General features: G+C 37.5%; 2 protein-coding genes and 2 long non-coding RNA genes across 4 annotated transcripts in view; all 4 read left to right on the top strand.

The window, feature by feature from the left end:
• Positions 1–8,754, top strand: part of LOC129924071 (uncharacterized) — a 16,703-nt gene extending 7,949 nt beyond the window's left edge. Inside the window, exons 2-3 of the long non-coding RNA XR_008775986.1 lie at positions 6,201–6,286; positions 7,832–8,754. This is a non-coding gene — a long non-coding RNA (uncharacterized LOC129924071). The remainder of the gene's footprint in view (positions 1–6,200; positions 6,287–7,831) is intronic.
• A 35,120-nt stretch (positions 8,755–43,874) lies between these two features.
• LOC106069629 (beta-1,3-galactosyltransferase 1-like) lies at positions 43,875–64,195 on the top strand. Its single transcript, XM_056017523.1, has 3 exons — positions 43,875–44,152; positions 58,949–59,040; positions 59,547–64,195. Exon 3 carries the CDS (start codon positions 59,591–59,593, stop codon positions 60,692–60,694), a length of 1,104 nt encoding a protein of 367 aa, XP_055873498.1. The 5' UTR covers positions 43,875–44,152; positions 58,949–59,040; positions 59,547–59,590; the 3' UTR covers positions 60,695–64,195.
• A 739-nt stretch (positions 64,196–64,934) lies between these two features.
• LOC106064545 (uncharacterized) lies at positions 64,935–97,002 on the top strand. The gene is made up of 16 exons (XM_056017707.1): positions 64,935–65,054; positions 66,976–66,999; positions 68,855–68,961; positions 70,163–70,266; positions 71,847–72,020; positions 73,910–74,056; positions 77,468–77,526; positions 79,280–79,390; positions 83,827–83,987; positions 84,967–85,130; positions 86,137–86,235; positions 88,678–88,888; positions 90,878–90,989; positions 92,577–92,634; positions 94,154–94,226; positions 96,902–97,002. Exons 1-15 carry the CDS (start codon positions 65,012–65,014, stop codon positions 94,170–94,172), a joined length of 1,593 nt encoding a protein of 530 aa, XP_055873682.1. The 5' UTR covers positions 64,935–65,011; the 3' UTR covers positions 94,173–94,226; positions 96,902–97,002.
• Positions 97,003–102,979: 5,977 nt separating this feature from the next.
• Positions 102,980–105,232, top strand: LOC129924053 (uncharacterized). The gene is made up of 2 exons (XR_008775971.1): positions 102,980–103,184; positions 103,955–105,232. It is a non-coding gene; the product is annotated as an uncharacterized LOC129924053 (long non-coding RNA).
• The last annotated feature ends 38,947 nt before the right edge of the window (positions 105,233–144,179 follow it).

Genomic DNA, 144,179 nt, shown 5'->3' with positions numbered 1-144,179 from the left:
AAGGACATAGTCCATGTTGTTAGTGATTAGTGGACATCATTGACCATAACTAGTTTGGTGTTTTGCAACGTATGACTTAATTATAATAACACACACTCTTTCTAGGAAAAAAAAGCTGACATTCATTGATCACGTCTGTCCTAATCAAGACTTGACGAAATAATTTTCAGGATAAACTCTGTCGCCACTTCCGATACACTTAGCCCAGCAAAACCGGTAGTTTAACCTAGAGGGAAAAGGCTTTTAAAATGATTGTTTTCATTCAATTGAAAATCCATTCCAAGGTTGAGGCCTTTCCTCCGTATTTTCCCAGGGATGGTTGAAGCCTTTAATCACTGCATCATTTTCTATAGTTTTGTCCCTATTTGATAATATGAACTAGAAATATTTTCTAACGAAGTTCAGAATGTGTTTGACATTTCTTGTAAGAATAAATGAATGTTAAATGTAAATTAGAAATGCCTTATTTCTTTGACTTGTAGAAGTTTCCTATAAGTGGAGCCTCCTATAGTTTTTTGTAACAGCACATAACCTTGTGTCTGTGCAGTCATTTAGTTTGGAAATATGGCCCTAATGTATGCAGCCTGTGACCTCGTAGAGAGGTCATCCCCATAATGTTTACCATAACAAGTTTTTACCTGAATTACCCATAGACTGTTACTACATGCCTTGAATGGGAGGCCAGGGATGTCCATTTATATTTAGTCTATAGTAATGAATAGTTTCAAAGGACATAGTCTTACATAAAGGTAGAAAACAGGATGCTGTTGCAGAAGAGAAGTATTGATCTTAGAGGAGACAAAAGTGGATGTGTAGCCGTACTGCAATCCTGGCTTCTCTTAGGTTGTTACATCTACAGACTTGAGAGAGATGGAGGAATATGATTGAACCAAAGAACACTGGACCTACTCCATTTTGTGTTGACACTCCAGCACATTATGGTCTAGTTATGGTCTATTTCAAGTCGTTATAGTCTATTTCAAGTTATGGTCTATTTCAAGTCGTTATAGTCTATTTCAACTTATGGTCTATTTCAAGTCGTTATGGTCTATTTCAAGTCGTTATGGTCTATTTCAAGTCGTTATGGTTTATTTCAAGTCGTTATGGTTTATTTCAAGTTATGGTCTATTTCAAGTTATGGTCTATTTCAAGTTATGGTCTATTTCAAGTCGTTATGGTCTAATTCAAGTCGTTATGGTCTATTTCAAGTTATGGTCTATTTCAAGTCGTTATGGTCTATTTCAAGTCGAGTTCACAAGGCTGACACAAATCTAGGAGCTAGTTGCCTGTCAGTGAACTTTGACATTACTTTATGCCATGTGCTCCTCCCCATCTCCCCTTCTCTTTCTCTCTCTCACTCTCTCTCTCTCTCTCTCTCCCTCTTTCTCTCTCTCTCTCTCTTTCTCTCTCTCTCTTTCTCTCTTTAGATGAAATTAAATATTGACATTTATGACTCAAAAAAAAAAGGCTTAAACAATTATTCTTTCCCATTGAAGAAAGTAGCTTTTCATATGGTCGTTTTTTTTTTAAATTGATAGTTTGGGTTAGTATGGACATTTATAGTCTGTCAAACCATCAACAAAATTCTCTCATTTTTGGTGACTTTACATTTTCTGTACCATTCAATTCTGTTCCACATGTTAATTGGGTCTTGATTAAACAGTCAGCTCTGTTCAAATGGATAAAAAACTAAGATGGGTTTGAATCAGTTTCTCTCTGGTTTTGTAAACTCTGACCAGCATGTTAAATCTCAACTGTTTTAAGGTGGTGAGCTATTTTTATAAACACTAGTTTGCAGTGGAGCTAGTTTGAGATGCTGTAAACAGTTGAATGGCTAAACTCCTGAAGAAGTTTGACTCAGTTACATAACTTACAAACTTAACAATAAAAAGAGGCTTAAAAAAAGAGGTAAAAAACGTTTTAAGCTTGGCATCTGCTGTCAGGGGCAAACTGTGGAAAATTGGAAGCATAACATCTAGTACAACTAAAACTATTTTTTGTTAGTGGTCTATTCCTTTAAAGTGGTGAAAGTTGGACACTGAACGCTGAGTCTGAAAGAATAAAAAAGAATGCTGGCTATCAGATACCAGGAAAAGAATACAAATATGTTTGTACTTTAACAAGTCAACACTCTGGCTGGCAAAAAAGGGGGAACTCCTCAACACTGTGAAGAGTTGAAAGCTGAGCTGATTTGGTCCTATTGTTAGACAGTCTCACTGTATTCATTCAATGTAGTCATACAGTGGAGGGAGCATGAGGAATGAATCACTCAAAGAAAAGCTGGCTGGATAACATAAAAGGACTGGACTCTCTTTTGAACAGATGCTGCCCTAGAAAAGTGGGGGTAATTGGTTACATGAACTGGCACAGCACCCATCTGTCAAAACTCAAGGGACAGATGATTTGAGAACCTTAGAATGTGTACCCCTTTCAGACATTGCAATTTATCTATATAGGGCAGATGATGTAAAGGTCATCTGTTTCTATGGCAGACAGTTTTGAGTTTGTCGTGGCCAGCGCAATGACCAACTGATTTACTTTCCCCTACTAATGTCAGGGTGGACTCAGAGGCGCCCTAAAGATTCCAAAATTAAAAATCGCAGTCTTCACCAAGATTCAAGATGGGGGAACCCCCCCCCCCTTCCCAGTTTGGGAGCCAAGCACTTTACCACTTGGCCACCACACACCCTAGAATAAAGCTATGCTGTATCTCTAGATTTATCTATGCACACTAGAATTAAGACATATTCCTTGATGTCAACCTATTCAGTGTTTATTAAAAATAACCTATAGCCTCCTGAAATAGACCAGAGTATCTGCTGGAGTCCTTTATATGACTGCTGTGTGTATGTCATACAGACAGGTAAACTGAGGCAAGTGTTTGCACTGCTAGAATGTGTACCTTCCCACCCCCTCTGTTATAGAGTTCTTTTGTTTAATCTTACCTTGAATAGCAAGTAGCTGAATAAGAAAGGTATAGGTTTATTTCTGTGCACAATCTGGGACAACTCCACATCTTAACACTTTACTGTTTTCATCCAATTGTTTTGTGGTGATCAGTCTCTGCATACTAAATATTTACATACTTTAACACTTTACTATTATCTTCCAATTGTCTTGTGGTCTTCAATACTGTGTACTAAACATTTACATACTTAACATTTACACATTTAAGATAGTAATATTTCACACATTGATTGTGTCTTTACAATTAATATTTTACAGATTTGATGACATCAATAACAAGTAATATTGTGCACATTAATTATGTCAATAAAATCTTACAAGTTGATGTTCAGAGCTATTATTTTGAACTATTTAAAGACAAACTCCATGTCTGCTCAAACGGAGATAAAGAGATTGAAACATTTTGATAGACTTATTCCTTAGCTGTTAACTAGATCTCTTTTGGTGTTTCACCTTAGTATTTAGTTAGTTCCTCATCCAAAAGATGTGCTTTATTTGCTTAAGTACAGAAATTTAAAATAAATACAAATTACTAATTGAATAGTAGGCATTTAGGAAAGTGATGATTGTCTGTTGTGCTTTACAGATAAGGAGGATGTTCTTACATAAATTTAAAGATTCACCTTTTAGTTTCTAAGTTTAATTCTGTGACTTGTTGATGCTGTTTGAAAGTATATTCTCTTACAAAGTGAACTTTGACCTGACAATACAGAGATCCAAATATTGTTATATTTGCTGTGTGTGTGTGTGTGCTTCACTAAGATATCTAACAGAATAATGACAATTATCAAATGATTAAATTCCTTTATTCCTTAATAAAGAAAAGATCATTACTTCTACACATATCTATGAGTTTATTTAGTCCTGCATGTTAATTAGAAACTTGACTAAGTTGTTTGATTCTAGGACACTAGGCTAACAAATGTGTGTCTTTCTGAGTATTTATTAGGTTGTACTTTTTTTTTTTTTTTACATTTTTATTATTGTTAAGATCTTTATGAGTTTTTCAAAGTAAACTTAATACAAATTTGTGTCTTTCTGAGTATTTATTAGGTTGTATTTTTATGTTTTTACATTTATTATGGTTCAGCTTTTAACATGTTTTTCAAAGTAAACTAAATATAAATTTTGGTATTGGTCATGAAATAAATTTATAAATTGTTTGAGTTAGGTTTATTTAAGAAACTTGAAGTTGTTCATTCAAATGACTAGGCTGTGTGTAGCTCAGCTTTGTCTGCTAATTGTACATGGGTGTGACTGTCTGTCTTGTGTCATATTTCATTGCTTACCTGAACACTGCTTTACCTTTTGTCATTGTAACATTTTAAAATGTCTATTTCCTGGTTTCTATGTGTATTCTGTTAGTCCAGTCAGCAAGAATTTAACCTAGCCTGTATATCTAAACATGTCAAAGTAATTAAGTACCTGGAACTTACATTATTGGGAATTACATACATATGAACATTTAAATGGAACCTCAATGACCCAAAGGTGTGATAAGACCTTAATGAGATACAGGCCTTGTTAGTACTTATTGACACACAGGCAGTTTAGACCCCATTGAGACACACGCTGTTTTAGGACCTCATTGAGACACAGGCTGTGTTAGGACCTCATTGAGACACAGGTTGTGTTAGGATCTTATTGAGACACAGGCTGTTTATACCTCATTGAGACACAGGCTGTGTTAGGATCTTATTGAGACACAGGCTATTTAGACCTCATTGAGACACAGGTTGTGTTAGGACCTCATTGAGACACAGGCTGTGTTAGGATCTTATTGAGACACAGGCTATTTAGACCTCATTGAGACACAGGTTGTGTTAGGACCTCATTGAGACACAGGCTGTGTTAGGACCTCATTGAGACACAGGCTGTGTTAGGACCTCATTTTTTTCATCTGCAGGGTGTTACAACAAGGTTTCCTACATGTTTTTTTTTTTTGAAAATATTCTTATTCATTAGCTTTTTTGTCTCTGATGTTCTTAGCACTGTGTCAGGAAATCCAAACCTTTTCTGATGTTTTTAGCATTGTGTCAGGAAACCCAAATCTTTTCTGATGATTTTAGCATTGTGTCAGGAAATCCACACCTGTTTTGATGTTTTTAGCATTGTGTTAGGAAACCTAAACATTTTCTGATGTTTTTAGCATTGTGTCAGGAAACCCAAACCTGATGTTTTTAGCATTGTGTTAGGAAACCCAAACCTGATGTTTTAGCATTGTGTCAGGAAACCTAAACATTTTCTGATGTTTTTAGCATTGTGTCAGGAAACCCAAACCTGATGTTTTTAGCATTGTGTTAGGAAACCCAAACCTGATGTTTTAGCATTGTGTCAGGAAACCCAAACCTTTTCTGATGTTTTTAGCATTGTGTCAGGAAACCCAAACCTTTTCTGATGTTTTTAGCATTGTGTCATGAAACCCAAACCTTTTCTGATGTTTTTAGCATTGTGTCAGGAAACCCAAACCTTTTCTGATGTTTTTAGTATTGTGTCAGAAAACCCAAACCTTATCTGATGTTTTTAGCATTGTGTCAGGAAACCCAAACCAAGACTGAGTGGTAGATTAAAAGGTATGTCTTAGTTGAGAACTTGTCTCTTCTGAAACACACCTTGTCCCATGCTGCAGCACCTGGTGACATGTCCAGGCAGGAAATACCTGAGGTTTTGTTATTGTAAATAATAAGTTTTGGCCTCTAGAAGCAAGGAGTGTGTGGGAAATGTACACACTAACCCTTCATTCTGTCTCAGTGGGTCTCGCCTTGCTTCTAATTACATTTCATTTTCCTGCTCAAGTTGTAATGGTTCTATCTGGTGTTTGCTAGTCTTTAGTATCATTGGCTCTCACTGTCTGTCTCCCTTTCCTCACATCCTAGCATTTAACTATTATATTATAATATTATTTTATCCATGAAATTAATTATTTTTAGTATTCAATTTTTAAAAATCTCTTTAAATATTATAATTTTATTTATTTTTTTTTTTTTCAACAAATCTGGAACTATCTAATCTTGGAATGTGTTTTACATTTACTGGTTTAGCTCTAAGTCAAATGACTTTTTTCCTTCTTGCACAAATGTGTTGAAACAATTTCTGTGATAATAAGACACTTTTTATTCACAGATTGTTATATGCCTTTAAAGAATATAACCTAGAAATGATTCTTAAATAGCTGAAATCTGTAGAAAAAGTAGTAAATATTTATAAATTTCTTTCTTTGGTTTTGCTTGCAGAGTGTCAAGTTGAGATACAAGTGTCTCCAGGAAATCTTGACATGAAACAAACATGGAACAAGAAGAAGAAGAATGGAAGAACTGAGGTATTAGTCAAATAAAGTAGCTAAATGGCTGATTTGTCTCCCTTTCCTGGCACTCCCCATAAGGGTCAAGACAAAAAAATAAAAAAGCATGTGTTTAAAATATAGGATTGTTTCAATGTATCTGAATTGTTATATATATATATATATATATATATATATATATATATATATATATATATATATATATATATATATATATATATGGCTCCTTTTGTCTCAAAAGGCAATGGATGCGCCCAAATGAGTCACTGGTTTGGCTTAATCTTGAGACGGGGCAGAATTGCTTGGTGCAAGTTTCCAGCCTACTTGTCGTTTTGAACTAAGCTCTAAGCACCCATTAGAGCAGGCAGGCTGTGGCGGATCAGCACCTAACTGACTGGGGGGTGCCCAGGTTGAGGCGGGCGGTAGCTGATCAGTGGGGCGCGAAGACCTCTCCCACCGTCAGAGACAACCCGTGGAGTCCATACATTACGCCAATCAAGTTGGACTTATAACTCGTAACTGTTGTCTCCTGTGTTGTTTTAGCCGCTTTAAGAAGCACCAGAGTTTCCTCTCCGGGGCGCATTCCTGGGCCTTGGATAAAGGGGTCATGGGTAGCCCATGCGTCATGATCCCTCTCTTGACCTTGCTGATGTGATCCAAAGGAACGCATCGCATTACATTTGGCACCAATTGTTAGCAAAACTAAGAACTCTATATAAATCTCAAAGATGTTTTTGTGACTTTATTCTTTATCACTATCTGTGTTTAAAGTTTTATTTTTGTTTACACTAATGGAGGCTATTAATTATCTCATTCATTGTCATTTCTGTATGAGGTGAGACTGAACAAGATTAGAACAAGGCCTCTTTACTTAGAGGATCTCTAGGAACTGTTTGAATATGTGTGTTCATGCCTGCTTCCTCCGATCTTGAATAATAAAAATGCATATACTTAATCCTGTAACCTTAAGACACAGATTGTAGGTGCATAGTCTAATAATATTCTGTGTGCAATGTGTCTGTTTGGCTCAGGGGACCAAGAGAGTCAGTCCACCAGTATTCTAGAGGTCAATGGATCTCATAGACCTTTGTCCATTAGGTCTATCAGTTATCACCTTTCAAACAATAATGCCTTCTGCAAAGAGTTTCAGATTAGACTTAAGTACAAAAATATTTGTTTCTTTGATGATGGTTGCTTGGGGGTATTGGAGAGATTCTGCACAAAACTGTGTAGGCCTACTGCATCATTTATATCTAGAAGGTTAGCATACAATAAGACGTGGTTAAATGGCGCAATTCAGTAGGCTAACTAAGGGGGATTAAAGTTCAAAACCCTTGTTTAGATTAAGCATTTGAAATTGACTGTCTGAAATGTGTTTACTGCGCATGGAAACATTACTGCCAATAACCTCAGCTCCCAAAAATAAATTAATCAAGAGCCCACTAATCATGTTATAGTATTAAAGATGTGCTTCACTAGATCAAGTAAATGAATAATAATAGATTGGTCTAAAGATTTATTGATAAAATACTAAATTTATGTTTTACATTGTTTGATTTTCAGGTTCTGGTACCTTCTACTTCCTGGTAATGTCTTGACATAATAGTCTTGAAAGATGGGACAGAAACCCTTGTGTGCACTTGATTGAAGATAAATGTTCCAGTTCTTCTCTCTGACTTCATTTCTCTGAGAATGTCCATGTCATGTAGGTTGTGATGTTTGCAATCATTGGGTAAACATGTTTTGACCAATTGCACTCGTCCCGGCCTGCTTGCTATGATGACTGAAGCTACAAACTAGTCAGAAATGAGAAAGAAACACGTGGGAAATTTAATGATTTAATACAGAGCTGGAATTGTCTGTTGGAGCCTCATTGTTCAGGTGCTAGGGGACTTAAACCCAACCCAAAAAAAATGAAAAGAGCCAATGAATTTTAAGGTTAATAAATAGAGTTATTCATAGATAAAAACGAAAACATATTTGTACAGATAACTTTACTGTCCTAAAGAAGTTATGCATCTGTATTTTAATGAAATGTAAGTCATATAGATGTAAAATGAAGAAATAATGGGGAAAAAAACAAACAAACTACATTTAATATAAACACAATTTCTTTTAATTGTGCCCCTTATGTATCTATTAAAAGAATGGATTGACATGTTTGGATGTTCCATCATAATTGAAGGCTATCTGCATCTTAGACCACATTCCCCACAGGAAGATGAAAGATGGCAGCGGGCAGGGTATGAACCAGGGGACCTTTGAGGCAACAGAACGATTAAGAAAGCCATACTATAATGTAATAAGGGAAAGTTTAAAGAAACTATTGTTTAAAACATGTTACATAGTTTTCAGTTTGTTTGTTTTTGAAATGATCAGACAATTTCTTGTATCTACTCCTGTAGCAAGGAGTTGCTTTGTTAGAAACAGGAGAAAGTAACCCATGTGACATTAGACTAAGAGATGGTAGTCAGTCTTTTTGTTTTGAAAGAAAAATCATGGGGGGGGGGGGATTTTTAGTCAATAGTAAAATTAATTTTAAAAAAGTCTTTAATTTCTTAATTTTTGCCAAAGATATTGATAGTGTACTAACACATTATATCGTTATATAAACTAAATACAATTTCTGTTCTTTTTAGAAAAATGTCTGTTTTCCCTAAACATTTCAAAAAGATTTGTATATACAAGTTGTAAGGTATAAAATATTTTTGAACATCCTAGTTTGTAAACCTTCTCATGAAGGATCCTAGGCATCACATTCAAAGACCGCATCACAAACCAAGAAATCAGAGACAGGGTTACTGTAGCGATCGGAGCCCATGACGACTTGCTTACTATTGTGAAAAAACGAAAGCTTAAAACCTTTGGCCACATTACAAGATCTACGGGGCTCGCAAAGACCTTTCTTCAGGGAACAGTGCCAGGGAAAGAAGAAGAGGCAGACAGAAAAAGCGATGGGAAGACAACATTAAAGAATGGACAGCCTGCCATTGAGAGAGGTTCTGAACAAGGCAAAAAAAGGGAGGAATGGAGAAAGACAGTCGACAAATCTTGCCTGGTGCCCCAACGATCCAACAGACTAAGGGATAGGTAAAAAGGTAAAAGTTTGTAAACAAGCCTGATGATTACTTTTGTTACCATGATGTCATAAGGACCAGTAAATAATTTCTTACGTAAACATTGTCACTGCCATGAGGTTGTGATTAGAGCAATCTGTTGTCATACCTACCAAATTGCACTAATCCCGGCCTACATCCACGTGACATTAGCTGCCTTGTATTACTGTGATCCTCAGTTCTCCAATGATCAAATATTCATTCTCCCAACGCTTTAAACGTTTCCTTAATAATTTTTTTTTTTGTATAATGGGATTGACTGTTCTGTTGATTGTATTTGAGATTGTGAGCAACTTTGCTCTGTTAGTTCTATACAAAACATTTGCGTATGCTGGTAAATATTTTAAATTAATCAACTTTATGTACAATGTTAAAATTGTTAACTAGTGGCTGATATTTACAGTTTTGGTATTTTCAAAATATTTTTTTGATATTTTTGGGTTTTTGGCACAGCAGCACAATTTAGGTCATGTTGTTACCATAATATGCCAGGCACAAGTATTTTAATATTAATATTATTTCAACCATTGCTTTAACTCTCTGAAAGCTGCATTACTCTCAAGAATGGGAGTGTGGTGTTACTCTCAGCATGTAACTTGACATCTTATATATTACAGACGTTACTTCAAATAAGAAAAATAATAACATTCTACGTTTTTCATGTGTCAATGTAGTCATGCATGTTAATCAATGGCTTAAACTCTGCTAAGTCATTGGATTTCTTGGCTAAATAAAGCAACCCATTCCATTCTCTAATGGCACTAGGGAAGAAGGAGCACTTGTACAAATTTGTTCTAGCGTATAGAATAAGAAATGTTTCTCTTTGAGTAATTCATTAGGTTTTGTTTTTCTGTTTGTAAATTATGGTTTAGTGTTTTATGTATTACAGCTACTTTACTTTTTAGTGAAAGGGGAAAAGACGCTTATAGTCTTGTGTGGCCTGTCTGTCCGTCCGTCCCGTTTAGATCTCAGAAACTAGAAGAGAAAATGAAAATCGGACATCATGATATTTTAGATCATTTAAAGTTCTGATGCAACGGCTACTTTTTTTCTTTTTCGAAAGTGAACCATCTAGTTTTAAAAAGTATCTATGCAAGCAAAAAATTACACCACTTTCAATGAAAAACTTCAGGGGAGGTAACCTTTTTTTAAAGGTCATGGACTTTTTCATTAATAACTCGATTCATTCATAGATTCGCACATTGGTACATTATTTGCGAGGGGAAAGTGTTTGTATACAATTGTAGTTTAGGTCAAGAATTTTTTTTTTGTGTTGCCAATTTATCTGATAATTTTTTTTTAAGAATAAATCTTTTTAAATTACTCTATTACATGTAACATGTTATTAATTTTGAATGTATGGGTAAGGTTAATAATTATTATTTTTTAAAAAATATATGTGTTTGCTATATAAATATATGGAGATGCTGTGGCTGAGGGGTAAAGCACTTGGAACCGGAAGTCCCGTGTTCGAATCCTGGTGAAGACTCCAGGTGAACCACTTCGGGGGCCGATTTTGAGTTTGTGTTTCCACACTTAACTGTCGTTGTTACCTTTTTATTCTTCTGTCCTGAAGTGTCTCTAAGTTTAGTGATTCAAATGTTGTTTTTAAAAAATGCTAATACTAATGGTGTTACCCTAATCAAATAGGAATATTCGTTTGTTATAAATCTCAATGCTCTATTTTATATTTGTTCTAGTTTCTTTGTTTTCTTGAGTTACGGGATACCAAACAGCGGAAGCATATTCTAATATTGGCCTAAGGTTATAACTGCATTTCAATTTTATGTTCTTCTTTGATATGTAAAAATTTATTTTAAAAAACCCTAATATTTTGCTTGATATTTTAAATAATTTCATCAATATTGGGATTCCATGAAACTTTTCATTTATTATTAGACCTAAATATTTAGTGTTTTTAGTCTGTGTGTTGTAGTCAGCGGAAGCATATCCCCTCGTTAAGTGATGAAGAAGACATCTCTATCAGATGGGAGAAATTAAGAGACGTAATCTACAGTTCGGCAATCACCGCCTTTGGGCCTCAAAAACACAAAAATGTAGACTGGTTTGAGGCGAATCTAGCACATATGGAACCTTGCATCGAGAAAAAACGATCTGCACACCTCGCTCACAAGACAAAGCCTAATCCAAAATCTTTGGAGGCCTTCAAAAGTGCTAATAAAGAGGCGAAACAAATGGCTAGAAAATGTGCTAACAACTTTTGGAGGGATACCTGCAACAGAATCCAAGACAGTCTCCACTCAGGAAATAGCAAAGCTCTATTTGATGTCATTAAAGCGGCCCTGGGTCCAACAGTGTCTAAGCCTGCCCCCCCTTCTATCCAAATCAGGAGAAAAAATTACAGATCAAACCAAGCAGCTAGAACGATGGACAGAACACTACCTCGAAGTCTATGCCACACAGAATACAGTAGACGATGTCGCCCTGGCTTCTCTACCAGATCTTCCAGTACTGGAATGCCTAGATGAGCTTCCGAGCCTTAGTGACCTCAAAAAAGCAATTAACTGCTTAAAAAAATAGAAAATCTCCTGGGAGTGATGGTATCCCAGTGGAAGTAGTGAAAGTCAACGAATCACTCCTGCTCCCTGAACTCCATATTCTCCTCTGCCTCTGTTTTTGTTGATTTGACTAAAGCTTTTGACATGGTCAGCAGAAGTGGCCTTTTCAAACTCCTGAGGAAAATAGGTTGCCCTCCCAAACTACTGAAGTTAATTGAGTGTTTTCACTAGGAAACTAAATGTACTGTCAAATTCAATGGAGCCCAATCAGCACCTTTTGAGGTTTGCAGTGGTGTCAAGCAGGGATGTGTGCTCGCACCTACTCTGTTTGGCATATTCTTCTCCTGTCTACTGCATTATGCGTACAGCGACATAAACGAAGGTGTGTTTCTCCATACAAGATCCTCTGGAAAACTATTTAATGTATCAAGGCTGCGGGCAAAAACCAAGGTTAGGAAGCTACTCGTCAGGGAACTCCTGTATGCTGATGATGCAGCTATTGTGGCTGATTCTGATATTCAGCTACAGTCCATGGTTGACAAACTATCTGCTGCTTGCCAGAAGTTCGGCTTAAACATCAGTCAAAGCAAGACTAAGATACTTGTCCAAAACACAAACACTGCACCTCAAGTAAGCATTAATGGCCAACCACTAGAAATTGTTGATCACTTTTGTTACCTTGGCTCCATCATATCCAACAACACTCTACTGGATAAAGACATAAACAACAGGATAGCCAAGGCATTGGCCACCATGTCAAGGTTGCAGAAAAGAGTCTGGGACAACATATTGCTGACTAGCAGTACTAAAGCCCTAGTCTACCGGACCTGTGTGTTGAGCACCTTGCTGTACGGAAGTGAAACATGGTCAACCTACTCATGGCAGGAAAAAAAGCTGAATGTCTTCCACCTCCGATGCGGATCTTTAAAATAAGGAGGCAAGATAAGATAACCTATGAGGAAGTGCTACATAGAGCAGGATGCCAGGACATCCGCTCTGTTATCAGCAGCAGACGCCTTGGCTGGCTTGGCCACGTTCGTAGAATGCCAGTAGGTCGACTTCCACAGGACATCCTGTATGGCGATCTAATAGAGAGCTGCTGGTCGCTAACTTTTACGTTATACGGATGTATGCAAACGCGACATGAAGCTCTTCAAAATCGACACTGGCAACTGGGAAGAGGTGGCACTGGACAGATCCACATAAAGAGAGAGCATAAAGAAAGGGTCACAGATTGCAGATGTCATACACAACAGAAGCAGAAAGAAGGGTGAAAATGCAACGGCGCCTGGTGATTATATATGCCCAACTTGCGATCGCAGCTGTGTATCAAGGATTGGCCTCTTTAGTCACACAAGAAGTTGCAAAGGGAAAAGATCGTCTCTCGAGACGTAAAATGCCACTATAATTCGTTTGTTATAAATCTCAATGCTCTATTTTATATTTGTTCTAGTTTCTTTGTTTTCTTGAGTTAAGGGATACCAAACAGCGGAAGCATATTCTAATATTGGCCTAACTAGGTTATAACTGCATTTCAATTTTATGTTCTTCTTTGATATGTAAAAATTTATTTTAATAAACCCTAATATTTTGCTTGATATTTTAAATACTTTCATCAATATGGGGATTCCATGAAACTTTTCATTTATTATTAGACCTAAATATTTAGTGTTTTTAGTCGGTGTGACTGGTTTACCATGAATAAAGTAAGTAGTTTTTATTTGCTTTAGTGTTTTGTTACCCTTAGAGTTATATCTATGCTTACAGTTTGATAAATAATATTGAATTGTCTTTCTTTGTAATGTTCAACTTTTTTTTTTTTTTTTTCATTTTCTGTTTGTGAAAATTTTTGGTTTTGATTGTATAATGGAGCGGGCTCAACACGTTTTTGTGTAAAAAATCAAACAACCAACATAGCATTAGTGGTTCCTAGTTCCCTTTCAGACCATGTGGTCTATAGGGCAAATGATGATAATGTCATCTGTTTCTTTGGCCAATGGTTAACGAGCAAGGTGTCATGTGGCCAGTACAACGACCAACCGCCTTTACTTTCAGGTACCCATTAGAGTTGGGTGGACTCAGGGGGCGCCCCGAAAAATCCCGAAATTTAAAATCCCAGTCTTCATCGAGATTCGAACCCAGGTTTGGAAGCCAGCGCTTAATCCCTCAGCCACCGAGCCCCTCCAGTAGTAGTTCCTCTTTTTTTATTTTTAGCTAATTTCGTTGGACCCAAAATAATATAAATAATACAATTTCTTAGTGCATTTGTTCATCCTTGTGAAAACTCGAAGGGACGAAATGTTGGTTTTGTAATCTTTCAATATTTATGCATTAAATGTCTACTCCAAAGGTTGAATCTCTCAATATATTGATTTTTAAATTAACTTTATATATTTCTTTTTTTTCTGTAGGACTACTCAGTTTAAACTTAATTAAATATTTTTATTGAATATTATCGCCAATTCATTTTTGTAAAATAAAATCAAATGTGTTAGATTATATAATCTAATGAAAAAGTTACGTTAGTTTAAGCAACTTTATCCCCTTTTGTTTATGTAGGAAAAACTCTTTATCTGTTTCGGTCGCATCGATATGCCAATAAACAAAATTAATCTAATATATATAACAGAAATACATATATATCTTTGGGAAAATGTAATGTAACAATAATTAAAAGTTTAAATTGCGTTTGAACAGTGTTTAGGGTTAGGGGTGAGGTTAAAAATGTTTGAAATATTTCAATCTTGATTGATTTTTTAATCGAATTGGTCAATGAAACTGACCTATATCACCTTAACTTTTTAAATCTATAATATCATGTATGTCCACAGTTTATACATTAAATACAGCATGTGGTTGCTGAGTTAAGAGTTAAAATGTGTAAGTGCAGAATAAAAATATTATTCCATCGTACTCCCTTCGTTATACATTCTACAGGTTATTAAAGCAAATGGTCGGAAATTTGGTTCATACGTGTACAAGCATGGCCATGGAAGGGAAATAATAAGGTAATTATTAAGGAAGCTTATAACTTCGATTATAAGGGAAGTAATAAAGTAACATTACTATTCATAACATTTACCTCAATTACCTCCCATAAATATTTTATTTATTTTTACGCTGCATGTGCTGATGAAGGCCTTGTGGTCCAAACGTCCTTTGTTTTACTTGGTCCGACAGTGTCACATATATGCATGTTTTTCGTCATTTCTATTCAGTGTGCTAATCCAGAAGTTTGTTTTAAGTAGATCTACATCCTCATTCTAGTTCCATTTTAATGAAAATGCCAATGGCCCCACTGGCGGATCCAGGGGGGGGGGGGGCGGTAGGGGCGATCGCCCCCCCCCCCCACTCGCCGACCCCCGAAGGGGGGGGGGCGGACGAACTTTAGTATAGGATTCACACAATCTGTATACGAATTTATTACTTATGTTAAAAATATATACTAATTATTTATATTTCAACCTATTTTTAGATTATTTCGCCCCCCCCCCCCCGTCTAGTATGTTGGCCGATTTGGTGGGGTCGGGAGGGGGCGATGGTATCAATCCCGCCCCCCCCCCCCACTTAACTTTCGAGTGGGGGGGGGCGGTCCAATTTATTATTAGAAATCACAGTCTGCTAACAAAATCAATTAAATATTTATATCCTTGTAACTTGTTATTGATATTTTAACCGATCTTTATATTATGTCGTTCCCTGTTTGCCGATTGGTGGGGGGAGGGGACGAATACCTCTTCTGCCCTTCCCACCTAAACCCTTTGAGTGGGGGGGGGGCGGTCCGTTTTTATTGAGAAATCATAGTTTGTGAACAAAATTAGTTGAATTAATATAAAAATTTTATATTATGTCGCTCCCTTTCTGGTATTTTGGCCGATTCGGTGGGGTGAGGGGGGGGCGATTGCATGTACTGCCCTCCCCACTCTAGCCCTCTGAGTGCTGGGGGGGGCGGTCCTATTTTTGTGGTGAATCATAGTTTGTGAATAAAATTAGTTGAATATCTATATAATATAAACTACGTATTGATATGTGACCCATTGTAAATATGTCGTACCACACTCTAATCTCAAATTGTATCATTAGTTAATTTAAATGAAAAAGGGTTGTACCAGGTGGGAGGGGCGATACATGCAATCGCATTTCCCCCATCGGACAAATCAATACTTTTTCTTTTTGTATTATAGTTAAGAAATTACAAAATTAAAAAAATCAGTCACTAATATAATTTATATATACTATAAATTAAATTCTTATATCGAGTCGCCTCATGCCTATTCTTAAATGCCAAATGCAATCTTTAGCAGAAATTAGTAAAGGAGCGAGGATTAATCGTTTTCACTCTACCGCCATTCCCATTTCCAGACAGAGTTTTTGTAATTTCACATGAAGTTATCATAAGTATTTTAAGAAAGACTTTGCATTGGAAAAGTTAGAATTCAAACGAAATTTTTCAGTATAAGAGTCAGGATTGAGATGAGTTGTAAACTCAGATAACGTTTTCATAGACGCCTTTTCCCAACCTTTACTCAATCTGATATTTTTGTAGCTAAATAAATTTGGGACTAAAACTCACAATTTATGCTAGAGTTTTCTTGAATACTATTTATCGAATAAGTTCTTTTTCGGCGGCGATCCTCAAAGCAAAAATCTAAATACGTGGGGTATCCTATCTTTTCAAGGAACAAATCGGTTTTATTTGCAATGTATTATGGGTCTATAAATTCAAATTAGAATATTTTTCAAGTACAACATTATTCGAAAGGTCGTATTTTAATAGTATGAATAATGAGCTTCAGGTCAGGAGAATGCGTTTCTGCAGTGAAGAATGCAAGAAAACGCTTTTGGCGTCGGGGCTTCGCCCCGAACTTCATTTATGGGTGATGAGTTGAAGATGTCAGGAGAATGCGTTTCTGCAGAGAAGAATGCAAGAAAACGCTTTTGGCGTCGGGCCTTCGCCCCAAACTTCATTTATGGGTAATGAGTTGTAGATGTCAGGAGAATGCGTTTCTGCAATGAAGAATGCAAGAAAACGCTTTTGGCGTCGGGGCTTCGCCCCGAACTCCATTGATGAATAATGAGCTGTACTTGTCAGGAGAATGCGTTTCTGCAGTGAAAAAAGCAAGAAAACGCTTTTGGCGTCGGGGCTTCGCCCCGAACTACATTGTGAAGAATAAGCTGTACTTGTCAGGAGAATGCGTATCTGCAGTCAAAAAAGCAAGAAAACGCTTATGGCGTCGGGGCTTCGCCCCGAACTCCATTGATAAATAATGAGCCGTACTTGTCAGGAGAATGCGTTTCTGCAGTGAAAAAAGCAAGAAAACGCTTATAGCGTCGCCCCGAACTTCACCAGAGAACTTTATAGCGCTGCCCCAGTTGTTTTTGTTTTTCGCCGAAGGTTGAGAAATGCTGCTTTTTTATTCTCATATATATATATATATATATAATATATATATGTGTGTGTGTGTGTGCGCGCGCGCGCGCTGTATGCACGTTTATGCGTAGGGTTAGGGTTTACTGGGCGTTAGGGTTAGGGTTTTGAAAAAAATCGCCCCCCCCCCACTCCAAAGTTCTGGATCCGCTAGTGAATGGCCCTGTTGGTAACTGTGCTGGGACATCGAGCAGACTTTGCCGAAGTACAAGCTCGATACCTGTTCTTTTCTTTTTTTTAATTATTATTACAAAACAATACCAAAAGGTTATCTAAAATCGCTCGTCTGACATATTGTACATATACGGAATTGTCATGCCAAAATGTCTTTAAAAAATCTATTTATCAATAATAGACTATTAGTTTGTTATTAAGTTAACAGCAATGCCTGGTCGTGCGATTAGCATGCCGGACTGATTGTCTCGACGGTCCCAGCTTGATACCCTGCTCACTGCCATCCCCCGTCGTCCAGCGGGAGGTTCTAATAGGAAGTAGATTATCTTCAACTTTGAAGGAACATCCAAAACATACAACGCCAGATGAATCTCTGAAACATTATTACTTTGGACAATAAAAAAAAATCACGTTATGACTATTCCTTGCAAGTAGGCGGATCCGATAGGGACCCGTCGGGGGCCACCTCTGATTTTGTGTGATAACACAAACTCTCTTTCTAATCTTGTTTTTTATTTATTTATTTATATTTTTTGAGCTACTTCTATTTATACTTAATATATATATATAATGCCACCGTATGTCCATGATGGAGCGTAAACATCTTTGGTGAAAGAAAGCGTTCAAGTAGTCTTAGTTGGTTTCTGTATAATACCCATGCTTCAGATCCATATAGAAGGGTTTAGGGAACCACTGCTTAGTAGACACTGATTTTTATAGGCAGGCGGAGAAAACAGCACACTTTTTTCCCTTGGCACAGTCTGCTAAAGAGCTTCACAGCTCAGCAGCAAAAATCTGGCTAGAAGAAGAAGAAGAAGAATAGGCAGGCGAAGCGATTTATTCGTCCTAAAGCACTACTGGCCCTGACCAGACGGTTATCAACTTACATTGAAAGCGATGCGTCACTTGATACTACTCTTCCTAGATGTGAAGTGGTCTACTACGTTAAGGGGGGCTGTCCATTTACATGTATATATCTTTGGGGTCGAGTAGGTTTTATTGGGTGACTTCTGGAACCTGACTTCTGTTTTCCCGAGGTTTGTAGATAAACCAAAAGAGGCGACAGCGTATGCAAATCCGAAGACCGCGATATGGATATCATGCACAAACAGCGATGACCTTGCGAACGCCGGTTTGGACAGTATAAATAGATGGACGTCTTTTGGTCCGACAGTTACGCTGGGCAGGGCTCGAATCCCGTATGGGAGACGAACGTTTGCCAAAAGCAGTCTTTTTTTATTTGGTGAGCTAAAAGGTGGTCGACGTAACAGATGCCAAACGGAAAAGCTTTAAAGACCAGCTTAGGCGCCAACTTGCCTTAGCTGACAAAGAAGGGAGCACCTGGTTGCAGGCGGTTTTGAAACGAGACAGCTGGAGGTCATTCACAAAGACCGTGGGATACACATTTGAGACCAAAAGAAAATCTGCTGCCTAGGACAGGCGTGGAAAGGCGAAACGAAAATCTAAATCGACCACCGGCGGACAATGGTTATGCCTGCGCTTCTTGGGGCAAAATATGTAGGTCGCAATTGGGGCTGCGTTGCCACGAGAAATACTGCATTCCTCATTAATCTTGGGACTCGCAAGACAAGCCTTATTATTATTAAGAATGTGGCCTTTTGGGGCAATATCGAATATAAAATACAAAGGTTAAATAGAAAGCCAGCGGTTCTTATCTTATATAATACAGACGTTACTTCAAAAAAGAAGATGATTACGTCCTACGCGTCATGCATTTAGTCATGCATATTAACCAAGTACCTAAATTCTACCAATTCACTGGTTTTCCTGGCTAGCTCAGGCAACCCATTCCATGCTCTAATAGCGCTAGGGAAGAAGGAGCATTTGTACAAATTTTGGAATGAGGAATGTGTCTTTATCTTTGTTTCTTTCTGAGTATTTAATTAAATTTTGTATTTGAAGATTATTGTTCAGTGTTTTATGTATAATTGCTACTTTACTTTTAAGTCTTCTCGACTTGTGGTGTTCAGGCTGCAAATCTGTCAAAACCACGTCTTAGCAAGCGCCTAAATGGTAAAAGAAACCTGTACTCAAAATTTAATGCGAATCCCTTTGCTTGTTTAAGAGATCTATTGATACATAAGTCAGTCAGTGGTATTTTACAAATATAATATAAATTTATCGTGAAAATTCTAAACTGAGGGAATAGCTGAAACCTTCACGAGTTGTATAGTTAACAAAAGGGAAATAATCAAGCAATTCATCTTTCAACTCTTACTTTCCTTAGTATACTAAAATGCTATATAACTTTAAATGAATCTGATGGTTAGTGAAATGTTTTGTTTATTTTCGGATTTTTCCTTTATTTAACCCAGGGTCACGGGTCACGGTTTCGTCTACGGCTGCCCAGGATGCTAGATTGACAATTCTATTGGTTTGACTTATGAGATACATTTTTACACTTTGATGCAAAGTCTTTTATTAGTCGTGTTCTCCAAAATATTTAGGACTGGAACAAAAAAATTAAATGCTCCATTATGAATCTATAATATACCATAAATACACTACATACGTAAAGTACGGTGGTTTGTTAGCTAGCTTGGCTGGGAGACTATAGGCTTAGAAATGTATTGCCTAGATATGTTCTAAATACAAGCCTCGAGGCTTTAAAGATTTACTCTATGATAACTGGCTAATAATCGGTGTACTAAATACTAAGCTGGAGGCTTCGGAGATTGACTTTGTGATGACTGGCTTGCAAGATGTACTAAGTACTTGCGCTAGAGGCTTGGTCACAGAGTGATTCAAATGTATCGCCTACTTGGCCTCTTCATGCAAACTCTAAAACAAAAACACTCTAAAACAACAAGAGTTTCTCAATAAAAACACAAACAAAAACACTCTAAAACAAGAGTTTCTCAATAAAAACACAAACAAAAACACTCTAAAACAAGAGTTTCTCAATAAAAGCACAAACAAAAACACTCTAAAACAAGAGTTTCTCAATAAAAACACACACAAAAACACTCTAAAACAAGAGTTTCTCAATAAAAACACAAACAAAAACACTCTAAAACAAGAGTTTCTCAATAAAAACACACACAAAAACACTCTAAAACAAGAGTTTCTCAATAAAAACACAAACAAAAACACTCTAAAACAAGAGTTTCTCACTAAAAACACACACAAAAACACTCTAAAACAAGAGTTTCTCAATAAAAACACACACAAAAACACTCTAAAACAAGAGTTTCTCACTAAAAACACACACAAAAACACTCTAAAACAAGAGTTTCTCAATAAAAACACACACAAAAACACTCTAAAACAAGAGTTTCTCAATAAAAACACAAACAAAAACACTCTAAAACAAGAGTTTCTCAATAAAAACACACACAAAAACACTCTAAAACAAGAGTTTCTCAATAAAAACACAAACAAAAACACTCTAAAACAAGAGTTTCTCAATAAAAACACAAACAAAAACACTCTAAAACAAGAGTTTCTCAATAAAAACACACACAAAAACACTCTAAAACAAGAGTTTCTCAATAAAAACACAAACACACACTTACGCACACACAAGGCGCCAGCACTGATGAAAATGTTTGTTTTCAAAAGAGTTAAAAGTGTATTGCCAGTTTCTATGTGAGTAGATCTAGTTCGAATCCCACTGAAAATTCGGATCTTGAGGTTCAGGGTTGTTAAAACGTCTTTGAACGTTAAGACACCGCCAGTTACTTGAACGAACAATGTTATACATTCGGCCAGCGGGCAACGCATACATGTACACTTATTTATTTATACTTTATTTTATCTTATACAATACAGACGTTACTTCAAAAAAGAAGATGATTACGTCCTACGCGTCATGCATTTAGTCATGCTTATTAACCAATGACTTAAATTCTGCCAAGTCACTGGTTTTCCTGGCTAAGTCAGACAACCCATTCCATGCTCTAATAGCACTAGGGAAGAAGGAGTATTTGTACAAATTTGTCCTAGCATATGGGATGAGTAGCGTGCCTTTATCTTTGTGTCTTTCTGAGTATTTTATTAATTTTTTTTTGTATTTGAAGATTATGGTTCAGTGTTTTATGTAGCCTATAATTGCTACTTTACTTTTGCGTCTTCTGTCCTAAAGGACATCTACAACTAGATCTAATCTTTTGATTTACAACTCTTAAGATCTAGTCTGTATCTAGATTTAGTTCTAGAATCTACATGTGATCTATATTAGATCAGAAATTCCCGAATGCGATAGTCCTTTTAATAACAAGGTAGGCCTTTAAAAGCCGATGTTGGCTCTAGATCAAATTTTAGTAGCCTACTCAAGCCAAATTAACATTTTTTGCTTTGAAAAATTATAACGGTCAAACTAGAGATTTCCCCACGTGGCCAACGAGCTAGTATAAATCTCGGCCTACTGTTAGCAGGGGCTGACTCTGTGTCGAAATCGGCCTGGCAGTCCGCCCCTGGTCTCTAGAACCGTTTTTGAGATCAGCGTACAGGTTCCCACTACCCGACCGCCATCAAGTTATGACTTGAATAGAGGTATTGTAAAAAAAAAAAAAAAAAAGGTGAAAATTCCGCAATTGTAAATGAGCTCTGAATTTAAAAAAAAAACAATGAAAGTACTGTGCGATAAGATCTTTTATCGAACAGTGTTCCCGGATATTAGATAACGTGTACACACTGACAGCATCTCGCTAATTGGCTGGAAAAACTAAAACGAAAAACAGTAATAGTATAATTTTTTTTTTGGTTCTAAGTTCGTCCAACCGGATTTATATTTATATTTAATTCATCTGGCATTTTCTATTGAGCCAAAACAAGGTGAACATAAAAATCAATTTGTTGCTTTCAGGTCTAAACTTTATGTGCACTTCTAAGGCGTGCCTTTGAACTTGTGGGTTATTACGAGTCAGACCAAAGGGGCGGTTGTTATTTTGTGTTCCCTCGTATGCTTCCTGTCTCATGCTTCGCCCTTTAGGTTACAGACGAGAGCAGGACATTTTTCCTGAACACAGGCTCATGACTCCAAGTAATACACATTCACATATGTGTATCTATTAAAGAGTCGTACAGCTGTACTGTAAAGTACGTCATTAGCAATGCTAACTGGTGAAAGTGGTGTTAGAGATTATTACTCAGAATAAAGTAAATAATTAAAATCAAATCATCATTAATGCACGTTGCCATTGTCTAGGGCTTATTAATTATAAATATCCTTTTAAACACGACACATTTCTAATTGATATTTTACACATTTCGCGCGACATGAAGCTCTTTAAGAATGACGCCAGCAGTTGGGAGAAAAGATGACCAATTAGATAGTACTAAAACAGTTGGGAGAAAAGCTGACCAATTAGATAGTACTAAAACAATTGGGAGAAAAGCTGACCAATTAGATAGTACTAAAACAGTTGGGAGAAAAGCTGACCAATTAGATAGTACTAAAACAATTGCGAGAAAAGCTGACCAATTAGATAGTACTAAAACAGTTGGGAGAAAAGCTGACCAATTAGATAGTACTAAAACAATTGCGAGAAAAGCTGACCAATTAGATAGTACTAAAACAGTTTGGGAGATCTCTACCTCTCGTCTTATGGTTCTATATTTTTGTCGAACTCGAATGGTAAACAAAATCATTGTGTGCTCTCACTTTCATTCGTGTGAATCAAACAGAACAGAAATCGGGGACTAGCGTGTATTTTTTTTTTCAAATCGTTAAGTCATTATTAACAATGGTAGCTCTGTCCTTCACTGACGCTAATGGTGTACACCAGCGCACGACTCCGCACGAGACAAGGCCATGGCTGTAAAGACAATCTTCACTTCCTCTAACAGGGCCGGCCTTCGGCATAGGAAAACTAGGCAGCCGCCGGGGTATCCGATTGTTTTTTTGTTTTTTTTTGGGGTGGGGGGGGGGGTCACGCTGAGCACAAAGAAAAAAAAAGTTGGAGAGAAAAAGTTGCCAGACATGGATTAACTCTCAACCATCACAGAACTCTGTGGCTCTAATTTTCTAAGAGCCTAGCCCCTTCTCTACTATGACTCGATGTTAATTCGCCAATGTTTACATCTACTTGTCAGACTACAAGACCAGTGTTTCTTTCTACTTGGGAGGGCCTCCGAATACCTAATACCGGCCCTGCCGCTAGGTATGGAAGCCGAAGGCAGGAACTGCATCCTTGTTTTCTCATTATTGTTGCTTGTCGTAGATACACAGTAATACTATAGACCAGTGGTTTCCAAACTTTTTTCCTTAATGGATCTCTTCGCACAATCTGAGAAGTTAGCGGAACACTTTGCTAATTTTTTTTTAGAGAGATTAATTCACTTGGTGACTTTATTATAATAGCTTTTATATAGCGCTGCTTTCATGCTTATAGCATGCTCAGAGCGCTTTTGGTCCAATCTCATTTGTGGACCAGTGGGGAGGGGGGAAGGGGGTATCTAGGAGTTGGTTTTCCGTGCTGCCTTTAGGCGCTCAGTAAACTCAACTCTGCCCGAGTCGGGTGTCGAGCCTCGAGCCCCCTTCTAGGTAGCCAAGCCAAGCCAAGTTCAAGAGCACTTGGCCTTCTCGACCACGCTTCGACTTACTAGTTATTCACTCCAGTAGTTCGTGGTACACCTATTCAGGCCTTGTGAAACACTAGGGTTCCGCAGAAACAACTTGTGAAACACCAGGGTTCCGCAGAAACAACTTGTGAAACACCAGGGTTCCGCAGAAACAACCTGGGAAACACCAGAGTTCCGCAGAAACAACTTGGGAAACACTAGGGTTCCGCAGAAACAACTTGGGAAACACTAGGGTTCCGCAGAAACAACTTGGGAAACACTAGGGTTCCGCAGAAACAACTTGGGAAACACTAGGGTTCCGCAGAAACAACTTGGAAAACACTAGGGTTCCGCAAGGGTTCCGCAGAAACAACTTGTGAAACACTAGGGTTCCGCAGAAACAACTTAGGAAACACTAGGGTTCCGCAGAAAAAAATTGGGAAACACTAGGGTTCCACAGAAACAACTTGGGAAACACTAGGGTTCCGCAGAAACAACTTAGGAAACACTAGGGTTCAGCAGAAACAACTTGTGAAACACTAGGGTTCAGCAGAAACAACTTGTGAAACACCAGGGTTCCGCAGAAACAACTTGGGAAACACTAGGGTTCCGCAGAAACAACTTAGGAAACACTAGGGTTCCGCAAAAACAACTTGGGAAACACTAGGGTTCCGCAAGGGTTCCGCAGAAACAACTTAGGAAACACTAGGGTTCCGCAGAAACAACTTGGGAAACACCAGGGTTCCGCAGAAATAACTTGGGAAACACCAGGCTTCCGCAGAAACAACTTGGGAAACACTAGGGTTCCGCAGAAACAACTTGGGAAACACTAGGGTTCCGCAGAAACAACTTGGGAAACACTAGGGTTCCGCAGAAACAACTTAGGAAACACTAGGGTTCCGCAGAAACAACTTAAGAAACACTAGGGTTCAGCAGAAACAACTTGTGAAACACTAGGGTTCAGCAGAAAAAACTTGTGAAACATCAGGGTTCCGCAGAAACAACTTGGGAAACACTAGGGTTCCGCAGAAACAACTTAGGAAACACTAGGGTTCCGCAGAAACAACTTGGGAAACACTAGGGTTCCGCAAGGGTTCCGCAGAAACAACTTAGGAAACACTAGGGTTCCGCAGAAACAACTTGTGAAACACCAGGGTTCCGCAGAAACAACTTGGGAAACACCAGGCTTCCGCAGAAACAACTTAGGAAACACTAGGGTTCCGCAGAAACAACTTGGGAAACACTAGGGTTCTGCAAGGGTTCCGCAGAAACAACTTGGGAAACACTAGGGTTCAGCAGAAACAACTTGTGAAACACTAGGGTTCCGCAGAAACAACTTGGGAAACACCAGGGTTCAACAGAAACAACTTGTGAAACACTAGGGTTCAGCAGAAACAACTTGTAAAACACTAGGGTTCAGCAGAAACAACTTGTGAAACACTAGGGTTCAGCAGAAACACTTTGTGAAACACTAGGGTTCCACAGAAACAACTTGGGAAACACTAGGGTTCCGCAGAAACAACTTGGGAAACACTAGGGTTCCGCAGAAAAAACTTGGGAAACACTAGGGTTCCGCAGAAACAACTTAGGAAACACTAGGGTTCCGCAGAAACAACTTGGGAAACAATAGGGTTCCGCAAGGGTTCCGCAGAAACAACTTAGGAAACACTAGGGTTCCGCAGAAACAACTTGGGAAATACTAGGGTTCCGCAACGGTTCCGCAAAAACAACTTAAGAAACACTAGGATTCCGAAGAAACAACTTGTGAAACACCAGGGTTCCGCAGAAACAACTTGTGAAACACCAGGGTTCCGCAGAAATAACTTGGGAAACACTAGGGTTCAGCAGAAACAACTTGTGAAACACCAGGGTTCCGCAGAAACAACTTAGGAAACACCAGGGTTCTGCAGAAACAATTTGGGAAACACTAGGGTTCGGCAAGGGTTCCGCAGAAACAACTTGTGAAACACTAGGGTTCCGCAGAAACAACTTGGGAAACACTAGGGTTCCGCAGAAACAACTTGGGAAACACTAGGGTTCCGCAGAAACAACTTGGGAAACACTAGGGTTCCGCAAGGGTTCCGCAGAAACAACTTGTGAAACACTAGGGTTCCGCAGAAACAACTTGGGAAACACTAGGGTTCCGCAGAAACAACTTGGGAAACACTAGGGTTCCGCAGAAACAACTTGGGAAACACTAGGGTTCCGCAGAAACAACTTGGGAAACACTAGGGTTCCGCAGAAACAACTTAGGAAACACTAGGGTTCAGCAGAAACAACTTGTGAAACACTAGGGTTCAGCAGAAACAACTTGTGAAACACCAGGGTTCCGCAGAAACAACTTGGGAAACACTAGGGTTCCGCAGAAACAACTTAGGAAACACTAGGGTTCCGCAGAAACAACTTGGGAAACACTAGGGTTCCGCAGAAACAACTTAGGAAACACTAGGGTTCGGCAGAAACAACTTGGGAAACACTAGGGTTCCGCAGAAACAACTTGGGAAACACCAGGGTTCCGCAGAAACAACTTGGGAAACACTAGGGTTCCGCAGAAACAACTTGGGAAACACTAGGGTTCCGCAAGGGTTCCGCAGAAACAACTTGTGAAACACTAGGGTTCAGCAGAAACAACTTGTGAAACATTAGGGTTCCGCAGAAACAACTTGGGAAACACTAGGGTTCCGCAGAAACAACTTGGGAAACACTAGGGTTCCGCAGAAACAACTTGGGAAACACCAGGGTTCAACAGAAACAACTTGTGAAACACTAGGGTTCAGCAGAAACAACTTGTGAAACATTAGGGTTCCGCAGAAACAACTTGGGAAACACTAGGGTTCCGCAAGGGTTCCGCAGAAACAACTTGTGAAACACTAGGGTTCTGCAGAAACAACTTGGGAAACACTAGGGTTCCGCAGAAACAACTTGGGAAACACTAGGGTTCAGCAGAAACAACTTGTGAAACACCAGGGTTCCGCAGAAACAACTTGGGAAACACTAGGGTATCGCAGAAACAACTTAGGAAACACTAGGGTTCCGCAGAAACAACTTAGGAAACACTAGGGTTCCGCAGAAACAACTTGGGAAACACCAGGGTTCCGCAGAAACAACTTGGGAAACACCAGGCTTCCGCAGAAACAACTTGGGAAACACTAGGGTTCCGCAGAAACAACTTGGGAAACACTAGGGTTCCGCAAGGGTTCCGCAGAAACAACTTGGGAAACACTAGGGTTCAGCAGAAACAACTTGTGAAACACTAGGGTTCCGCAGAAACAACTTGGGAAACACCAGGGTTCAACAGAAACAACTTGTGAAACACTAGGGTTCAGCAGAAACAACTTGTGAAACACTAGGGTTCAGCAGAAACACTTTGTGAAACACTAGGGTTCCGCAGAAACAACTTGGGAAACACTAGGGTTCCGCAGAAACAACTTGGGAAACACTAGGGTTCCGCAGAAACAACTTGGGAAACACTAGGGTTCCGCAGAAACAACTTGGGAAACACTAGGGTTCCGCAGAAACAACTTGGGAAACACTAGGGTTCCGCAGAAACAACTTAGGAAACACTAGGATTCCGCAAAAACAACTTGTGAAACACCAGGGTTCCGCAGAAACAACTTGTGAAACACCAGGGTTCCGCAGAAATAACTTGGGAAACACTAGGGTTCAGCAGAAACAACTTGTGAAACACCAGGGTTCCGCAGAAACAACTTAGGAAACACCAGGGTTCTGCAGAAACAACTTGGGAAACACTAGGGTTCCGCAAGGGTTCCTCAGAAACAACTTGTGAAACACTAGGGTTCCGCAGAAACAACTTGGGAAACACTAGGGTTCCGCAAGGGTTCTGCAGAAACAACTTTGGAAACACTAGGGTTCCGCAGAAACAACTTGTGAAACACCAGGGTTCCGCAGAAACAACTTGGGAAACACCAGGCTTCCGCAGAAACAACTTGGGAAACACTAGGGTTCCGCAGAAACAACTTGGGAAACACTAGGGTTCCGCAAGGGTTCCGCAGAAACAACTTGGGAAACACTAGGGTTCAGCAGAAACAACTTGTGAAACACTAGGGTTCCGCAGAAACAACTTGGGAAACACCAGGGTTCAACAGAAACAACTTGGGAAACACTGCTATAAAGTCTAGATTTTGATTTCGACATCTAGATGCAGTACCTTTCAGGCATGGGAAGCATCCGCTAAAGATGATTTCTTCTGCGTAACTTGCATGCGACTTCGGACGTCTAAAAGCACTACAGACTCCCCATTGCTCTATGCAGTGTGGCTAAACGCAGCTCTTCACTCTAAGAAGTTATGTATGTCTTTTTTACTTGTATGACGTAATTACCCATATTTACTTAACGTTTCTATAGAAACGTAGAAATACACACAGCGACAAATGGCCGCGTTGAAAAGAGGACATAATTATGCATACGACGACATACACACATAGGCACTCTCCCCCCTCCCCCAAATACAAACTAACACACACACATACGCAAACACGCACTAGAACACGCATGCGCACACAAACAAAGAACAAGTCAGAAATTGTACATAAAGCCCCTTTATTTTTTTCTTCTATTGGTAACGCACGCTGTGGCATTGACAGGGCTTAGTCTTTACACCACGGGATTCAATCCAATAACTAATACTATGCAATTGAACAAAAAAAAATGCCGGTGAGAGGAGGGCGTAAAAAATGTCGGGGGTGGGGGGGTTAGACTTAACGTCTTCGAGAACAAAAGGCTCTTATACTTGTTTGTACTTTAACACCTTCTCAAAGTCGCTTAGCGTTAGTTTCAATAGACAAGCGTTCGAAACTTTTCTATATGTCTGACACCTTGATGACTTGGAGGCGCGATGGCTGACCCGTCAAAATAGCGCGGACAAAATAGCGCCGACAAAAAAGCGCCGACAAAATTGCGCCTACAAAATAGCACCGACAAAATAGCGCGAAATTTCCAGACAAAATAGCGCAAGACAAAATAGCGCGGACTTATATATGATGTGTATAAAAGTTCCGGATTATTAGTAATTTACTGTTCTGACTATGCTTGACTTTGTAAGAAACTGCTGGAGCTAAGACCAACTCTTGCTCCACAGAGGGTGATGTTAGATTTTGAGAAGGCAAGTCAAAATGCAGTGTGTTCCCTGCGACGTAGTAAAATATTTTACTATATTTAAAGTATTTCTTTCAAAATGACTAAAATATTTTTTGTCGGCGCTATTTTGTCCGCGCTATTTTGACGAGATACCAGTGTTTGGCCCACGAACCGGGGGTCCCAGGTTCAAATTCTGGTAAAGACTGCGATTTTTAATTTCGGGATCTTTGGGCGCCTCTGAGTCTACCCAGCTCTAATGTTTACCTGACATTAGTTAGGGAAAATTAAATTTTTCGTTGTTTTGACCACATGACGCCCTCGTTAACCGTAGGCCACAGAAACAGATGACCTTTACATTATATGCCCTATAGATCGAAAGGTCTGGAAGGGAAATTTACTTACTTTTAGGTATATGTAGGTCATGACTGAGAGTAACAGTATTGATTGCAATATATGCCAGACACTTATCTCAGTTATCATAGGTCATGACAGACCTACAGGTATGCTAATGACATATAGAGGACACTCATAGTCTAGACCGGGCTGGACAGCATGAGTTGTGAGTGTGGTTGTTTCTATTTTAATGAATAATGTTTTCAGAACAGGTAGACCCTAGGAAGCATATAAAGGATACCAAGCTTGTATTTTATTAATAAAGGTTGTTGCTGATAGTTACTGTGACAATGAATTAGACTATCTTCACAAATTGCTGTATAACAAGCCTGTGAACGTAAGAAAGCAGCATGGAGGCCAGGGTCTGTGTAGCTTGAGAACCGTTGGTACCTGTACCAATGAGGAGTTAGACAAGGAATGAGAAAGAATATTGTACATTTTCTAGAACGATAGACTGCTAATTTTATTTCTTTTACCTTATGTATAAACGAACGTGTGCCAAAAGCAGTCTTTTTTTTGGTGAGCTGAAAGGTGGTCGACGTAACAGAGGTGCCCCATGTAAACGTTTTAAAGACCAGCTTAGGCGCCAACTTGCATTAACTGACAGTGAAGAGAGAACCTGGTTGCAGGCGGCTTCACAACGAGACAGCTGGAGGTCACTTTCAAAGGCGTGGGACAAACATTAGAGAACAAAAGAAAATCCGCTGGCCAGGACAGACGTAGACGGCGACAAGAAAATCTAAATCGACCACCGGCGGATACTTGTTATGTCTGTGCTGGATGTGGCAAAATATGTAGGTCATAGCCGAGGAAGCGTAGCCACGGGAAATACTGAATTCCTCATTTATCTTTGGATTCGAAGACAAGTCTTATTATTATTATAGACTCTTTATTTCGCACATCACCAATAAGTCTTGGCGGATGACTAAGTGAATTTATTGAGTTAAATGTACTACTTTTCTCTGTAAATTAACATTTTTATGTTATTTACTTAAAACCCCCCCTAGGCAAAAGTTAATCTTTACAAAGCTTATTTGAACTCTGTCTGCCTGTCTTGTCAGGTAAAATTTTGAACACGTTATTTCTCCAAATTCTCCCACACCCATTCTCAGATCAACTTGAAACTTTCCACAATTATTTATTGTACCTAGCAAAACATGAACCAATAAGAAAATTAGCCAATAAATTACTTAATTAGCGGTAATTAATTATTTTCTTTGGTATCGAATAAGGGAAAGAAGTGCTACATATTGAGAGATGTGGATGTATTTATGGAGTTATTTCCCTTAATACGTTTGTGCACGTTTTTTTTTTCTCCCACTTCCCCATCTCGGATCAAGTTACTGGTAATCTATTATTTTGTTTGATACAACAAGAGAAATTAATCGTTCACTATTAACAGATGTGGCTAAATATGTAGGTCGTTGTCCCCTTTCGATAATTGTACACGTTATTTCTCCCACACCCATTCTTAAGTCAAGTTGAAATGTTCCATAATTATTAATTTTAGTCAATTAATTATTGTTAATTAATTTTTTGTTTGATATAAAATGAGAAGTAAATTCTACATTATTGAGATATATAGTAGTACATGTGTTTTTCCCCCCTTAAATAAGCTTTGTTCTAAATGCATATTATATATTTTGTTTGTTAGATTTGTTGTTTATATATTCCAAAATTGCATCCTCTTGATAGAATAACAAATAAATGGTGACATTAACTATGAGCTATTTAACTTATGAATGAGTATTTATAATAAATGCGAGACAAAATGTGGCAAACTAACACATACGGTGCAGTGGAAGCAGCTACAAATCAATATTACATTAAACACTTTTACATTTACGCTGAACAATATAGCTATACATAATTGATAAATGATAAACAAGAAATGGTCTCCCAACATAGAGCCACATTCCACGCCATTTCCGAGCAATCACGCTCGAATACCCCTGAACCATACACTGACTTTAATACTGGACCGAGACCAATCATCATAGAAGACCCGATGTAGCTGTCTGTGGGCAGTGGAGACAAATATATCGTTGCCACGTCACAGGTCTGTATGAAGCGGCAACGATCTACTGGTCTCCACTGCCCACAGGTTGTGACGTCGCAGGTCAGTGTTGAGGCCTACGTTAACAAATGGTCTCGACCTAACACTGTCATCTAACGAGCTATTGGTCTCCACTGCCCATAGGTTGTGACGTCGCAGGTCAGTATTGAGGCTTACGTTAACAATAGGTCTATACCTAACACTATCAACTAACGAGCTATTGGTCTCCACTGCCCATAGGTTGTGACGTCGCAGGTAAGTGTTGAGGCCTACGTTAATAATAGGTCTATACCTAACACTATCAACTAACGAGCTATTAGTTTCCACTGCCCATAGGTTGTGACGTCACGGGTTAGTGTTGAGGCCTACGTTAACAATAGGTCTATACCTAACACTATCAACTAACGAGCTATTGGTCTCCACTGCCCATAGGTTGTGACGTCACGGGTTAGTGTTGAGGCCTACGTTTACAATAGGTCTATACCTAACACTATCAACTAACGAGCTATTGGTCTCCACTGCCCATAGGTTGTGACGTCACGGGTTAGTGTTGAGGCCTACGTTAATAATAGGTCTATACCTAACACTATCAACTAACGAGCTATTGGTCTCCACTGCCCATAGGTTGTGACGTCGCAGGAAAGTGTTGAGGCCTACGTTAACAATAGGTCTATACCTAACACTATCAACTAACGAGCTATTGGTCTCCACTGCCCATAGGTTGTGACGTCACGGGTTAGTGTTGAGGCCTACGTTAACAATAGGTCTATACCTAACACTATCAACTAACGAGCTATTGGTCTCCACTGCCCATAGGTTGTGACGTCACGGGTTAGTGTTGAGGCCTACGTTAACAATAGGTCTATACCTAACACTATCAACTAACGAGCTATTGGTCTCCACTGCCCATAGGTTGTGACGTCGCAGATAAGTGTTGAGGCCTACGTTAATAATAGGTCTATACCTAACACTATCAACTAACGAGCTATTGGTCTCCACTGCCCATAGGTTGTGTCGTCACAGGTTAGTGTTGAAGCCTACGTTAACAATTTGTCTCGAGCTGGTCCTGATTATTACACGTTATATATTATATTTGACACAATGGAAACACATCCATCTGATTGTCACTCCGAGTAATTGGTTTCGACGAATGAACACTTGTTGGACCACACCCTTAAAAATTAACGGCAATCTACCGGAAACGTTTATAATAACTTGTAATAACCAAACACATTTACAAACAGCATTGCTAAATATATTCACAGACCCTCTAACCACATCGATGAAAGAAAGGAGATTTTCATGCTTAGAGGCTAATCCATAAATAGCCAGCCCTTTTGTGAATCTATAGTTGTACGAAGTATTGTTTAGTGAGGAATTTATAATCTTATTACAATGTCTGTGTACTCTTAAGCACTGGAAAATTAAATTAAATCTCTAAGTTATTTGTAGGACAAAATAATTTTATTCCTAACTTTGATCATTCAATAAGGAGTCCATTTTGTCTGTCTGTCTCTCTATGGCCGCTTAGACAATAAATAATTGTTTGGTTGATATCTAAAAAAAAAGAAATCAATTCTATCTTATTGAGATATATAGTTGAAAGTGGGTTCTTCCCATTAGATAGCTTTGTTTTTGTTTAATTTATTTTTATAAAGCTTATATCAGCTCATTCTGTCTGTCTGTCTGTTTGTCTGTCTATATGGTAAAAGTTTGTAAATAAAAGCTGAAATTTTGCACAATTATTTCTTTTACCTGAGAACACAAGAATCAATAAAAAAAATTAAACAATTAGCTATTAGTAATTATTTTTTTTGTAATTTGAACAAGGGAAAAAAATCATACTTGTGAGACGTGATGTGGAGGACTCTTGAGCTTTGAGTGAACATTTTTTTATGCAATTTAAATACGATAATGTAAACATTCACAAAACATTCTTCCCTCCTCCTTTTCCAACTGGTCCAGACAAGTGATAGGATCATAGCGCACTGAGAAAGCTAAAAGCCAAAAACAATTGGTAATAATATTTCTAATCGCATAGATTTATTAAGTTTAGGTCAATCGTGTATACGAATACCTGACTCATCCAAACTAATTGATACAATTACACTTAATATGAGCTTTTATTTTTTTCAAAGTATTTTGTATGTTGTTCTTGTTTCAGGTGTTCAAATACACATGGGCAGACCTTACTCTTGATATTGGCCTTAATATAAGTCAATGGGGGAAAAGATATATATATATATATTTTTTTAAATTTAGAGCCTACAAGGTGACTCTTCTTTTAATTAGGGTTTCATATGGAGACGGAACCTCCGTGGATAAAATCCTAGCTTTGGCAATTAAAAAAAGAATTATGGAAGATTAAATGATATGGTCAGAGGGAAGGCGTGTAAACTTGTTCAAAGCTTGCCCGCTTATGATTGAAGGTAATTCAAGGTATAACCCAATTAATACAAACACATACTATCGCACACACACACATATACACACCTACAAATTGCAATGTGTTTAATCAATACAAGTTTAGATTACGTCTCAGCAGTCACCTTGACAAGGTTGTATCTCGACAAGTCAAAGATTACGATCACAAAACAGTGACATTTGAATCCCCATTTTTTAAATGTTTTCTGAAACTAATAAACATTTTTTTTTTACATTACAGTCAACGAGTTTCCATCAAGGGCAGAAACTCCATTTTTGTAAATTATTTTACTCACGCACACACACGCAAATATATTATATTAGACTTTCATTCTATGTCTTGAAAACCTATTTAAAAGCAAAAAATGGGCAACTAATAAGGCTTGTCTTTGAATCCGAAGATGGTCACAAGGAGGTAATATTGCATGGTAACGCAGCCCAATCTGCATCATATCTATTTTGCCAGCGCAGGCATAGCCATTGTCAGCTGGTTGCATATTTAGAATAAATTGGGAGGTTTCACCTTAAAACCAAAGTATATCCCAGAATACTACCTCAGCCATGAAAGTTTCCAAATAATTTGATTAACACATAAAATGAGTGATAAAAAAATTCAAATGTCAATTTTGACATTGGTGGTATGACGCCACCACTGCGTATTACTATACCAAATTGAGTACATTTGGGAACAGATTTCTTAAAAAAAAAAATATAAAGGATTTTGAGCTGTAACTTTGCAAAAATGAGCTGTAACTTTGCAAAAATGTTCATTGATACATTATTAAACATGCCCTAGTAGGGTTATTATATTCTGAAGTGTATAACCCTTTAAAATATTTATTTAAATTTAGGGTTTTTTTTTGGTAAGCAAAAACATCAAGATAACATTTATAAAGGACCATAACCTAAAAACTTTTCATTCAATAAAAGCCAAAGTAGTAGGGTGCCCTCAAAAAATATCCTTAATATGTGCCAAGTGCCAAGTTTCATAAAAATATATATACTGATAGATGCTGATAATTGTTTTTTTTCTTTCTTAAAGTAAAGTCTGTAGATGATATTGATAAGATTCAGAAATTCACAAAGACCTATACACGCAAGCGTTATGTTGTAAAGCTTGTTTTAATTCAGTCTGTCCGTCTATTTGTCTATCTGTCTGGTACACCCAACCATGACTAATCTCGAATCAATTTAAATTGTTGAACAATTATTTCTTGCAAATGACAACACAAGTGATCGGCTCCGGTTACAGCTTTGTATGGAGATCTGACAGATGTAGGAAGCAGTTACCGCAATCAGTTACATATACAGAAATCAGTACAGCAACCAGGCCGTTTGTCCCTAATGAAACCTCACAAAATAAACTCCCTAACAGAGGAGACTGTATGAATTCTAGCGGGGCCTAACTTAGAATGCTTTGGTCTCTCTCTTTATATATAGATGGAACTTTTCGTTTAACGGGTGGTGAAGAAAGCTAGGTGATTTTCTCACATGTACTGGAGATGTCAGGCGTCAGGTCAGATTTATGGTCAATATTCATTGCCTACAGTGTGAGTAGGGACTTAAACGAATTGGTCTCTGTCCAGACCATTCTTGGAGCGGGGGGGGGTGTGAATAGTATTCAGCTGCTGTGTGTAGCGCGGGTGCAGCGTCTATTGTGTCGCTGGTCACCCGTCCAGCGGTCAATAATTAAAACTTAGCCCTAGAGAAGCTAGTTTATACTTTACGTCGAGTATGGACAAGAAAATAATTGGTAAAGTTAAAAATAAAAGTTTCTCACGGTTTGCTGGGAAAACTCGTATCGTCACATGCCTGTCTGTCTGTTTGTCTGGCCAAAAGTTTGTACACGTTATTTCTCTAACACCCAATCTCGAATCGCGCTGAAATTTTTGCATTATTATTCAGGTAAAATAAACTATTAATTGACTATTGGTAATCAATTTATTTGTTTGGTATCTCAAACAACGGTAAGAAATAGCACTTGACTGAAGTGGTGGTATAAGCTGAATTACTCCCCTTTAAATTAGGCTGCCGTCTGATTATTAGTGGACACAAACATGAAATAGAAACAATATTCCATGTTCATAAATTCTTCGCTAGCAGAGGGGTTACCGCTTTTTCTTGAGAAGCCTGAGCACAAGTTTGACTTCACTTCGTTCATTTTTTTTTTTATTTTAAAAATACATTTAAAAAGTGATCTCCCAGATGCCCCATTCTTTCTCCCCCTTTCCAACTGATCCAGACAAGTGATAGGATCATAGCGTATTGAGAACGCTAAAAGCATGAAATTGCACAAAACAAAAACAATAGGTAAAAAAAAAAAACATCTCTAATCGAACAGATCCATTATTGTTAGTCTAGACCTATTACAAATTTAATTACATGACTGATCAAAACTAATTAATATTAGCTTTTTTTTTTAATAGTTTTTTTTTATTTTGCTTGTTTTTTAAAGTAATTTGTATATTTTTTTTTTAGTTTTTTTATTTGCTTCTTTTTCAGTCACAATCACCATCTTGGCATTCCGTCAGTCGTGTCGTTCTGCTCGAGTAGCCACAATCTACTCAAGCGTAACGAAAAGAAGCTCATGGCTGAAGTCTTTATTCTTTTCGACCATATTGATTCCATGTAAAAATTACAAAAGAGAAAAAAAAATGTTCCAGGAATGTGACGTAACAAATTATTCCTAGAATCTGTACCGGACCCTAAGTAACTTCACAAAAGATAGACAAGACACCGATCGCAATAACAGACAACGCTTTTGTTCGTAATGACATCGTTAGATAAAACTTCCTGGTGTAAATATCTAAAGTAATGTTCAGAAGAAACTATGGTATGAAACAGGGGCGGACTGGCTATATGGGCATTCGGTCAAATGGGCCGGTAGAGCCACCTAAAGGGCTGCATGGATCCCACTATGCATAAAAATTTTTTAATGATATTTTCTTATAAAAAAGGGACCCTCTGAGGGTTGTGTTAAAAAAAAATCTTGTACAGACTCTACAAGATAATGCTAATTTAATCTAACACGTTTTACAAAGTAATGTAATAGCCTACGGCTCCACGACAATTCGTTCACTGACATTTCGTTCACCGACAAATCGTTCACGACTTTTCGTTCACGCGACTATTCGTTCACCAGACATTTCGTTCACCCGACAATTCGTTCATGCGACATATCGCTCACAGACTATTCGCTCACAGACAACTTGTTCACCGACAACTTGTTCACCGACAGTTGGTTCACGACAAATCGTTCACGCGACTATTCGTTCACGGCACGGACAAATTGTTCACAGACAAATCGTTCACTGGATAGTAACATATTGTTTATATTATATATTCTCGTCGCGTGTTTAATTTATTTACATTAAAACTTTTGTAGCTATTATTTCCAAATGCAAACAATTTCTAGAGATCAGGTCAAATCCGAGTTTATTTAATTTCGTTGTTGTTGTTGATATTTTGTTAATGAGGACAGTATGTGATAAAAAATTATACTTAAAATTTAAAAAAAATAAAAAAAGAGGTCTTACAAGCTAGCTGAAAAATGTAAACGGGCCCTCACTTTACTATAGGTAACATTTTTACTTTCACCTTTAATATACCTTTACAACCCCCCTTTTTTTTTTCATCTACCGGGAATCTACCCATTCATCTGGCTACTCTAGTTAACACCTAGTGGAGTGCTAGACAGACTGGCTCCTCTGGAAGTAATAAAACTTTATTGGACATTGCCTATACACATGTTCAATCTGTTAACATTGAAAATATCTACTAGACACTAGTATAGTACTTTCCATCAAGTTTAAAAGGAGTTCTATTTTATTTTTATTTTAGTTAACTTGTTTCAATGTGACCACCCATTGGTAGACTAATTTGATTGCTTGGACTTCAATAACAAATTTATTGAAACAATTTTATTTTGTTGTATTGCGATAAATTATAATTTTTTGATAGGGAACCAAAATATTTCCTAGTGTTGTATATGTAATTAGTTTTCTTTTTTCTTAGATGTCTTAATTGATAAGTATTAACCTTAGATCTGTATCTAGTATGTGACGTTCAGAGTTGAACAGTGAAACCATAGGCCTATATTGTACCAAATCTAGTACCATTGTTAAAAATCTAAATTATCTCTCGTAAAAACACTGAAAGGATTGTGGAAAAAATACTAGTGTGTCTTAGCTAGCCAGGAAGATAAGCAAATATGGATAGGTTGAAGAAGACTACATGATGGACATGAGTGTAAAAGAAGGCCTACATGTTGACAGTAAAAATGTCACCTATAGTAAAGTGAGGTCCCATTTAAATGTTTCAGCTTGCTTGTAAGATCTTTTTTCTTTTAAGTATAATTTTGTATCACATACTGTCCTCGTTAACAAGATATTAACAACAAACAAAAATAAATTAACAAAGAATTTCGGATCAGGCCCGATCTCTAGCAATTTTTTGTTTTTGGAAATATCCAGTGAACGATTTGTCTGTGAACAATTTGTCTGTGAACGAATTGTTAGTGAACGATTAGTCGCGTGAACGATTTGTCGTGAACCAACTGTCGGTGAACAAGTTGTCGGTGAACAAGTTGTCTGTGAGCGAATAGTCCGTGAGCGAATAGTCGCGTGAACGATTTGTCGGTGAACGAAATGTCAGTGAACGAATTGTCGTGTCCCCCTACATTCGTAGGCAATGCTACTAGTAGGCGCCATCATTGGAGGGGGGGGCGGAGGAATTTGTGACTGATTAAGACCTCTTCTTTTATAAAACAAAATATAATAAATGACAGTAACCAAATTCCATGAACGTAGACAAGGGGGGAGTTTTGTGTCTAAACCCCCCCCTCCAGAGAGCTTTAAGAGGGCTTTAAAACCCCCTCCAGAGGGTTTTGAGTTAAAAACACCCTTCAGCGGGGTTTGAACCTAAAAACCACCTCTTCATTGTAGAATTAAAGAAAACTACACGCATAAAACTTCTATGTGCGTACCCAAGAGTTTAAAAACACCCCCCCTCCCTTTTACAGAGGTCTATAAGTTTGAAAAATCCTCCAGATAGTTTTGAGTTTAACCCCCCCCCCTTTACAGATAGCTTTGAGATTAATAATACTCTTCAATGTTATTTTAGAGTTTTAAAGCAAACTACACATCATCAAATTCTATGAGCGAAGATTTTGAGATTGTTTAAAAAAAAACAAAAAAAAAACTCCAGAAATTTTTTAGTTTAAAACATCTTGACAGATGGTTTTGACGATAAAACTTCCCCTTTCGATATAAAATCTAAAATAAACTACAGTCACCAAATTCCATGAGCGTAGCCAAGTAGAGGTTACAATTTACAAACTTCTACCAGTTGCTGGGCTACATTAATAAAGTGCAGTGAATAACAGATTTGGTTTGAAAAAAAAATAATTTAATAGCAGGATAATGCACTGAAGATACCTCAGAATCTGTTTATTTTTGTTTGTTTTAAATACCAGAAATAGTGTTTGGCGGCGGGACGGACGCCGCTGAGGGACCTCACAGCGCCCCCCCCCCGACCCCCTGGCTGGCAAGGAACTGGGTGTCTACAGTCTTTTCAAAAACTCAAGGAAGAACCTATTCAAGGGTTCAGTAAACGTCTTTCGAAAGAATGAAAGGTCAAAATGTATAAATGATTTATTACGTACATACACACACAAACATTATATACATATATCCCAGTCCGTCCCTGATATGAAGTTTGTATGAAGCTGAATAAGCCCAATATAAACGTATATTTTAGGTGCAATCATTTATATTATTTGATGTTATTATGTTATTATTTATACAACAGGAATAGCTTGTATGAATGTGTTGGTAATATAATAGATCTAGGGCAACTTATAATAAATGAGATGAGTAGATTTATGTTAGTAAATTAAGTGAAACAGATCAATCGTTCTAGAATTTTAGAAACTACTTATTTTTTTACGCATCTCTTACAGCACAGCAGACAAACTTACAAAAGCCGTCAAGTTGCAATAGGTTCTGCGTATACCGTAGTCATGTGACATGTGATTCGCGAAACATTAAAAAATTTAGTTAACACTGCACTCATCATTAATATTCGGAATCGATGACATTGTCATTAAGTGTAACTGCTTTTCAGATCTAATCTAGAAATCTATCTTGAGACTAGATCTACCAGACTAAAGTTTATTAATACATCTACTATCTAGATTTTTCTATGTGAAGTCGTCAGTCGTAAAGGTCTTTCGCAAATCCTGTCCAAATTCGGCTGCCCGGATCAATTCATAACAATGGTGCGCCAATTCCATGATGAAATGCAAGCAAGAGTCCAAGACAACGGAGACAACTCCAAGCCTTTTCCTGTCTCGGCGTGAAGCAGGGCTGTGTGCTGGATCCAACGCTTTTTAGCATAATGTTCACCGCCATGCTGCAAGATGCCTATCGCACAGAAAGCATTGGAGTTAATATATACGATTTCGCACTGATGCAAGTTTATTCAACGCTCAAAGACTCAAGGCAAGAACCAAAGTAAACTACGATTGCATCAGAGACCTGCTATTCGCAGATGACTGTACCCTAAATGCCTCAAACGAAGAAGACCTTCAAAAGAGCTTGTCCATCTTCGCTAACGCCTGCAAAAATTTTGGCCTTACCTTTAATGTAAAACAAAACTGAAGTGGTGCACCAACCTCCCCCAAGTAAATCTGTCACAGAAGCAGACATTCACATAGTCGGCCAGAAATTAGCAAATGTCAAAATTTTTGTCTATCTGGGAAGTATCAGCAAACGCCAACCTAGATGATGAAGTTGACTTCTGTGTTGCTCGTGCCAGTGCTGCTTTTGGCAGACTTCAAGAGCAAGTGTGGCAACCGAGATGACTCAGCATATCCACAAAACTGAAAGTCTACACTGTTGTAGTTCTCCCGTCTCTCCTATATGCATCAGAGTCCTGGACGCTTTATTTCCGTCACACCAACAAGCTAAACTCCTTCCAACTACGCTGTCTAAGGAGTATCCATAAAGTGCGTTGGTCCGACCACATACCAGGCACAGAAATCTTAAAGCTGTCCAACATAAACAGTATCAATGCGACAGTAAAAAGGTCCCAACTTCAATGGGCGGACATGTAGTCCGCATGCCAGACAAACGCCTTCCCAAACGACTTATGTACGGGGAGTTGTGTGCAGGAAAGCGCTCTCATGGAGGTCAATACAAGAGCTACAAAGACAATCTCAAGAGCTCCTTCAAGGAATGCGATATCGACATTCACGGATGGGAAACACTAGCTCTCGATCGCTCCTCATGGCGTGAAGCTGTGAGTCTCGGAGTCTCAAGATTTGAGGCAAGAAGAGTGGCCAGGGTGAAAGAGCGACGAACCAACAAAAAGCTGAGAGAAAAAGCAGGCCTATCTCCAACTGACCAAACCCACCCATGCACGTATGCGGTCGGCTTTTTAAAGCGTACATGACTGTACAGTCATCTTCAAGTCCATAGAAAATGAGAAATGTGCTCATCTTCGTTCACGAAAGAGGATATATATATATATATATATATTAGACTTAGACTTAGGTCCTGCCGCGCCGTTTGGCGCATTGGGCAGCAAGCTGTCTCCATAAAGATGTGTCGTTGGCAATGTCTGAAGCCTCCTCCACCTGGTGTCCACTGTTCTGAGGTCCTCCATGAAGGTGTGGCGCCAAGTAATACGAGGACATCCCTGTATGCGCTTTCCTCGTGTTGGCATATATTATTCCATGTAGATCTGGAAAAATTCTAGAGCTAGTCTAGATCATACTCCGCAGATCTACTATCTATACAATCTTGAATATACTTCTAGATCTACTGTTCAACGTCAAGACCTAATCTACACTCATTTCTACACATTTAGAGGACATGAACTGACATATCGTGTGCCTTCTCTAAATTTGTGTAAAAACACAAACTCTCTTTACAATCTTGTCAGTGCGATTTTCAATTATATTACAAATAAAAATACACAGGCATTATTTGTCCTGTATAATTCTATTTACTATTCCTTTTATGAATACGTGTACTATAAACAAAGAGTTGTCATATGACTTTGTCTTACAGGAATAATGAAAATTATGTCTATCTATTAGAAGTAACGTCTGTATTATATAAGATAAGATATCTATACAAAGAATTATTTTTAGTTATGTACTAATATAAAATATATATTTAACTAACACGGTACGCCAATCATCTTGCAGACATGCGATTTTTATAAAATATTCATAAGCATATAATATTTAACATAATTTTGAACCAATGTCTCACAACGGCTGCTAGGAGAATTCAGGTATAAACATTAGGAGAAAACCCGATCCCTTATGGCCCTTAACTATTAAGAAATTAGAAAAGACTCCAAATAGAGCAGTGAGATTCATAACCAACGAATATTTACATTTGATTAGAGTAACACCTTTTAAATTATTTTTTTTTTAATTTAGAGAACCTTCAGGATAGAAGACTCAAAAGTAAAGTAACAATTATACATAAAACACTGAACCATAATTTTCAAATACAAAAACAAAATCTGATAAAAGATAAAGGCCCATTCCTCGTTCCCTATGCTAGGATAAATTTGTACAAATACTCATTCTTCACTATTGTCATTAGAGCATGGAATGGGTTGCTTGAAACAGCTATGGTAGCAAATGGCTAAGCAGGATTGAAGTCATTGATTAACATGTACGACTAGATTGACTAGAAAGACACGCGTAGGTCGTAATTATCTTCTTTTTTTTTTTAAGTAAAGCGCATTTTATAAGATAAGATAAGAAGATATATTGACTTACATACATACATGCATATATATATTAAGTCAATTATGTATACATACATTTATATATATGTATATATAGATGCAAACACACACATACATACACAAACACATTTGTAACATATTGGTATTATATGTACATTTTCACACTAGCGCGTCAGTGCCACGCAGCTTGTGTTTACGTAATAAATGGAGTTCCTAATATGTCTTCCCTCTTAAACACTAGTTTGTTAGTTGTGTAATACAAATATTTTACAACATTGTTTTGTAGTAGCGTCTTTTTTATGATAATAAATATAAGAGAACACGGGGAAGGAAATAGGGAAAAGGAGGAAATGCCAGATATAACCTGCCTATAGCGTCATGTTGAGGTCTTAAGTTATATAGTTTAATTTTACAATTTTACGAATGGTCTGGTTAATACTATTTTTTAAATCAATACCTTTTTTTATTTTTACATTAATTTTGTGTGTGTGTAAAATTGTGTATCGGAAAATGCCGGGTGCTTGAAATGAGCTAGTCCTAAAAAAAATAAGAAAAATACACATATCTTGGGTAAAAGACTCGTCAAATGAAGTACTGTAAATGTGTAGTTTCACACGCTTGTTTCAGGTCCTTTCTTTCTATAGCCTCTATCGGGTTTGATCCCAACTCCCCGTATTTTGTGCACATTTGTTTTCTCTATTGGGTACACTTAATTCACAGCCTAATAATGTCAATTTAATTTTAAAAGAGAACTGAAAAATGCAAATGATATAGATCTTATCTTATCTTATCTTATATAATACAGACGTATTATTATTACTTCCGGCCCATTCTAATTTGGATCCAAGAAACGAAATGAGTCTGCGCACTGACGAACATTTTGACTTTTTAATACAGGTACAGAAAATAAAATTTTAAAAATATAATTCTTTATTTTAGTTACTTTTCATCTTAACAAATGTTGTTTTTTTTTATTTGAGGACCGAATAAATAAACCCAAATATTATGGTTTATACCCAGTTGACGGCATAGCTGAAAGTTGATAACAGCGGTCAGGCATGTGGAACTGTGCTACTGGCGCAGTGGAGGCGGGCGATTGAAAGGAGTTAGAAACCGAGGGCGCAAGACCAACACAACAACGGGGAGCAGGGGAGATGCTGACGTGCTCTGTTAACACATTCTTCTCTCTCTCTCTCTCTTGCTCTCTCTCTCTCTCTCTCTCTTCATTTCCACGGGCTATTCAGGATACTAAAAGAATCGGATGAATCTGTGTTTTGCTTCATTTCTCTACTGGCCATGTGTCAAGCTGCAAGGATTGAACGAGGTCTAGATCTATACAGGACTAGTCTAGATTTTACTGAGGACTATTCACTATAGTATTGGGTAAGTACCACCACTGACCTTTTAGATCTAAGTACAACGCAGGCCTTAATCCTTAACTAGCGTAGCTCATGCCGTAAGCATGATATTCCAAACACTGTTGTCATTTAGGCCCCTATTTAGAAGACATTTTATTGATTATTAAAAGTTTACGTTCGTAGACAAGAGACTTCCACAGTCAATGGCTAGCTGTTTACACTGTCACTGCTCAATTAGGTTTAAACACAAAGATCTTACAATGCAGGAATGCGGGTAAATATCAGTATAGAAATTGAAGATGCAGATTTGGCGCTAGAGGCTAAATGAAATGTTGTCAATAGGAGGTTTAAATGTTCCATCTATCTTGTTCTTAGTAAAACATGAAGAAAGAGACGCCTTGACTACTTTTGTCTACGTTTACTGGTCTTGACTAGTTTTGTCTACGTTTACTAGTCTTGACTAGTTTTGTCTACGTTTACTAGTCTTGACTAGTTTTGTCTACGTTTACTAGTCTTGACTAGTTTTGTCTACGTTTACTAGTCTTGACTAGTTTTGTCTACGTTTATACTAGTCTTGACTAGTTTTGTCTACGTTTACTAGTCTTGACTAGTTTTGTCTACGTTTACTAGTCTTGACTAGTTTTGTCTACGTTTACTAGTCTTGACTAGTTTTGTCTACGTTTACTGGTCTTGACTAGTTTTGTCTACGTTTACTGGTCTTGACTAGTTTTGTCTACGTTTACTGGTCAGGCTTCTGTCAACTCCAAGCAGTTCATCGACTGTTACTCAATAAGTAGGCCAATGTACCCTGGATCGTTAGTACAATTTTTTTTTTCACTACTGACCACAGGGCCGGTTTTTAGGCATAGGGAAACTAGGCAGCCACCTAGGCCCTCCGATTGGTGGTGGGGGGGGGGGGGGGGGGGCTCGCACAGGTCTCAAAATGTTTTTTTGTTCACAATCGTTCAGCCTATTATAGCGTTCGGTAAGTTTCTTAACTACCGGTAATTAATAAATCTATTCGTGCAGATGTTAAAATGTTGAACAATACTCTTTTCTTTCTTTGATGGTAGCTAAGTCTTGAAAAAATTGTGAATAATCAAGAGACACGACGATATATTGTTATTATAGATATATTGTTATTATAGATATTATTGTTAAGCTGTTCAGGCATTCTTACGTGATCTGCCTTCTAAAATAGTTTTTGTTTATTTTATATTTATAAATTTAGTTTTAAATACAGATTTTTTATACATTGCAATTTTTTTCCGTGTTTATTTTACAAAATAGGTTTTCTAGTTCACTTGAGGCTTGAGGCCACCAAAGTCATTTTGCCTTGGGCCTCCAATTACATAAGGCCGGCACTGCTGACCAGGTTATATATATATATATATATATCAATCTAGAGATCTGTCACTATGGTTTGGTGCAATGACATGATTTTGATGATTTTCTTCCTAGACATACATTAGGGTCATTTTGTGGCAATTCTTTTGGGGGGAAATAATCAAATAATATACTTTTTTTTTTAGTTACTACAAAGAGGTCTTGATGAATAGCGAAAGAATCAAAGAATGAAGTGTTTATTTTTCTCTTATTGTTCAAATCAATTTCAATTCTCAGTTTTTTGGAAGCGATGTTGGGTTTACTTTTCGTTTAAATAGATCTAGATCTAGTGTTTCTACATGGGCAATATAAAACTGGATTTTCAGTATTAAGACGTGGACGCTGTGGTTGAGTGATAATGCGCTTGGCTTTCGAATCGAGAGGTCCGGGATCATTACGACACCTGAGTCCACCCAGCCCTATGAGTGCCTAACATTAGTTGGGCCAAAGTAAAGGCGGCTGGTCGTTGTGCAGACACCCTCCTTAACCGTGGGCCAAAGAAACAAATGACCTTACATCATCTCCCCTCTAGATCACAAGGTCTGAAAAGGGGTTACTTAATTGCTTACTCTCTCTCTTTCTCTCTCTCTTTTTCTCTCTCTCTCTTTCTCTTTCTCTCTCTCTCTCTCTCTCTTACCATTGTAAGCATATTATAATTTAAAGAAAGATTTTAATTTAAAAGAGCGACTATAATTTAAATGAACGTTTATAATTTAAAAGAAAGTTTTAATTTAAAAGAAGGATTATAATTTAAAAGATAAGAGATAAAATTTTTTTCCTTTTTTTTTTAATTAGAAAAAATAATTCAACTTTTTATTTTGAGCTTCCCAGTTTTAAGTTTCTACTAAATAGATCAGATATTTATTGATTTTCTTAATGCCTTTGACTCTATTCGCATGAATACAAACGTCAGGCTTTTTGATTTGAAACCTGGTGGAAACGGGCGTTCTATTAAGAACATCTAGGTCACACCGTCCATTTTAATAGCAGTAATCAATAAAAGTGCGCGTTCAGGTTTCCTGTGTGTAGACGAGACAGGACAGGACATAGAGGACAAGACAGGACAGTGTGTAGTGGTAGGAAACAGCAAAGAGTATCAATGGTCTTTCTTTGGATTGTCTAAAAAGTGTCCGTTTTTACGGGTGCCCAGTATTACATTGTATAATTGTTGGGGTGTAGATCTAACTCCAAGCAGCTAATCCAACTTACCCTATTTATGAACAATTCATTCACAAGTTGTTTGAGGATTTTCAACATTTCTCTCAAATCACATTTACTGTACCTGTTCTTAACCATTCAGTACTCATACATTTCCCCTCTTTTATAGCTGGCATAGGCCAATAGAATCTAAGCCAAACATAGTACATAGAGTACAATAGTCACCCACACACTGTAGCACCCAGTTCCTCAGCAAACGTCATTCGTTTAGGCTTAGTTGTCAATATTTTTTTTAAAATTATTTATTAGCTCCTTCAATTTGTATTTCGAAACGCTCTCTCTCTCTCTCTCTCTCTTTTATCTCTTTCTCTCTCTCTCTCCTCTCTTGACATTTTTTAGTTGAGACACATGTTTTCTCCCCCACCCCCCCCCCCCAGCCAATCATTTCCTTCAGGTTTTCCTCTCCTTATTTCTCATTTCCTGGTAGATTGACCAATCTGAAACTAATCACGCTCGACATTTCAACTTGTATAATGAACAGCAGCAGGTAGAAGTGTTAGCAGCGATGTCTAGATGTGCTCGGTGTATGGATAACCAATGTAGTCTGAACGGAGAGATAGCTAATATTTGTCTTGATCGAACGTCTTCCCAATCCCTCTCTCTCTCTGTCTTTCTCTCTCTCTCTTTCTCTCTCTTTCTCTCTCTCTCTAACACACTCTCTTTCTCTTTCTCTCTCTTTCTTCTCTTTCTCTCTCTTTCTCTCTCTCTCTCTTTCTCTCTCTTTCTCTCTCTCTCTCTCTTTCTCTCTCTCTTTCTCTCTCTCTTTCTATATTTCTGTCTCTCTGTCTCTTTCTCTCTCTCTTTCTCTCTCTCTTTCTATATTTCTGTCTCTCTCTCTCTCTTTCTCTCTTTCTTTCTCTCTTTCTCTCTCCCTATCTCTCTTTCTCTCTCTCTACCCCTCTCTCTTTCTCTCTCTTTTTCTCTTTTTCTCTCTTTTTCTCTCTTTCTCTCTTTCTTTCTCTCTTTCTCTTTCTCTCTCTCTCTTTCTCTCTCTCTACCCCTCTCTCCACTTTTCCCCCTCTCTCTCTCTACCCCTCTCTCCCCTTTCCCCCCTCTCTCTCTCCTCCCTCTCCCTCTCTCCCTCTCTCGTTGGATTTCCCAATATTTGCATTTAAGTTCTGAATTAAATGTTGATAGGCTAGAGTCGTAGACAAATATGTTGTGTAGCCCTAACTGAAAAGTCAGATACATTTTATTATTGGTTCAACCAAATTTCTGCAAAGGTATAAAAATGTATAGAATTGTATACTCTCTCTCTCTCTCGTACTATGCCAATCAGAGGCATCGCCCAAAGTGGCTAATCATCATAACAACACTATTTGGTCACCGCCACCTCTATTCACCCCTTTCACTCCCTCCTCCTTTAAATAATAAACTTTCAAAAGAAACAATTTATTAAATCTTCCAAAACTGACAGAAACGTTTACCTAGCTAATTCTCGTGTCAATTTTTAGAAAGGAAAAAAAAAAGCTTATATGCACCTTATTCCCCCCCCCCAACCTTTAAAGAGTGTCGGCCGTTGAGGCCTTCGCACCTCGTACCCCCATTGTGACGCTTCTGCCCTTTCACTTCCCTCTCCCCATCTTCTCTACATCTCTCTGTCTTGCATTTATCTATTTCCTTATCTGTCTCTCACTCTCTCTCTTTTTTTTTCTTTCTCCAAATTTCTTCATTTCATTTCAACTTTTCTCTTTCTCTATCAGAATGAAAAAGCTTGCAATGCAGTATATAGTCCAGCTAAAATCCAACCCCACCAACCCTGCTTTCGACTCCATATTTAACCCCACAGAGGTAGAATTATACAATCGAAGGCCTAACGTCATACAGCCGTTGGGCCTTCGAATGAGATAACCCATCCAAAATTTAACCCCACCCATTGACCAAATCTCTAAAATAGAAACCCATCAGAATCCTCCTTGGCTAATGAATAAACCCAAATTAAATTTATCCCTCCTTAATTTCAAAAAAGAAAATACAGACCCAAGCATACTACAAGTCCACTTTAGGGAACTGCAGGAGAGCTACGGAGATTGCGGCACCATCTACACAGACGGATACAAAATGGATGGAAAGGTCGCTTGTGCCTGCTCCTTTCGGAACAAAACAATCTCCCGTAGACTCCCCGATGGCTGCTCCATTTTTACGGCCGAATTGCATGCAATATCGCTTGCACATAGCATCAGAAAGGAGGAAATTTATAATCTGCTCCGACTCCAAATCTGCATTGCAAGCTTTGGGGTGGATGAAGACTGACATCCCATTGGTACATAAGAGCCTGAAGCTGTTGAACCAAATAACAGCCGACCGTAGGGATGTCACCTTCATCTGGGTTCCCTCCCATGTTGGCATTGAGGGAAACGAAGCCGCAGACAGAGAAGCAAAGAGAGCCCTAAATCATGCGGTGTCAGGAACCCAAATTCCCTGCTCGGACCTGAGACAAAGTATTGCCTCTGCCACCTATCGAGAGTGGCAGAACCGATGGGAGGCTGAGACTCACAGTAAACTCAGGCAGATTGTGGCGTATGTCAGGTGGCGGCCCACATCTAAGGGTGTGACAAGGCGTGGTAGCACGACCATGTCCAGACTTAGGATTGGCCACACCTACATCACGCACTCTTTTGTACTGAAGAGAGAGGAGCCCCCACTTTGTGAGTACTGTGACTCTCGCCTCACCGTGGAACATATCCTCGTTGATTGCCCCAGATACCAGGATGCCAGGGAGAAATATTTTAGAGCCACTAATTTAAAAACACTATTTGATAATGTCGACCCTGGGAAGGTACTGGGCTTTATCCGGGAAGTGGGGCTATCTACGAAGATCTGATTTATGAATTTGTGAACATGAACTATTTACATTAGATTTTTACCAAATATTTAAATTTTTACTACCTTTACTATTTTAACTTTGAATAGACCTTGATTTTAATGATATGACTGTATAGAATCTGGCCCTTGTTGTTTAGAGAGAGAGTAGTCCTTAAGGGACTGCAGGCACGACATGGCCTAAATTGTGCCGATGTGCCTCAAATCAAAAATCAAAATCAAATCAAATCTCTTTCTCTATGCCCCTCTCTCTGTCCTCATCTTTCTCTGTTCTTTCTCCCTCTCTCTTTCTATCCTCCCCTATCCACCTACTCCATTTCCCTTCCTCTGTCAAGTAATTTACCGTGACCTTTGTAACAACAAAGCCCTCATTAATTATGCATGCATGTGTATTTGATGTCCTACTATTTCGTAATTGATTTTATTCACGCCTTTTTTTTTCCCTTGATGACCATCTTATACCACGTGAAGGTCAGACAACTCGTGACCTGGAATGATTGACCTCCTTTAAGCGTACTCAGTGACACATCAGAAAAGTGGAAAGGGATGTTTTTTCTTCCCCTAAATAAGCAACCACCTTGTCCCTCCCCGCTGGCATATCTTTAGCGTTCTAATGTACTTTAGTTACATTAACTCTTTCCCTCCGTAATCATTTGTGCACAATCAGACGGAATTCTTCATTTTGCTCAATTCTATTTCACTACCCATGTTATGATTAAGCTTCAATAGCTTTGTTCGCTGTGAACAGAAAATGTTGTATTTGGTCTAGGGTTAAAAGGGAATGCTTGCTCCTTTTATAGAACATAAAATATAGGTTTTTAAAATTAAACATCAATTTATTTTAATGAGGTCCAATTAACGATGCTATCGTCAATTAGGAGAGAAAGAGTTAAGGATGTGGATGTTATGGGTCTGTTGGAATGTAGATCTGGACGTTCATTGAAGCTACCAAGCAGGGAGATTAATTAATTAAATAACACGAAAACAATTAGAATAAAATTCTCTTTTACGGACTAACAAATAAAATATATATATATATATATATATATATATATATATATATATATATATATATATATATATATATATATATATATATATATATATATATATATATATATATATATATATATATATATATATATATATATATATATATATATATATATAAATAGAGCGATTGATTTTCGCTTAAAAATGAATGTTGGATTAAAAAAAACAATGGAATTTATTTTATACACCTCCTCTCCCCCTTGAGAAAGAATCCTTGTCAAGCGAATGTAGAGATCTACTACGCTTTAAAATATTCCAATGAGAGGCCTTTAGATTTAAACTTAGAAATGCGCAAACATTTCCTCAAAACTCGTTGAGTCAATAAAGCCTTACATTCGCACATTTTCTAATGCAATAGTCCTTTCAACAACGCGATAGTATTTTCAAAACCGATGTTGGATCTAGATCTATACCCAATTGTTTTTTTATTGATAAATTATAACGGTCTAGCTATCGTGGCCAACGAGCTTGTAATATACATCAACTGTTAATTTTTTTAAGGAAAATCGTTAGAGCCGTTTTTGAGATCCAACTTGCGCTCTACATGAAGTTGCGACTTGAATAGAGGCATTGTAATAGGCTGGTTATGAAGAGTTTGTGTGTGTGTGTGTGCTTATATGGTGATGGTGGGAAGCGGTTAGCGATTGGCTGTGAATGATGCAATAAAGGTGACATTGTCGCCGTTTTGTCTTATAGAGACGACTCCAGAACGTGAGACTGATAGGTTGTGTTATTGTAGTGGGTTAGGTTTTGTTAAAGAATTTTATTCCTAAAGTGTACTACTTATTTTATCTCATTTTAATTTTATTTATATTAAACATAAAGTGTCTATTTAGTTTTCTTCACAAAAGGAAGTAATTGAACTTATTTGAAGTTTTATAAGTAAAGATGTATTACGCCTACAACGCTTTAGTTGTCTACCAGCAGTTTGGTGCTACAAGTCAACGACCTGGAACCACAAGGCTAAACTTCATTTTTAAACAACAATGAAATACCGGGCTTTCTATCTGCAAATCAAATCACAAGATGTAAATTAGGTTTTCAAAATCTCTCTCAGACATCAATAAATTGTATAAAAAAATACAAATCAAACAAAAGCATACAACTAACATGCTATTAAACCTTTTGTAATGACATTTAAAGTTTTATTTGAATATAACCTACAGGCAACACACATTTAATAAAAGGAAACTGACAACCGACAACTACTGGCCTACCCATGCAAGTCCTCTCTGCATTCCTGACATGACTACTAGGATGACAGTAGACAGGTACATGACAGGGGCGTAACTTCAGATTGACACGTGTATTCCGCGGCATACAGACACCACAATCACATTCAGTACACCTTTGGTTAGACCTATATTAGAACATGCGTCCTTTGTTTGAGACATGGTCAGACACCTTAACGTAAGAAAACATTAAGAAAAAAAGAACAGAGTCGAAATAAAGCCGTGAGACTTATAAGAAATTAATGTTCACATTGAACTTGTAGCATTATTGGAAAAATCACTAAATTTAAAGACACTTCAGGACAGAAGGTGAAAATGTAATAAAAATAAAATACATAGAAAATATAGGCCTACATAAAACAGGCAAATGTCGTATTCCTTAATATAATGGCACTACAAGATTGAGCATTTGTATGTAAGATAAGAGAATACATACAAATGCTCAATCTTATAGTGCCATTATATTAAGGAATGGGTTGCTGGAATCAGCCAGGAAAACCAACGACTTGGCAGTGTCTTTGATTAACATAAGCGACTAGACCGACATATATATATAACTTGTAAAAATATATAAATAGATAGATAGATACACTGTTGTTGAAGAAACGTATGCAATTTATACGATTAATAAGAAGCGTGGGAAGCGTTGTAGAGAGGCCAAGTGGCTTGGCTTGGCTACCTAGAAGGGGGCTCGAGGTCCGACTCGGGCAGAGTTGTGTTTACTGAGCGCCTAAAGGCAGCACGGAAAACTACTCCTAGATACCTTCTCCCCCCCCCCCCAACCCCCCACTGGTCCACAAATGAGATGGGACCAAAACCGCTCTGAGCATGCTATAAGCATGAAAGTAGCGCTATATAAAAGCTATAATAATAATAATAATAAAAGATAAGATAAATCTTTTCACCGTTCAGAAGTCACGTGTCTCCCTCCCCGCCTCTACTTGTATCATCCCTACCTTCACATGAAGTTCGTGCTATTAAAAATAGCTAAGTCCATTGTACACACAAACACTTCATATCAATAGTGGATTTTCTTTATATGACGTAAATGCTACAAGTAGCTATCTTTTTCGTGTTTCGGGTGCGCAAAATAAACAAAGTGTTCGATAATTGTGTGCACTTTCTAAGTAGTGCAGAATCAAATTCATTAAATGCTTCTTTTTTGTAGTACACACTAGTTTCAACATAAAGTGTTAGACTTTCCCTGTATAGTTTAAAACTCATTTCAAAACAAACTGGCTACTAACTAGCGGTAACTGGGGGCATTTATTACAATCTACTACCTCGCAATAAGATATTAACATTATAGCTTAATTATAGCTTGATTATTTATATTCTGTTGCCACGTGTGTGCAGTTTACTTTAGCGTCCTTGACAATGTTAAGTTTATCGTGAAAATCTCCTATAGACAAAGACAACTACTGTTAGAGGGCCACGCGTCAGTCGGATTCCATTCTGGTGCCACTAAAACTAACAATACCGGTAGACCTAATCCGGACTTTGTTTACCTAAGCTAGGAAACGGGTGGTAGGCTACTACTCAGTCAAACAAAAGATAAAGAGGACACTATAACGCTCATTACTACGACTTCGTCTTGACCGAGCCCCTGGACATTATCGCTATAACTGTAGTAAGATCGTGGTCTTCCAGACGACCTTTGCTTTGTCAGACTCGCCATCTGGGCAGGTCATCTGTTCCTTTCTTTACGCCCGGTCTTCAGTGTCAGGTGAACAAACAAAGGAAACTGGGTCGCTCCACCGCGATGTGGTGACCCAAGCATGTCCACGTGAGAGACGGAACAAGAAGTGGGAAAAAGATTTGACACGCTTGGAAAGAACAACTATTCAATGTCAATGTCACGAGCCTCTTTGTGACACAGTGAACGTTCAAGGCCGAGACAAAGAATGTTCTGGAATAAAGGAAACAATGATAGTGAGATGACGAATCGTTAGAATACGATTGAATAAGCGCACGGAAATGATCATTGATAAGTCTTGTTTACAAAAAAAAAAGTTTATCTAAGGGGAAAGAACAAATATTTCACTGCAATGTTTAACTCCCTTTCCGTTAATTAAAAAAAAAATTAACTAATTATTACTAATTAACTATTTAGGGTTGCGGTAGCCGAGGCTTAAAGCAATAGGCTTCCAAACCGAGGGGTTGCAGGTTCGAATCCTGGTGAAGACTGGAATTTTTACTTTTGGGATCTTTAGGGCACCTATTAGCCTACCCAGCTCTAATGGGTACCTGACATTAGTTGGGAAATGTAAAGCAGGTTGGTCGTTGTGCTGGCCACATAACACACTTGTGGGCATCAGAAACAGATGACGTTTATATCATATGTATCATAGATTGAAAGGAAGGGGAACTTTACATAAGTTTTAATCAACTAATTGGTTAAAGTGGTTAATTTTTTTAATTGATTCATGTATTGTCGTGAACTGTGAATGATTGTGTTAATTTTTAACTTTATCTGAGGACGGAAAGTGTATGAAAAAAAATTAAATATAAAGTTTGTACCAGGCAGGCAGATACACCAAGAGCTTTATAAAAAAAAAACTACAACCATTCACGTGATTTTAAAGGTTTTAGAACATGAATCCGTAGACATAGAAATATAAGGACTGGGTGACAGGAAATTATGTGTGGCACATTTTTTTTATGGGCTCTAGTCCATCACTGGCCATGAATTGATCAGCCATATGGTCGACGGTTATCGAGGGAGACATGTAGCCAGCACATTGAAGACCTGCCTTAATTTACCCGACTAATTTTGGGTAGATTTAGGGGCGTACTAGAAATTTCAGAAATTCCAAATCCCAGACCCGAATTCCAAATCCGAGACCCCTTTGTTCGGAAGCCAGGCGTCTTCTACCTTTTAGCCACCATCACCCCCGCCCCGTACAAAGGAAAAAAAAAGAAATCAGATGTGTATGTTGCTCAACAGCTACACGGGTACAATTTTTTGTACACACAAACTCCTTGGCGGGTCCTGTGGGTTACACGTTGACAATCTTTACACTCAAAGCGTGAACACAATCTTGCACCTCCAAATCAACCAATACGAGACTAGTGTTAGATTTACATATCAATAATAAACAATGTAAGACTGTAAGAACGAAATGATAATAATGACTAGTGTTTTGTATTTTTTTTTTTTGGGTGTCAAAATCTCGACCCCATATGGCCATTAAATAGCACGCGCTGATTTTTTTTTCTTCCAAAGATTAATTAAAATAAAAAAAGTGTGCATCATTTCAGGTGTTAGGCAGATCTATAGCTGTGACCATTTTTTTTTTTCACAAAGCCTTTTGTCTACATTATTGATTTGTATTGTAGGCGTTCGCACTCCTTTATTACGACAGACAGTATTCAAACTAGGACATAATTTCTACTTATTTCCGACTTTGCCTGGGCATTTATATGGAATGACTGGGTTTCTCCCAGGCAAAGCAGAGGCGGCCTTAGCATGCGCGGGGCCCAGGGCAAATGTCATATGCGGGGCCCTGAGGCGTAAGGGGGGGGGGTTATATATATCGTACCACGCCCGCCTCTAACGGCGAAGCACTGTACTATTGCCCGTTTAACTACATAAACTCGAAATGTTCTCCACCTTAAATTCTGGATCTAATACGTCAGAACGCTATGTAAAAGACATGTGTTCTTTGTGGCAAACATCAAGCGTGCAGTCAAGGATGGTGGAAACATTAGGTCTTTCAGCTCATTTTGAATCCTATATCCGAGGTACTGGTCGTGAGCCTCGGCGTTCTTTTTATTCGCCGAAGATGTTCTTGCATCATGTTACATGGTTGGGTTGAATGAATTAGTCAAGCTTCTCAAATCTCGACCAAGCCTAAAAACTGACCGTTGTCTGACGCATAAAGTTTCTCTGTTCTCCCACGAAATTTACTGAATGACCGCTAGAATTTTTGCTAAGACTGAGTACCAATGCGGTTTTTTCTTTTCTGATTAGATGTAGCATCTGTATTATATAAGATAAGTTATTCATTGCGCTGTCATGGACATTCTCAGAGCTTAATCTAACCACGCTGAGACATATTTATTAAACAAACTTCTAAGTTTGGTTGGCTGCACGGCCGTGCGTCATGCACGCTAGACTATGCTCTGTTGTCTTGAAGGCCCCGGAGTAATGTAACCCTATCCTGGGTGTATACCTTGCCCACTGCCGTCCCTCGTCGTCCTTCGCGAGATTTCGACTAGGAAGTAGATTATCTTCAACTCTGAAGGAACATCCGAAATAGTTAATAAACATTTCAAGTTAATTTGAACGTGATTTACAGAAACCTCGTGCTGCTGAATTTTATTAGCAAGATGTTTCCATTCGCAGCAGATTTTGTTTACTAATTGGTCTCCACTAGCTCTCGTGCCTAACAGTTTTCTAGGGGAAAAAAATACTGTCTTTGGTATAAGAACAAAGTATACAGTGGACCATTGACGTCCGTAGATCTGACTTTCAAATGAAAAAAAAATAATTCGCGGGTTTTGTTTTTTTTTTTTTTTTATAGAAAAACGGTAAAACATTTTTTTCTATGGCGAACCAAAATAACAGTACCAATTCTTTTTTATACTGTAATGCGACATATGACTCTTTATTTACGAAATAATCGATTTTCGGTTGGCAGCTTCGACAACGTGTTTTTTTTTTAGTGTGTGTTTTTTTCTTATGCCAAGGCGAACCGTTAAACAGTAATAGCCGATTAGAATGTACAGCTCATAACGTGCTGTCTTTACCGAAACTAAAAGATATTTCGAAACCATGAGGTCATTTCAAGATCTTACATTGTAATTGGTATCATATAGATGCCCGAAAATATAGGTAGTAAAGAATCCCAGTTTATAAGAACTGGTCAGGTTTTCGATCCTGATGGCGAGAAAGGAATCTCCTATCGCGGGGCCCCCCTTGGGTGCGGGGCCTGTGGCGGTCGCCCCACTTGCCACACCTTAAGGCCGCTACTGGGAAAAGTGTTAAATTTTGATAAATGAAATGCAAAGAAATACTGAATAACAGAATAAGTTCAGTTAAAATATTACATCTTTATGTCTCTATACCAAGTGTAATTTTTAAATACTAATACGCATTAATTACAAATCATAGTTTTAATATTATTATTTTTTTAGTTTTTTTTAAATTGTCTACGATGAGAAATTAAAAGATGCAGAAACATTTCAGAGGCTAGATTTCTTTCTACCAAAAAGGCGACGGAGATCCTACTGGTAGGAGGGAGGTGGGGTGCTGGGCAGAAACCCTACTGGTAGCTGCTTGGGGGAGGTGGGGTGCTGGGCAGAAACCCTACTGGTAGCTGCTTGGGGGAAGTGGGGGTGCTGGACATAAACCCTACTGGTAGCTGCTTGGGGGAGGTGGGGTGCTGGACAGAAACCCTACTGGTAGCTGCTTGGGGGAGGTGGGGTGCTGGACAGAAACCCTACTGGTAGCTGCTTGGGGGAGGTGGGGTGCTGGACAGAAACCCTACTGGTAGCTGCTTGGGGGAGGTGGGGTGCTGGGCAGAAACCCTACTGGTAGCTGCTTGGGGGAGGTGGGGTGCTGGACATAAACCCTACTGGTAGCTGCTTGGGGGAGGTGGGGTGCTGGACAGAAACCCTACTGGTAGCTGCTTGGGGGAGGTGGGGTGCTGGACAGAAACCCTACTGGTAGCTGCTTGGGGGAGGTGGGGTGCTGGGCAGAAACCCTACTGGTAGCTGCTTGGGGGAGGTGGGGTGCTGGACAGAAACCCTACTGGTAGCTGCTTGGGGGAGGTGGGGTGCTGGACAGAGCTATGCAGGAACTGATTAGCCGCTGTGCAGGTGAAGGTTGAGCCTTTTCCAAATGGACAGGCTCTAAACTGGTGGTATTCAAGAGAGATGCTCTGTCCTACTCTATTTAACTCCGTTGCAATATACTTATGGGAACGACCTATGGCTATAAAAAGAACAACTTTGCTTTGTGTATACACCTGAAATGCTGAAACTTTATGTTTATGTTCAATCATATTTTATGTTATTTGTAGCCATAAACGTTTAAACTTATTTTTATAACGTTATTTTTACTTATTTTATGATATATTTGTTGACCAGAAAAGCTTAAACTTTATGTTTATATCTTTGTTTATGTTATATTCATAAACCCGAAAAGCTGAGCATTTATGTTTATAATTTTATATCATATATTTTTATGTTATATTATAATATTTATCAACCCGAAATGTTGAGACTTTATAGTTTTATATTTATCGACCCGAAACGCTGTTAATGTTGTATGAGCGTACCCTCACCACTGTTGCGCTAAAAAAAAATGGAAGCAACTTAAATCTCTCAACTCTTCATGATTAAACACAAAACATAGTGTGTGTGTGTGTGCTTTATCAGTTCGTCAAGTGCATCAGGAATTTAACGTTGTCTATCAAACTGTACTCTGTAGCGACTTGTTCTAAAAATAGCTGGCTGTAATCGATAAAATCAATCACCGTGACGTTGTGGAACTAATGGGTGGGTATGGGATTCCGATTCTAAGTATAATCAAGATCAGTCAGTTTTCGATTACAATCTAATAATAATGGCAATGTCTTCGATTCCGAAGATTAAGAATGAGTGCAGTGTTTTACATGATTGCACTATGAAGGGTAACCAAATTCTAGGAATACAGTGTGCAGTAACCCTGACCCTAATTTAGAATTACTCTGATTCCTTACGAAGCACACATTTTTAGCGGCCCTCGAAAGGGGAATAGACGCTATTAGTTTTGTGTGGTCTGTCTGTCTGTCTGTCCGTCCGTCCGACCGTCCCGTTTAGATCTCGTAAACTAACTAACAAGGGTGTCATGTGGCCAGCACAATTACCACTGCCTTTACTTTACTCCAACTAATGACAGGTACCCATTATAGCTGGTTGGACTCAGAGATGTCCTGATGATTCCGAAAGTGAAAATCCCAGTCTTTACCAGGATTCGAACCCGGCACCTTGGGTTTGGAAGCCAAGTGCTTTACCACTCAGCCATCTCGCTCATATGGGTACAGGTCAAAAATGATTTAGTTTTAGACAAAACAGTTTTGTAAAAGTTTTTTTTAATCAAAAACTTGTGTTTTTTTTCCCAGCATTCTACACACACTGCATAAATAGAAATATGTTATGTTTGGACGTTTCCACCAGGTCACCAGTGCTGAGAACAGGAAGACTTATTACTCTGGTAAGAGAAGCTAAGATTTGTGTAGTATGTTAATTGGCTTGTTTTTAATTGCGTCCCTCACTCTTTGATATATTCATCGAACTCTTTTTTATTAATGTACCTACACTAATGACAAGGAGAACGAAAGTGTGTTTCTCACGGGTGGAACTATTAGCTTGTTGCTTATATCTTGCCTACTTTTTTTTTTACAAAGCACTTATATCAACTCCGTCTTCTGTTAGTTTGTCTGTCTGACTGTTTGTCTGGTAAGAAATAGACATGTACTTCTACTACCTCCCACACCCATTCTCGGATCAAGTTAAAACTACGCACAATTACTTATTGGCATAGACAAAGAATGAATCAATTAAAAAAAGGAACCAATTAGACAATTAATTACTGGTTATTAATTATTTTGTTTAATACCAACAAGGAAAACTATCACTTCAGTATTTTTAAAAATATTTTTCTTGTTTTATTATTCTATTTATTATTTAATATATTTTTTTGTTACAATTTATCTGCAGATCACATTTACTAAGAGCAAGAGAAGATAACCGGTGCAAAAGCAATGAAACAACAAACTAGAATTATACTGGTGGCCTCCCTTACAATCAATTTCCTATGGTTGTTTGGTAGCAGCTTCTTCGAGCTGTACAACGATCCAAACGAAGCCATGAGACAGGTCAGGGCTCTAGCGGTAAAGTCCTTGCAGAAATTCGACTTGGAGTCCGTCAATTCTCCCAAGGCGATTCTAATCGACTCCGTTCTCGACTGTATTCTAGACCCGTTATCCAAAGACCAAGAAGCAGATGAGCCGAGTAAGCCGACGACGTTATCGACTGCCTTGAAAATCGCTCAAGAGAGCACCTTGCGAAAAGTCATTCACAAGCTTCAATTAGAGCTCTCCGAAAAGAAGGCTGTCATCTCGTTTTTGTCACAGCCAATCATTAACGACCACGACTTTGGCTACACACACAACGGAAGCCTCTTCTGTGCGAAAGGGGATATTGACTTCCTGTTCGTTGTGCCTTCCGCCCCGCATTTTTTCGACAGGAGGGAAAGCGCGAGGCGCCGCGATCTCTATCGCTTCACCAAAGACAGGAGAAATAAGGCCAAGCTGTTATTCTTTCTTGGAAAACCCCAGTTCGGGCCCGACTTCCAGGAAATCCAGTCCCAGATTGATAAAGAGGTAGAGACTTACGGGGATATAATTCAGGAGAACTTTGAGGACGTTTACAAGAATATCCGGTTGAAAGCTGTCTCGATGCTGAAATGGACAAGCACGTACTGCAGAGCGGCAAGGTTTGTGATTAGGACTGATGACGATATAAGATTTGACATTGGAAATTCCTTGGCAGCTTTACAGAGCAAGAGCCTGTCCTACACAGATTTCATTCTTGGGGAAAGAAAAGACAATGGTAGTCCCATGCGCAAAGTCTCTCACAAGTGGTACGTTTCCCCGAAAGAGTACCCCCAAGAGAACTACCCGCCCTACGCTTACGGCGCTCTCTTGGGTTACCCCATCAGCACGGTGGCCCTGTTGTACCAGGCCGCCCTTAGGGTGGAGCCTATTTGGATGGAAGACGTTTACCTGACAGGTATATGCGCCCCGAAGGTAGGAGTGCCCATTCTTAGGGATGATAACTTTGTGTTTGACCATGAGGTCTACTAAAGCTTGGAGTCAAATATTTTTTTTTAATCTAACGCATCAATTGTCCTGTGGCATCTGTTCTAAGAAAGACTTGTCTCTGCTCAGATATCTACCTCGTTCATTTGACTAGCCAGGATGAGAGAGAAGTTTTCAGCAAAGGGCAGATCCTTGTCATTAACGCCAAGAGGGAATGCAATAGAACATCTTATTCAAAAAACTATTGCTGGCTCATCAAAGCCATCAACAATCTATCTTCTACATCAGTTCAGAACAAAGGTTTCTCATGCATTTCCCAGAAGCGTTTGTTTTCTGAATGCACTTCACTCATCATAATAAACTATAGGGCTTTGAAAAGACGTGCTTTGATTTTTGGGAAGAGATCTGCAACAGACTTATTGCTGTATGTATCAAACAAATGATAACTGTATAACTGATGTACTTATCACACGCATGATAGTATGACTGCTGTACTTATCAAACGCATGATAGTATGACTGCTGTACTTATCAAACGCATGATAGTATGACTGCTGTACTTATCAAGCACATGATAGTATGACTGGTACACTTATGAAACATATGATAGTATGAATGCCGTTCTTGTCAAATAAATGATAGTAAGACTACTATACTTATCAAACACATGATAGTATTACTGGTGCATTTATGAAACAAATGATAGTATAACTGCTGTATTTATCAAGCACATGATAGTTTGACTTTTATTTATTAAACAAATTGCTGTGTGATTGTTGCTTTCATCATCGTCTGTATGCTGTATTCACTGAATACATTGCCGTGTGACTGCTGTATTCACTGAATACATTGCCGTGTGACTACTGTACTTATGAAACGCATGTCATATCCGTATCAACGCTGATATTAAAGTGTTTTTTTTTAATGAATCTAACGTCCTTTCTTACCTTCGAAAAAAACAAACTAGTCATATGCAGATAGTGTCAACCAAACTTAGAACGCAATGAGCGTTTACAAGTTTTGTGTTTGGTGGTGTAAAATATGACATCAGACATTCGTACTTTCTTGTTGCACTGACTGAAAAAGAAAATACAATCTAGATAATACGATTTCTTTAGAAGACTTCAGAATAAAAACAAAAATTTCATTGAACTTTGATTTCAAAAGAATTAAGTAATTTTTGCTTGTCATTTTTACTAATGAATATTATAATGCGACACTCTCTACTGGCCAGAAAAGTGAAAGTTGAACTACTACTGTGAAGATAACTGACTTTAAGTCTATGCCTACTTCTTAGTATTTTTGCTAATTGACCATGTTTTATTTACATATATTAACTTATTAGCTACTCTGCCAAAGCTGTATTGAATACCATGCTATTTATTGTTCTATTTTACACTTGAGTCTTCGATCAGTATTTCGATCAGTGTGATCACCGCCTCAATGGATCTCCACTGCCCCCTTTCACCCCCCCCCCCTTTACCGTTAATGTGGTCATTAACATTTGAAAAAGGAACGTGAGAAGTATTGCCAACCTCTTTTCAAAGCTTATATCAACTCTGTCTGTCTGGTACAATTTTTGTACACGTGATTTCTCCCACACCCAATCTCGTATCAAAATGAATTTTCGCACAATTATTCCTTGTAACTGATATAACAAGAGTCAATAACCAGTTAGTTAATTGACTATTGGCAATTAGTTATTTTGTTTGGTATCAAACACATGAAAGAAATTGTAAACAGATGTGGCGGTACGAGTTGAATTAGTCCTCTTTATACCTTGTGTCCTCACTTAAAATTTTGAGACTAACAATAGATAACTTTGAAACCTTCTATCCTCATAAGCACTTCGTTGGCACAGTGGTTAGAGCATAGGTTTGAGACCTCGAGTTCGAATTGGAGTTGTACAACTTTTTTTTTTTTTATAAAATACATTTAAAAGGCGATCACGGTAACCTTCACATAGATAACAGATTCTTTCTCCAACCCCTTTTCCCAGCCGGTCTAGACAAGTGATCGGATGATGGGGTATTGAGAAAGCTAAAAGCATAAAATCGCTACTCAACAAAAACAATTGGTAAAAATATTTCAAATTTCAATGATTTATTGTTATTGGTCTAGGCTTATTACAAATGTAATTACATGACTGATCCAAACTATGTAGATAAAATTACTATTGATATAAGCTTTGTGTTTTTAAAGTATTCTTTTAATTTTAATTTTTTTTTTTTTAATAATGGCAGGACTAGTAGGCCTACTCTTCGTCAAACCTATACATTGGTTTCAAACTAAAAGCTTTGGGAAAATAAGCAAGGTTAAGTGGACTCCGTCATTGTTATATAGTAGTCTTTTACCAGGGGTATCTCTAAGTGTATTCTAATTGAGAGGTGATATCAGAAAAGAATTTAGTAAGAAAAAACCTTAGCATTCAGTCATATGTTCAGTGGCAGATAAAACGAATAAAGATGATTCGAACAAGAATTTAACTTTACTTAAAACCAATATTAGAATATGCATCTTTTGTTTTTGGTACCTGTACCTTTTAGTTAACTCATGAAAAAAAAGAAGAACTTAACAATAAACGTAATATTCTGAGATTGAAAAAAAAATGAGTATTCACATTTGACTAGAATTGCACTAAATTGGTAACATCACTAAATGTAGAGACACTTCAGGACAGAAGAGAATATGAAACTGATGCCCCATAATGGGCCCATATATCGCAAGGTCTGAATTGGGTACTTTTAGAAGACTAAAATTTGAAGTAACAATAATGCATAAAACACTGAACAATAACTTATAAAGAAAATACAATCTTAAAAAATGCTTAGAAAGACACAAAGGTAAAGACACATTTCTTATACCATATGCTAGGACAAAATCGTACAAAATCTTCCCTAGTTCCATTACATGATTAGAGCATGAAATTTAAAGATTTATATTTATACTGTGAGAAACAGCATATCCATAATAGGTGCTTTCAAGTTTCATTAACTTACTGTTCGTTTGGCTTTTAAGCGTTCACATTAAAAGTAAAAAAAAATAAAAATCTTCGTCCAACCTCCAGACTGGTTCTGTTAAAAAAACGCAATGATTTTGTGCGTATAACTTTAGCATTGCTTGGTTTTCATGCTCCCATGTTGGAGGAGGGAGTATCTGGGACAAAAAGGTTCCCTACTGTCTTTAGTCAAATTTTCAGTTGAACGTTCCTAGTCTTAACGGAGATTTAAACTTGAGCCTGCCAAGGTTAAGATAGCCAAACTGTTCTTGCCACTTATTCCCACCTCTCCCGTTATTAAAAGAAGCGGACATGAAACAGACGATTAAATCTGCTTTTCATTTGATTATCATTGACTTATCATTGACGTATCATTGACTTATCATTGACTACCGGGTACTGTGAGATCTTTGGCATTGACAAACTGTTTCAGCTACCTAAAATATTGCAATTTTTCTAAATACTTGAAATATTGCCTGTGTCATTGACTGTATTTTTATACATCGTGAGTGGAATTGCTGTCAATAAAATGTAAGCTGTGACATTTAATTTTTGTTGTTGTTTTTTTTTTACAAAAAAAAAAATATATATTTTGTATATCTATTGTACCGTCAACAATATATATATTTTGTCAGACGAAACAGGAAGAATTTAACAACTTTTGGTGTCGGAGTGAGGGAAAGCAACATACTGTTGTAAGAAGTGAAACTTAACTATCAAAACGTTGTCTCAAAGGTAAACAACTACAACATATGGTGTCACAATAAAAAAAAAGATGGAAGAATTTTAAGTCATTCTGGTGTTAGATATGTTGTTGAAGGTCATTGTCTTGTAGCACCAGACTGCTGGTAGACAACTAAACCGTTGTAGGCGTATTAAAAGTTAACTTGTGAAACTTGAAATAACTGGAGTAACTTTCTTTTGTGAACAATATTGAATATTACTTTTATTATAATTTAGACAAAATCAACTTGTGATAAAATGCAATAAATATAGCAATATTATAAAATGGTATCTTCTATATATATATAATTCTCTTCTTCCCTCAACAGTTTAAACGAGTAGTAAGGAGTAAAGGAAAGATCACCCTGCGGATATTCCACGAGAAAACAAGAGGGGGGTTGGGGGGAGAACACGTAGTCACAACATAGCAGGGCAGGACCGTTGCAATATCACTCTTTTTTTTTTTATTTCTACCTCACGTTAAAAAAAAAAGGGGGGGGGGAGTAATCTACCCTGTAGTAACTATCGAAGCGAAGGAGCACGCTCAAGATTGCGCACCATACATTTTTTTTTTCGTATCAGAACATCCTGTTGTTGGCTTATTTGTTTACATTGTAACAAGACTTAATTTAAACTAAAAAAATGATTTTCCCAGTTTTGTTTTTGTTTTTTTATATTGACAGAGGTAAGAGTAATTCAGTGTATTTAAATTCCCTTGGAATGAATACTAAAATAGGAGCAATAGACAATTTATAAACAACAAAAGATTGTTTTGCATAGATACTAGACTAGGTTTTAGATCATTTTGACTGGGCTGGCTAGACTAGACATAACAAGAATATATAGAGTCTAGATCTAGATCTAGATTTTCTAGATTTAAGACTGTACCAATCTTTTTTACACGTAGGAAAAATCAATTACACCTGTAGCTCAAGTTACAGAATGATCAGACTAGATTTACATAATCAAATAATCTGATTCTTTTGTTGACGTAACGTTGGAAATTTATCTATGCAAATTTCTCGTTGCTTAATTAAACATCCTGCCACTTATAAATGAAGATCTTGTCCGTGAATAAACAAAGCCACTTTCTTTATTAGGTTAAAGCGCCTCTCCACCATACAAAATACTAATTCATACCCAGGATTAAGTCGCAACCAGCTTTTATATTACATACTAAAATATTAAATTGAATAGATATACTTTGAAAAAAAATAGTCGCGATGTGTAGACGATTAGATTTTATACTTTAGACCAGTGGTTCAATAACCTTTTCTCGCACATTTTGAGCATTCTTGTGGGAAGTCGAGAGGCTAAGTACGCTTGAACTTGGCTTGGCTTAGCTACCTATCAAGGGGGCTCGAGGTTCGACACCCGACTCGAGCAGAGTTATGTTTACTGAGCGCCTAAAGGCAGATACCCCCTCCCCCCACTGGTCAACAAATGAGGTTTAACCATAGTGCTCTAAGCATGCTGTGGGCATGAAAGTAGCGCTGTATGAAAGCTATAATTATTTTTTATTGTTATTATATAGCAGAACACTTTGCTTATTCTTTATAGAGATTAATTAATTCACGTGGTGACCTACTAGATAATTATTCCAGTAGTTCGCGGAACATCTATTCATGCCTCGCGGAACACCAGGATTCCGAGGAACACAGTTTGGGGAAAAAACCTGCTTTAGACTTAATGCTTTCCAGACATTTACCAACTGCACTCAAACAGTCTAATAGTCAAACAGTCGAACAGTCTAATAGTCGAACAGTCTAACAGTCTAATAGTCAAACAGTCGAACAGTCTAATAGTCAAACAGTCGAACATGCGAACAGTCGAACATGCGAACAGATCGTTGAGAAAGTGCTGCTCATGGTTAGAAGACGAAAAGTACCAAGTCAGTGGCGTTGCAAGGGGGGGGAGGAGGGGAGAGAATGTGAAAATCCCCCCTGGCCCCAATTTGAGGGGGGGGGGCCCAAATGAGTGTCTTTTACATAAAAAAATTTAATATTCCGCAAAATGCAGGGGCTCCCAAAGAGTTCAAACCCCATACATGGCAAGGGTAAGTTGGGTCTACTGTAGATAAACCTGCCTCTCAGCCGTTTGTTAGCTCTGCATCATTTCATGCTGGCCGCTCTCCTTGCTAGTATCTTGAGACTTCACAACTTCAAGCCATGATGAGCGAACGAGCCTTATTGGTGTTTCTCAGCCATCAATATCAATATAACATTGAGAGAGTTCTTCACGTGTCTTTGTAACACGTGTGTTGAGATAATTAATTATATGTCTAAAATATTTAGCGCCGAAGCAGCTTACTCGTCAAAACGACCACGTCGCCAAAAACGACGTCGCCAAAACCTTGCGTACCTTCAAAGGCGCCAGCTCAACCCTTAATCAACACTGATCGAGGTGCCAAGAAAATAGCGCGCTGTGTTGTTTTCAACACTACCGTTCAGAGTGTTGGCTAGGCTGGGTTGTGGACAGTTGTGGTAATAGGGTCTACCTAACGTGAATTAAAATGGGGGCATCCAAAGATGGCACGATTGATAGTTCTTACCCACTTAACTATGAAAAAGCTATTTTTATAAATAAATGTCTTGTTTTCATTTCAGCACTGTCTAATGACCAGAGAACAAGTAAGTTTAAGATGTGTTGTTCATTCTTTAAAATAAATACAATGACTTTCTGCTATAGAAGATATAAATGATTAAAAATAGAGGATTCGAAACGAAGATAGCTTTTCTAGTGGTCTTGGACCTATTGATTTTCTAGTGGTCTTGGACCTATTGATTTTCTAGTGGTCTTGGACCTATTGGTTTTGAAGTTGTCTTGGGTCTTAACTTTTCTAGTGGTCTTGGACCTATTGGTTTTGAAGTTGTCTTGGGTCTTAAGTTTTCTAGTGGTCTTGGACCTATTGGTTTTGAAGTTGTCTTGGGTCTTAAGTTTTCTAGTGGTCTTGGACCTATTGGTTTTGAAGTTGTCTTGGGTCTTAAGTTTTCTAGTGGTCTTGGACCTATTGGTTTTGAAGTTGTCTTGGGTCTTAAGTTTTCTAGTGGTCTAGGGTCTAAAGTTTTCTAGTGGTCTTGGACCTATTGAGTTTTGAAGTTGTCTTGGGTCTTAAGTTTTCTAGTGGTCTAGGGTCTAAAGTTTTCTAGTGGTCTTTGTTCTTATGTTTTCTAGTGGTCTTGGGTCTTAAGTTTTCTAGTGATCATGGGTCTTATGTTTTCTACTGGTCTTGGCTCTTAAGTTTTCTAGTGGTCTTGGCTCTTAAGTTTTCTAGTGGTCTTGGCTCTTAAGTTTTCTAGTGGTCTTGGGTCTTATGTTTTCTAGTGGTCTTGGCTCTTAAGTTTTCTAGTGGTCTTGGGTCTTAAGTTTTCTAGTGGTCTTGGGTCTTATGTTTTCTAGTGGTCTTGGGTCTTGAGTTTTCTAGTGGTCTTGGGTCTTATGTTTTCTAGTGGTCTTGAGTTTTCTAGTGGTCTTGGCTCTTAAGTTTTCTAGTGGTCTTGGGCCTTATGTTTTCTAGTGGTCTTGGGTCTTATGTTTTCTAGTGGTCTTGGGTCTTATGTTTTCTAGTGGTCTTGGGTCTTGAGTTTTCTAGTGATCATGGGTCTTATGTTTTCTAGTGGTCTTGGCTCTTAAGTTTTCTAGTGGTCTTGGGTCTTATCTTTTTCTAGTGGTCTTGGGTCTTATCTTTTTCTAGTGGTCTTGGGTCTTATCTTGGGTCATACGATTTGTGTTCGTCTAGACTTGTTTTGAAACATTTGCAATAGCGACCTCTCAGGGCGTCATGTACGTTGCATTCCAGCGAAAGGGTTGCTGAAGAAAAGTCTCTACTTGGTAGCCTACTCATTAGTACGAGCCATAGAGTCCGACAAATTCATTGTCATTGTGGTTCTTGTCAAAGTGTCCATTTAGGAATTTTCTGTCGATAGGGCATGTCTGTAACAGTAAAGGCAACGCAAATCTTCTTAGGGATATTAAGGGCCTTATATTATTATTAAATGCTAGCTAATAAAATTTTATTCTTTAAACGAGCGCCATTTTAGCTTTTTGCAAACTTGCGGATTAACAGTGACTACTATTAAAAGTTGGAGGTGCGGTGGCTGAGCGGTAAAGCGCTTGGTTTCCAAACCGAGGGTTCCGGGTTCGAATCCATGCGGATTTTTTATTTCGAGATTTTTGGGTGCCTCTGAGTCCACCCAGCTCTAATATGTACCTGACATTAGTTGGGGAAAGTAAACGCTGTTGGTCGTCGTGCTGGCCACATGGCACCCTTGTTAACCGTAGATCAAAGAAACAGATGACCTTTAAATCATCTACCCTATAGACCACAAGATCTGAAAGGGGAACTTTACTATTAAAAGAATCTAGCTTTCTGTCATAATCAAAGTTTAACGACAGTTACTTCTATTTCACATATTATTAAAATAAGCACTTTTAATATTCACACATACATAAAAGCCAATGCAATTTTTGTGTTTATACTTACAGCAGGGTTTTCCACATTCGGAAGGCTGTTTGTACTTGCATTTCCAGGGTCAGACGTGGACATCGAAGTGGACATGCACCTTCAAACTCATGAGCACAATCCATTTAGAGTAGAGAATATTTTTTCATCCACATAATTTTAATTTTCATATTTAAAGGGAAATAACTAGCAAAAAAAAATTATTCACACCATGTACATGGCACAGTTATGAGAACCTTATATGATTGTCTACTTTAGTAGATTGTGAAACTGTACAAAGTTGAAGTTTACTAAATGTTAATATGACTTGGATACACATTTTTTTTAAATTGGCGATTATTCAAAACATTGTCAATAATGAGTAACAACTTTGTTTTGTTACAAATTTTTCCTCAGTAATGAACCGTTTGGTACTATAGTGCAATAGACATACATTTACATAATATGAATGACTAGTCCGAACGCCTATTCTGATTGGGCTCTTCTAGTATTGTAGTTATAGTGTATTAAGTTCTAGCTAGGTGATATAGATCCAGAGTTTGAAACATTAAAGTAGTTTAGACTAGGGGGAAGCGGTGTTTGAGTGGTTAAACGCTTGGAATGCGAACCTGGGATCCTGGGTTCGAATCAGGGTGAAGACTGGGCCAAAAATTATCTAGTTATTTTTTCACAAAAATATTCATAAATTGTCAAATCGTAGTGCCCTTTAATTAACAACCCCCCCCCCCCCCCATTGACAACAATAAATTAAAAACCCAGCAAACCTTCAGAGGTTATACAAAACTTTGCTAAACTCACTCTGTCTGTCTGTCTGTCTGTCTGTCTGGTACAAATGTTGAACACGTTATTTCTCCCCCACCTGTTCTCTGATTAAGTCAAAACTTTACACAATCATTGATTTACCTAAAAAACATAAATTGATAAAAAGAATTAACTCAATGGTCAATTAAGCACTGGCATTTGTTTTAGTTGATACCAACAAGGGAAATTAATATTTCAGTATTAAGGATATGACTAGATATGTGGGGGTTAACCCTAATTAGATAATTGTACACGTTATTTCTCCCACGCGCACACTGAAACTTTCCACAATTATTTATTGTACCTAACAAAACATTATTTTATTAAACAATTAACCAATTAGTCAGTTAACTATTGATAGTTAATTAATTTGATATCGAAAAGGAAAATAAATTCTACATTAATAATAAATATCATTGTAAATTTGGAGTTCTTACCCCTTTATATTCGCTTTTTTTTTATTCAAGCGTTTCTATTTTTACTTTTATTTATTTAAATTTAGTTTTTTTTTGCTTTCTTGACCTCCTCAGGTGAACCTTACGACAAAGTGGCACCCCAATAAAACCGAGCAGTCTGCAATCATCAGAAACTTTCTCTACGAAGTCATTGTCCTGACTGTTGACGAAACTATCAAGTGAGATCACTGGCAGTTGTTGCCGGAATGACGTTAACATTGCACAGTGTTTACTTCCCCTTTAGCTAATGAATCAATAACGCAGTGTTACAAAGCTTATATCAACTTTCTCTCTTTGGTACAATGTTTTTGTGCGAGTTTTTTTTTTTCGGACACGTTATCTCTGATCAAGTTGAAACTTTACACTATTAATTATTGATTCTAATAAAGCATTTTACCTTTACCTATCCCTTGGTCTGTTGGACCGTTGGGGCACCAAGCAAGACTCGTCGACCGTCTTTTTCCATTCCTCCCTGTCCTTTGCCCTGTTTAGAACCTCTTTCAGTGGCAGGCCCTTCCATTTTTTTTATGTTGTCCTCCCATCGCTTTCTCTGTCTGCCTCTTCGTCTTTTCCTGGTACTGTTCCCTGAAGGAAGGTCTTTGCGAGTCCCGAAGATCTTGTAATATGGCCATAGATTTTGAGCTTGCGTTTTCTTCACTATAGTTAGCAGGTCATCATGGGGTCCGCTCGCTGCAGTAACCCTATCTCTGGTCTCCCGATTTGTGATGCGGTCTTTAAAGCATAGATCAATTTAAAAAATTAATTAACCAATTAGTTAATTAATTATTAGTAATTAATTATTTTGTTTGGAATCGAAAATGGGAAAGAAATGTTTCTGATTCAGAAATGTGGCTGCATGGAATTTTTCTCCTTTTTTCGTTTTGTACACGTTTTTTTTTTTCATTTCCCATTCTCGGGTCAAGCTAAACCCTATGATGTATAGATACATGGACATAAATAACGGTTATCTCCCATAAACATGTTTTTCTTAAAGAATTTTTTCTTTTGCTTATTTGTTTAACTTGAGCCAATAGCTGACTAGGAAGTTCTTAGTTCACTTTGAAAAGCAGACCACGCGCGTGAAGAGGTTGGCAAGACCGCAGTATCGTTTTGGCTTTCAATGTTAAGGCTAAGTTTATTTCCTCGCTCAAGCCTGTCGTCTTTGCCTTGTAACTTGAGACACCAACAATCAAATCTTTTTGCCATTAGATGTGATCATGGACCAGCATCTCACAGTCAAGGGCATCGATTCCCCTTTCCTTAAAGGAGCCCTTGAGAGTATCGTACCTTATGTGTTGAATCCTTTGAGAGCTCTTTCTAATGCACCGATTCCCGTATAATAATCGTTGAAGGATTTGATTATTAGACGTGCCGAATACATCTCCAGGGACATTTTGTTTTTGCTGTGTCATGAATACTGTTCCATTGTGACGTGTAGGGTGGCTGCCTGGCCATGCGGTGTGCGTGCTAGACTGTTGTCCAGACTCCTCGATGGTCCTGAGGCTTATACCCTGCCCGCTTCCATCCCCTGTCGTCCTGTGGGAAGTTTGGACTAGAAAGTGAAGTATCTTCAGCTCTGAAGGAACATCCATTCTTACGGGGGCCGCTTTAAAAGACCTAATCAATTAGTCAATTAATTATTTGTACTTAATTATTTAGTTTTATATCGAAAAGGGAAACTACTTCTACATTCTTGAGAGATATAATTATTTTTATTTAAAAAGGATAAAAAAAAAATATTTTGCTTCTTTGCTTGCAGACTTGAACCAGTAGTTCAGACTCGTTTCACGTACCACTTGGAAGCTCTGTACCCTTTCCAGGTTTTGTGTATGTTCTACTTGCGTGACATAGAAAGAATGATGCATTCTCTGACCTACTTCATGGCTGTACCAGTGGAAGGCTGGGCTCTACGTTATCTGGTGCCCTACGCAGGGTACGTGCACGTTTTGTCTATCCGTATCTGAGTTGTATTGAGGGCTAAGGCCGTTGGCGGCCTTAATTATTTCTCTTGGGTGGGAGTGATTGTACGAGGGCCTGGAAAGTCCGCACTGCTCATCACTTCCACTATTGGGCTAGAGTTTCCCACAACGGGGAGGGGTTTGACTAAGATTTCTCGATATCCCCAGTATTAGAACTGTCACTTGATCGACGTCAGGGGGGGGGGGACGGGCTAGATAGAGTCTAGCTCATGAGCGCAAAAGAGCCTCCCGACAAACCCGCGAAAGCCGCGCCAGTCAGCTCAATTTTGCCCATTAAGGAGACCCGCGAATCAACCAGGACCCAGGAGATTCCGACCAACCCTCGAGTTGGTGTCCAGTGCTATCCGCTGTTCGGAGAACCCGTGGGTCTCTTACTCACCGTTGCCCCTGGTCCCACACCGGGGGGGGGGGAGGGCTCTACATAAACCTCTTTAGAGTAAGTTTTATATTCGCTGTCTGCTCATTCATCAGTAGCGAGCAACCAGTACCCTTGGCCACCCTTTTAAAGAGCGGGGTGTTCAGGCGGCGACCACGATGAGGTGAGGTGGTACTGGAACGCCGCGTGTATCCGTATCAGACATTTGCAATACACGCCCACATATTTATATTGGTTTCGAGATGTGAAGCCTAAACTACGGCCTGCGGGCCATATCCTGTGCTATTATGCATCTCAAAACGTCTGCCCCGCAATTCATACGGATTTTTCGACTCAGAACTGGACACAACAGAATGAGACAACATATGTTACGGAAGTTTAAAGTCGGGACGAGCGAAACCTGCCCTTGTGGAGCATCACCAGAGAATGCTGAACATGTCCATTTAAAGCTGCATACTATATCAAGAGGCCCAAACAAGTCTCTGGCCCAAATACCTTCCTATAGAACAAAAACTATACGGAGAATTGCCTGATCTGGAAACCACTGCAGTTCATTTCAGATATAAGACTACTGATCTGAACCCTCCGACATGAGAAATGAGAACGAAGAAGAAGAAAAAGAAGAAAAAATACGGATACCTTAGAGCAGTGGTTCCCAAACTTTGTCATTAGTGGAACATTCTGAGTATTTAGCGGAACACAATTTATTACATGATCCATAGTCTGAAAGGAGACAGATTTGACCGTTTGAGCCATTTGGGCTCTCGCCTGTCAGGGCACTCAATTTACATGAAGTCTATCACTGTCATTCACAACTCTTGTCACTTTTAAAGATGTAGAACTTAAAAAAAGAGTTAACATAGTGTACGATTGACATAACTTTAATTAACCCACTGGCGCCTATTGCGTTTGCTTCCAATGTATGTTATGTAACAAATGTTGGTATAATGATTAATAAATAGTAATACAAAAAAATAGAAGAGGGGCCTTGCCAAGAAGTAAAAATAAAGTTCCCCTTTCAGAACTTGTGGTCTTTAGGGAAGATGACGTAAAGTTCATCTGTTTCTGTGGCCAAAGGTTAACAAGGGTGTCATGTGGCCTGCACAACGACCAACCGCCTTTACTTTCCCCAATAAATGTCAGGTACCTATTAGAGCTGGATGCACTCAGAGGCGCCTAAAGATCCCGAAATTAAAAATCCCAGTCTTCATCGAGATTTAAACCAAGGACCCCGGTTCGGAAGCCAAGCGCTTTTCCGCTCAATCACCTCACCCTCTGGGGCCTCGCAAGCATCCATTAAATTGGGCCCCGCTATTCGTAAGGCCGGCCCTGTTCAAGGAGGCCATATATCTAGGCCTATTCGCAGTTCAAGGCACACTGCTACATCGGCGAAACAAAGTAAAATTTAAAGCTGTTTTCTTAATTTGTCTCATTCATGGGATTTTGTTTTTGTACCTTCTTGCTTAGAAAATGGCAGTCCATTCAAATTATAAACGGCCAGAGCAGACAGGCAATATCTTTGTTACTAAAGTACCGTGGCAATGTAAAACTAGTACTTGAGTTAAATGGCCAGACACTTTCTATGAAGGAGGAAAATCGTATCTATCTTTCAGAGTAAGTATTTATAAGCCTTTGACTGTATACTTTGAGCCATACTTTTTCCCTGGCAAAACAAAGCTACCCGACACTTTTATGATTGCCTCCTCAAGGAAGCTAACTCAGCGTATACTGCCACATCTGTCAAGTACTATTTATTTGCCTTGTTCGTTATCCCCCCAATAGTTAATTAATTAATTAAGTAATTAAGTAATAATGATAATAATAATAATAATCTTTATTATTCATAAGGAAATTTGTCTCAAAATGTGTGCATTTAACCAAATAAAATTAAAATAACTATAGAAAAGCAAAATGTAGACCTACAGATATAACAGACTCATAGTTTATATGTGAATTGTTTATATAATATTGACCAATACATGTATATCATTTTAATGCCCCTCCCCCCTTACGGGACTTTAGCCGCTACTGGTTTTGTTTGGTCTGTCTGTCCGTCCGTCTGTCCTGCCTAGATCTCGTAAACTAGAAAAACTATTGAAAATCAAACATCTCTATATCTTAGAGCTTTCACAGTTTTGATGAAACGGCTACTTTTTTCTTTTCAGAAAGCAAAAAATGTCATTGTTAAAATTAACTATGCAGTCACTTTTTTCATAAAATTACACCATTTGATAACTGTTCAATGTTAATAGTAAAAAAACACCGGATACTTGGTAAGGGAGGTAGTCATTGACACTTTTCTAAACATATTTATGCAAATGGTATTAGATTTTGTGTCAAAAAAATATTTTTTTTTGGTCTTATTAATTACTAAATTTACCAATAAATGTTTTCTTTTTGTTTTCTAAAGAGAAAAAAATTATTTAATATGCATATACGTGGACCATAATCTAAAACAACAATTGTGAAGTAGTGTTTCATATTTTACACGTGCACTATATATGCAGCACTCCACATGTGCAATCTATTTCAGCGGTCCCCGAAAGGGGGAAAGACGCTATTAGTTTGGTGTGGCCTGTTTGTTCGACTGTCCGTCCCGTTTAGATCTCAGCAACTATAAGAGAAAATGAAAATCGGACATCATGATATTTTAGGTCATTGAAAATTCTGATGCGCCGCCCAAATCGAGAGGACCCGTGGTGGAGGCTCAAAAGGGCGGAACAAACAACAATAGCGCACTGGCGCACGGGACACTGCCCCATAGGTGCGTACTTCGCCCGGTTCCGGCCAAATTTTGATGCCCGTTGCCGACACTGTGGGGAATCAGAAGAGACGGTGGCGCACGTGGCGAGCTGCGGGAAGACATATCCAGTGGTTCACTATGTTTGTATGGAAGCTATGAGGCACTACGCCAGCAGAGTTCCTTACCAGGGCACTACGGGAGACCTAGGTCTCCCTGCCTTATCACCAATTGGAGTTCATCTCAGATGCAACGGCTACTTTTTTCTTTTCTGAAAGCGAAAAATCTAATTTTTTAAATCAATTATGCAAGCAGTTTTTTTTTTTTTATAAAATATACACCATTTTTACAACTATTCACTATTAATAATAACAGACAATGAAGGCTTTTTTTTAGTAAGGAAAATATGTATTTACCATTTTTTAAAAACACATTTATGCAATTAGTATTAAAGTTTTTATCAAAAAATATTAATTTTTACAATTGTATTGCTAAATTATGTAATTTCTGTCATACTAAATACTACATTTACAAAACAAAATGTTACCTTTTTTTTTGAAAGAGAAAAAATCTATTTACTATGCAAATAAGTTGGACATAATTTAAAACAACAATTAATAAGCAGTTTTTCATATTATCGCGTGAACTGCAAAGCGCTGATATTACCTCGGAACACAAAACTAAAGGAATTTGTCTACATTTTTGTTTTTACGGAACGTTTTTTTTCTTGAGGCTTTTATTAAGAAAACAATTAGATCAATTAGATACTCATTATAAGGCCAGGTTCACATCTAACTTCACATTCACTTTCACCTATCCCTTGATCTGCTGGACCTTTGGGGCACCACACAGGATCTGTCGACCTTCTTCCTCCATTCTTCTCTGTTATTTGCCTTTGATAGAATTTCATTATGATATTCTTTCCGAAAATATTAAAACCTGCCTTTTTATCTGCTTGGGTGGACCACTTCTGATAGAATTTAATACCGATATTCTTCTAAAAATATTGAAACCTGCCTTTTTTCCTGCCTGGGTGGACCACTTCGGGGGCCGATTTTGAGTTTGTGTTTCCACACAAACTGTCTTTTTTTTAAAAAGGAAAAGTTTTTTTTTTTTTATGCTTTGAATGTTATATTGGCCCTTTACAAAACTATTATTAGATCTAGATCAATAATATCAGCTAGGCCAAGCTCACAATTAATTTCACCTTCACCTATCACTTATTCTCTTGGACCGTTGGGGCACCACACAAGATCTGTCTATCGTCTTTCTCCATTCCTCTCTGTCCTTTACCTTTGATAAAATTTCATTCACTGACAGGCCAATACATTCTTTTATGTTGTCTTCCCATCGCTTTCTCTATCTTCTTCATCTTTTTACTGGCACTGTTCCCTGAAGGAAGGTCTTTGCAAGCCATGAGAATCGTGTGATGTGGCCATAGAGTTTGAGGTTACGTTTTTTGACAGTGGTTAGAAAGTCCAATGTTGTATTAATCTTGTTTATTCATTCGTGATGCGGTCTTTGTAAGTGAAACCTAGGATTTAACCATATCTTTATACCTATCTGTTCATTGAATACATATGACTATTAACAATGTAATAATGATAACATATCCTGTGGTATCAGGTCGTTAATTTAAATAACAATACACCAGTGCCGGTAACATACTAAATGTGATGATTCCATTTCTGTTTGTCGGAGATAGGATTGAAAGTTGTTGATAGTTTGTAGTTCATAGTTTCTGATATTCTTTCTGAAAATATTGAAACCTGTCTTTTTTTTCTGCCTGAGCGGATCACTTCGTGGGCGATTTTGAGTCTGTGTATTGTCACACAAACTGTTTTGTAACCTGTTTTTTTTATTATTAATTGATTCTAGATTTAAAAAGGCTGTGGGGGAAATAACATGTATATACATTCTACCAGACGGACAGAGTGTGTTGATATAAGCTTTGTAAAAACAAAACTCATATGCAGTAAATAACTGAACCCGTACAGCAATATCTCTCAAGAATGTAAGATTTAATTCCCCTATTCTATAATAAACCAAATTAATAATTTAAAAAAATTAACTAAAAAATTATTTGGTTATTTTTTTTTATTTACTCACGATTTCTTAGTGGTCAAGAACAATTGTGCAAGGTTTCAAATCACTTCAAGAATGGGGAGTTCATTGTCTGGGTTATGTGATTGCATATCTGTGTTATATAATATCAAATTATATTATTACTTTTGAGTTTTTGCTTCGCTGTTAGAGAACTTGCATACTTTAATTTGATCTTTTAGATTTGAGGCCTTCAGTCTTCAGCTGTGCACTGAGGAATTAAAATGGGAAAACTTAGCTGGTAAGGTTAGCTGGACAGTCTCTCTGTTGTTTTTTTTTCTAAGGATGTTTACAAAGTTTATATCTATTGACTCTGTCTGTCTGGTAAAAAGTTTGACCACGTTATTTCTCCCACAGTTATTCTCGCATCGAGTTGAACCTTTTCATAATTATTTCTTGTACCTGACAAAACAAGACTCAATAAAAAAACAAAAACAAATGAGTAATTGGTAACTAGTTATTTGGTATTTGGTATCAAACAAGGGAAAGAAATAGTACGTGACTGGTGGTATAAGTTGAATTAGTCCCCTTTATACTTTGTCGCTTAAATGTTTAAAACTAACAATGGATAGCTTTGAAACATTCTATATCATAAGCACTTTGCTAGCACACTGGTTAGTGCATTGGCTTGAGCGCTTTGGTTTGATTTCAAGTTGTTCAACTTTTTTTTTTCATAAAACATGTTTGAACATTCACAGAGATACTCCCTTTCTCCAAATTAATTGATACAATTACATTTAATATAAGGTTTGTTTTATGTCGGTTTTTTTTTACCAAAAAGATACAAAACAAAAGCACAGTTAGAAAAATGTTGTTTTTTTAATTTATACTGTGTAATTATAGGGTATTGATGTTACTGACCAGTCGAAGTACCATCAGAAGAGTTTTTAATCTTCTACAGATTTATTCAATGAGACACGGTTGCTGAGCGGTTAAGAGCTCGGCTACTGAGGTCCTATGTTTGAATCTAGGTGAAGACTGGGATTTTTAATTTCATGGATTTTTCAGGGCGTCAATGAGTCCACCCAACTCTAATGGGTACCTGACTTTAGTTGGTGAAAGTAAAGGCGGCTGGTCGTTGTGCTGGCCACATGACACCCTGTTCGCTGACAATTGGCTATGGAAACAGATGACCTTAACATCATCTGCCCCGTAGATCGCAAGGTCTGAAAGGGGAATTTTACTTACAGATTTATCCTAATCACCTTCAGCTTCATCTAACCCTTTAGTCTGTCAATCGCCTTTCTCCCTTCCTCTGTCCTTTGCCCTGAATAAAACATTCTTTGGTGTTTTCTTCCCATCGCTTTCTCTGTCTGCCTCTTCTTCTTTGTCCTGGTAATGTTCCCTGGAGAAAGTTTTTTTTTTTGCGAGTTCTGAGAACCTTGTGATACAACCATAAAATTTTAGTTTGTTATTTTTGACAGTGGTCATCATGGGCCTATTGCGAGCTTGCCTCGAATCTCTTCATTTGTGATGCGGTCTTTGTAGGCGATGCCTAGTATACTTCCAGAGCATCTCAATGCCATGGCTATGTTCCATCTCTCTGTCAGGACTGAATTCTGATCGGCCTGGGTCTCCTGTTAACTCTAGAGGGGAAGGGGGAGGCAATTCAGGTTGTTTGTTGTGCTTTGTCATTTTGGTTTGTATAGCTTTTTGAGAGGGTGGTTTTGAATGGAATGTAACTAATAGTTAGTCAGTGAAGTTTTTCTTTCCATTCCAGGACAGTTGGACTTAATTTCTAGAGTTGAAGTAGAGTTTTTAATTATTGTGCAACAATTATTCAGTCCAATAGATAGTGTTCAATTGGATATTAATATATATTTATGAAATACATCACTTGCCAGAACTGGGCCTGTATTGTATTTACATTTGCAATAAACATGTTATATGTCCTTGAATCGGCATTCTGAATCTTGCTTTTTGCATAAACTGTACTTATAAACACATGTTCTAAGAGTGAAATCTAGCTATAATGTAACCATGTTTACTATCAGGTTCTCTCATTTGGGCAGAGTATCCATTTTCTGTTTTACACGGAAGCTGCATAATGAAGGAATACATGGAACTGGAACATAAATATGAGTGCTTGGCGGCCTTTTCCTTAGGTAACTATAGCAACGCATGTACACTGTAAAAAAAAGAAAATGACGTAACGTTTGAGAAGAAAACAACAAGATGACTATATCTGTGGCTGAATAAAGGTTAATCCATTTGAAAAACAAGAAGAAAAAAATTAATACCCCTTTTTTCACAAAGACAATACCTACTTTATACTTTATACTTAAATTATACTTTATAACTTCTTTTTACTTATATCTATTTATATTTATACTTAGGCCTAGTTTATATTTATACCTATTTCATATTTATACCTACTTTATACTTTATAACGTCTTTATATTTATATCAATTTATATTTATATTTAGGTCTACTTTATATTTATACCTACTTTATACTTATACCTACTTTATACTTATACCTACTTTATACTTATACCTACTTTATACACCATAACTTCTTTATATTTATATCAATTTATATTTATACGTAGACCTACTTTATATGTATACCTACTTAATCTTATACCCACATTATACCTTAAAGCTTCTTTATATTTATACCTACTTTATACTTTATACCTTCTTCATACGACATAGAGTGATTATTGTGCTCCTAATAACCAGAAAATGTTAAATTAAACAAAAAATGAAGATCTTTTACCCCACAATATTCTCCCCTCCCCCTTCCCGAGAAAAAATTGTGGTAATGCGAATGTAGGGTAGACTTTATTATATTCCGTATCGGGGACGAATGTATGCCAAAAACAGTCTTTTATTTTTGAGAGCTAAAAAGTTGGTCGACGTAACAGAGGTGCCCCACGAAAACGCTTTAAGACCTTCTTAGGCGTAACTTGCCTTGGCTGACATAGAAGAGAGCACCTGGTTGCAGGCGGCCTCAGAACGAGACAGCTGGAGGTCACTCACGAAGGCAGCGGGATACGCATTTTAGACCAAATGAAAATTCGCTGCCGAGGACAGATTTAGACGGCGAAAAGAAAATCTAAATCGACCACCTGCGGACAATGGTTATGCTTGCTCTGGATGTGGCAAAATATGTAGGTCACAGCTGGGGCTGCGTAGATACGGGAAATACTGTCTCTTTCTTAAACGTCATGCAACCAGGTGCTCTCTTCGTCTAAGGCAAGTTGACGCAAAGTTCATATTAACAATTTAATTGAGACAAACCTGATATTAACAATAAAATTGAATACAAGTTGATATCAGCATTAGAATTAATAATAAGTTGATATTAAAAATAGGATTAATACAAATTTGATAAAATAATACAAAATGAATAACAACATTAGAATCGACACAAATTTGATAATAACAGCATTGTTATGTTTGCACATGTATCTAACGCCGATCAAATCTTTCGGTTGGATTCAATACTGATTGTATTTATACGACTTAATACAGTTGAGAAGCAAAGTACCGATGGTACCGATGGTACCGATGAGTAAAAAAAAAATTGAGCCATCCTGTATGTCTCAGAATATATACAAAAAACACATGTCTAGGTACCTACCATCTTTTAGAAGTAGTGACCTATGTGACGAACCGTTTTAGCTCACTCAAGATATCACTCAGGTCTAAGCATTTAATTAATTTATTTACTCGCTATTAATCATCAATTGCTCTAATTTAGCGTTCAAGCGCTAAAAACACAACCACCACCCCTTCAATTCAACCCCACCCCCTATGGCAGCGATGTCACATTTGACTATCCCCACCTTGACACGTGTCACACTAGACTCTTGACAAGAGTACACTCCCTCCATCTATCGTGGCAAACATCCGTTGCCCCCCCCCCCCGTTGGGAGCGGCTGGTCACTTCAAAGTGCCCATTTCAACTCAACGCCTCGGGCAACGCTGTTCGTCTGGCACTAGCATTTATCAAGGTATAATCTCCCTTGATGTGCCGAGCTCTGATAATCTCCCCTTCATAATCCACCTGACCACCTGGGCTGATTTCCTGGACTTTCAACTCGCGCCTTCGCGCGGTGTCTATCTCCCGGAAACGCCGTCACGGTCAAGCGAGGATCTCTTTGTCAAAGACGCCATATAGTCTAGACCAACTTTGCACTTTTCACCAGCCACTCACCCCCCCTTTTCTATCCACATGTATATGGACAGCTTCATCGTCCGATCTCATTCACGCTGGAGAGCCCACAGGGAGCACATCTATCTCTTGCTTGAGCTCTAGACTATTTTCATTCCCTTATTTCACTTTGGATTGGTGGTATGTAACTTAGTAAAGTGCTTGAGAACCATTTTACTTAGTAATGTATATATATATATATATATATATTTGTGCATTTATTACTACATTATTTGTGTACATATTTGTGCATTCTTATCATGGATAATGTAAGTAGATTACTGTATACTTATATTTTATATCATGACTTTGTGGCTAAATGTTCAAGCCATCTGGACTAGATTTATTAACAATTCTTACCAGATGTATTTAGCTCTTTAACTATTATTAATTTAACTCTGATATATTAGCGCTCAGCACGAGCCTTTATTATAATATCATTGATTAATTCCTTGGCAGGGAGTTATCAAAGCATTTCTGTAAACATGTCTTATTACTGAGTATGTATCTACTTATGCTCTATGTTTACTTATATGGGAAAATGGGCGAGTATCAGACGTTGATCTCCCCTTCCCCTTTCATCTCATTGATCTTAGTGATGTATGTACTTGCTATTCACCGTGATTGGTGAGCGTCACTTATATTACTTATCATATATCACTTGTTACTGTTTGTTATTTCCCTTTATGGGAGTCCCCATTATTATTATTATCTCCCTTGATGGGACACTATATTCATTTGTTAGGTCCCTTTGATAAATATGAAACTAGCTTATGGTTTCTATACACCAGTCTGAAGATGTCCTTCACGGAAAGGCATCTACCTCCCAGTGTATCATTGTGGCTAAACCGACGCATACATCATATCGTTGCAGCTTTTATCTATAGGCTACATCCGCCTGAAATCTTAGCAACCTAAAGCTGATAGCAGATTTGCTGGCACCAGATCTGTAGACATCAGACCTACTCATCCTTCAAGAGTCCAAGTAACAACGCTAGCCACAGACTCGTCACTGGCTTAACTGATTGGTAGACGCAGCTTAGCTCTGCAACCATACAAGTTGGACTGCACACGGAGCCTGGGTCCACTACGCCAGCCCACCAGCAGACAGCATCAGTATCAGCCACACCAGTCTCACCAGTGCAGCACCGGACCAAAAGCTAAGCAACCAGCCTAATGACACTCAGACCATTTGGTTCTAATATCTGATGATGATAGTCCTACATATGTAAATACGCTAGATCCCATACTAGCAACTGTACAGCATTTCACCCTTCATTATCTTATTTTGTATAATAAACTGTACATAAGTTTACATCTAAATATAGTATTTGTTGCCTGCATTATAACGCTGCGCTTGTAGTTTATATGTGCAAGTAAGGATTCTCAAACCATAAAAATCCCCTAGACACCCAAAACGGCCAAATCTTAATCCGACTTGTCACAACCTACATTCCATCCAGAAACTTCCAGACTTCTTACCAGTAATAGTTGTGATGGATGTTTATCCTGTACTGAAGTCAACTGTAGAGGATTGTTAGATTTCAATCAATTACTCAGCAAGCGTTTGGGTTTCTTGTTCGGGTGTATTCAATGTAGTTAAACGACAGCCCCTAATCAACACACATCGATTTTAACTAGTGAAAAGATGTGGTCAACACTGATGAACAATGAATAATAAATTTAATCCAATAAAAGGCCACAGTCAGAGTCTCTGTCGAATAAAAGACGTCTTTACCCAAGAGAATCCTATCGCTAACTGATTTTCCGGTCTCTAACCCAACATATCCCAAACGTCACTAGTCCCGTTCAATATGCGTCTTCTATGGTGCATCTCTAACTAACTAATAATATAAACTAGGTGCCTAACATAATGTCATAACTTCATGCACTCAATCCAGTAGCGACGTGTTACAAAATAATGGACCCCTTTTAGGCCTTGCGATCTATAGGGCAGATGATTTGAAGGCCATCTTTTTCTTTGGCCAACGGTTAACGAGCAGGTAGTCACGTGACCAGCACAAAGACCAACAACCCATACTTTCCCCAACTAAAGTCAGGTACCTACTAAATTTGGGTGGACTCAGAGGCGCCCTAAAAATTCCGAAAATCAAAATCCCAGTCTTCATCAAGATTCGAACCCAGAATCCTAGGTTCGGAAACCAAGCGCTTAGTCACCTAGCCTCCTTACAAATTATAATGACCCTCAATACGTGACATCTTCGAAAAACCGTCAAACGACTGTCTTTCTTGGGCCACTGTCGGCTCCTTTTAGTCACGAGCCCCGCCGCAATGGTACCCTAGTCGCAATTATTGATACGCCAATGTCTTAATGCTATTGTCGTAAGACATTTCGATATTTCTTTCTTTTTTCCCCAGATTATGTACTGCCGTTGACAGAGTATGCCAAACATTTTATCATTGTCAAGTCTGTACATATACGGGCCTATGTAGTGGTCGTGTTTGAGAAAGAAAGGACAAAGTTAAATTATAACAGAATTGATTTACCTGATTCAAAACCTAAAGAAGTTAGTAGAAAAGTAAGTCAGCATCTATCTATCTAACTACCAGTGAATCAGTCTGTCTGTCTGTCTATCTATCTACCTGTCTGTCTGTCTATCTATCTACCTGTCTATCTATCTATCTATCTATCTATCTATCTATCTATCTATCTATCTATCTATCTATCTATCTATCTATCTATCTATCTATCTATCTATCTGTCTATCTGTCTATCTATCTGTCTGTCTGTCTGTCTGTCTGTCTGTCTGTCTGTCTGTCTGCCTGTCTGTCTGTCTGTCTGTCTGTCTGTCTGTCTGTCTGTCTGTCTGTTTGTCTCATTAAAGCTTACATACATACATACGTGGACACATCCATCCAGGGCAGGGCCGTATTTAAGTAAGTAGAGGCCACGGGGGCAGGATTGTTATGGAGGACTATTTACAAACCTTTTCGAAATCTTCAATACGTCTATCGAAATGCATGCCATATTTTAGAATAAAAAAATGAAAAACAAATTTGCATATTTTAGTGAAAGAAAAGTATATATTTCTGAGTAAGTGGAGGGTAAGGCCCTGGGTTGACGCACTGTAGTAAATCTGAAGCTGCTTTTATGTATTACGAAGCTGCATTTATATAATACGAACAAGCAACTAGCGGACATTTCTTAACCACTACTATATCCCCAACCGTAAGAATTTAAGTATTATCGGTAAAAACACTAAAAAAATTAAAATAAAATATTTGAAAAGAAAAATGTACAAATTGATGTCCCATCGAAATGTGGACATTTTTTCATCTTTTTTGTGGAGACCTCTTTCTTATGATGTCCGCCTGCCCTCCCCCCAAATCCGGCCCTGCTTCCATCTATCCATCCTCATCCATTCGTCTGTCTATTTACCTTTTCTATTTTGGTCATCAAAATCGTTTAAAATAACTACATAACAAGAACACAGATTGATATATAATTAACAATTTATATATCTGTCATAATTCTTTAAGTCCTCATTCCCTCTACAGTTAGGAAACTTAATTGGACCAGCAGAATTGACCACCAGTCACCCGGTTGTAGTGGTCGTTGTCTCAAACGCCGGCTGTTCTTTTTACAGAAAACATTCCTATGGAGACATCACCATTGGCTTGATAGTACCTTTGGGGCTTTTTATCGATACCTATTTTTGGCTGTAAGTATAGTGCCTGCACTTGTTTGTTGCAGTAAGTATAATATCTGCACTTGTTTATGACTGTAAGTATAATACCTACACTTGTTTATGACTGTAAGTATAATACCTGCACTTGTTTATGACTGTAAGTATAATACCTGCACTTGTTTATGATTGTAAGTATAATACCTGCACTTGTTTATGGCTGTAAGTATAGAAATTATACTTACTCAGCCACCCTGCCCACCCTATCTGTCTATACGTACTCAGCCACCCTGCAAACCCTTTCTGTCTATACTTACTCAGCCACCCTGCCCACCCTATCTGTCTATACTTACTCAGCCACCCTGCCCACCCTATCTCTATATAATTACTCAGCCACCCTGCCCACCCTATCTGTCTATACTTACTCAGCCACCCTGCCCACCCTATCTGTCTATACTTACTCAGCCACCCTGCCCACCCTATCTGTCTATACTTACTCAGCCACCCTGCCCACCCTATCTGTCTATACGTACTCAGCCACCCTGCAAACCCTTTCTGTCTATACTTACTCAGCCACCCTGCCCACCCTATCTGTCTATACTTACTCAGCCACCCTGCCCACCCTATCTGTATATAATTACTCAGCCACCCTGCCCACCCTATCTGTCTATACTTACTCAGCCACCCTGCCCACCCTATCTGTCTATACTTACTCAGCCACCCTGCCCACCCTATCTGTCTATAATTACTCAGCCACCCTGCCCACCCTATCTGTATATACTTACTCAGCCACCCTGCCCACCCTATCTGTATATACTTACTCAGCCACCCTGTCCGCCCCATCTGTATATACTTATTAATAAATACATCTACTTGCATTGTTTTCCATACTTCCACTCTTTGCTATTATCTTCTGTAACACCGTCTTCTTTAAAGTATAGAGCCTAGTACAACCTACTTGAGTCAAGTTTATATGATTAAGTTTATCTGTTTCATTTATCAAGTTGTACATGCACTAAGTCTCTGCTCTTGTCTCTCCTAGATATAAAACGACAACTTATCCTACTGATGACTGTTTGCTGCTTGTGTACAAACGTTTTCAAGAGAAATACATTTACATAGATGACGCACCCATTACTAAGTAAGTTTTCTGACTGGGTTGTTTCTTTGGACTTGTTTGTATTTGACACGACCAACAAAGCTCGATATTTTCTTTGCATGCGAAGTGGCCGGCAAAAAGGAAAATAGTGGAGATTTACATAAAAGGCGGAAAATCTTTAAATTGCAAGCCTTCTGGTGTATCCGTTGTACAAACTTAAGGCAGCGTTGTTATCTTTGGTTTTGTAAAGGTTTAGGATCATAGTTTACTTTTGTGCACTTCACAGAACTATATATATGTTATCTAGACTGGACATGAAGATCTTTTAACACTACAAAACAAAGTCGTGAAAATGTTTTTAAAAGCTAAGCAAAACGTTGTTTTGTAAAGTAATAATAAGAAGTAAAGTTGTTTTTTTTTTTTCACCTCTAACCCAGGTAACATATAATGTCCATGATGGAGCGCAAACATCTTTGGTGAAAGCGTTCAAGTCTTTGTTGCTTTCTATAGAGTACGTCTTGAACTTGGCTTGGCTACCTAGAAGGGGGCTCGAGGTTCGACACCCGACTTGAGCAGAGTTGTGTTTACTGAGCGCCTAAAGGCAGCACGAAAAACCAACTCCTAGATACCCCCCCCCCCCCAACTGGTTCACAAATGAGATTGGATCAAAGCGCTCTGAGCATGCTATAAGCATGAAAGTAGCGCTATATAAAAGCTATAAATATATATATATATATATATATATATATATATATATATATATATATATATATACGGTGGCTAGACATTACAAAGCGATGCCAGTATGGACAGAATAGAGGGACTTCTTATAGTCTGACAGTTTCGCTGGGCAGGGGACGTATCGTGTAAGGGGGATGAACGTAAAGGCGTAATCATAATTTTTTTCCGGGGGAGGGAGGGATTGTTAGTTGTTAGTAGAAGTAGTACCGCTCTTACAAATCTCTGTTAAGGATTGGACAAGGATTTCAGCCCTCGTAGCCTCAAAGTAGCGCCTCGGTGGAAAAGAATAGGCCTCATTGGCAGGTGACAGGTAGCTAACAAAACCTGAGACGGGATACCCTGGTTGAGCTTTTTCTTTTTTGTCATCTTCTCTGGGGTGAGGATGTAACAGAAACCTTTCAACCCGGTCCAACAAGTCGCCACGCCACAAAGGGGCCTTAATCAGTCGGTTGGTGTGGTGGTCCTTGCACTACTTTGTGTAACGGTTTCAGAGTAGGAATCTACATATATAATTCTCTTCATGGCTCAAGAGTTTGGACACCAAGAAATGGAAAGATCACTCTTTTATTTCTGCAAGTCTAACTGACTAGAGTTACCCCACGTAATTTTAGAGGCGAAAAAAAAAGAGGGGGGAGAACAAGTAGTATTCACTCGTCACTGTAGACAAGAAGTCATGGAAAGAGAACTCTGTATTCACCCGTCACTAAATAGTAGGGGCCAGACTTAATCATTGTGGGGCCCAATGCGAATTGGATTTCGCAGGGCCCAGTTTCGGTAGGGATACGGATAAAAAGTGAAAATTAAGAGTTTGTGTGAGAAAATATATTCGTCTTTGCATTTTATTCATTCTTGACTACGCACAGAATTATTACATGAGCCTTGCGTGTAGCGAAGTCATACAGTATATCATAAGAATTCAGCTTCCTACATAGATCATGCTCAATAGCAAGAATTATTAAATGTTTCAATCTATCTACGAGAATTGTTGACCTCAAGTAATTCTTCATTAGTTTGAGGCGCGAGAAGCTTCTTTCACTAGATTCCACAATTACGAGTATTGCATAATGCCTTTTTTTTATCGCGCGTAGGATTGGCGTTTTCCATATTGAATGACACCCAAAATGACATTTTTTGTGTATATATATTAGGAGATTTGTATGAGTTTTCAAAAGATTTTAATAATTTCCGGATATTTCCAGGACGTTTTTCGTATATTTTGCAATTTCAGATTTCCAGGAGCTCCTGGTAAATCGACAGGAAGCCGCAGGAAATGTATTATAAGTTATAAAATGGTTTCATTTAATAATTTATATACCTAGAATTAGCGCGGGTCCTATGAAAGCCCAATGCGGTCAGATAAGACCGGCCCGGTATACCTCGCCGCCTGTCGACTAGTAAATTTATAAAGGAGGAATAGGTTTAAAAACCAACAACGTTTTTTATGTTACCTATTATTGGAAGCGTGGTCGAGAGGCCAAGTAGGCTTGGCTACCTAGAAGGGGGCTCGAGGTTCGACACCCGACTCGGGCAGAGTTGTGTTTACTGAGCGCCTAAAGGCAGCACGAAAAACCAAATCCCTAGATACCCCCTCCCCCCCCCCCAACTGGTCCACAAATGAGGTTGGACCAAAAGCGCTCTGAGCATGCTATAAGCATGAAAGTAGTGCTATATAAAAGCTATAATAATAATAGATATGCATCAAAGTTTTCTCATTGTTTACACTTTCTCTTCTCTGCACTTAAGTATGGCAGGAAAGATAAACGTGTCAGGGGTCAACGATTACGTGGCCCTAGATGTTGAGATTCCTGTGAATTGGAACATGATTGTCCATCAGGTGTACAGCAAAAATGCACACAAATTCGGAGCTTATCTGTACGGGAGACATTCGGCTACTGAATATCGTATCTCTATTACACCGCTGGGTTTTGTTGCGTATAATGGTTTCATATTGAAGGTGAGTTTACAATATAGTAAGGCATGTATGTGTGTGTGTATGGTATGTATGGTATGTATGTATTATGTATTATGTATTATGTATTATGTATTATGTATTATATATGTATGTGTGTGTAGACCCCAGTAAGCTTCGGGCAGGAGAGGCTTGTTAGCTATGTCTGGCTTCCCACCTCTGAATTCAAACATCTGCTGCTTGCAATCATGGGAAATGCTTCGGGAGTCAAACCCCTAGTAAAAATTAGGAGCCGGCGACCCTTAGGAAGTTTGCAGCACCTGGAACTACACCTTGGCAGAGGCGGCGACGCCGCTGATCCCAAACTGTTTCGGCTCTTGCCGTTCCTTTGCGTGGAGAGTGGGGAATCGATGCATGATGTGTGTTTAATTATACTAAGCTATTGGTTCAGCTCGGCAGATATACCATGCACACATAGTCATACATAAAGTTAAACTATGTGAATGATGATTTAAACTAAAAATTTTAATTTATTCCTATGATGTTTACACAATGATAATAATATAATTGATAGAAGAGTATTAATATATAAATAAAGGTCAAAGTTATAACTTTATTCATAGTAATTATTCAGAGATCTAAAATTCAGATATCTAAATAAAACATCAATAAAATTCACAACAATGGCTTACACCGGCATTGACTTTAAGGACATCAACTGATCCACAACTGGCACCAACGGTGACACATGACACCTCAAAAATGTCACTACAATACCATCACTGACAACGACACTGAATCGGACACTTCTGAGCTGTCAGTGAAACGCCAACAATAGCCATGGTAATCCCAAAACGAGCAATGCAACACCAACTCTAGCCATGATTATCCCAAAACGAGCAATGCAACATCTGCTCTAGCCACGATAATCCTAAAACGAGCAATGCAACATCAACACAATGCAAAGGTCTGACACTGACACTTCGGAACGCCAACACTAGCACCCTATAAGAAGAAATAAACCAGATATACGAAACAATTCAATATAGGAAAACATCATAGAGATATAACAGAGAACTTACCCGAAACAGATGTCAAAGAACCCTGTCAAAGAATAGGTCCAAGGCAATAAAGTAAAATTCTGTCCACTAGCTTAAAAGCCAAGAATCTTTGCTTGACCCAAATCACGGTTAATTGCAATAAGCTCAAGATGGCAACTTAAAACAAGAATTGTCAACTGACGTCATAATAAATCATGACGTAGCGGCAACAAGAAAGATGAAAATGTTCTACTACAGAAGCTAAACACTCATATGAAAAACTAAATGTTAAAAAAGAAGCAAAAAACAGCAACAACGCTTATATAAGGGAAATAACTCCAAATTTAAAATTATGTCTCTTAATGCTGTAGGATTTTACCTTTTATTAGACAAAATAATAAATAAGCCACAATTAATTGACTTATTCTTTTAATGTTCAAATGGATCCGAGAATGGATGTGGGAGAAATGACGTGTACAAAAAAAGAATGAGACAACATGTGGACCGGAAGCTCAAAATTGGAACCAGTCAAATCTGCCCGTGAGGAGTGTTCAAGTACACTCTGTTAACCATCCACAATTAGAGTGTACTAAATTAACTACCTATATTAATTGACTGCCCTACAACAGTACGAAGGAGTGACAAAACTTTAAAAAAAAAAAAAACTCGTTATTTTAAGCATTGTATCAATATGTATAATATATATTAAAGCCTGGGAACAAATGTACGAGCGTAGATGTGTGCGATGCTTACATATATATATATATATATATATATATAGAGAGAGAGAGAGATACAGATAGAGAGGGACAAAGAGAGAGATTGGGAGAGAGAGGAAGAGGGAGGAGAAAAAGTATTTACATTTATATAGGCCTAAGTATGTTTATATAAATGTATCTAAATAGGTAATTAGGCTATTTATGTAATATGTATTTGTTGTTGTATGATTTCGTCCATCAAGTAATTCTATTCTTCTTACTTCTTTTTGTTTTAGACTGGTTTGTGTAACTATAAGTATTCTAAAGAGCATTATCCACACAGCCAGGGCGATTATATTGACAACGATTGTGATGGTGAAACGGACGAAGAGAAAGAAGATGGCGTCGGTCAGTGCTTGTTGCTTTCCTTAGGCTTAGTAAATGTTTTGAGGAAGATGATGCGTTTTGGGGTGGTGGCCATTCATGGCGAGGTTTGTTGAGAATGGTGTGTGGTTGAGAAAAGTGACCGGGTCATTAGGAAGCTTTGGGAATAGAGACTAGATTGGGAATAGAGACTAGATTGGGAATGGAGACTAGATTGGGAATGGAGACTAGTTTGGGAATGGAGACTAGATTGGGAATGGAGACTAGATTGGGAATGGAGACTAGATTGGGAATGGAGACTAGATTGGGAATGGAGACTAGATTGGGAATAGAGACTAGATTGGGAATAGAGACTAGATTGGGAATGGAGACATACAGGAGCGGACTGGATGTCAAAATCGGACCGGGCATTTCTATACAAACCAGCCCACAAATTCTATATCCTATCATCGGCATGTATTTCTATCTGTCCTCAAAATCATTATGTTAAGCTTGATAATGTATCGATATGCATGCATACAGTGAACTCTATATCTTTATAAGATATAAGAAATATAGGCTTTGTGTTGCGTTTTAATCGTTAAGTATGTATTGGCCCTAAAATGAAGCCTACTAGTAGCACTGTCTTATGGTTCAAGGCTATTACATTATTTCGGAAAATGTGTTAAATTAAAATAGTATTGCACTGTAGAGTCTGTAGAACAGTCTGTTTTTAAACCTTTAACAATTTGATATGTGCCATAGTAGCATCGTTGCGGCCATTTCGGTGGCCCTACCGGCCCATTTGGGTACCGGCCCACCGGGCATTTGCCCTTATTCCCATATAGCCAGTCCGTCCCTAGAGACATAGTAGTGGGCAACAGTAGCTGGCCTTTGGTAACGGTGACCAGCTGTTTAGTAGTTTGTAACCGGCTTAGATAGAAATGTAGCATTTAGAAATAATATTTAATCATCTTAAGATTATTTCATAATTATTTATATAAACAAATAGTCTAATTTCTCTTCAAATGTACGTCCAACCCCGCCCCACCCCATACGGCATGGTCAACCTTGACCTTCTTCCATTATTAGCTTCTTTGTAAAATGTTTTTAAAATGTTTTACATGTTTCGGATGTTCCTTCAGAGTTGAAGATAGTTTACTTCCTAGTCCAAACCTCCCGCAGGACGACGGGGGATGGGAGCGGGCAGGGTTTGAACCCGGGACCATCGATAAATCTGAACGACAGTCCAGCGTGCAAACCGCACGACCAGGCAGCCATCTTTCTTGATAAATGTAAAAATTACAAGTACAATTCATTTTGGTAGTAATAACATAGTTCAGATATGCTCTACTGAACTGTGTGACCACTATTTACATACTGTAAGTCGTGTTCTTAAAGTTGAAGTTAACTGTTCTACATTGTTATTCTAAATTTGTTTGTGCTTTATTCATTTGAAGTCAAATTATATTAGTCTAAGACACGATACCGTCGTAAAAAATAATTATTAAAAGTAAGATGCATTCAATATAAAAATAATAACAAAACATTTAAAATAACTTACACATTTGTTGTACTTCAATGTTCTACTTTATATTTCTAATTCTAACATTATCTTTCTTTTATTTATAGATAATGACAAGGATGGAATGATTGATGAAGATAAAGCTCTGCCTCCCCTAGGTAACAGGTGATTTAGTAGAAGTTAAGTTCAAGTTTGTAATCCGAATACTTGAATGTTGAAGTTAAGTTCAAGTTTGTTGTTCAGATACTTAGATGTAGACATTCAAGTTTGTGGTTCAGATACTTAGATGTAGACATCCAAGTTTGTGGTTCAGATTTCAGATACTTAGAAGTAGAAGTTCAAGTTTGTTGTTCAGATACTTAGATGTAGACATTCAAGTTTGTGGTTCAGATACTTAGATGTAGACATTCAGGTTTGTGGTTCAGATACTTAGATGTAGACATTCAAGTTTGTGGTTCAGATACTTAGATGTAGACATTCAAGTTTGTGGTTCAGATACTTGGATGTAGACATTCAAGTTTGTTTTAGATACTTAGATGTAGACATTCAAGTTTGTGGTTCAGATACTTAGATGTAGACATTCAAGTTTGTGGTTCAGATACTTAGATGTAGACATTCAAGTTTGTGGTTCAGATACTTAGATGTAGACATTCAAGTTTGTGGTTCAGATACTTAGATGTAGACATTCAAGTTTGTGGTTCAGATACTTAGATGTAGACATTCAAGTTTGTGGTTCAGATACTTGGATGTAGACATTCAAGTTTGTGGTTCAGATACTTAGATGTAGACATTCAAGTTTGTGGTTCAGATACTTAGATGTAGACATTCAAGTTTGTGGTTCAGATACTTGGATGTAGACATTCAAGTTTGTTTTAGATACTTAGATGTAGACATTCAAGTTTGTGGTTCAGATACTTAGATGTAGACATTCAAGTTTGTGGTTCAGATACTTAGATGTAGACATTCAAGTTTGTGGTTCAGATACTTAGATGTAGACATTCAAGTTTGTGGTTCAGATACTTAGATGTAGACATTCAAGTTTGTGGTTCAGATACTTAGATGTAGACATTCAAGTTTGTGGTTCAGATACTTAGATGTAGACATTCAAGTTTGTGGTTCAGATACTTAGATGTAGACATTCAAGTTTGTGGTTCAGATACTTGGATGTAGACATTCAAGTTTGTGGTTCAGATACTTAGATGTAGACATTCAAGTTTGTGGTTCAGATACTTAGATGTAGACATTCAAGTTTGTGGTTCAGATACTTAGATGTAGACATTCAAGTTTGTGGTTCAGATACTTAGATGTAGACATTCAAGTTTGTGGTTCAGATACTTAGATGTAGACATTCAAGTTTGTGGTTCAGATACTTAGATGTAGACATTCAAGTTTGTGGTTCAGATACTTAGATGTAGACATTCAAGTTTGTGGTTCAGATACTTAGATGTAGACATTCAAGTTTGTGGTTCAGATACTTAGATGTAGTTGTGGAAGATCACAAGCTCTCACTTGAAAGAGAATAACTCCATATTTACGTCACACAAGACGCCTAGTACAATGACTGTAATAACGTTTCTTGTTACAAATCTTTCTGTCTGTGTGGTACAAATTTTGATCACGTTATTTCTCCCACTTCTTATTGTCGGATCAAGCTTAAACGTTGCATACATGAATCTGTCGGCAGCCAATGGTCAGTGGTCTGATTGGGAATCATGGCAATGCGAAAGTGTTCTCTCCCGCTCAAAGAAACGATTCAGGTACAGATAAAAAAAAGTATTAAGTATATAAATATTTTCTAGCTTAACTCAATTCTCAAGCTCTCTGCAACTGCACCACACGACACAAGTAAATCAAATAATTTGACAACTCCAGCCATCCATCGTTCCATCCCAGTGGCTCTGGCCTGCTTCAACACATTCCTCCATTCAGATCTCTCCTGGGCCTTTCGTCTCCACGCCCCAACCCCAAGCTGTTTCAGATCTGCCTCCAGATCATCGTTCCATCGCATGCAGGGTCTGCCTTTGGGTCGCCTGCCTTTCTGTATTTTTTTTTGCCTCTAAAATAGCGTAAAAGTTTAATGTCCAATAAATGACAGTGAATACTGTACAATTGGCAACACGCAACACAAAACTTACATCAGAATCGACGTATAAACTCTGTACTGTTGTAGCAAGAACTCTACTGACTTCGCTGTACCTTGTTGAACTCTGTCGCGACGTTCTGAATTCTTAACAGAGTTCTATCCCGAAAACAAAATATAATTATAAAAAGAATTTAATTAATGTATTTACCTTTACCTATCCCTTAGTCTGTTGGACCATTGGGGCACCATGTGAGATTTGTCGACCGTCTTTCTCCACTCCCCCTGTCTTTTGACTTATGTAAAACCTCTCATGTGGTTTAACGAGGCCTAGATACTTGCATGGCGGCGCCCATCCCTCTCCATGCTTGACCACAGCCGAGTACCTCTAATGGACCTTATTCACCAATCGTAAACAAACAAAATTTAGTCTCGTGATAATATTGATAAAACAACGAAAAAAAAACTGTCACGTGATAGCCACTGTGTATTAAAAATTAGATCGTAATTTGTATAGAAAAGATAGAGAATCACGTGGCTCAACGTTGTTTGTTTACGATTGGTGGTTGAGGTCCATTCGGTAGTTCGCCTTGGCCCTGAACATGTATTATAAACAGTAATATTTTTTTTAATTTAATATTTATAACATAGCACAAAGAGGAGAACGTAGAAGAAGAGCTGATTATAATACTCAATTTCAAAATCAGTAGAGTTCTTGTTGATGTATTTTTTAAAATCAATAACCAAATATAAATCAAATATTTCGAAACGAAAAAGGTTGACTCTGATGGCTTATGAAATGCAAAAGTGAATAACACGGGAATCTTTGACGCTGACTGCAGATCTCGAGCAGAAGATCCTATCAATAAAACTAAGATGCCACAGAAAGGACTTGTGTACAAGATACAAGTTAATTCTTATCATAATGTGTTTGAATTAATCTACTGAAATCTCGCACACATTGACGTGCTATCTTTGCGAAATGAAAATGAAAAAAACAAAACAAAAACACTATAACAACATGACAAAGCCTTTCCAGGACCGAAATACCTCTGATACATATTTTGGGAACCACACCCTTACTGTGGTTTCAGGAATTTACCAACTTGGGACCAACAATCGCCAGCAACCTAGATTTAGATGCTGGGCTGACAAAAAGAATAGAAAAGTCTTCTGCACCAATGGAAAAACTTTCCAAGAGCGTCTGGGAAAATGCCAAATTGACCACAGCAACCAAAATCTTAGTCCACAATGTCTGTGTTGTGAGCATTCTTCTTTATGGCAGTGAGAGCTGGTCAACATACATTTACCAAGAGCAAAGATTGAATAGTTTCCACTTGCGCTGCCCGAGACGCATAATGCGCATCTCTTGGAGTGGCTATGTCTCCAATCAGGAAGTTTTAAAATTGGCCAATATGCACAGCATCTATGCTCTCCTGACACAGGAAGACTACGTTGGCTCGGACATGTCACCCACATGCCAGATGGTAGAATCCCGTAAGATATCTTACATGCTGAGCTTGTGGAGGGAGTCAGACCCAAGAACCGCCCATGACTAACCTATAGAGATGTCTGCAAGCAAGACATGAGAACCACAGATATCAATTAAAATATGTGGGAGGAGATAGCACAAGACCGGAATGCATGGAGACAGACTGTACGTGCCGGTACGAACATCGCCGAGTGCAAAAGAAATGAAGCGGCCTTAGTCAAGAGAAAGAAAAAAAAAGAAAGCTGCCCTATCAGCTAGCCATAAAACATACACATGCACGACCTGTGGCAAAATCTGCCGCTCCAGAATCGGCTTGATCAGTCACTCCAGATTAGGACCTGCCTCAAGATGAAACCAAAAGTAGTGAATCATCTGGGCGCATTTATGGTCTTCCCAGGCAGAAGCCATATACTACAATATAAGGTACGAACATCACACGGTTTAATAATTTTGATGGTACTGTGTTCTCGAAGAGCTTAACTCAGGTACGATACTGATTAGTTCAATCCTACTACCTGCTGGGCCAACAAGCCGCCTATTTCTAGGTACGAGTATATATTTAACTTTGTTTCAACATAATAAACAAAAAAAAAAAAGTCCTGCTTCTCAGAAATAGATATGAGGAGACAGGAGTGAAGTAATATCAGCTTGTTTTGAAATAGTAAGGTACTCTGTAGACACAAAAAAATCAATCAGAAAAATTATTTAAAGGTTGATACTTGTATTGTTTTTCAAATTAAAGACATAATTTAGGTCAGTTCAAAGTGACACATTGGTTTTAATTACAAAATTATGAAAGAAAAAAAAATACCACGTAGACATAACTATTTATATGAATTGTTTCCCCCCCCCCCCCCCAGAGTTTGTAATAACCCCGCCCCTACGCACGGAGGAGTTTACTGTGTAAATTTAAACATCGACACAGAAGATGCTAATTGTGAACAAATTATGAAAGGAATAAGTAAGTACTGCCCTTCTGTGTTATTGTTAATGTCTCAAGTTTGCTAATGAAATGGTGTCAGCAATGAAAGGAAAATGTCAATGCCTGATATCTAAGAATTACGTAAGGTCTCAAACCTTAGAATTAAGTAATGTCTCAAACCTTAGAATTAAGCAATGTCTCAAACCTTAGAATTAAGCAATGTCTCAAAATGTCCCCCGGAGACGCACGATCAAGCAGCCGTCCATATGAATTGATAATGTCTTTCGTTGTATAACACTTTCTAAATTTTGTAGACGATCTCTTACAAACTGTATGACATCTCGTACTTTTAGAAATTCACATTCAAATTGTGAATGAGGCTCACAAAATATGTTGTCCCATCTCTGATTCTAATGCATATTAAATTTCTTTAAGAATAATAGTAAAATAATATAAAATTGTTATTATATTTCCTTTATAGCTATTAATATTTTTTGTCTCCTGTTATTTTGTAGACATGGGCAATGTGACAAGTACAATGAGGCAACCCATCAACAAAACAGGTAATGAGCTAACTAAATTTTGGTCTTTAAAAGAAAAAAGAAATGCATTATGTTCCCAAATAGTATGGTAATGACATTGACTGTAAAATTCTACAAAATAAATATAAGAACAATCATTGGAAGTAATCGTATCAATCATTGGAAGTGATCGTATCAATCATTGGAAGTGATCGTATCAATCATTGGAAGTGATCGTATCAATCATTGGAAGTGATCGTATCAATCATTGGAAGTGATCGTATCAATCATTGGAAGTGATCGTATCAGTCATTGGAAGTGATCGTATCAGTCATTGGAAGTGATCGTATCAGTCATTGGAAGTGATCGTATCAGTCATTGGAAGTGATCGTAACAACCATTGGAAGTGATCGTAACAATCATTGGAAGTGATCGTATCATTCATTGGAAGTGATCGTATCATTCATTGGAAGTGATCGTTACAACCATTGGAAGTGATCGTATCAGTCATTGGAAGTGATCGTAACAATCATTGGAAGTGATCGTAACAATCATTGGAAGTGATCGTAACAATCATTGGAAGTGATCTTATCAATCATTGGAAGTGATCGTATCAATCATTGGAAGTGATCGTATCTTATATCTTTTGTTTGTAATAAACGATCCATTGCACAGTAGTACATACAAATGTTGAGAACTATTTTACAATGGATTATGTCTTACTAAAGGTTATCCTAACATTGATTCTAACGAAAAAAAAAGATTTAAGTTTGTAGTAATATGAACTTTTGACGCTAAAGAAATTTTATATGAAATATGGCTTTGGTTAATAAATCTACAGCAGGGGTGGGCATAATTACGACACGCGGGCCACAAACAGCCCGCCGAAGTGTTTTATGCGGCCCGAGGACACCTACAAAAATCAGGTGTGCCCACAGATTATACATGTAAAAATGCAAAGGTATTAAAAATAAACAATTCTAAATATCTATAGAAACTAGTGAAACTTCTGATTCTTATCACTCATGATGAAGAGGCAAGAAAAATTGTCACTACACGTCATTCTAAAGTAAACGAAGATTATTCTTAATGGAAATATTTCGAAACATTCAAAGACACAAACTAAGGTCAGTATTTATTCAACACTATGAAGAACTGTGTTGAAAGTGTTGGGTTGTCTTAGAGCAAGATGGTGAGTGTAACAACTGATGTAGCCCGTAATTTGAGTGAGAAAAGCAGTCTTTTAAAAAATAAATTAAAAAACATTAATCCGACTATAAACTCTAAACGAGAAAGTTTGCGCATATATCTCAATGATCAAACTTATCAGAGCTAGGGGTCACAACCACAAGCAGTTCCGAGAAGTACTTGAAGATTTGGAAACAAAACATTCCGATGTTCAGTACCACAGTGGTGTTTGATGTAACGAGAACAATATGGAATCACTTTCAACACAGTTCTTCCTATCGTTGAATAATGTCGTAATTAGCCCACCTCTGACATATACAAACATAATGACATGCGCATTCATTATCTCCCTAGCTCCTTTGATCTTATTCTCTCTATCTACCTCTCTCTCTCCCTCTCTCTCTCTCTCTCTTCATCCCTCTCCTAATCTCCTATCTATTCAATGTCACATCCAAAGTTCCTATTTTTCTCTTAATGACTAATGAATGTTAGAGATCAGCGTCCACCCATTTTCCGCCCTCCCACCCTCCCTGCATGAAGTTGTCACTTGAATAGAGGTTTTTTAGAACGGAAGTCTATACTGATTGTGTCTTTGTTTCAGAGCCAATGACAACAAAATCACGAAACACCACAACAGGGCGATCGAATACAACAAAGGGTATGTGACATCAAAAGATTACTACATGGTCGTGTGATAAGCGCTTCCGAAAAGTCTTCAATTTAGTCTTAAGTTCAAATCTAGCCCACTGTAACTCTTTGGCTTCCTTCAGGACATACATGGGAAGTCTGAAACTCAGTTTCACCAGCAATTCTAAATACAGTAATCTCCATTTGTTTGCAGTTCGATTAGTAGGATCTGGCCCACAATAAAATGCATTAGGATTGAAAAGATGGATAACAGTACTGGTGGTATGTGGAATCCTATATATATGAAACAAAAAAAAATACTTTTGAAGAAAGACCATACCTCCAATACCACTTAAAATAAATAAAATATTTTAACAAATTAATTTAAAATAGTGTTTTTTTTTTTGTTTTTTTTGTTACCTCATATTGAGGTATCGAACTCGTGATGTTGACACCTACAGCTTGTTTAAAAGATTCTAACAATTAGGCCAGCGGGCATCCTATAGGATTCCAAGTATTTATTGGTACGTTTATTACACGTAGAACTCTTAAGATCTGGTCTAGGTCTATATCTACTGCTAGATCTAGAATGTAGACGAAATCCCTATTAGATTTACGTAAAATGTTATGCAAAGCTTAGATAATTTATCAATAAACTTAGAGCAACTTTAAATGTAACAAACAACTGTTGTTTTTTTTTATTGAATGATTCCAAAGATAGGCCGATAGATCTAGGCTTAGAAGTCGATGCACAAAATTTTCTTGAACATTAATTTATTAAACTTTTGAATCAATAATACCTTATATTCGGATTTCTCGAACGCAATAGTCCATTCGATAACGCTATAGTCCTTTCAAAACCAATGTCGGACCTAGACCTAGATCTAGTTCTCTAGCCAAACTTAAATTTATTTCTTTTTTTACTTAAAAAATTATAACGGTCATATATATCAACTGTTACATGTATTGTTTGCGCGGTGTTTGAGATCAGCGTCCAGGTTCCACATACGGCCTACCCAGTTAACGTGCTTAACTGTTGTAATCGGTGGTAGTTTTAATAAAGTAAGATTTTTTTTCGCAGTCTATGTCTGTCTTAGTCAGTAGCTTTCCTTTTGGTCACAAAATAGTCATTTCTAGGAGGACATCGAAAATTGAAAATAGACTTACAAACCTGGTCAGATTTATTACAACTAAAACAAGGGTGGTTTAGGATGGATGTAGCTCAAAGACTACATTAGAATTAAGCTGTACATGTTTTTGAATATTCAGATGTTGCATTCAAAGTATGATACTTTAGAGCAGGGGTTCTCAACCTGTGGGTTGCCAGGGGTCGACTAAGACCATCGAAAATATGGATTAGTATTGACTACTCTTCTATTGCTGTATGTGTGTGTGAGTGGGGGATTGTAAAAAGGGGTCGCCGACTTTCAAAGGTTGAGAACCGCTGCTTTAGAGAGAGATGAAATACTTTAGTAGTGAGTCAAATTTAAAGTTGTTCTCTGTTGAATTTTCTTTTTTTTTTTTGGTTGAAGCGAAAGTGACGACAGCGGAAGTAACCACACCAAGTAAGTCTCTTGTTTCGTGTCCTTTAGTTGTACAGATTAGTAAAAGTTAATTCCCCCTTTCAGACCTTGCGATCTATAAATAGCCAATTGAGGATGATGTAAAAGTCGTCTATTTTTGACTGTTAACAGGTGTGGCATGTGGCCAACACAATGACCAATCGCCTTTAATTTTCCCCAACTAATGTAAGGTACTTATTATAGCTGTGTGGAGTCAGGGGCGCCCTAAAAAAATACCGTAATTCAAAATCCCAGTCTTCACCAGCATTTGAAGTCGAGATCTCTCATCTTAGTAAAACTCCCCTTTCAGAACTAGCGATCTATAGGGTTAGGGACCCACGGAAAAGAGCCTAGAACCGGCTACCCAGCTCTAATAAGTTGGGGAAAAGTAAAGGCAGTTGATCGTTGTGCTGGCCACAGGACACCCTCGTTAATCGTAGGCCACAGAAGCAGATGACCTTTATATCATTTGCCCTATAGAGTTCTTTATTTGATTCTACAAATGAGATTGGACCAAAAGCGCTCTGAGCATGCTATAAGCATGAAAGTAGCGCTATATAAAAGCTATAATAATAATTCTAATGAACAGCTTTATTAATGAAAAAATATCTTTTATGTAGCTTCAATGACAGTTTTACATTACTCGATATAATTTTCCATATAAAAAAACTGTATTAAGTAAACTTGTAATTTGTTAATTCTTCACACTTCTATGGTTGTTTTTTTTTAGCTGCAGTGATAAATGCAAGTAAGTTAATTTTATCTATCTATCTATCTATCTATCTATCTATCTATCTATCTATCTATCTATCTATCTATCTATCTATCTATCTATCTATCTATCTATCTATCTATCTATCTATCTATCTATCTATCTATCTATCTATCTATCTATCTGACTGACTGACTGACTGACTGACTGACGAACTGTCTAAGCAACTAATTAATTAATTATTTAATAAGCTATATGTATGTATGTATGTATATTTGTATGTATGTATGTATGTATGTATGTATGTATGTATATATGTATGTATGTATGTATGTATGTATGTATGTATGTATGTATGCACGTAAGTCAATATATCTTCTTATCTTAACTTATAAAATACAGACGTTACTTCAAAATAGAAGATGATTACGTCCTACGAGTCATGCATCTAGTCATGCGTGTTAACCCAGACTTAAATTTTGTCAAGTCACTGGTTTTCTTTGGTTGGCTCAGGCAACCCATTCCTTGCTCTAATAAGAAGGAGCATTTGCACAAATTTGTCCTAACATTTGGAACGAGGAATGTGCCTTTATCTTTGTGTCTTTCAGAGTATTTTATTAAATTTTGTTTTTGTATTTGAAGATTATGGTTCAGTGTTTTATGTATAATTGCGAATTTACTTTTGAGTCTTCTTTCCTGAAGACTTTCTAAATTTAGTGATTTTACTAAGGTGTTACTCTAGTCAAATGTGAATATTCGTTTGTTATGAATCTCACTGCTCTATTTTGTGTTTGTTCCAGTTTCTTAATGTTTTCTTGAGTTGAGGGGTCCCATACAGAGGATGCATATTCTATTATTGGCCTAACCAAGGTTAAATAACATTTTAGTTTTATGTTCTTATTTGATTTATAGAAATTTCTTTTAATAAACCCTAATGCTTTGTTGGATTTTTCTTATAGTTTCATCAATATGTGGATTCCATGACAGTTTTTCATTTATTATAACACCTAGGTATTTTGCGATTTTAGTCTGTGTTACTGGTATGCCATGAATAAGATAAGTGGAATTAATTTGTTTTAGTTTTTTTGTTACTCTTAACAACTGACATTTTTCTGGGTGGAAAGACATGCTCCAATTTGATTCCCATTTCTGTAATTCATCTAATTCTGTTTGTAAAATATTTGTGTCTTGTGTTGTTTTTTATTGTTCTATATATTATGCAATCGTCTGCAAATAATCTGACTTTTGTTCCTGAACTAATGCAATTTGGTAAAGCATTTATATAAATTAAAAATAGTAGTGGACCCAAGACTGTTCCTTGAGGTACACCTGAGTTTACTGTTATCGGTGTTGATTTAGAGCCATTTATTATTACAGTTTGTTCTCTCCCTATCAGAAAATCTTTAACCCCTTCGTACACGGTGTGTACATATGTACACATGACTTTAAAACGATTTTTTTTCACATGAAAAGTTGTGGACAAGTTTTTTAAACACCGGAAATAAATTTATCGACCTCTTCTTTGTTTATTATACACCGTATTTTACACAGAAAGGAAGCGAATATTTTTTAATTTGAACTTGAATCCAGTTGGTCAAATAGCCCGATTTGGTAAGTAAATTCCTAGGTCTAATTTTCTTATTAAAACTATTCTCTTCGATATAAATCATATTAAATATTGTAGTTAAGATGTACGTAATTAATATGTTAAAATTTGAAATATAAAAAGATTAATATATTGTCCTAAATAATTTTGTGAATAGTGATGTGTACAAATGTTCACAGCGTGTCTCACTTGAGTAAAAAAAAACATGATCGATAATTGGTGTTACGACTTTGTCCTTCTAGATTCTAGATCTATAGAATTAAGATCTAAATCTACTAGATTTTTACAAATAGTAACAATTCTACTGGTGATTATTTAAATATTTCGAAGCATAGATTATAGATTTATTAGATTTATTTCTAAATATAGTCTAGATCTAAAAATAGATCTAATACTACTAATACTTTTAATAGATCTTTACATTTTAAATGTTAGATTTAGATCTCATTTCATTTTCTTGTATGTTTCTGTTTAGTTCTTCAAAGTATTTGTTTTAGATTAGAATTTGGATTTAAAGACTAGATCTAAAATCAACTAGATTTAATTAATGTATAATTTAATAAGCTAAAAAAAGGTTAAGTCTAAAAGTAATCTCTAGACTTAAAATTAAATTTCTTTGCGTGTCCATTGCAACGTTGAGAGAATATATTTGATCAATTATGTAGGCCCTAAATGATCATTTATACACATAATTTAAAATGTAAGATTATTAAATATAAATTATAAGTTTTATACATTACATCTGTTCATTTTTGTTTTATTGTTTTTATTTCAGAAAACACCCTATTAGTACTATTAGATCTTTCTGTTGAGGATGTGTTACAACGGAACACTGCCTAACTCACTGCCTGGTTGTATGATGATCATCTGTTCGAAACCTGTCCGGTTCCATCCCTGCTGTCCTTCAAGAGATTTAGGCTAGGACGAAATATTACTACTTAATAATCTTCATGACCACACACAGTGACATCTAACAACTGTGAGGTCTTTATTACAACAGATCGCTGCCTCGTCGTTTGGTTTTGAAATGCCATCATGATGGTCACCTTTTTTTAATCCTGCACAGTTCCATCGCCCTGCTGTGTCCTGCAGGGTTTTGTACTAAGATGTAATATTACTACTTAGAATTCCATGTCTCCCCCCAGAGGCAATCTACTGTTGAGGACTTATATTACAACGGATCACTGCCTTCGTTCTGTATGGGCTTCGAAGTGTCGTCTTAAATGTCACCTGTTCAAGCCCTGCCAACATCTGTCACCTGCTGGCCTGCAGGAGGTTTGTGCTAGGATGTATTAATATTTAATTATGTCTTCACCCAGAAGCATTCTACTGTTGAAGACTTGTTACAATGAATCACTGCCTAATCGTTTGGTTTGGGTTTCGGACTGTCGTCTTAGAGGTCACCCATTCAAACCTTGCCTACTTCCGTCCCCTGCATATCCTGAATGAGGTTTGTGCTAGGATATAATTATCATGTCTACACCCACAGACATTTTACTGTTGAGGACTTATTGCAACGAGTCACTTCATGGTCATTTGGTATGAGCTTCGAACTGTCTTCATAGTGGTCATTTGTTTAAACCCTACACTTTTCCATGCCCTGGTCACTGAAACCTCAAACTTCATTCATTGAAGCTTATTATAAATATTAACAATTCTTAAGCTATCTAGATTATATACAATGTGAGAATATATTTATGTACTGTTGTGCTGTTAGAAAGAGAGATCCTATTCAAACATGGTCTTTTTCTTATTTCGCAGCCTCAGATGGCACAAACAAGTGTTTGTCAACCCTGATATAACTGTTTGTGAAAACGTGTGTGTGAATGTGGGCTTGCTTTAGGCTTCTTTTGAAGCATGTATCTGAAAAGTTGTTGCAGAATTAATTAAGTCAAAGGTGTACAAATGGTAGGATGGGATACAATGGGCGAAGCTGAATACTCAAAATGCTAATTTTTATGTAGTACTAGTAAGAAAAAAGTGATTTTTAGAATGCCATTTGCTTAATAAAATAAATAGATTTGATAAAAGTAAATAAATAATTTGATTTATATTGGTTGTTTAATTATTTTTGTTAAATTTTTCTCTATATAGCTATGTTAAATTATGTCCCCTTTTACTGCATTGATACACGGTGTGTACAAACATACACATGATGTAATTCACTTAATTGTTGACCGATGGACACAATTTTTGCTTGACTTACTCCTGAGGTCCATTGCATCATAACCCACCCACAAAATAATTTTTTGGAACAAAATTGTGACTTCGTGTACGAAGGGGTTAATCCACTGATGCAATGGACCAAAAAAAAAGCCAAATATTTAAATTTTTAAAGCAAACTATGGTGGTGAACTTTGTCAAAAGCCTTAGAAAAATCTAGTAAGATAGCATCTACTTGCTCACTATCATCTAAACCTTTTGAAAAATCATCAATTAGTCCTATTTGTTGTGTTTCACAAGATCTATATTTTCTTAAGCCATGCTGGTATGGAGTAAGGACACTATTTTTGTCGAAGTAGTTATTGTTGCTACTACATATTATGTGTTCTAGGACTTTACTTGTGATGCTGGTTAGTGATACTGGTCTGTAGTTTCCTGGGTCTGATTTTTCTCCTTTTTTAAATAGAGGGGTGACATTAGCTTCTTTCCAGTCCCTGGGTACACTGCACTGGTTAAGAGATGCCTGAAAAAGTTTGTTGAACACTGGTGCTAGCTCATTGCTTAGCTCATTAAGCAATATAGCCGGAATATCACCAGATGCTTTATTCGGTTTAATGTTTGCTAATAGTATTTTGTATCCCCGTTTGTAGCAAATTTATATGTCTATGTATTTGTTGTTTATATGCAAAAGTAGTTCCAATTCCTAATTTAAGTTTAATAAATCTTGGAATGTTTTTTTTTATAGTATTTCTGCTATAACTATAAAAATATTTCTCTTTAAAGACAATATGGGCGATACAAGCACAGCCTGTAAGTGTTTCATTTGGTTTTCATAATATTTTCTCTCTATTATTATTACGTTTGGTCTCTGAAACATATTTTACTTTTATCAAACATCTTATGTCCATGTTGGCAAGAAAAACAAATGTATATTTAAATAGGTGTTTAATTGATCTATAAATAAATAATTTATTCAATTAATGCCGATTGTTGAAATATAAGGAGAAGCAAGGGAATCAGACGGAGAAGCAGAAAGACAGACAGACAGATATATGAGATTTAAGTAAAATAGCTTTAAAGACTCACTACAAACATATTTAGTTATCTGTTTAACGTGACAGACAGACAGACAACAGATATATGAGATTTAAGTAAAATAGCTTTAAAGACTAACGTTGTATCTTCTCATCTTATAGTTGTCATCCTAACAGCAGCTAAGAAATGTGAGTACATCGAGCACCATGTGTATGATAGAACTTGACATTTTGGTAATAGTTTAGATGCCCAGATACCTTTACTGACCACCATGTTGTTTTTAAGCATATATATCTCCCATATCTATATTAAACTTTCAATAACTTTTTGAAAAGAGATTTTTGTTCTTATGCTGTCAACTTATGAATTTTTAAGTGTATTTACTGAAATGAAACAAATGTTAATAATAAATTGATGAAGTTGTTTCTCCTTTTTTTCAATAACTTTTTTAAAGACAGTTTTTTTTTGTTCTTATGCTATCATTATAAATGAATTTTATTATTAGATCTAATAGCTACTACAAAGAAAGACAAAACTGCAACATAGTATTAAGCCTTAAAACCAAAATGGCGTATTTCCAATGACAATATATGGTAATAAAAAATAAAACTTAAAAATATATATTTTAAAAACTATTTATCTCCGAGGAAAATTACATATTTGTAATCTGTATTTTTTTTCTGCATATTCTTAAAATATAAGAGAAATCTGATTTAGCGTTTCTAGTCACGTAAACTGATACCGAAATTGTTTTAATTTAATATCTATATCTAATATTCACATCTTTGTGACCTAACAGGTCGTCTGTACGCAGCCACATCTGTGCCTTGAGACGAGTAGGTTTTGCACGCAATTATTTTAACCGTATAATTTATATTGATCTGGTCAATTTTCATTATCGCGATATATAATGCATCTAGTTGTCATCCCGGGCAATGCTTTTCAGCTCAGCATGACACTCGGGTGGAAACGGTCGTTAGAGAAGACGATTAGGGCGATATGGAAACAAAAAAGAACATATAGCGTTGGGGTTCCTAAGAACCGAGTCCATTGCCCTGGCGGAGATGGAAGAAAACCTCTCAAACATTTCACTATCTACTTACTGTTAATCAAGGGGCTTTTTTTATGGTGGACACCAGTATGGCTGATGTGGTACAGAGAAAGAGTATTTGGGGGGGGGGGGGGGTCTTATGCACTAATTATACCAATAAATTAATTAAACTGGATAACCTAGATAAACTATCTCAGACATTAGAACCGCGTGAAATAAAAAGTATTGTCAATTCTGGAAAATGTAAATTTTCTTTTGATGACGACAGTTTTGGCCTAAAAACTCCATTTTGATTTTTGTAAGCAGCTTTAAACTTTAAACCAGACTTGACGTGGGGGGTTTGTCTCACACAGAGATTACGTAATGTCCTATTTCCAAGGATTAAAGTAAGATAATAAGTAAAGATCCCCTTTCAGACCATGCGGTCTATAGGACAGATGATGTGGAGGACATCTGTTTTTTGTTTTTTTTAAGGCCAACGGTTAACGAGCAGGGTGTCATGTAGCCAGCACAACTGCTAACCGCCTTTTAATTTCACCAACTAAGTTAGGTAAGCATAAGAGTTGGGTGGACTCAGCGGCGCCCCAAAAAAAATAAACCGGAAATTCAAAATCCCAGTCTTCACTGAGGTTCAAACCCAGGATCCCAGGTTTGGAAGCCATGTACATAACCACTCAACCACCGCGTCACCAAGATAAAGTTGTCAGAATGTAAATTCTTTCACAGACCCTGGTAAATGGGGAGAATGGTCAAGTTGGAGCTGCACGAACAATTGTACTGTCAAGAACATTGTTAGAACACGGTAAGTTTCGTTTGTATAATATCAAGTTCTAATGCTAGGACTACGCTACATTTTTAATTGAGCGTGTTAGAAAATATGCAAATTTGGGTTAGCTACTTGGTAATTTGAAAAGAACAGATAATTTTAGCTGCAAGTGAAATAGGCAACGCACGGTGGTATGTGGCAAATGGGCGAACTTTAGGAGTACTCCTTTGCTTAAGAAATGTGTGAATTTTCCACTGGGAAATACTGTTGGAGTTTGTAGTCCAAAGCCTGATGTAACACTTTGGTAATATTTATTAAATAGTATGTCATCTGATGTAATAAATTTATGTACATACAGATTTACCGATTAATCCTTTGCAAAGTTCAATGGGAATTACTGCCTGATTTTAATGCAAGCATGTAAGAGCTAATCCCCACCCAGAAGGCAACTTATTCATTTCTATGTTACATGAAAGAAAGCTCATACACGTTAGATTTCATAAATCATTCATAAAACAAAGACCATTACATAACAGAGTTTAAGTCGTTTGCACACTGCACAGTTTGGCCATATAGCAAAAAAAAAAAAAGTACTGCGTAGCGTGTAAGCACAGGCATGGTAACTTAAACATTAAACCAAGTGACATGACCGAAGGGCGATTTGAAACAAGAGTTTTGCCACTGACCTCGACGGTCACCTCACGGCGGCTTGGACTAAATGCAGGCGTTCACGTAGAAGGCTTTTTTTTTGTACGGCTACTAGAAATCAATCAATCAATCGCTAAGTCGTTATATCAAAATCCCTTCCAATGTGAAAGTCTCAGCAATATAGAAAAAAAGCTTTATCATTTTATTTTCGCAAGGTCACAGCCGTGTAGTGTACAAGCGGTCTAACGGTACTTGGTGACAACATAACCACTAGCATAAGTACTTGAAGTTTAACCCGTTCAACTAAAGAAGTGAGAACCAAAGTAAACGATGAATGACGAAGTCGTCTACCAATTTTGCTTAGATCGGAGGGAAAAAAAGATGACATACTTTTAAACAGAAACAAAGCTTCTCTGAAAGCCCTCAGCATTGACTCAGCCACCTGGGAGACAGAAGCACATGACAGAGCATCATGACGTCGCGCTGTGAAAACTGGCGCACAAAACAAATTGCTGAGGTAGAAATAATAGCACTGGCAGAAGTAAAGCGTCAGAGAGGGAAAAAAAAGGCAAGACCAATGACACTAGCTCCAGCTGGAATAACCATCGTGGTACGATGATGACCACTTTTGTCACCCAGGAGGCTGAGGGCTTTGCACTGGGGTTTTATGATTCCTCGTGTGGCTGGTGAGACCTATTAAAAGCCCGGAATGTTCGGCTGCACACTTAGCTGAAAAAAAAACAAGACCAATGACAGTAGCTCCAGCTGGAATAAAGAGACTGCTACATACAGCAAGACCAATGACACTAGCTCCAGCTGGAATAAAGAGACTGCTACATACAGCAAGACCAATGACACTAGCTCCAGCTGGAATAAAGAAAATGCTACAAACAATAAGACCAATGACACTAGCTCCAGCTGGAATAAAGAAAATGCTACAAACAATAAGACCAATGACAGTAGCTCCAGCTGGAATAAAGAGACTGCTACATACAGCAAGACCAATGACACTAGCTCCAGCTGGAATAAAGAAAATGCTACAAACAATAAGACCAATGACACTAGCTCCAGCTGGAATAAAGAGACTGCTACATACAGCAAGACCAATGACACTAGCTCCAGCTGGAATAAAGAGACTGCTACATACAGCAAGACCAATGACACTAGCTCCAGCTGGAATAAAGAAAATGCTACAAACAATAAGACCAATGACACTAGCTCCAGCTGGAATAAAGAAAATGCTACAAACAATAAGACCAATGACACTAGCTCCAGCTGGAATAAAGAGACTGCTACATACAGCAAGACCAATGACACTAGCTCCAGCTGGAATAAAGAGACTGCTACATACAGCAAGACCAATGACACTAGCCCCAGCCGGAATAAAGAGACTGCTACATACAGCAAGACCAATGACAGTAGCTCCAGCTGGAATAAAGAGACTGCTACATACAGCAAGACCAATGACACTAGCTCCAGCTGGAATAAAGAAAATGCTACAAACAATAAGACCAATGACACTAGCTCCAGCTGGAATAAAGAAAATGCTACAAACAATAAGACCAATGACAGTAGCTCCAGCTGGAATAAAGAGACTGCTACATACAGCAAGACCAATGACACTAGCTCAAGCTGGAATGAAGAGACGGCTACAAACAGCAAGGCCAAAGACAGTAGCTCCAGCTGGAATAAAGAGACGGCTACAACAGACTCTATATAAGGATAGTCTAGGTTGATAGTGCAGGTCGTTGTCTAGGGGTCGGATTGTCACTTTGTCACCACAGGCTTGGTGTGTCGAGAAATCGCAATTTATTTTCGGGATGCGACTGCGTGATTTCTAGTAGACTCACTGCGATATGGTTTGTGAATGAAGAGGAGATTGAGGAGGGAGTATCTGGAAGAGGGTTTCCGTGCTGCTTTTTCAAAAGCAATTTTAAAGTTGCTGAGACGCTGCCACTGTGTAGCCAGTGTAGCCAACGAGCTAGTAATTCTTTTCCAAACAATAAAATCAACTTTCAAATTTCTAGGAAAATAGTTACAGCCGTTTTTTTTTGTTTTTTTTTTAAAAGCCGTGTCCCCCAACTCAGAAAGTTTTACCCACCCATCCGGCATGTGCAACTTGAATGGAAGTATTGTAAAAAGAGCCAAAAGTCTATGTCGGAGAAAGGAAGATGCACAGGTTTAAATACAAAACAAAATGGGGGTTTCAGAGAGAGAAAAAGAGGGAGATAGAGATAAGGAGAGAGAGAGAGAAAAAGAGAAGGAGATAGAGATAGGGAGAGAGACAAAAAGAGAAGGAGATAGAGAAGGAGAGGGAGAGAGAAAAATATAGGGAGAGAGTGGGAGAGAGAAGGGGAGAGAGAGGGAGGGAGAAAGAGGGAGAGATAGAGAAAGAGAGGGAGAGAGAAAAAGAGAAGGAGATAGAGAAGGAGATAGAGATAGGGAGTGAGAGAGACAAAAAGAGAAGGAGATAGAGATAGGGAGTGAGAGAGACAAAAAGAGAAGGAGATAGAGAAGGAGATAGAGATAGGGAGTGAGAGAGACAAAAAGAGAAGGAGATAGAGATAGGGAGTGAGAGAAAAAGAGAAGGAGATAGAGATAGGGAGTGAGAGAGACAAAAAGAGAAGGAGATAGAGATAGGGAAAGAGAGAGACAAAAAGAGAAGGAGAGAAGGAGAGGGAGAGAGAGAAAAATATAGGGAGAGAGAAGGGGAGAGAGATAGGGAGGGAGAGAGAGGGAAAGAGACAAAAAGAGAAGGAGATAGAAAGGGAGGGGAGAGGGAGAGAGAGATAGAGAGGGAGGGAAGAGGGAGAGAGAGAAGGGGAGAGAGAGAGGGAGAGAGAAGGGGAGAGAGAAGGGAGAGAGAGAGGGAGAGAGAAGGGGAGAGAGAGAGGAAGGGAGAAGGAGAGAGAGAGAGAGGGGGAGAGAAAGAGGGAAGGAGAAGGGGAGAGAGAGAGAGGGAGGGAGAAGGGGAGAGAGGGATGGGAGGGAGAAAGAAAGAGAATGAGGGAGGGCACTTCAATTGTTACAGATACACTAATTCACGGGCTAAAAAATATGTTACGGGGATCGTTAAAATGTGGTCCCATATATAGGAAATCATTGGGCGTAACCGGCGTGTAACGCTAGTTTATTATGAACTGATTCCTCTCTAAGTATCTATTATTGCTCCTCTTTACTGCCCGATTACCAACGCAGTCATCAAATAATTAATATTAAATATTTTAAATTAATTGTTTAGCATTGTGTTGTACCGTTAACAGAGTTAGCATAAGAAACTATTAACATTAATGATGAAAGATACTCCGAAACATTGACATACTATCTGCATTAATAGGTAGGTTGATCAATTCAAAAGTATAATAGTAAGGGAGGTAACTGTATAACAGAATTTAAAATATCGGATTACAAATTTTCCTTTGTTACGATAAATATTACATCCAATACATGCAAAAAAAACAACAGGTCAAGCCTTTTGGGATATGCAAAGAGACATACCGCGTACTATAATATTTATTTATTTTAAAAAATGTAAAGAAATTGCACCGTATTTAATATTTACATATCTTTGTATATATCAATTAATTGTAAAATCTTTCTTCACCACAATTCCATAAATATTATGTAAATACCGAATGAGTTATATTACCTATAAACTATTTCTTAATTTCTTTTTTTTTCAACAAGAAAGACAATTAGGACTGGAAGATGCAAGGTGGAAATTTCTTTTGGTTACATCCCTTTGACCAAATTAATAAATTTTCAGGACAACCCAAACAGGACAGGATTTCATGAAAATGGACCAAATGGACTACTAAATTGTTAAAAAAATAAAACAGAAACAAACAAAAAAAAAACACTATTACAATAAATAATAATAAAAATAAATTTAATCTCAAAATGAGTTACATGCCAAAATGAAATAATTTTTTAAGCTCTTCATACACATAATTGTTTTGAGCTCTGTACTTTAATAGAAACCAAATCGCTTCATTATATGTACATTTTTGTAACTCTAGCAGACCCCAGAGAATTCCTAAGGACAAAGGATGGAGGTCCTTTGTCTTAGGTTCTTAAGGGAAAAATTGTTGCAAAAATAATATAAATAAAAATGAATGCTAATAACTCTTAAGTCTAAATAAAAAAAAATATATGTATATATAGTTTGGCAATACTTATTTTAAGGAACATTTTTCAAAAATTTTTGTGAATGTTTTTTTTCACCAATTTCTGGACATTTGCTGTCATCATTTTATGGACCGTTGCTGTCACCTTTTTCTGGACCTTTGCTGTAACCTTTTTCTGGACCTTTGCTGTCATCATTTTATTGGACCTCTGCTGTCATCATTTTCTGGACCCCTTGCTGTCACCATTTTATAGATCTTCGCTGCAGCCTACTCCGCGATCATACTGAAAATCCTGGAATATGACTTTGATAAAAATGTCTTTTTTTTATGAAATTTTCCTTGTGTTATTATTAATTTAGTATGATGTTTTGTGTGTTTTCTTTGAAAAAAAAATTAAAAAAAAAAAAAGAAGCCCAATAAAGAGGCCAAGAGCCCGAAAAAGAGGCAACGCCCAAAAAAGAGGCAAAGAAAAGAGGCAAAAGCCCAAGGATTCCTAGGATGTACTAAGCTAGACAACTGAAGTCAAAAGCTAAAAAGCTGAGGTTTACTAAAAAAAAAAAAAAAAAAGAATGAGTTATAAATGAAAAATTAGATTTAACATCGTTCCAGACAATGAACGCAGAATAATACTCTGTGTAACTACAACAGTATATGTGATGAGTTCTGTTTCTTTGGTGCCACAATTTAATGAGGATGTTGCATTTATTATTCTTTCAATACATATCTTTTCTTTTTTACATCAATAATGCCACACAGAGAATCATCTTGCCGGAGATATATATAAAGCTTGAAAACACACTGAAAAAAAAAAGTATTCTTTTTTCTCTTCTTTATTAAACTTCTACTACAAAAACTATAAAAAAAAACCCATACATTTTCAATCAACATTAACTTGACTTAATTATATTGCTAATATTCAAATTTCTACTGATACAACTTTAACTTCAAGAACTCATTACATTGCAAGGACCAGTTACAATACAAGGACCAGTTACAATGCAAGGACCAGTTACAATACAAGGACCAGTTACAATGCAAGGACCAGTTACAATGCAAGAACCAGTTACAGTACAAGAACCAGTTACAATACAAGGACCAGTTAAGTACAAGGACCAGTTACAATGCAAGGACAAGTTACAATGCAAGGACCAGTTACAATACAAGGACCAGTTACAGTACAAGAACCAGTTTCAATACAAGGACCAGTTACAATACAAGGACCAGTTACAATACAAGGACCAGTTACAATACAAGGACCAGTTACAAAACAAGGACCAGTTACAGTACAAGAACCAGTTACAATACAAGGACCAGTTACAATGCTAGGACCAGTTTCAATACAAGGACCAGTAACAGTACAAGAATCAGTTACAATACAAGGATCAGTTACAGTACAAGAACCAGTTACAATACAAGGACCAGTTACAATGCTAGGACCAGTTAAAATAATACGAAGACCAGTTACAATACAAGAACCAGTTACAATACAAGGACTAGTTACAATACAAGGACCAGTTACAATGCTAGGACCAGTTACAATACAAGGACCAGTAACAGTACAAGAACCAGTTACAATACAAGGATCAGTTACAATGCAAAGACCCGTTACAATACAAGGACCAGTTACAGTACAAGAACCAGTTACAATACAAGGACCAGTTACAATGCTAGGACCAGTTACAATACAAGGACCAGTTACAATACAAGGACCAGTTACAATACAAGAACCAGTTACAGTACAAGGACCAGTTACAATGCTAGGACCAGTTAAAATAATACGAAGACCAGTTACAATACAAGAACCAGTTACAATACAAGGACCAGTTACAATACAAGAACCAGTTACAATGCTAGGACCAGATACAATACAAGAACCAGTTACAATACAAGGACCAGTTACAATGCAAGGACCATTTACAATGCAAAGACCAGTTACAATCCAAGGGCCAGTTACAATGCAAGAACCAGTTACAATACAAGGACCAGTTACAATGCTAGGACCAGTTACAATACAAGGACCAGTTACAATACAAGGACCAGTTACAAAACAAGGACCAGTTACAGTACAAGAAACAGTTACAGTACAAAGACCAGTTACAATGCTAGGACCAGTTAAAATAATACGAAGACCAGTTACAATACAAGAACCAGTTACAATACAAGGACCAGTTACAATACAAGGACAAGTTACAATGCTAGGACCAGTTACAATACAACAACCAGTTACAATACAAGGACCAGTTACAATGCAAGGACCATTTACAATGCAAAGACCAGTTACAATCCAAGGGCCAGTTACAATGCAAGAACAAGTTTCAAAACAAGGGCCAGTTACAATACAAGGGCCAGTTACAATGCTAGGACCAGTTACAATGCAAGGACCAGTTACAATACAAGGGCCAGTTACAATGCTAGGACCAGTTACAATACAAGGACCAGTTACAATACAAGGACCAGTTAAAATACAAGGACCAGTTACAATGCTAGGACCAGTTATAATACAAAAACCAGTTACAATACAATAACCAGTTACAATACAAGAACCAGTTACAATGTAAGGACCAGTTACAATACAAGGACCAGTTACAATACAAGGACCAGTTACAATGCAAGGACCAGTTACAATTCAAAGACCAGTTACAATCCAAGGGCCAGTTACAATGCAAGAACAAGTTTCAATACAAGGACCAGTTACAATACAAGGGCCAGTTACAATGCTAGGACCATTTACAATACAAAGACCAGTTACAATACAATGACCAGTTACAATACAAGAACCTGTTACAATACAAGGGCCAGTTACAATACAAGGACCAGTTACAGTACAAGAACCAGTTACAATACAAAGGCCAGTTACAATACAAGGACCAGTTACAATGCAAGGACCAGTTACATTTCTAGGACCAGTTACAATGCTAGGACCAGTTACAATACTAGGATCAGTTACAATACAAGGACCAGTTACAGTACAAAAACCAGTTACAATACAAGGACCAGTTACACTACAAGGACCAGTTACAATACAAGGACCAGTTGCAATGAAAGAACCAGTTACAATTCAAGGACCAGATACAAGGACCAGTTACAGTACAAGAACCAGTTATATGCTAGGATCAGTTACAATACAAGGACCAGTTACAGTACAAGAACCAGTTACAGTACAAGGACAAGTTACAATGCTAGGACCAGTTAAAATAATACGAAGACCAGTTACAATACAAGAACCAGTTACAATACAAGGACCAGTTACAATACAAGGACCAGTTACAATACAAGGGCCAGTTACAATGCTAGGACCAGTTACAATACAAGGACCAGTTACAATACAATGACCAGTTACAATACAAGGACCAGTTACAGTACAAGAACCAGTTACAATACAAGGACCAGTTACAATACAAGGGCCAGTTACAATACAAGGACCAGTTACACTGCAAGGACCAGTTACCATGCTAGGACCAGTTACAATGCTAGGACCAGTTACAATGATAGGATCAGTTACAATACAAGGACCAGTTACAGTACAAGAACCAGTTACAATGCTAGGACCATTTACAATACAAGGACCAGTTACAATACAATGACCAGTTACAATACAAGGGCCAGTTACAATACAAGGACCAGTTACAGTACAAGAACCAGTTACAATACAAGGGCCAGTTACAATACAAGGACCAGTTTATTGCAAGGACCAGTTACAATGCTAGGACCAGTTACAATGCTAGGACCAGTTACAATGCTAGGATCAGTTACAATACAAGGACCAGTTACAGTACAAGAACCAGTTACAATACAAGGACCAGATACACTACAAGGACCAGTTACAATACAAGGACCAGTTACAGTACAAGAACCAGTTACAGTACAAGGACCAGATACAAGGACCAGTTACAGAACAAGAACCAGTTACAGTACAAGGACCAGTTACAATGCTAGGACCAGTTAAAATAATACGAAGACCAGTTACAATACAAGAACCAGTTACAATACAAGGACCAGTTACAATACAAGAACCAGTTACAATACAAGGGCCAGTTACAATACAAGGACCAGTTACAGTACAAGAACCAGTTACAATACAAGGGGCAGTTACAATTCAAGGACCAGTTAATTGCAAGGACCAGTTACAATGCTAGGACCAGTTACAATGCTAGGACCAGTTACAATGCTAGGATCAGTTACAATACAAGGACCAGTTACAGTACAAGAACCAGTTACAATACAAGGACCAGTTACACTACAAGGACCAGTTACAATACAAGGACGAGTTACAATGCAAGAACCAGTTACAATACAAGGACCAGATACAAGGACCAGTTACAGTACAAGAACCAGTTACAGTACAAGGACCAGTTACAATGCTAGGACCAGTTAAAATAATACGAAGACCAGTTACAATACAAGAAACAGTTACAATACAAGGACTAGTTACACTACAAGGACCAGTTACAATACAAGGACCAGTTGCAATGAAAGAACCAGTTACAATACAAGGACCAGATACAAGGACCAGTTTTAGTACAAGAACCAGTTACAATACAAGGACCAGTTACAATACAAAGACCAGTTATATGCTAGGATCAGTTACAATACAAGGACCAGTTACAGTACAAGAACCAGTTACAGTACAAGGACCAGTTACAATGCTAGGACCAGTTAAAATAATACGAAGACCAGTTACAATACAAGAACCAGTTACAATACAAGGACCAGTTACAATACAAGGACCAGTTACAATACAAGGGCCAGTTACAATGCTAGGACCAGTTACAATACAAGGACCAGTTATAGTACAAGAACCAGTTACAATACAAGGACCAGTTAATTGCAAGGACCAGTTACAATGCTAGGACCAGTTACAATGCTAGGACCAGTTACAATGCTAGGACCAGTTACAATGATAGGATCAGTTACAATACAAGGACCAGTTACAGTACAAGAACCAGTTACAATGCTAGGACCATTTACAATACAAGGACCAGTTACAATACAATGACCAGTTACAATACAAGAACCAGTTACAATACAAGGGCCAGTTACAATACAAGGACCAGTTACAGTACAAGAACCAGTTACAATACAAGGGCCAGTTACAATACAAGGACCAGTTAATTGCAAGGACCAGTTACAATGCTAGGACCAGTAACAATGCTAGGACCAGTTACAATGCTAGGATCAGTTACAATACAAGGACCAGTTACAGTACAAGAACCATTTACAATACAAGGACCAGTTACACTACAAGGACCAGTTACAATACAAGGACCAGTTACAATGCAAGAACCAGTTACAATACAAGGACCAGATGCAAGGACCAGTTACAGTACAAGAACCAGTTACAGTACAAGGACCAGTTACAATGCTAGGACCAGTTAAAATAATACGAAGACCAGTTACAATACAAGAACCAGTTACAATACAAGGACCAGTTACAATACAAGAACCAGTTACAATACAAGGGCCAGTTACAATACAAGGACCAGTTACAGTACAAGAACCAGTTACAATACAAGGGCCAGTTACAATACAAGGACCAGTTAATTGCAAGGACCAGTTAGAATGCTAGGACCAGTTACAATGCTAGGACCAGTTACAATGCTAGGATCAGTTACAATACAAGGACCAGTTACAGTACAAGAACCAGTTACAATACAAGGACCAGTTACACTACAAGGACCAGTTACAATACAAGGACCAGATACAAGGACCAGTTACAGTACAAGAACCAGTTACAGTACAAGGACCAGTTACAATGCTAGGACCAGTTAAAATAATACGAAGACTAGTTACAATACAAGAACAAGTTACAATACAATGACCAGTTACAATACAAGAACCAGTTACAATACAAGGGCCAGTTACAATACAAGGACCAGTTACAGTACAAGAACCAGTTACAATACAAGGGCCAGTTGCAATACAAGGACCAGTTAATTGTAAGGACCAGTTACAATACAAGAACCAGTTACAATACAAGGACCAGTTACATTACAAGGGCTAGTTACAATGCTAGGACCAGTTACAATACAAGGACCAGTTACAATACAATGACCAGTTACAATACAAGGACCAGTTACAGTACAAGAACCAGTTACAATACAAGGACCAGTTACAATACAAGGACCAGTTACAATGCTAGGACCAGTTACAATACAAGGACCAGTTACAGTACAAACCAGTTACAATACAAGGACCAATTACAATACAAGGGCCAGTTACAATACTACAAGGACCAGTTACAATGCAAGGACCAGTTACAATGCTAGGACCAGTTACAATGCTAGGACCAGTTACAATGCTAGGACCAGTTACAATGCTAGGATCAGTTACAATACAAGGACCAGGTACAGTACAAGAACCAGTTACAATACAAGGTCAAGTTACAATACAAGGGCCTGTTACAATACAAGGACCAGTTACAATACAAGGACCAGTTACAATGCAAGAACCAGTTACAAAACAAGGACCAGATACAAGGACCAGTTACAGTACAAGAACCAGTTACAATACAAGGACCAGTTACAATACAAAGACTAGTTATATGCTAGGATCAGTTACAATACAAGGACCAGTTACAGTACAAGAACCAGTTACAATGCAAGGACCAGTTACAATACAAGTACCAGTTACAATACAAGGTCCAGTTACAATGCAAGGACCATTTACAATACAAGAACCATTTACAATACAAGGACCATTTACAATACAAGGACCAGTTACAATGCTAGGACCAGTTACAATACAAGGACCAGTTACAATACAAGAACCAGTTACAGTACATGAACAAGTTACAATACAAGGATCAGTTACAATTCAAGGACCAGTTACAATACAAGGACCAGTTACAGTACAAGGACCAGTTACAATGCAAGGACCAGTTACAATGCAAGAACCAGTTACATTGCAAGGACCAGTTACAATACAAGGACCAGTTACAATACATGGACCAGTCACAATGCAAGGACCAGTTACATGGATGGACCAGTTACAATACAAGGACCAGTTACAATCCAAGGGCCAGTTACAACGCTAGGACCCCGACTATCTTGCTTTCCCACCCCCCCCAAATTTATTTTTGTAAACTATATTTTTCTAGAATGAGAGGAACATCTATTCTAAATAGTTTATTAACTATGTCCTTCTAGAAAGTCACGTATGTGACATTTTTGCCTGACCTTTTTCCATGATTGGATGATTATAATTAACACGTTCTGTGTGTTCTGTGACCTCTTTGACTTTGCCCTTGTTTCTGGAAAGAAGCAGGATTAGGTCACATTATCGATTCGTAACAACTTGCACCCTGAACTTAGATTTGATCTGAGTGTGATACACTGTGTCGCTAAAACATAACTTGCATCCTCACCTTAGAAACCCTGTGTCTTCACATTTACATTCGACCTGAGTGTGGTGAACGATAGCATTTTTTAAAAAGATTATATCAACTCACTCTATCTGTCTGTCTGTCTGTCTGGTAAAAAGCTTGAACATATTTTGTTCTCCCATTTTCAATTCTCGGATCAAAAAAACTTTGCGCAATTATTCATCAGACCTGACAAAACATGAATTAATTTAAAAAATTAACCAAATAGTTAATTAATTGTTGGTGCTTTAATTATTTTGTTTGATATGGAACTAAGTGGAATAAATGCTACTTAATGATAGATGTGGATGTATATATGGATTTAATCCCTTTATTAAGATTTGAATAGCTTATTCTCCCACTTCCCATTCTCGGAGCTAAATTTGCAGGATTATTTTATAGTCGATTATAATACACAAATCAATCCAAATATTAACCAATTAGTCGATCATACTAATTCATTAATTTTGTTTTATATAGAAGAAAGGGAGCTAAAACCTGTAATTTTCAGATAAATGGCAGTAATTAGCGGTTCTTTACCTTAAATTAAACTTTGTTTTTCAACAGTATTTTTTTTTTCTTTTCTTGTTTCTAGTTTGTATAAAGAAGTGATGCATATAGCTTGAGCGATCTTGAAAAGTTTCGTACAAATCCTTTAGTTATAAAGACGTTGCTGAGTTCTGTACAGACCTTATTTAATGTTTACCTTATTAATGAGGCTTTTTAAATCACATAGATAAGACAAATACATACAAGATAGGATAAGAAGTCCTTTATTATTTTCGGGTTTTGAAATCAACAATGTTATGGATTTGAAATCTACAATGTTTTTGGTTTGAAATCAACAATTTTCTGGGTTTGAAACCAACAATCTTCTGGGTTTGATAACTTAAAACAAAAAAGAAGTTTGACAGTCATTGTTGATAGATTCGTGAGTTGATTCATAGCTTCTGACAGTTAGTGCAACTGACCTTTGTAGCTTGATATGGAAATTTGAACAAAGTTTAAGGGAGTTTGCACGGTGGCCGAGTGGCAAAGCACTAGACTCCCGAACCGGGATTCCCGTGATCGAATCCGTGTGAAGACTAGGATTTTTAATTTCGGGACGTTAGCGCAACTCCTGGTGAAGATATACCAAACAAAATTACTAATTACCAATTAACTAAATGGTTACTTTTTAAAAAATTGATTCTTGTACACGAAATAATTGTGCCAAATTTTAACTTGATCCTAGATTGGGTGTAGGAGAAACAAAATGTACAAACATTTTACCAGACAAACAGACAGACAGACAGACAGACAAAGTGAGTGGATATTAGCTTTGTAAAATTGATAATAGAAGTCGGCTTGCACTAGTCGAAAAAAGTCAAGGGACGTAATTACTTTATGGCTTTTTTATGTCTAATAACTCTGTTTACGATTACAGGCCCTGCCTTGACCCACCGGATGGCCCAAGATCCTTTGATTGTCCTGGGTTCGCTTACCAGCTTGGCAAAGCGGAGACTTGTAATTTCCTTTGTGCAGCAAGTAGGTAGACAGGCTATTATCAATGTGAAACACCTACATATTCGCTTATAGTGAATTAAGAATTGCTAAGTAAGCTATTTGTAAAGCGATACACAGACACCAGCGTAACACAAGCAACAATATGAAAAATACTTTTTAGATATATTGATTATCTAAGTAGAAGAATACTAAATGTATAGTCATATTTAGTATACTTGTGCAAGGTTTCAACTTGATCCGAGATTGGGAAGTGGGAGAAATGACGTGTACCAGACGGAGTGAATTGATATAAGCTTTAAAAAAAATGAGTTGAGGAATCGTTTACAGTTATCTCAAATTGTCAACATGCACTTAAAAAATAGTGCAATTATTACGAAATCAGAAAAAAACTAGCTTTAAACTGCATTTATAATAACTATACATTTCGCCACCGTCTTCGTCTCAGAGTTGATGACCAAGTTTTTAGCCAAACGCTTCACTTTAGAAACAGAATGTCTCTCGTCTGCATCAATTGTAATCAGCCGTTTGGTATGGAAAGTAAGGAAAATGACGAACAATTGAAAAAAAAAATACAAACAGGCTTTCTCGTATGTCTTACGACCTCCAATCAATTAATCTTTTAAGGTATTGTAGATATCTAGCAGACTAATTATAAATATAAGAAATACAAATATAAGAAAAGCCTCTGTTAGTTGTGTTCCTTCAGAGTTGAAGATAATTACTTCCTAGTCCAAACCTCCCGCAGGACGACGGGGGATGGGAGCGGGCAGGGTTTGAACCCGGGACCCTCGATGAATCTGAACGATAGTCCAGCGTGCAAACCGCACGACCAGGCAGGTCGCCTAGGACTTTATCTGAAAACACAAACAATCTTTAATCGTTTTTTTTTTCCACGATAACTATTTAAATATCAATATATTCTATTATTTTATATAGATCTTTGAATACCATTTTTATTATGATATTTCATAACATTTTTTTATTACATTAACAGCGTGTCCTATTGGTCACTGGGGATTCAACTGCTCCAAGATTTGTCCCAACTGTGTCTACCCATGCGATAAGAAGACAGGGGCGTGCAGTAGCTGCACTGACGGATATAAATTGTTTAACAACTCTTGCAATCAAGGTAATGAATAATACACAATACGTTGGATTCCATTGATTTAATGAATGATTTAGTAATTAGTTTCAGCAGTGGCTTATGCTTGTGATTTTTTTTGGAATTGAGATGCTACAGAAGGATCCTAAGTTTCACATTTAAAGACCGCATCACAAAACCAAGAGATTATAGACAAGGTTACTATAGCGATTGGACTCCATGTTGACCTGCTAACTATTGTAAAAAAAAAAACGCAAGCTAAAAATCTATGGCAATATTACAAAATCTTTGGTTCGCTAAGACCTTCCTTCAGGGAACAGTACCAGGAAAAGAAGAAGAGGCAGACAGAGAAAGCGATGGGAAGACAACATAAAAAGAATGGACGGGCCTGCCATTGAAAGAAGTTCTAAGACAAAAGACAGAGAGAAATGGAGAAAGACATGGTGCCCCAACGGTCCAACAGACTAAGGGTTAGGTAAAGGTAAAAGTAAATCTGCAGTGGCAGAGTTGCAATAATGTTATAAAGATTAAACATATTTTGTGTTATGGACATAGTATTAATTCCATAGTCCCGTTCAAGCTGACATTCTTTGACGTCCTGCAGAAAGTCTCAGCTAGGACGTAATAATCATTTCTTCTATAGGAACGTCCGAAACGTTTAAATTAAGCAAAGCCTCGTCTTCAAGTCCGTCGTTTTTTTATGGTCATTAATTATCATTTAAGTGTGTAGCTTTATAAGTCCGTGTGCTTTAATCATAATGTCACATTGAATTCTATTAGGAAATGTGAAATAAAAATTGTACTGCCAAATCACCACACCATCCAACCATCTCTGGAAGTTATACATTGCACATTTTCTTTCACAATTCTTTAAACTCTTCATAGTAACAGGGCATGCCTTGGATAATTGGTTGCCCTAGACGAAGTAAATTTTGTTGCCCCAAATAAAATAAAAATACATAAAGAAAGAAAAAACTGCCAATAATAACTAAACTTACGCAATTTATTAAAAACCTAAAACTCCAACAACAATATTTGAGATACTTTTCACTATTTCTTCATTAACAATAGTTGTGTAAATCTTGAGCGAAGACCCTACCAATCGAAGCCTTTGCCTAATTTGCTTATGCTTAAGACCAGAACTGATGGTAAGTAGAGGAAAGGAGTTTTTGACCGACCATGCTCTGCCTTTAGAAGCGAAAAGAATCGTAATTATCTACAATGAATGGACGACATAAAAATGGTATTACAAATATACATATTTTGAATTTAGAGTTTAGAGATTCGCCTCTGCATCCCTCCCACTTGCTTGGGTCTTGTGTAGAGAGCGTTAACGTAGATCTATAAGTTTTTTAAATAACCTCATATAAAAACATTCACACATAGATCACTCAATTTTGACAAAAATATTTTCTTATCTCTCAAACAGAGTGCGATGCATACAAGTTCGGTTGGCATTGTTTAGGAGACTGCAATAGGGCATGCAACGGTGATGACTGCATAGATAAAGTTTCTGGAAAATGTCCAGGTAGACTTGTTCACATTACAGTCACACAAAAAATACAAACTATTAGAGTACACTTTCATAGGATGCAATTATTAAAAATAATAGAACGCAACATTTACTACCGAGCACTATTTTTACAATATCTCTATTCAAGTCACCACTTCCTGGAACCAGCCAGGACCCAGCTGATGAGGACGCTAATTTCAAAATCTGCTCTAACGATTTTCCTAGAAATTGATGAATATCGCTAAGAGCAAAAAATAACTAGCTCGTTGGCCACATGGGAAAACTCTAGTTTCACCGTTATAATTTTCAAAGTAAAAAATAAATAATTGTAAATTTGGCTAGGGACTAAATCTAGGTCTAGATCCAACATCGGTTTTGAAAGGACTATCGCGTTCTTGAAATGACTATCCCGTTCGGTAATTTCCGAATGTAAGGCATTATTGATTCAATTAATGTTCAGGATAATGTTGCGGATTGTCTTCTAAGTCTAGATTAAAAGGCCAAGATCTAATTCATTAGAATTATTGAATAAAGAAACAGTTGTTTATTAAGTCTAAAGTTGCTTTAAGCTTATTTATAAACTTTGCTAATATTTTTACGTAAACCTGATATAGATTACGTCTAGGTTCTAGATCTCAAAGTATACTAGATCTTTATAAGTAGATCTTTATCTAAATCAGATCTTAAGAGCTCTACGTCTAATAAACGTAGGCCTACTAAAAAATAATGGATATCTTAAACACTGGTTTCATGGGTAGAATCTTTCGATCAAGACCAAATCACAAGAAAGATGACGCTTACTATAAGCTATCCCGACAAGATCAACGTCTAATCTTTCGACTCAGGACCGGACACAACAGAATGCGACAACACATGTACCGGAAGCTCAAAATTGGAACCAGTGAAATCTGCCCATGTGGAGTATCACCAGAGAACGCCGACCACGTCCTCCAAAACTTCTCTCTTTACCAAGAGGCCCGTTTAAGACACTGGCCCCAAAACACCCCAATAGAAAGAAAACTATATGGAGAGCTCCCTGATTTGGAAACCACTGCGCAGTTCATCTCGTGTATTGGTCTAGTCATCTGAACACTCCAACATAACATTGAGAACGAAGAAGAAGAAGAAGTTCGATCAAGAAACTGACGGTGTCAACATCTCGAGTTCGATATCTATTTAGCTAAAAAAAAAGATATTTATATTTAATTTAATTTTATATTGTATAATAGAGATAACTTTAAAAAAAAATCTTAATGTTTTTTTTTTTAAATCTCGTTTGTTTGTTAGTTAGTTAGTTAGTTTGTTTTTAACTTTTTACAACTTTGGACACAAGCATAAACTGCCATAAACTATAAACTGCAAAATACAAACGTTAGTCTATGTAATTTAATTTTACTTAGATTTATTTATATATGTATTTTTTTTTTTTAGATTCATTCAAAAAATCCAAACTTTGGTTCTTTGCTCTGGCAATTTTTCTAATAATCCCGATCGTCATCTTAGCTAGAGCCAGGTAGGATTCAGAGTGCATAGACTTTTAACTTGGTACAAAGTTGTGTGTTGGGGATAGTCTACGTAGTGTTACTCAAAAGTATTTGCGGCGCCCTCTCCCCACCCCTCCCTTCCTCTCCCGACGAAATAATTAGCATTGGCGCCACAACCCCGCCCCCCCTTTTTTTTTAGTCAGCTAGGAGTTCTGGAAGAGTACTGTAAACTCCCATAGCGAGTTACGGGCAAAGACCCGACAATATATTGTTTTCCATATTCTGAGTCTAAGAAACCTATTTTATTTAATGACGTCTAAGATTTCCCATACATAAAAAAATTAGACTAATTACAGTTCAAAAGAGTTAAATCGCCAACTTGTGACCATCCAGCTTCATCAAGGATTGGTCTCATATGACAAGTTTCTTAGGGCAATGATTGTCTCTCGAGACGTATAGGCTTACTCTGTCAGATTGTATTTGCGCTGGTCCTTGACTAAGATTAAGACTAAGACTGCTTTATTGATTCTCATGGAAATTTGTTGTGATTACAAGCACTCTTTCCTCATATAAAGAGAACCCAACAGAAACATACACATAAATAGAACAGACACAACATAAAGAGTTCATTCAGCGACTTCACACAGGCATCTTGATCCTTTTCATGTTTCCTGATCAACGAGTGGCGTTGATATAGTCTGACCGAGTAAGGAACGAAAGAGTTTTTGTACCGCTCTGTTTCTTGTCTTCTTGATAGATAGGTGTCGCCCACTACACAATGACTTGACGTAGTTCTGATGGAGCGGGTGGCTGTTGTCTTCCAAGATTTTCCCGATTTTTCTTAGACATTTTGTTCAAAAATTCATTTAAATATGGTAGTATTGTGCTTGTGGTTTTTGATGTCCTTTTATTATGTTGTCTAAGCGGCACAACAGTTTAGATGAAGCGTTGCCTTGACTAGGGAACGTTAAAAGCATCAAGAAATCTGAGAGCAGTCATTCAACGTGTGCTGTGCCTGTTCTGTTTTGTACAATGCTGTTGCTGTTGTTTTTAATATAAAAAAAGAATCCTTGTGATCACAACACATTTCCCAAGAGGATCAATGAAGTAGTCTCAGTGTTAATAAAATGCCACAGAGAAGTAGCCAGAAAATAATTATTGTAATAACTTCAAGGGAGGCAACTCAACGAGGTAAAAGTGGCATACGTATCCTGTATGATAACTGGCGTGTGGAACTGGATCAACAGTGTGAATAATGAACTGGCAAGAAGGACACGAGTAGCTTAGAGCTAAACTGTTTCTGAACCCATGGCTTGACAGTCTATCTTCATTGTTCTTAACCAACCTTCATCTTTACCTGCTCACCTAGTTGAGTTGCTTCCGTAATTGTTATTTCAATATTACAGAGACGTACGTAATGGACAAACTCCCCCCCCCCCACCCAGCCTTTTAATTTTGGCTTCACATCTTATAATGGGATTAATTAAGGCATTTTCACAAAGATCAAATTAACTCTGTCTGTCTGTTTCAAATCTTGTACACGCTATTTCTTCCACTTCCCAGTCTCGAAAGTTAAAACTTTGCCACAATTATTCATTGTCGATGACAAACAATGCAAAAATTAACAAATTATTTAATAAATTGGTGATTATTAATGTATTTAATTTTATATAGAAAGGGAGATGAATTTTGCAGTATCGAGAGATATGGCAGTAATTGCGAAGCTTCTTCCCTTGCATGAACTATGTTTTATCAAAGTATTTTTATATTTTGCTTGTTGCAATAATTTTATAAAGGTTATATCAACTCTGTCTGTCTGTCCGTGTGGCAAAAAGTTTGTACACTTTATTTCTCCCACAGCCAATCTCAGATCAAGTAGAAATTTTGCACAATTATTTCTTTTACCTGACAAACAAGAGTCAATATAAAAAAAAAAAACGAAACGGTTAATTAACTATTGATAATCAATTATTTTGTTTGGTATCGAACAAGGGAAAGAAATTGTACTTGAGAGATATAGTGGCATAGGTTTAGCTAGTCCCCCTTATGCCTAGTGCTTAAATTTTGAAACTAAAAATAGATATCCATGAAATCTATTTTTATAAGTAATTCGCTGGCACAGTGGTTAGTGTATAGGCTTGAGGAGGCTTGATCTCTCGAGTACGAATTCAAGTCTTTTTTTCTATAAAATGCATACGATAACATTCAACCAGATACACCCCCCCCCCCTCTCCAAATACCTCAAATGGTCTAGACAAGTAATAGGATCACATCACAGTGAGAAAATCAAAAGCAAAAAATTGCGCTAAACAAAACAAAAATAGAGAAAATATTTCTAATCGCAATGATTTATTTGGGTTAGTCCCGATCTATACAAAAAATTTAATTAGATGACAGATCCAAACTACTTGATACTATTACACTTAATCTAAGTTTTTTTTAAAGTATTTTTTTTTTTTTTTTAACTCAAAGTGGTCGGAGGGCCCGACAACAAGCTGAAGATTATGAAATGGTCTTCATGGAGGATGACAGGCTGCAACTTACTCCGTCGGCATCAAGATCAACAGCGAAGACCAAGTCTGTCAAATCCTTCAGCCCTGTTGTTCATAACAATGCTTCTGACACCTATGTCTAGAGAACCGGTCGTTCCTTCCACCACAGCGGATGTACCTTTGTTGACCCCATCGGACCCTTGCTGACCACAATGGACTCCACAGTGCCCTTGTTTATCATTGTAACTTGAATGGGTGTTGCTGTGTATGCTTGCTGTGTTTAGTTAGATGTGTGTGTGTGCTTACCTCAGAGCTTGATAATAACGAGTGGAAACTTAGAAGCATTAAAAGTCTTTCTAAAAAAACTGCTTTAAATTTAATTAAATATACTGCTAAATACGGTTAATTGTTTCACCGGTTAATCAGACCAGCCGTTTATATGGACAGAATCCTCTACTAGCGAAGCTTTCTTGTAATAGAGAAAATGTTTGTGTAATCCAACCAGCCGGTTAATAGGACCATGCTTGCATAGTCTCAATGTGGGCCGATCAACCGGAATCGATTGTAGTCCCTGGAGACAGCGACCGATTATAAAAATGTTTATCTAGTTTAAAAACTTGAGATCCACTCATGTAATGAACCATGACTGTGAAGCAAAGTCGAGTACATTCGCAAAAAAAAAAAAAAAGATAGAAAACCTCTTCTTATTATAATGAGGAGAAATGGTCGCAATTCTAGTCCTCCCAACTAGGCCCCTTTAACCGAAGGGTGTCCGATATATTTTTGGAACACTTGTCCCGGGACGAATAAATATTTTCTATTCCATACTGATTTCTTGCATTGTGGATAGAAGGTTCAACGAGTCAGATCGGACCTAGTGACAATCTAATTATGATCCCAGCAAATGGTTGGGACATCGCTGATTTCTTTAATGCACTCGAAATGCATCTATCACCTTTTTTTTTCCATTCACGATTAGCTCTAACTCATTGTTCCATGGATGCTATTTCTTTTGTTCTCTATTGCCATTTCACTGAAAATTGTACGCTTATATTTTTTCATATTTCATTTATACATTCGTAATCAATTCACGTTTTATTTTAAATAAACACATTTAAAAAATATTCATTTAACGATTTTTTTTTATTAGTAAATGATTTTATTTCCCTCTCCAGTGAATTTTAGCGTAAGGGGAAAAGGCCGCTATTAGGTTTGTGCAAAATGTCCGTCTGTCACACTCAGATCTCGAAAACTAGAAGAGAAATGAAAAACATTATTTCAATATGCGTTGTTGCTAGCGAAGTTCAGGATGCAATGGCTACTTTTGGTTTTCTAAAAGCAAACCGTTTAGTTTATAAAATGCATTATGCATGGGATTTTCTTTTCATAAAAAATACACCAATTCTAAAACAATACATAAATGTAAGGGAGAGAATGTTACAATAGGCCTATGTTTACAAAGACAGATAATCTTTTCTGTTGGTTGGTCTGTCCGTCACGTTTAGATGGACGTGCAGAGAGACCACACAAAACTCATAGCGTTTATTACACTTTAGGGGTCACTAATCAACAAGTAATAACTATTTCACCACAATGGCCAGCGTCCCCCGGGCCCAGCCTTATCGCTAATGAGTGCCACGACGACCTCTCGCACACACGTTGGAGCTGTCAAAGGAGGTGTAAGGGTTAGGGTTAGGGTTAGAGTTCGAGCAGTGACGGGAACTAACCTAAACTTAAAAAGTTAAACTTAAACTAAGTTTCAATTTGAAAAAAATAAGTTAAACTTAAAGTTTATTATGAATTTCAAAATAATAATCAATTATACTACAAAATCTTTTCACACCTTTTTTTTTTGGAAAGGGGGGGGGATCTAGATCTAGCTAATCATCATCCTACTATATACCTACGTACGGTTCGATCTAATTCTTTAAACATTATAGAAACATTTCTCCATAATGAAATCAGTAATATCAAATATGTTTCGTACATATAAGTTATTGCAAAAATAAAATGTAAAAGGAAGATGTCTAAATAAATATGTGTGCTTATATTTTTGCATGAATTAAAACCTTTAGAAAAGAAAACTAATTTTATCTTTTAAAAGTATATTAACTTAGTAAATAATGGAAAATCATACTATATACCGGTATAATAGTAATTGTAATATAGTAGTATATATCTATAATTTCACATTAAGATGTAGGCCAAGCGACCAGAGAAACTAAATTGTTGTAGTTTTATAAAACATTTAACCTGGGTAACTATTGAATTAGTATAAATACATGCTTGACTACCAATGTCAATGTGTTATTATCTTGCCTGACCACTCACCAAACACCTATCACTATTGGACTATTAATCGCGCTAGGAAAAAGGCGGGGTGGTTTTGTCACTATACGGACTATACTATACAGTAAACTATGCCTACACGTGTACGTCTATCTGGTCAGTTAGTCAAAATCATTCGGTCACACAGTTTATTTACTTTAGGGCTGGGAGGGTGTGTAGCTATTTAATTGTAAAGATAGATCTACGTACATGCCTGGCTAACCATACCGGTAATTCTTTTCTTGTCTGACCATTCGACATGAAGCAAACACTATTGCTTAACGCGCAATAATGAAAAGTTTTACAAATTTTAATAAAACTTTATAGTTTGTAACTAAGAAAAGAATAATAAAACTACGTTTTTAACTAAAATATTTTTTTTCTAATTAAACCTCGGCCTTAATTAATTTATTTAGTTAAACTAAAAGTTTCTTACTTTTTTGTTAACTTTTGCCCATCACTTGGTACGAGGCTGAATTGGACCAAGACCTGCATTAACCTGAATCTTGCGGATGAACGACAGGAATGGAGACTCCTGAATAACGTAATCATCTTCTTTTTTTTGAAAAAAAACGTCTGTATCATATAAGATAAGATAAGATAAGATAAGGCGAAAGAAGTAAAAGCAGCAGCGCTCCTGCTAACGGCCTCGAGCAGCTCCACACAGCCGTCTGTGTAGATAGTGGACGCTTCTACAGGATACGATGCGATGGTTTCTCTGGCTGCTTGTAGTCGTCTAGGGTCACATTGTCTTGTCACCACTGGTCAAGGACGCACTTCCGCACCGACAGCATGTCGAAAACGTTTATCGGGGAGGGGGAAGCAACCCGACGGGAAAACAGAAGCCCTCTGCAATTCATTTGAGAGCGCAATGCACCCATGTAGAGCGTTCTCCAGAACTTGAAATTGGTGATTAACTTTTAGTTTAACTGGAGTACACATACGTATGTTATAGAGGAAAGAAGTCTTGACTATGTGATAAAGGTTCTAGTTTCATTGAACAAAAGTAAGGAGTGTAAATGTATTATCGTCTTGTGGTCGGTGTCATCGCTCGATAAAATAGCAGGTGAAACACGTCCATCAGTTTAGAAAAGAAGAGATACAAGAAAGTTCTTCACATGCCAACGTCCAAATAAAAACGTTGATTTGGATCAATGGAGCACTGGCAGCAGCAAGAAACCAAAAAAATATATCATAAATTAACTGCATTTGGTGGGTATTTTAGTGAAGAAATTGTAGATATCTCAGACACTGAGCAGTTGTCTTTGAGTGTTCGTTTTGTTGATTGCGATTGTATTCGACTTCATTGATTTAGTTCCTGTGGTTCAGAGAGACGCACTGCATGTGTCTAATGTCATTGTACAGTCTAGACATGGACAAAATATCTGTCCAAGGTTGCTTCCTGGTGGCTACTATTCTTTTTCATTAGCTGTCCCTAGCGATAGCGTTGGAACTAAATTTACTTCTTTTGTGTGAGACACAACTAACTAAAAAATACAAATCCACTCAAGAGTTAAGTCTCAACTTAGAGATCTTTGACTGTTTGGTGGACACCTGAAATGAACTGTGATTGGGAACAGAGCATAAAGAACTTCTGATTGGGAACAGAGCATAAATGACTTCTGATTAGGAACAGAGCATAAATGACTTCTGATTAGGAACAGAGCAAAAAGAACTTCTGATTGGGAACAGAGTATAAAGGACTTCTGATTGGGAACAGAGCATAAATGACTTCTGATTGGGAACAGTGTATAAAGGACTTCTGATTGGGAACAGAGCATAAATGATTTCTGATTGGGAACAGAGCATATAGGACTTCTGATTGGGAACAGAGCATAAAGAGCTTCTGAATGGAAACAGAGCATAAATGACTTCTGATTGGGAACAGTGATAAAAGAACTTCTGAATGGGAACAGAGATAAAAGAACTTCTGAATGGGAGCAGAGCATAAAGAGCTTCTGATTGGGAACAGAGCATAAAGAACTTCTGATTGGGAACAGAGCATAAAGGACTTCTGATTGGGAACAGAGCATAAAGGACTTCTGATTGGGAACAGAGCGTAAAGGACTTATCTTTCCATTGTGCTCTGGCAAGAAACTGAACGTAATGCATCGTAGCCTCCATACAAGTCGAGTGACAGCTCAGACACGTCCCCCTTTATTTCCCGGACCAGGGGGACACTCGTACAAGAAATGCGACACTGTTACGACGTTTTTCCCACAGGGACGTCATCGGGAGTCATAGATCGGACGTAACCGGGCAATTTATGCCCCAATAGGACACTGTTTCGTCCTACACTGAGCAATAATTGCACGGTCAGACCTCCTCAACTGCCACCACGATCTGGGTGACGCACACGCTGTTATTTACCACGGGCCCTGTCGGATTCCTCCCAGGACATAAACCGCTTCGCATAAGAGAGTGCTCGGATTTCTGCTTGTACAAACATGCTTCGAGGTGAGTGGCTGCCATAGGATGTTTTCACCTACTGCCTTTTCTTTTAAAGGTGACCCCCCTTCTACCGCCACCCCTGGCTAAGAGACTGGAACGAGAGTCTGTAACCGTAGTTGTGATGGGTACGGGCATTATAGTCTCAAATGCCGCATGAGGCCAGAGAGCCAATCTGTTTCTTATCAGTCCGGCTAGTATATCAGCCAGTGTCCCATATCTGGATCTATCGAGAACCCTCGACCCATCGGTGTAAAAGAAAATGGCATCTGATGGGTAGGATTTTATAGTGGCTGATACCAAGTTATTGAGTAAGACAGGTGATAAGTGCCTCTGGGTTGCTCCTACCTGACATAAAAGGGTGAAGTTAATTTGTGAGATAGGCATCTTCTCCACGGAGTGCTAGCATCTATCCTTTTAATATGGATCTGATCAAAAGAGAGCCCAGCTGTTTTAGATAAATTGACAGCGATATGTAGGAAAGATCGCATTTTGATGCGATTTCTTTCTCTCCACTGATTGACTAGTATTGGGGACACAAGCGGATCCAGAACTTTGGAGTGGGGGGGGGGGGGCGATTTTTTTCCAAATCCTAACCCTAACTCCATTAAACCCTAACCCTATGCATAAACGTGCGTACAGCATATATATATAAATAAGCAGTATTTCTCAGTATTTTCTTGCATTTTTCACTGCAGAAACATCTGCTCCTGACATCTACAGCTCACTATTCATCAGTGAGTTTCGGGGCGAAGCCCCGACGCTAAAAGTGTTTTCTTGCATTCTTCACTGAAGAAAAGCATTCTCTTGACATCTACAGCTCATTATTAATTAGTGTAGTTCGGGGCATAGCCCCGACGCTAAAAGCGTTTTCTTGCATTCTTCACTGAAGATACGCATTCTCCTGACATCTACAACTCATTATTAATTAGTGGAGTTCGGGGCATAGCCCCGACGCTAAAAGCGTTTTCTTGCATTCTTCACTGAAGAAACGCATTCTCCTGACATCTACAGCTCATTATTAATTAGTGGAGTTCGGGGCATAGCCCCGACGCTAAAAGCGTTTTCTTGCATTCTTCACTGAAGAAACGCATTCTCCTGACATCTACAGCTCTTTATTCATCAGTGGAATTCGGGGCGAAGACCTGACGCCAAAAGACTTTTCTTGCATTTTTCAATGCAGAAACGCCCGCTCCTGACAACTACAGCTCACTATTCAACAGTGAGTTTCGGCCGAAACCCCGACGCTAAAAGCGTTTTCTTGCATTCTTCACTGACGAAACGCATTCTCCTTACCTAAAGCTCATTATTCATCCTATTAAAAAATGACCTTTTGAATAAAGTTGTACTTGAAAAATATTCTAATTTGAATCTATAGGCCCTTAATACATTGCAAATAAAACCGATTTATTCCTTGGAAAGAGTAGATACCCCACATATTTAAATTAAGGCTTTGAGGATCGCCGCTGAAAAAAAAAGATAAATAATATTCAATAAAATTCAAGCATAAATTGTGAGTTATAGTCCAAAATTAAACTAGAAAAATATTAGATTGAGTACAGGTTGGAAAAAGGCGACTCATCTCAATCGTGACTTATACTGAAAATTTTTGTTTGAATTTTAACTTTTCCAAAGCATAGTTATGATAAATTCATGTGAAATTACATAAACTCTGTCTGGAAAGGGGAGGGGCGGTAGAATAAAAACGATTTATCCTCGCTCCTTTTTATAATTTCAGCTAATGATTGCATTTAGCATTAAAGAATAAGGGTGGGGCGACTCGATATAAGAATTTAATTTATAGCATATATATATTATATTAATTGCTGATTTTTTTACATTTTGTAATTTCTTAACTATAATACAAAAAGAAAAAGTATTGCTTTGTCCGATGAGGGAAAGGAGATTGCATGTATCGCACCTCCCACATTTTTCCTTTTATATTTACTAATCATAAAATTTGAGATTAGAGTGTGGTTACATGATTTTCATACTTAGAAAAAAAAAAAAAAAAAAAAAAAAAAAACAACTAATATTAGTATTGAGTGTGTTAGTGTGTTTATGTGTGTGTGCCTTTGTTTAAAATATTTGTTTTTGTATATGTTCACACATGTGTGATTGTGAATGTGTGAGTTTGTTTAAATGTGTGATTACTTTTATTTATTTATTTTTGTTTAAAAAATTTGTATTGTGTTTTTGTTTAAATGTTTTTGGTTAGTTGTGTATTGTAATGTTTATGTGCTTGTGTTTGTATGTGTTTATGTATTTGAATGTTTTTTTAATGTTTGTGTTTTAATGTGTGTTTTTTTTCAAGCCTGTTTTTTTTATGTGTATACTTGTGTTAGAATGTGTTTGATTTAAATGTATGTGTTTTTTCATGTTAGAAATTATTTGTTTTTTTGTGAGTTTATTTTTACTGTGTGTCTTTGTTTTAATTGTTTGAGTTTTTTTTTCAGAATTTTTGTTTGTGTTAAATCTGTATTTGTTTTTTAATCTGTATTTGTAATTTAATTTTTTTAAAGTCTGTGTTTGTTTTAGTATGTGTCCTTGTTCTAACGTGTGTGTGATTTAATTGTGATAATGTGTAAAGTTGTTAAATGTAAGTGTTTGTGTGTGTTCAATGTGTGTTGTTTATGTGTAAGTTTTGTTTTAAATATTGTTTTGTATGTTCACACATGTATGATTGTAAATGTGTGAGTTTGTTTTTGTTTTTTTTTTGTCTGCGTTTGATTAGTTTGATGTTTAAATGTTCGTATGCGTTTTTTTAGATGTATGCGTTTGTGCGTTGCAATGTATTCATGTGTGTGTTGTATTTGAATGTTTTTGTGTGTGATTCCTTTTTTTTTGTTTAAAAGATTTTAATTGTGTGTTTGTTTAAATGTTTTTGGTTAGATGTGTATTGTAATGTTTATGTGCTTGTGTTTGTATGTGTGTATGTATTTAATTGTTTTAATTGTTTTTAATGTTTGTGTTTTAATGTGGTGTTTTTTTTTTCAAGCCTGTGTGTTTTTATGTTTATAATTGTGTTAGAATTTGTTTGTATTTGTTTTTGAATATGTGTTTGTGAATTATTTCTTTAGTGTCTGTTTTTTAATGTGTCTATGTTTCTAATATGTTCGTGTTTTAAATGTGAGAAGTTGTGTGTAAAGTTGTTTAATGTGCGTGTTTTTTGTGTGTTAAATGTATTAGTGTTTATGTTTGTGTGTTTGTTAAAATTGTTTTTGGTGTTTTAGTGTATTAGTATTGTCTAAAATATGTGTATTTGTTTTAAACTTGTGTGTTTTTTGTTTAAATGTATGTATTCGTGTCGTTGCTTTAAATGTGTGTTTACTTCGTGTTCAATAGTTGTGTTTAAATGTGTGTGTTTGTATTTGAATGTGTGTGTTTGGTTTCGAAAGTTAAAAAAGAATAATCACATCAGACATTTATATCTTCAGAAGCACAACAGAAACAGAAGGCTTGCATTATTGCACATTTCTTTAGTTCTAGAAACACAAACTCAAACACTAGTTCTAAATACAGTACAAGGATTCCCTCTACTAAAAGTCGTTCCACGCTCTCGCTAGCCCACGAGCTTCTCCAACCAAACAAAATTAGACAAAGTACGAACAACCAAAACGAGGCAGCACAACAAGAACACTGTAGGTATTTTTGTTTTGGGATGCAGCGTTACATTGGCTTACGTTTTTTTTACAAAGGTTATATCTACTGCCTCTGTCTGTCTCGTAAAAAGTGTGTACACGTATCTAATCTCGGTGTGACAAGTTTTTGCTTGTGACGTGTGTTTCGCTCGTTTAATGTCTAGGGGATGATTAACTATGAAGTTATCACACACCAACCCGTCAGCATATAAATCGGGAGCAGGCACGCAACGAGACAAGCAATGAAAGACAGATACAAAGTTAAAAGTTGAAGAATATTTATTTACATAAATATTTACATAGAAGAATAAAAAAAGGGAGGGTTTGCATCTATCTCTAATCAACACTATATTTAATTATCACTCTTGCACTTAATAAGAGAGTATGTCACTTTGTCTTCTGAACTTAGCTGGTGGTCCTGCTTGGGTCGCAGCTGGCTGTGTCCTGGCTTGAGGTTATGCAGTTGGAGGTGGCGCTCTAGCGGGTAGAGGGATGCCGGTGATACAGTTCTTGTGTAGTCTCAATCCAAAGTTCTGATATCTGTAGTGGGCACAGTAGGGCGGGTGGCCGGCTACCGTGGGCACAAGGGTACTGCGGGCAGAGCTTATCTGCCGTGGGCAGCGTGGTTAGCAGGATAAGTCCAGTGAGTTGTGGGGAGTTTGGCGAAGCTATGACGTCTCGCACAGACTCGTGGTCTATAGGGACGTCGTACCTAATAAGTTGACAGGTGGGCTGTCAAATAGGCACGCGAGTAGAGCCGATAGCGCCAAGTAGTAGCGCCAAATAGGCAGGTAGGCCAATATCCAGGTAAATAGTAGAGCCAAATAGACAATTGAGTTGGTTGACGAGTGGCTGTCAGACAATGCCGAATAAATAGGCAGGTGATCCAAACAAATAGGCAAGTGATCCGATAAATAGTTGAGTAGATCCCAGTAGGCAGGAGATGATACTTAATGACAAATAGGCTGACACCTGAGGGAGGCTGCGGATAAATAAAGACAAGTTAGGACATGCCTCTCATGCATCTTATTGATGCCCTCGTCTGAGGTGCATTTGTCAGATTGGAAAATAGCTCTTGAACACAATGGGGAGATGATGACAAATGGGATTTGGAAAATAGATGGCTGATAGTAGCAATATCAAAATGTACATAAAAGGGGAAATAATAATCTCAAATAAACAACACAAGTGGAAAGAGAAAAGGGGGTGGTGGACTCTGGTCAGTGACCATGACGCTATTGTTTACACATGGCCGTCGGCCATAAACAAAGGAGCGAGCTTGAATGGGGAGAGCGTCCGTCCGTCAAAGTAGAATGACTAAAGGGGAGATAATTGATATATCTTTTCTAAGCGCAGTATTGGTGCGCTAGTAAAATTATCAAGGCGGTCAGCCGAGATAAAGGGAATAAAATAAGATATAAAATATGAAAAGCGTGGCAAAACAATAGTTCATTAAATCTTCACAATAAACTTTGAATAAACTTTTGGCAAACAGGAAAGCAGGATGATATTTTTTTTACATTCGCAAATGATCGTTCACAGAAATTTTAATTTTATCTGTTTGTCAGGTTCAGTTCAATATCATTTTCATCATAGAGAGAGCATGGGGCCTATACAATTGTCAAACCGATTTCGTCCAATTTTGTTTGTCAGTTTAAAGTTTTATTTGGAAGGATCGGATTTTTTGTTTCTAACCAATTGAGGCACAAAGCATTTGATCCTCACAGTGACGTGTTTCATTTCTTCTTGTAAATCTTGTCGATGAGTTCTAATGGCTTTAGTGACTCATTCTTTACCAAACGTTGAAATCCAGACCAACATACTAGCAAACTCGGAGCACCCGCTGTGCAGACAACACTAAGTTTTTTCCAAGTGATTTTAAACTTTCCAAAAATGAAACAACTTTCTCATATTAAGAGTTTTGCGAAAGAGTAACTCGTTTTTAGAGTCGCCATCATTTCTATAGCTGACCTTACGTCTTAAAATTTGGTTAACCTTGTCAAGTTTTTTTGATTTTGTGGATTCGGCTCGTTGGCGTTTTTTTTTTTTTTGTATTCCTGCTTTCATTATTTTTTTTTCTTTACGTTCTTTTGGTCGAGATTTATCGGAATTTTTATATTCCATAATAAAATGTTACCTTCAATAACATGGAATACTAAACGATTACGTATTATTAATTATAAACGAATTAGCTTTTCAGTTACCTCATGACGTCACCTTACGATTCCGAAATGGCGTCACGTTACGTTATGCATTAATTTACATCAATTTAAACTGCCAAATCAAATGAAAATGTTTGAAGTCATTCTGATTGATTTGTCTGCATTATTTATACGCGATGTCAAGTTTCACACGTTGGAATAGACAAAGAAACACCATATTTTCGATGGCCTTAGGCGACCCCTGGCAAAGGGGTTGCGACCCACAGGTTAAGAACCCCTGTGTTAGACAGTTAGTATTTTTAGTTTATATAGAGACGCACCATAATTGACGGATTTTGAACGCGACTAGTGACGTCATGACTTAGTTTGGTAAGAGGCTACTTAGAGACATAAAATTGGTTGGTGATAGGATTTCATAGGGATAAGACGTATTTATCGACAGAAATCGACTGTGGCCTTTTGCTGTATTAAAACCATCATATGAATTGTTCAACAGTTTTGGACTTGGCTTCTTCACTTGTTAACTTTGTGTGAGTCCTTTTTTTCCTTCCTAGTGGTTAGTCGCATTGAATACACCCCCCACAAGAAACCCAGACATCTCCAGAGTAATCTGTCGAAGTCAGACAGGCATCACTAACTACAAGACAGATAGGCCTCATTGCACTAGCATTACTGAAAGGAATGGTTAAGAGTAGACACTTTATCAATACTTCTTGAGGACCGATTAAGTTTGCACTGTGACTGTCACTACTGGAGATTGTTGGCCCGGGGGTGAATCAGACGTCATCATCAATCACACGACAAAAAACAAAATACTTTAAAAAATGACATAGCTCATATCAACAGTTATCCAAAAATATCTACTTTAGAAGTGTACGTATTTTCTAATTAACAGTAGCAAAAATTGTAACATATTTCATTATGTGTGCACTCGAAACGTAAATGTTACATTTACACCGAGTTACTTTAGTTTTTAAATAAGAAAAAAAAGAAAGTTCGAGTAACTTGATACGCATGAGCTATGTAGATAAAAGTTGGATTATCAACTTTCAATATTGCTTCAAGCTATACCCGTATCATAATCAAATTGATTAATAGTTTTAACTGTGACAGCATTTGTGAATTACAAAAAAAGCTTGTTTTAAATTATGAGTCTTGTTATTTGGTTTCTCTACGCGACGAGCGGCTAATGCGTGTCGTTCTGTTTGAGTCATGGTTGTATTTGGCAAGACAGAGCGTTTGCTAATATTTCTTATTCATTGCATGCCATTTGATCGTGGGATACTCTGGCTGCATGTAGCGATAGTGATACTTCAACTGGAATTATATGGCTGTAAACTCGATTTGATTTATAACTTAAGAAATAAAATGTATCGAATTCATTTTGTAAATTATTTCACTTCATAAGTCAAGCTAAACATTTCATAGTTTTGATGAAGTCATTGTAAAGTGTTAAGACTAAACGTAAGTTCATAAGATGTAATAATTTTTTTCCGTGTCGAGTTTCCAAGTTTAAAACATACAGAGTAAAAAGACATGAAAACATTCCAAATTATAAGATAAAACAAATTATAAGATAAAACAAATTATTAGATAAATAAAATTATAAGAAAAAAAAACAAATTATAAGATAAATCAAATATAAGATAAATCAAATTTAAGATAAAACAAAATATTAGATAAAACAAATTATAAGATATAACAAATTATAAGATATAACCAATTATAAGATATAACAAATTATAAGATTATTATTATTATTATTATTATTATAGCTTTTTTATAGCGCTACTTTCATGCTTATAGCATGCTCAGAGCGCTTTTGGTCCAATCTCATTTGTGGACCGGTGGGGGGGAGGGGGTATCTAGGAATTGGTTTTCCGTGCTGCCTTTAGGCGCTCAGTAAACACAACTCTGCCCGAGTCGGACAGAGTCGGTATAACAAATTATAAGATAACTAAGTTGGTCTGAAGACTGTCTTGTTTTGGTGTGTGTGTGGGGGGGGGGGAGGTTTTCAAGTGTTTTTCTACAGTAGACACTTCTTGGTCCTAATTAATGATCATCACTAATTCTACCATTTCCCGCGAACGAAACTTGTTCAAATATAACTAAAGCCTCTTTAGTTTCATCTGATACATCTAAGTTTAGACAGACATTAAGAAGCAATGAAAAGGTGAATCGATAGTAAAGTGAACTATATAATGAGAAGATAGAAAATGGATGAAGAATCAGGAGATATATACCTGAAGAGTTGTAGAGAGGGAGAAATGGAGAGAAAATAAAGAAATGACTTAGAGAAGCGATTTTAAAGTGAGGTTGACAAAGAGGTTAAAGGGGGTGGAGCAAAGAGATGAAAAGATGACTTTGACTTTGACTTTGACTGATGCAGGAATGGGAATACAGGTGAAGAGAATAAAAATGCAGAGAGAAAGAGAGTGATCGAGAAAGAGAGAAAGAGAGCTAAAATAGAGAGAGAGAGAGAAAAGAGAAAGAGAGAGAAAACGAGAAAATTAGAAATAAAAATAGAGAGAAAAAAAAGAGAGAAAGAAAAAGCGAGAAAAAGAGAGAATAATAAGGAAAAAAAAGAGAGAGAAAGAGAGAGAGAGAGAGAGAAGAGCTAGAGAGGAATAGCCAGAAAGCTATTGAGAAAGAGATGTGGACAGATGTGAAGATAAGAGCTAGGATGAAATAGAAATAAAGCAATAGACAACTACATCGATATAGAAACTGAAAAAGGGAGAGATGTAAATTATGCAGAAAACAAAATTTAAACAACATATTGAACCTCAAAATGTCTTTACAGCAGCTGCTAACCACTCCCTGGTGTACAGTGGGGGAGCATCAAATCGGTCTCAAAACATACTAACAAAACTATTTTTAAAAGTTACTATTTACTGACGAAATCGCATTAAAAACAAATGTCCGTGACGTATTTCAAAGATCACGTGACACCATTTCCTTTATCTAACGTATAAAAAAAACGGACAAACGACATTTAGTTTCGAATCTTTAGAAAGTGTGGCCGAGAACGATTGTCGCCATTGCATCGGAAACATCTCTTCTGAATGAAGCTATAAAGGTTGGAAGAGTTGTTGTTGTTTTTTTAAAGTTGCATGTTTTGTTTGTTTGTTGAAGATAGTTTACTTCCTAGTCCAAACCTCCCGCAGGACGACGGGGGATGGGAGCGGGTAGGGTTTGAACCCTCGACCGTCGATAAATCCGAATGACAGTCCAGCGCGCAAACCGCACGACCAGGCAGACATCCTACGAAATGCCTACATTCTATAAAATAGTTACAACCTAAAATAATTTCTTTTTATTTGACATTTTATATTAAATAATTAATTAGAAATGTAAAAATCTTTTAATTGAAAGAAGTAGCTCAGTGGCAAGACTGGCCTAACGGCAGAATTTCAGGGAAACAGAACAGTGGACAGCTCTAAAACCTAAATACCCAGGCCGATATAAGTACAGTGGACAGCTCTAAAACCTAAATACCCAGGCCGATATAAGTACAGTGGACAGCTCTAAAACCTAAATACCCAGGCCGATATAAGTACAGTGGACAGCTCTAAAACCTAAATACCCAGGCCGATATAAGTACAGTGGACAGCTCTAAAACCTAAATACCCAGGCCGATATCAGTACAGTGGACAGCTCTAAAACCTAAATACCCAGGCCGATATAAGTACAGTGGACAGCTCTAAAACCTAAATACCCAGGCCGATATCAGTACAGTGGACAGCTCTAAAACCTAAATACCCAGGCCGATATCAGTACAGTGGACAGCTCTAAAACCTAAATACCCAAGCCGATATCAGTACAGTGGACAGCTCTAAAACCTAAATACCCAGGCCGATATCAGTACAGTGGACAGGTCTAAAACCTAAATACCCAGGCCGATATCAGTACAGTTTTTTACATTGTTTGGAAGTCTCGCACCTCGTTGTAATATGTAGAAGATGTTTGTTTTCATGTTCATCATTGAACTAGCACAGAAATAGTCAAGAAAAAAAGTAAAGTTCCCCTTTCAGACCTTGTGGTCTATAGGGCAGATGATGTAAAGGTCATCCGTTTCTGTGGCCTACGGTTAACGAGGGTGTCATGTGGCCAGCACAACGACCAACCGCCTTTACTTTTCCCTAGCTAATGTCAGGTACCCATTAGAGCTGGGTGGACCCAGAAGCGCCCGAAGATCCTGAAATTAAAAATCCCAGTCTTCAACAGGATTCGCACCCCGGTCCCCGGTTCGGAAGCCAAGCGCTTTACCGCTCAGCCACCGCGCACAGAAATAATGAAAGCAAAAAGAAATTTAAAAAAATAATAATTAATAAAATAAAAACACAAAGCTTATCTAAGCGGAACAAGTCCATATTTACAACCTATATCTCTCAATAATGGAGAAGTTATTTCCCCTCTTCGTTATCCAACAAAACAATTAATTACCAATATTTAAAAACGAGACCCTGTTTCTATTCTCTTTGTTGGTGGTGCGGTCTTTGTAAACGACAGCTAGGAACTTTCTGTAGCATGTCTATTCCATTGCTAAGACCCTTCTCTTTGTTTGTAGAGGTGCGGTAGTTTAGACTGAGTTGTAAATTGCCTTTCTTTGGAAGAGTGATTATGAATGATTGAGTCCAGGACTTGTGCCATTGTCCTGACTGCCAGAGTTTTTACTATGTAGCAAATTAGGTAGTTGTTTTTATCTCAAAAAGATATACACAATCTGTTTTAATTTCTAGGAAAATTGTTTGAGCTGTTTTCGACATTGTCTTTCTGTGTCCGGTTTCCATGCATTGGTCTTACTCTTTAAACCCATGAAGAATTGTGAAGCCAATAGGACGGAGGAATGATTGAAAAAATGCCCTTGTAGAAATAGTCTTATGACGCCACGCCACCACAGTAGTGACCACCTGGTCATCATCATCATCATCAAACTCCATTTGAGTGTGGGCTTGAGAGGCTTAAATCCTCTCTTGCAAAGGCCCTGGACAGAAACCCTGCTGTCTTGCGTAGTGCGTACGCGTCACCATACAGATCGAGAATTTTGGGTTTCCCAGACCTGTCGAGGTGGAGATCAGCAAGTCTGGGGCAGTCAAACAGAATATGAGGCACGGTTTCCTCTTCTTCCCCGCAGCGAAATTTGGCCATAGCCGTGAGAAATATGGGCCAAC

The sequence above is a fragment of the Biomphalaria glabrata genome, chromosome 18 (genome assembly GCF_947242115.1).
Source record: "Biomphalaria glabrata chromosome 18, xgBioGlab47.1, whole genome shotgun sequence".
NCBI lineage: Eukaryota > Metazoa > Mollusca > Gastropoda > Planorbidae > Biomphalaria > Biomphalaria glabrata.
The sequence above is the reverse complement of the archived record's forward strand: the minus strand, read 5'-3'. Positions and strand labels throughout refer to the sequence as shown.

Excerpts from the sequence above, each read along its gene's own strand:
- LOC106069629 (XM_056017523.1), top strand. The coding sequence starts at position 59,591 with ATGAAACAACAAACTAGAATTATACTGGTGGCCTCCCTTACAATCAAT.
- LOC106064545 (XM_056017707.1), top strand. The coding sequence starts at position 65,012 with ATGATTTTCCCAGTTTTGTTTTTGTTTTTTTATATTGACAGAG. Across the intron at positions 68,962-70,162 it reads ATGAGCACAATCCATTTAGA|GTGAACCTTACGACAAAGTG; the intron begins GTAGAGAATATT and ends TGACCTCCTCAG. Across the intron at positions 70,267-71,846 it reads ACTGTTGACGAAACTATCAA|ACTTGAACCAGTAGTTCAGA; the intron begins GTGAGATCACTG and ends CTTTGCTTGCAG.